Source organism: Antechinus flavipes, chromosome 1, assembly GCF_016432865.1.
Source record: "Antechinus flavipes isolate AdamAnt ecotype Samford, QLD, Australia chromosome 1, AdamAnt_v2, whole genome shotgun sequence".
Classification (NCBI taxonomy): Eukaryota; Metazoa; Chordata; class Mammalia; order Dasyuromorphia; family Dasyuridae; genus Antechinus; species Antechinus flavipes.
In genome coordinates, this window is record NC_067398.1 from 429,004,167 (window position 1) to 429,148,345 (window position 144,179).

At 34.7% G+C, this 144,179-nt stretch overlaps 1 protein-coding gene across 2 annotated transcripts; it reads left to right on the forward strand.

Annotated features, from left to right (window-relative positions):
- The first annotated feature begins 29,618 nt into the window (after positions 1–29,618).
- ZCCHC2 (zinc finger CCHC-type containing 2) lies at positions 29,619–107,831 on the forward strand. 2 transcript variants are annotated; one of them, XM_051969909.1, is made up of 14 exons: positions 29,619–30,735; positions 53,306–53,417; positions 59,174–59,250; positions 60,525–60,596; positions 67,911–68,023; positions 69,511–69,605; positions 74,396–74,479; positions 75,175–75,232; positions 86,041–86,176; positions 87,483–87,547; positions 87,882–87,976; positions 100,573–100,701; positions 103,251–104,759; positions 105,738–107,831. In XM_051969909.1, exons 1-14 carry the CDS (start codon positions 29,716–29,718, stop codon positions 105,803–105,805), a joined length of 3,633 nt encoding a protein of 1,210 aa, XP_051825869.1. In that variant the 5' UTR covers positions 29,619–29,715; the 3' UTR covers positions 105,806–107,831. The 2 variants fall into 2 exon arrangements, with proteins under 2 accessions (XP_051825869.1, XP_051825870.1); XM_051969910.1 differs by lacking the exon at positions 74,396–74,479.
- Positions 107,832–144,179: the final 36,348 nt, after the last annotated feature.

Genomic DNA, 144,179 nt, shown 5'->3' on the forward strand with positions numbered 1-144,179 from the left:
AAACTCAAAACTTTCAAAACCTGAGCAATATGCATTCTTCATCCACTTGACTTTTTCTAAATAAATCTGGGCTTAAGTGCCAGATTTAATACTATAGATTTATCAACAATTAATACTATCTCTTGCTCATTTACCCCTACTACCCACTCCCAGCAAGAATTTCTCTTGGGAAACTTGGAATTTGGCACAATTTTAGCTCTCATCAACAGCCAAAGACCCAATTCCAGCCAAGAAATACAGAAACTAGAACTAAGAACCAATGGGACACAGAGCCAGAATGAAGAAAAAAAATAACCACCAACAACAGATAAGACATTCAGATCTTCCTTGTCTCTGTTATTGTGATTTGTACAAATTATGTGAGTTTGGGAGGGTGCGTAGAACTGGTAAATATGTTGTTATTGTATAGGTCATATGACCTCATTCATTGTAAGCACCAATCTAAAATAACATAGAAGTCAAGTCAACAAGCATTTATTAAGTGCTTACTATTGGCCAGACACTGTGCAAAATCATGGGGATACAAATACAAACACAAAGACAGTCCCTAATTTCAAAAAGCTTATATTCTTTTTTATTTTTATTTATCTCATTCTGAAGTTAAGAAATACAACAGGAATTTCTATAACTTAGAATAGAAAAAAAGATGATCATACATGAAACTGAAAATCTTGCTAAAATCTGCAAAACTTGCTATTCTATTTTAAATATATAATAAAATTATGTAATTTTTTCTTTTCTTCTCCTTCTTTTATTCCCTTTTTTCCCCATCCCCCATCCCCCAAAATGGCTACCATTAGACATAAATATTACACATATGTGTATACATATTTGTGTGCATATATGCACACATACAAATAAATACATGTGAAGTCATTGTGTGTGTGTGTGTGTATTTTTTTTCTCTGTATGCAGATCATGTCTTCCTTCATAGTTAATTTGGGTACTTATAATAGTTAAAATAATTTAATCGCTCAAAGTTGTTCTAAAAAACAATATTGCCATTATTGTATACAGTATATTCTTGGTTCTGCTCATTTTACTTCATTATTTTATGTAAGTCTTCTTATAGCTCAATAGTATTCCATCATATGTTCAGCTTTTCCCCAACTAATGTGCATCCCCACAATTTCCAGTTCTTCTCACCAGAGAACTGCTATAAATATTTTAAAACAAATAGATCATAGAACTTTTTCCCTAATCATCTTGGGAAACAAACTCAGTAATGGTGTTGTTGTTGGGTCAAAGAACTTACATTCTAATGGAAGAAGACAATACATAAAAGTGGGGATTGAGGGGGAAGTAGCCCAAGAGGACCATGGTGGTAAAATCCAGAGTCAGAACCAAAGCCATGGGAAAAAAATGATGGATTCTGGATCTGTACCCATACTCAAAATGGAGGTCCCAGGGGGAAATCACCAATGGGAGGAGGACACTGTAGGGGAGAAGATATGTCCCAGAGTAAAAAGTCTAGAAAAAGGTATCTGAGTTATGGTGTGAAGTCTGAAGAGTCATATACAAAGAGGGGAAAGAAAGGAAACAGAACAAAATTTATTATGCATAAAATTGCATGTTTTATATATGTGTGTGTTATATATTATGTTACAATATTATAATTATTATAGTATGTTGTACTATGTGTATTATACATTACACACACACATATGTATAATCATACATATTATTACATATTCCATAGCATCATGCATATCGTATATCACATGTAATTATCATCATATGCTATAGCATATTATATGTTATCTATTACATGTACATTACATATGAATTATACATATACATTTAAATGCATATTATTATACATATATCATACATTTTGGTATATTATATTACACATGTTAAATATTACATATACTGTCTTAATGGGGCTAGGTGTGGGGATAAGGGAGAGAATCTGAAACTCAAAAAATTTAAAAAACAAATTAAAAATGAATTATACATATTATTACATATTATATGCATTATGTGTCATACATATATTACATATAATATTATTATATTATACTCTATTATATTGTATAAATTATATATTACATATATTATATATCATACATATATTACATATATTATTATATTATACTATATTATATTGTATAAATTACATATTACATATATTATACATGAATTATACATATCATTGCATATTATGTGCATTATATAGTATCATATATTATTTATTTTATTATAATTGTATTATATTATGCATTACAATATATTACACATTATTATAATTATGTAATAATTATAATATTATACATTATAGTATACTATATTGTGTATTACATGTTAAATGAATTATACAAATACACATTTTATGTGTATTGTACATTCCATATTATTGCATTATTATAATTATATTATCATATTATAGTATATTTTATTATGCATATTATATATCACACATAGATATTTTTTATACATTCTACATAAAAATAAGTATGAAAGGGACTTGTATCCCAGTCCATAGAAAGTCAATAAAATTTTCCCCTTTGGTTGTCCTCCCTCTCCCAGAGGGTCACTGTAGACCTATAACACCATTCTGATATTGACCATCCACCCCAGCCCCACAAGTAGCAAAACCTTGAAGTTTCTATAAAATCAAGCAACCCATGCCTACAGTGCACTCCACCTGCCCCGTGGTCTACATAGTCACATTAGGCACATATCCCCACTTTGGGACTGAGGCTCTCCAAACTGAGAATTTGGAACTGCTGGATGTGGAATTCATCCTCTCCCCCAATTCTACAGTCAACATGAATCACAATAAAAGAGAAGAGCAAGAAAGATCTGGTTTTGTTCTATCCCATCCCGGAGCTGTGCCAGGTTTGCTCTCAGTTCTAGCCTCTGTGGTTCTGGCTTGAATTATATCTTTGGCTTAGTCTGGAACATGTATATTGTAGGAAACTAGGTGGTGCAGAGTATGAAGTGCTGGATCTGGAGTCAGGAAGATCTGAGTTCAAATTCAGCCTTAGATATTTAGCAGCTGTGTGGTGCTAGGCAAGTCATTTAACCTCTCTCTGCCTCAGTTTCCTCAACTGCAAAATGAACAAAACAATAGCACCTACCTCCCAGGTTTGTGAAAATAAAATAATATTTATAAAGCACTTAGCAGAGTATCTGGCATATAGTAGACACTATATAAATTGTAGTTATAGCTATTCTATTTTGCTTAGTCCAGGAATTCTTCTATGACTCTGCCACTTCCACTCAGTCCAGCATTCATGGCCTCCATCTGCTCCCCGCATTGCCATAACCATCTGCTTCCCATTGCTACTGGTTCAACTTCCTCTTGCAATAACACAATTCTTTTTGAGCAAAAAATCAACCCCTTTAAGTGAAAGATGAGAAAAGGCAGCTCCCCCATTTCTTTCCAAAGGTAGGGAACTCTAGGTATAAAACATTTCTTATACCATCAGATTCACTTGATATATTACTTAGTTTTACATGCTGATTTTTTTTCTCTTTTTAAATTTATTATTAGGGTATACCACTGAATAAGGAATGTGGGAGGGATGCATTTTGAAATAAAAATGTAATAAAAACAAAATTAAATGAAGCAGCGAATGACCATATGCCTCAAGACTTATCAATAAGTTCTTTCTTGAATCAATTCCTCAGTCTTATCCTAATGCAAAAGAGCCTTATTAGCTGTTATGAATTGTTGGAATAATCTGATTCCACCTCCAAGAGTGGGCTTGTGGGCTTCTTCCCAGAATGCTCCTCTCTGACCCCTGGCAATGTTCTGAAGTGAACTGACTTGAAGCTCCAAGAGCTTCTATATATGAGATCTCCCAGAGGTTGACTCCTCCTCCGAGAGAGTGGGATTGTGGGATCCGAGAGTGGGATTATGGGTTTCCTCCCAGAGTGTTCTCTGGTCCTAAGAGCTTCTTGTGTATATGAGCTCTCTAAAGGTATGAACACAAGCACTGTTTCTATCAGTATTAGCTACTTATCACATTGTAAGGATTTGCTCTAAGGTGTGAACCAATAAGCATTGTATCAATTCCATTGAGTTAACACTAGGATTCTAACATCTCCCTTGAGTTATCACCTTGTTTCAAGTTGAGTTAACTCTAGGATTCTAACATCTCCCACTTTCTTTTGTTTTAGAACATAAAGTGGTCATGACCTCCTTGACTTCTCAAGGAGGTGAGAACCCCAAAAAGAAGTAATTATGCCTTCCCTGACTGCTCAAAAAAAAAAAAAATGAAAACACCATAAAAAGAAGGTGGTCACACCCTCCCTGACATCTCAGGAAGGGAGATGAAAACACCAAAGGAATTAGGAAATCAAAACAGATTGGCGGGTTTCTAAAGGGGCTCACTTGAAACAGGTACACATAAATCCATCAATATAGGAGGCATTATACATAATTACATAAGATACATAAGAACATAGCAATATAACACAGGCTAGTTGTAATGTAATAACATGAATCAACATGAGAATTTATACATGTCCATAAGTCTTAGAAATAGTCCAAAAGGAATCCATTGTCCATTAGTTCATGTGCCAGGAATCCAATAATTCCTGTAAGCTCTGAAGTACTGCAATAGTCTCATCAACAATTTTTCATCTCAAGAAATCCAATGATTCTTGCTGGTTTTCAAGAACTGATAGAGTCTCTTCTTGTGTTAGGGAATCCAATGATTCATGAAGATTTTAAAGTTATTAACAGTCTCATTGTCAGCCATGCTCTTTCGGTGTCAGATGTTTCTTAAATCTTCTCCTTTGTTTTGAAGTTTTTTTGCTTTTCTGTTTCTTTCTGATGGACAAGGCGAATACCGCTCATTGGCACTCATCTGATTCCTTCTCCATCTGTAGGAATACAAGCAAACCCTCTTATCCAAGCAGTTAACCTATCTGGTCCCTTCCATTCACCACTTTTTGGATCTTTCCACATCACCTGGCGATGATCTAAAGATAGTGGAGCTGTTCACACTGGACACTGATCTTCTGGTGGATTATAAAACCTGTCTGCCGGAGCCAGTGCATCTTTATCAAAAATTTTAAAATTAATAGTATAGAGAACTAAATTTAGAAGTTCTCTAGGGTTACCCATGGCTCCCCCTTTCTTTTGTTTTTGGAGGAGTGTCTTAATGTCTCTGTTTCTCCTCTCTACTATTGTCTAATAGTAATCCTCAAGGACAGATTAAAGGGCATGCCAGTGGTGTGTAAAATCTTATACTGCGCACAAAAGTGTTCAAAACGTTTGGAAGTATATGTAGGTCCATTATCTGTTATTTCCTGTGGCACACCCATAATTGCGAATGCTTGGATGAGGAATTCAGTGACTACTCGAGCTGTCTCTTTTGCTGCTGGTATTGCAAAAGTGAATCCTGAAAAGGTGTCTACCACAACGTGGATAAAAAACAGATGACCAAAAGATTTATAATGGGTCACATTCATTTGCCAGATTTCACTGGGTCTCAAACCACGAGGGTTCTTCCCTGGAGGGAATGTAGGAGGGTGGAAAGGAAGGCAAGCTGTACAGCTTTTTACTATGTACCTAGCTTCCTCTTTTGTTATCCCAAATTGTAAACGTAAAGCTCCAGCAGCCTAAGGTATTTAGAATGGGATTCCTGGGCTTCCTGAAATAAAGGAGTACTGTCTAACATAGTTAAAAGGTTATCTGCCTTTGAATTTCCATCAAAAATAGGACCTGGAAGTCCACTATGTGAGTGGACATGCAAGATATAAATCTTACCTAGATGCTTTCTCACTTGCTCTTGAAGTTCCTTAAAGAGTTGGCCCTAAGAGCTTCTTGCTTATATGAGCTCTCTAAAGGTGTGAACACAAGCATTGTTTCTATCAGTTTCACTTAGTACCTTGTTTCTTCTGGCCAATTACATCTTCTTGTAAGATCAGATCAATCATACTGAACCATGCTAAATTAGATAATTATTGTCTCTATCAACTCTAATGACTTAACACTTTGTAAGGATTCCAACAATGAATATTTCCTGAAGACCTGCTGACTTATACTATCCAACTAATGTCTCCAGCCCTCATTCCTAGACAAATTAGGAGAAATGGCTTCCATTTAATGTTCCCTCCTTCATTCAGGGTGCAGAATGCATGTGCCTAATATAGTCATTATTTCCCACTGAGTCTTTATGAGGTTGGAGGGAGATACCTCTATGCATTTCCATTAAACATATGGTTAACACTAAACTAGGAAGTCTCCAGATGGCATATGGAAAGCAGTAGGTAAGGAGGAAAGCACCAATAGCCACTGTCAGGAATCCTGCAACAATGATGACTTCACATATTGCGTTCATATTTTTGCGCATAAATATTAACATTGCTGTTCTTGTTCAATAATACAATGTTGATTTGAAATTTTATTGTTTATATTATCAACAAATGAGTAGAGATAAAAGGCAAAAATAAAGTCTTCCTGAGTTTAAAGGGAAACACACAGCATCCTCTGACTTTCTTCCTCTCTTCCAGAATGAATGAACAATAAACAAACAATATATGCTCCTTATGACTCATTTTTCCTTTCCTACTTATTCAATTCAATTAATTTAATTCAAGACTATAACTTCTAAAAATGCATAGAACTTGACTTACAAAAAAAGGGAAGGACCCTGATGAAAGTGAAGTCTTCAAATTTCTTAGTTGTTTTCTAAACTTCTTAACAGTGGTTTATTCTCTTCTCTAGCATAGTTACATATGCACTTGTGATTCCTCATATTTGATTGTATGTTCTTTTAGAGAAGAGCTATCCCAATGCTTAATAGAAGGTAAGAGCTTTTAAAATATGGATCATATTTGAAAAAAAATTATGTAATTTTTTTTAAATGTCCTGATTGGAAATGTCAATTAACTATGTAAGTGTGAAAAGCAAAAGCCATGTAGATTTCTATTATCAGGTTTTCAAATGAAAATTCTCATAAATTTTCTTAATTTACCTTACATTTTAATTAAATTTTTTGTATCATTGCAAAAAACTTTTGACAAACCTATTACACTGACTATAATTGCAACATAAAACCAAGAAGAGGCAAATGAGGAATTTTTTTGCATGACTTCATATTTGTAATGTTTTTTTTTTCATTTCCCCTCTTCTCAATGGGTGGGGAAAGGAAGTATTGGAGAGAGTAAGAATCTGGATCTGAAAATAAAATAGAATTTAAAAATTAAAAATGAAACCAAGAAGATTCATTTTCCTAAATTAGTTTTAAAAAAAGATCATTAAAATAGAACATAAAATTCTCAATATGGTCAGTTACACACCTAAAAATTTTAATAGAAATATTCAACATAAAATTTTTACTTGTAGTTGACTAATAAGCTCAGAATAAGTATGCTCTGCTTCTTCCACATTAGCTTGAATTCATTTTTGAAAGGAAGAAAAAATTTTCCTTATTATGAATGTCATAACTTATGTGCTGATTGTGACTAGATTAAGTGCTATTTAGATAGACCAACTTAAATAAATAATGATACTTGCTGTCCTGGAGTTTACAGTATTAATATTAAATTGTATTGCCTTGAGTTCAGAACGTCCTTTATGCAAAACCAGGCTTTTCCCCTTCTTTGAGATTTACTTTTATAAAGTAAGTAGATGACTTCACCAATTATCATTAAGTGAAAGAGGTTTCTGTGAAAGGATTCTTTTCAGGAAGTCAGAAAACGAAAGGGAATCTCCCCTATGCAAACCAACTAGGTGATGGAAAAGATAAGGGAAAAGAAATTGTAATTCTCTGGGGCATTGGGGTACCTTTCCCCCAGGTTTTGGAATATAAAGTTTTCTGTTCAGTTAATTGATCCAGTTGGAAATATGTTCTGTGAGGTCAACCATCTAAAGTGCCTAACTCCTACAGGCCACATACAATGTATATGCCAAAGGGAAGAGATGATTATTCATCTTCCTGTTGAAAAGAGTTTCTCTTTGGATCGTGATCAAGTCACTTTTTCATAAGGTCATGATAATGGTCATAGCTGAAATCTTGAGGCAGTGTTCATCCTTGCAATGTTGATCCAATGGTAGGCTGCTCATCTTTTCTTTATAGATCTCAAAGGCTACAAATATTTTTTAGCAAATAGGACTACCCCTTCCAAATGTGACTTTAGCTTGCCAAACTTCTGAGATGCAGCCTATAGTATGCTTTACCAGTAATAAATTTCAAATGGGCTTTTTAAATAAAAAAAAGTTGGAAATCTCACACTTTTTAAAAGCATACATATAAACAGTTGTTCCTTAAAAATAAATATATCTTTTCTAAGACAATTTTAAAAAATATTTATGTGCTTTATCTGGTGTCTCCTGCATGAGATGATGAGATGTATTTATGGTAGATAAATATAATGTATGTATGTACCCTGATTGCTACATTACATTTAAAGGAAAAGAATTCCTAGGTGTCATAAGGAAATCACTTGGACTTGAACAAATTCTAATGTTTAACTTCTAACCAGATTTAGCTTAAACAAGAAATTATCTTTTTTTACTTTCTAGCACTAAGACCATATCTACTTAGGAATCACTGTTGGTTAAGATAACAAAAGCTATTAATGCATATAGCGAAGCCAGAATCAAAATAGCACAGAAACTGAATTCATAAAAAGCTAGAATCTAAAGAGGCATGACTTAGGAAGTAGAAGAAATGCAGGAAACAAAGTTATCAAGTTTGTTCTTTGAGGATTAACTATCTCCAGCAAACTGTTAGTTTAGCTACTCTGTGTAGAGGCAAATTGGCAGGGAGCAAAAACTGGAAGAGACAGCTTGAACAATGAGTGATAGAGTTCACAAAAGCATCTATAGGCTAAGAATGATGGCTGAATTTAGGAAGATGATATTTAGTAGAATTCATTATAAAGTCCTTAAACTTGGGCTAAAAAAAAAAAAATGTCATCAAGATAAAATAGAAGAGACATGACTGGGCAGTTGTTCATTTGAAAAAATGTTGGGTGAAATCTCATTAAATCTTAGACCAAATTAAGAGAATCTTAGGGTACAAGACTGCAGAGGTAGTAATTGTGCTGTCCTTTTGAAAAAGAGACCCTCTAAAACTCCTTGAAGGAAAAAAATCTTCAACTCTGCCTCAGTGAGGGGCCTTGCCCAAGGGAAAAAAGACAGTTTCATTCTGTTATCTAGCAAAAGGAATTCCAATCTTATTGAATTGAACTCATGGAATTCTATTCAAATTTCAGCTCAAGCTGAAACCCAGGGAGTAGATGAGCCAACTTGGGACTCCACCAATGAGCCCCCTTCAGCTTATAGCCAAAGCTCCTAATACAAAAGAGCCAATCTAAAAATCCTCTCTTTGCAAAGGTTCCAAACATGCCATGCTATGCCATACTATGCCATGCCATGCCATGCCAAGGAAGCCTCTGTCCACTAGAATATTCTTTTCCAGTGCTACCTTCTCTTTACTCTCACCTATTTCCCTAACAAGACTTTATGCTTCTCTGTCAGGATTTCTAACTTTACTTCCCAATCCCTAAAATTAAACCTCTTTTATCTAGGTTTTTGGGTCTGTAAATTCCTTTACAGAGAATCTCTGCGCCTCCAGAAGGGAGTTCCCCAAAACTCCCTATCCTTGCCCCAAATCTCAAGGGGTATAGGGGAGACAAACCTCTCCATTGGTTCCCTAAACCTAGACCTTATCATTTGGTTCCCTACTAAAGGGAACCCCCGAACCTAAACCTCATCACTTTGTCCTGGCCAGATCATATCCAGAATTTGTACATGTTAGAAAGGATATTTGGCAAGCTGGAAAGAGTCCATTCGGGAGCAACTGGTATGGTGCCTTCACCATTAAATGGTGCCTTAAAATAAAGCCATTATGTCATTCTTTTTCTTTGTCCTTCATTCTCAAACAGAACCATGACATCTAGAAAGTCATACTATGACATGCAAGTGAGTTGGATTTAAGTGAGGAAGGGCTGTGCAAAGTCACAAACCTCACTTTCTCCTCCAGAGCCATTTGGGTCCAGTGGCAAGATATAGATCAGGATAACTGGAGATAGCCCTGGATGAAATGGGAGACCTTGGCTTTTTTAAGCTAAAGTCTTTAATGGGTCTCAGTTTGCCCACTTAGTGAGATTCTGTGATTCTGAAAAATGAAAGGGAAAATGTTTTGGACCTAAGGTAAAAAAGGGATAATGAGAAAATTGATTCAGTACTTGTTACTTAGCCATGGCCGTCTTTGCTCACCATCTTTCAGATAGAAGTCACTAGCACAATCAAGTTTCAATAGATGATTAAATTTGTAGCTTATCTTTGGTCCCCATTTCTCCTCCACTCTTTTGCTATCTTTTAACTGTTTCATTGTTCTGTAAAAGTAAAAGCTGAACAGAGAAAAAAGAAGAAAAAACAAGACTCAAAAAGGCAAGTTTGTCACCTGCTTATTAATAAGTCTGATTTAAAAAATTAAAAGCTAAAACTGATTTTAAAAGATTTTTGAACTTTGGGTAAATTTTATTCCCTCAGTCACAAAGATAATTGTCTATTTCCTTCAACTCCAGCATGACCAAAACCCTTTTTTGATAAAAACTACAAGTTTCTAAAAAATATCTTTTTTCCCATTTAAATCTCAGATTTGTAAATAGTTTTGCAGTATTTATCTGTAATCCATAATCTATTAGATTAAAAGCAAATTTTTGGCATTTTAAAAAGAGTATTGATGAGAACTACAACAAGGTAGCAGCAGTTCATTTCAATTATCATTTATATATTTCTGACCCATCCTCATAAGAAAAAATTAATTTTCAATGAATACAAAGTTATTAGTACAGACAGCTCTTTTAATAATATGACTGAAGAATACTTCACCTTGAGTTCAGGTTTTTGGAACAGGGGTTCTTGACCTAGAGTTCATGAACTTATTTTAAATATTTGAAATTAACTTCATTTGAATATAACTGGTCTCTTTTTGTAATCTTGGTTTTTATTTAATGCATTTTAAAACATTATTCTGAGAGCAGCTAGGTGGAGCAGTGCATAGAGTACCAGCCCTGAAGTCAGGAGGACCTAAGTTCAAATCTGATCTCAGACACTTAACACTTCCTAGCTTTGTGACCCTGGGCAAGTCACTTAACCCCAATTGCCTCAGAAAAAAAAAAAAAATTATTCTGAGAAGGAGTACCCAGTCTTCACCAGATTGCCAAAGAACTCTGTGACAGAAAAAAAAGTTGAGAATTTTCTTTGGAGAAAAAAAAAAGTAATAAAAAACATTAACATTTAAAATTTTTACATTTCTATGATTGCCCTTTATTGACACATTCTAATAACAATTATGTGCATTTCAGTTTTTTTCTTTTATTGCCTATGATGTGAGAGGGCTGCTTTTTTTAAAGTACTTTATAAAACCTTGAGGGCGCTATAAATTTGAGCTAATATTGTTATCATTGTTAATGTTTACTGATTTCTAAGATGAATATTTTGAGGCACCATCTTCTGACGTATAGACAGTATAAGATAAAACTATGGTTCTTTAAAATGTTTGACCATAGCCAGGGGTGGAGGGAAGTATTTGGGTCCCGGTTTTGAAATTTTTATCCTGTTGCATATGAAAATTACATCCTCTGTATTATCTATCCGCTGGAGTCTTTACATTTTCACCATAACACAAGGAATTTGCTTTATCACAAAATCAATATCTATGTGTCATCAAGAGCAGGATTTTCTGGTATTAAAAATGTATGCATTTACATAAAGTAATTTTCCTAGGTGTCTTTCATTACTCCTTCTTTTGTGTCATCTCCACCCCAAGTACTTCCTAGTTCCAGGCCTAAGTTTAATTTACACATGTGGAATCAACTCATTCACTCAGATAAGAACTAGTTTTAGCTGGCTGTATAACCATTCATACATATATATGTACATATATGTTTAAGATTCTTTATCCAACATTTTGTTTAGCAGAGGAGATTCTGTCTAAATGAATCTTTTTCCTTGAAAAAATATTTGTATTTTAACCAATTATCTCTGACAGATCTTTAGCTTTTTGAAAAAAAGATAGTCTTTTCAATCTACAAACTTCTTGTACTATCTATACTTTTCAACAAATAACAATTCTATTTAACTTAGTTAATAGCAGAATAAATGTGTTGACTACAATTTTTAAACCAGCTATCATGACTTTCTCTCAAATATCATGTAATAATAGCATTTTTTCTTTAAAAATTCTTGCTTACAAACTAACGCAAACAAAATTAGAAGGGAAGCAACAAACTGGGAAAACATTTTTACAGTTAAAGGTTCTGATAAAGGCCTCATTTCCAAAATATATAGAGAATTGACTCTAATTTATAAGAAATCAAGCCATTCTCCAATTGATAAGTGGTCAAAAGATATGAACAGACAATTTTGGATGAAATTGAAACTATTTCCACTCATATGAAAGAGTGATCCAAATCACTATTGATCAGAGAAATGCAAATTAAGACAACGCTGAGATATCATTACACACCTGTCAGATTGGCTAAGATGACAGGAAAAAATAATGATGAATGTTGGAGGGGATGTGGGAAAACTGGGACATTGATGCATTGTTGGTGGAGTTGTGAACGAATCCAACCATTCTGGAGAGTAATCTGGAATTATGACCAAAAAGTTATCAAACTGTGCATTCCCTTTGATCCAGCAGTGCTACTACTGGGCTTATATGCCAAAAAGATACTAAAGAAGGGAAAGGGACCTACATGTGCAAAAATGTTTGTGGCAACCCTTTTTGTGGTGGCTAGAAACTGAAAAATGAATGGCTGCCCATCAATTGGAGAATGGTTGGGTAAATTGTGGTATATGAATGTTATGGAATATTATTGTTCTGTAAGAAATGACCAGCAGGATGAATACAAAGAGGCTTGGAGAAACTTACATGAACTGATGCTAAATGAAATGAGCAGAACCAGGAGATCATCATATACTTCAACAACGATACTATTTGAGGATGTATTCTGATGGAAGTGGATTTCTTCGACAAAGAGATCTAATTCAGTTCCAGTTGATCGATGATGGACAGAAGCAACTACACCCAAAGAAAGAACACTGGGAAATGAGTGTAAACTGTTTGCATTTTTGTTTTTCTTCCCAGATTATTTTTACCTTCTGAATCCAATTCTTCCTGTGCAACAAGAGAACTGTTCGGTTCTGCACACATATATTGTATCTAGGATATACTATAACATATCTAACATGTATAAGACTGTCTGCCCTCTAGGAGAGAAGGTGAAGGGAGGGAGGAAAACAGTCAGAACAGAGGTGAGTGCAAGGGATAATGTTGTAAAAAATGACTCAGGCATATGTTCTGTCAACAAAAAGTTACAATAAAAATTTTTTTTTAAATTCTTGCTTACACTCATAAAATAGTATGATCCTTTGCAATTGACTAATGGTATTATTGATAGTAATAATGGCCAGCATTTATAGGATGCAATGCGCGCGCGCACACACACACACACACACATAAATTTAATCTTTATAACTCTGAAATAAGTGCTATTATTATTCTAATTATACAGATGAGGAAACTGAGGCTAAGATAGTTTAAGTTACTTATGCAGTAGGGGTATATAGCTCATAAGGATTTGAGCTTTTGAACTCATTTCTTCCTGGATCCAGGTCTAGCTCTCTATCAACTAACTACACCAAGCTGCTATATAGTAGAACCTGAGTAGAGTTTCAAGAGAAAGTGACAATTCTCATACCCTTTTCCTATTGGCCACTGCTGTGACTTCTGTTGCTTTAAGAAAAAGTATTTATGAAGTACTAATCATATAGCAATTACAGTGCTGAGCATATAGAAGCAAAAGTAAGACAATCCCTGACTTTAAGAAGCTAAAAATTTAAGGATGTAGCTACACATCACACACACACACACACACAACTAAAAAGCCTTCAGGTATTTTTTCAACTACTGAACATGACAAACTGATGAGTTTTTGTTCAAGTTCATATTTTTCCTCTGACTAGCCCTTTCTCCTATTTTGCTGATCCAACTATCAATCCTGCTGACTTCTCCCTAGGGTACTGCAGATTCCTTAATGTTATCATGAAGTACAGATATGCCCTCTTTGCCTTTGGTTCTTTCTGGACTCTGACATCTAGGACTTTGATCATATCTACTAAGTATTCATATAACTTGCCCTTCTGTCTGTTCTTGCTCAGGAAGTTAAACTATTTCACTACTGATCTACCTTCGCTTCTACTCTCACTCTGGTATCCCATAGTACCACATTCCAAAAATGTTGTCAAGCTCCATGGATTACCTGGCGGCCCCATGTCTCAGATCCATTCCCATGGTCCATCTAGAATAACGGGGAGTGTAGTGGGACAGAATCTAGCTTGAGCAAGGATTCTAATACTCCAATAATATAGATAGATCATAGAATGGGCTTCATTGCTTTTACAGTAAAAGCTACTTTGAGGCAGGCATGAGGAACAATATTATGAATGATGGTTATATTCTCAGGACAACCCACAGTATTCTGCTTACGTGTAGGTATTGTTACATCTGCTGAAATGTAGATATTGTTACAGAGCTTAACTTGAATTCTAAGTTGCAGTTTGGAACACCAGGGATACGCCTTCTTCCATCTTCCCAGAAAAGTGGGAGATTTTTTCTTACTTCTTTGCCCCACTACTGGTAAATAGAAATAGAACCACTCTCATTCTTACAGTCATTGATATAGTTGATGGCTAACTGACACCAGAGAAGGTAGAGGTTGTGAGGATAAAAAAAAATCCTCCTAAATGGAACTTCTAAAAGTTCTGATGAAGAGAGGGGAAGTTTGTGCATCAGGAAAAGGAATTCTACAATAGTGATAGACATAATTATGGACACCACTGGTTTAAAGGGAATATCTGGGAATGGAACCTCCAGTGGGAGACAGATTTTAGAAGTCAACTTGAGATTTGGGGTTTTGTGAAAAAGAGGGTAGAAGTTCTAAGGGAAGATGCAAGATTATATACTGTGAGTCAGTGGTAAATAAAATATTCTTTAAAAGTTGGGTATCTTTTTGGTTAGACATCCTATATTGTGCTTTTTCTGTCCTCTGTCCTCTGTGTATTGAATAGGAAAGAGTGCAAGAAATAATGTTCACTTTACTGTTTATCATTTTATATCAAGGACAAACCAAAAGAAGAAAAGTTTGAATAAGGCAATCATTCTATTGTAGCTCTCGTTTTGTACTGAGCTCTTCATGCTCCTCTACCATATTCTTTTATCAATGAAAATATATGAGAAAGTTTTACTTTCATTTCATCTTCTGCCTCTTAGGTTTCAGTTCTGTTTTCCTAAGTCTGGGTTCAGTTTCTAGAGCTCTAGCTTGTTTCTGTTTGCTTTCATTGTCCTTTGTGATTTTTTCTGTTCCTCAATTTTTGCTTTAACTTCATTTTTCCCACTACAATTTAATTTAATTTTTATTTTATGGATTGTTTTATCTATCATCATATTTAAATAACAACTATGATTGGAAGGAACTTGGAACTTGTAAAGTAGGATAGTTAATCTTAAATGTACTTTTAATTAAACAGCTATAAGGCTTACTGTAATTAGATTTGCTACTTCATACTAAAACAAAATTCTTTTAGCTATTTAGTATGATAAATATCTTTAGCAGTTTGTAGCAATACAACCAAATACTGCTTAACCTTACTCTGCGCTTGTGAAACAATGACCTGAGCTAGCAAAAATCACTGACAATCTCCAAAAGCTTCCTAAATCCTCTATTTCATATGTTGCAAGGGAAAGATTTAATATGTAGTATTTCCTCCACTAATTAACATTTTGACTCTTCTGAGAGACACTGGGCTGTGTGCTTCCTTTTCCATTTTCTATGGAGTCTGTTTTATTCCTTATTCTTGCTCCTGACATAGAGATTACAGATTGATTGTCAGAAGGTCCCACACTTGTGTAATAAAATGCTTGAAATAGTCACCATGACTAAAACAAGTAACCAGTCAATTCGATCACTGTGTGGATTGGACAACAGTAATTAGCAAGGACATTTGGTCACTTTAAGTAGTTACACAGATTGTAGAGCACAACTTATGGATGAGCAATTTAAACTTTAAAGAATTTAAGCTAAAGAATGTAAATGTCTCCATACTTGACTTAATGAGTATCTTGAAATGATAGGGGAGATTGTAGTTAGCCATATAAAACTGTATTTTGATAACTACTTAGAGTAGGGAAGAAGGGAAACAGAAGTTGGAAAGGGAAATAGATCCAAGTTCAAATTCTCATTACATAACATTAACTATATGACTTTAGAGAAGTCTAACCTCTAGGACTTCAATTTTCTCATATGTAAAGTGAACAGGTTAGATAAAATACTTTTTAAAAGTACCACACTTAAAATCCTTATCATCATAGAAGAAAACACACTGGTTTCTTCTCATACATATTCTATTATTCTGTATTTGAATCCTAAACTTAAGTCTCTAAAATAATTTTTTGGATGCCTAAGGATCCCAGGTTTGAGTTTACAATTAGGTACCAGTTAATCAATTATTTATTGTGTACATATTTGAATTTGGGAATATTCATCCCATTTGAGAATGGGACTCCAGGAGCAAATCCCTCTCCCTGCCTGGGTCATATAAAATTTTACATATCCCATAACTATTTCTGAGGTCCCATTTGTCCATTATTCCTGTGTACAGCCTTGAACATATTCTGTGCTGTGGAGTATTTAAGAAAAGTATGTAAAACTTGAGTCCTCCTCCCCTCTCCCCACTCCATTACTCAGGAGAATAAAATCAGCTGGAGAAGGCAAGGATTACACACAAGGACAATTAGACAATGAAACAAGACAGTACATTATCAAGTGCCAAAATGAGTGGTCCATATCATCATTGTAATAATCTCATCACAGAAGGTCTTTTAAAAGCTTGGTATTTTCATCATAGGTTAAAATCAGATGACTCCACAAAGAAAAAATATTAGGATTAGCTAAAAGAACCAAACTCTTCTTTGGGTTTGCATATATAATAGCAAACCAGGTCATAATTGAAAATTCCAACAGAAGCATTCCATAATGTAGCCAGTTTAATGGTAATCAAAGGAATTGTCCAGCTTGAGGGGAGGATTAAGTAATTCTATCTCCTTCCCATTTCCACTGCCAATGACCAGAGGACAATCTTGGTATCAGTATTTCCCCAAAGCAGCATTGGCTAATGTCAACACCTTCACTGGGGCAGAGATGATCCGAGGACAGATGAAACCTATCAAGAAAATGCATGTCTAGGTGTCTACAAGAACACTGACTTTCAGAGCCTTGTAGAAAATTACACCTAAAAAGTTAATGTAGAAAGTTAATGAGGATTCCAAGAAGGAAAACAAAATCACTTCCCTAACCAAGGACTATGAATTATCCCTTGTAACACATGCTTTCAAGTCCCAGAGAACCTGCATGTAATTATGAGAGAGTAAGTCCCAGACTTAAGGGGAAATGATTTTGCAGTAGAAAAAACCTATGCTCCTCGGATATCTCTAGAATCCTGAAGAGCAAAGTAGGCAACCACTTTCTGGAACTCCAGCCTGCCAATATGAGTAGAGTTTGGAGATTAAGCCCTAGAAAAGGTGCTACACAAGTACTAACTTGTGTGATATGTATAATAAATATTAAAAGAATTTTGAGGAAAAAGAGATTAATGCTGATTTATGAAAAGGCAAGGGAAAACACATTTCTTCTTGGAAGAAGGAGAACTTGACTCTGAAGAAAAAGATAGATTAAAAAGAGAGAAAAGGACTGGTCAGGCAAAGGCACAGCATAAGGAAAGATATGGAGGTAAGAATAATCATACCAAGCATGGATCACATGCACATGTAAAGCATTATAAATTTTACACCCCTCTCTCCTATATGTCTATCTCACAGGGTTACTGTGAGCAAAGATCTACTACTACTACTACTACTACTATAAAAATACTATTACTATTACTACTACTGTCACCAGCACCACAACTGCCCCATCACTATCACTACCATTATTATATTATTGCTATTACTATTACAACCAAAGTCCCATTTTCCAGTTCAGGTAATACCACATTCAAGTCAGCAACAGGTGAATTAATCCCTGTTATCTCACCAACATGACTTTTCTACCATCATGTCTACCTTGCTCCCATCTTAATTCCTCCAAAGATTCTGTTACAAAGTCTATAAAAGAAATTGACAATTGTGGCAAAGATCAGAAAGATCAAAAGACCCTTGATAGCATGTAACTACTTATAAGTAACATAAATATACTATCTGTATCTAATGATTAAATGGTATTTACTGCTTTTGACAATGTTTTCCTTATACCCTTGAATATTTCAATTAAGAATATTTCATTTAAATGTATTTTACAAATATAATTATATCAATTTACAAATATTTGTGGGGCTCAATGGATGTTGGTGAATATAAGGAAATATAAGAGGCATTCTCTGTTTTCAATGACCTTAGAAATTAATTAAGGATAAAATATTTGCCTACAAACACACCCATGAAGCAGCTAATGGCACAGTAGATAGAACGCTGAACCTGGAGTCAGTATAGATTTGATTCAAATCCAACCTCTACACTTGATCTTTATTCTTTTCTTTTGTTTTATAAAGCATCTACTCAGTTTACAATTCCTTGCCATTAGAAAAAAGACTGCTATAAACATTTTTGCACATGTGGGTCCTTTTCCATTTTTCATTATCTCTTTGAGATATGGCCCAGCAGAGACATTGCTGGACAAAGGGTATGCACAATTTGGTAGCCCTTTGGGCTTAGTTCCATATTGCTCTACAGAATGATTGGATCAGTTCTTAACTCCATCAACAATGTATTAGTATCCAGTTTTCCCACATCCCTTCCAACATTCATTATTGTCTTTTCCTGTTATCTCATCCAATCTGAGAAGTAGTGGTATCTAAGAGATGTTTTAATTTGCATTTCTCTGATCAATAGTGACTTAGAGCATTTTTTTTCATTTGTCTAGAAACAGTTTTAATCTTTTCATCTGAAAATTGTCTGTTCATACTTTGGCCATTTATCAATTGGAGAACGGCTTGAATTCTTATAAATTTGAGTCAATTTTCTATATGTTTTAGAAATGAAGCTTTTATCAGAATCCTTGGATATAAATTTTTTTCCCCACTTTACTGCTTCCCTTCAAAATATTGGTTTTGTTTGTACAAATACTTTTTTAAACTTAACATAATCTAAATTATCCATTTTGCATTTTATAATGTTTTCTAATTCTTCTTTGGACATAAATTCCTTCCTTCTCCACAGATCTGAAAGACTATCCTTTGTTCTTCTAACATTGATACAGTACTTTAAAAGTTACAAAACATCTTCCTTTGAACAAATCAACCAGATATGTAGCACAGATATATTTTTTCTGATGATTTACAAATTTATAGACCAGAAAAAAATGCCTGGCAAGTGGCATAGCAAAGACTTAAATCCAAGTCTCCTAAGTCCAGTTCCTTTGCACCTTCCATTCCAGTTGCAATCTGCTACTAAGTTTTGATTTGGTATCAACTCAAAGTCATTACCATTAGGACATACATATAATCACTAAATTACCAATAAAATTCTTGAGTATTTCTCGTTTTTTACTTAAAACTAGTTCCCCTTTACCTCCACTATACTTGATAGAGCTATGAACTGGTGAAATCATTTTGGAAAATTATTTGAAATTATGTTAAAACATGAAGTAAATAAAATGCCTATATCTATTGATCCCAAGGAAGTTAAAGATAGAAAGGTATCACATACACTTCATAGCAGCACGCTTAATAGCATCAAGTTGAAAACAAAATAATGTCCTTCAATTGAAAAATGGCTGAACAAATTATGGCTCATATATGTAATGAAATCTTAATATTAAAACAAAAACTGATGACCATGAAGAGTACAGGAAAAAATAGGAAGATTTGTAGGAATTTATGGAAAATGAAGTAGAAACAGGACACATAGAGTATAACCAAAAACACCAATTGGAAAGTAATAAAATAAAACTGAATGCTGTGTAATTATAATGATCAAGCTTTGGCCAAGGAAAGATGAGAAAATGTACCTTTCCTCTCTTTTTTGGGGGTGACTTTAGTTATGGAATACTGCATATGCTATTAGTCTTGTTGATATATTAATTAGTTTTAGTCAATCAAGTTTATATGTGTGTTAGTTTTGGTTAACTGATTTTCTCCTATTCTTTACTAAAAAAGACAGAAGACATATATTTAGAAATTAAAGTGGTATAAAAAAGGCATCAATAAAAAGTAAAAGAAAATAAAACTAATGCCTCCCAATTTGAAGCTAAACCTAAAATATTTGTCATTCATCTGAATGTGTTTTATACTAAAGAACAGCATGTGCAAGACAAATAGTATTACTTACAACTTAAAATAGTTATGAAATTGAACACAGTAAATGCTGTGTTTCAAATATAGGTTTGAAATTCTTTAAGCAGCAAAGCAATGGTCTGGTCAATTTTAAATGTTACATTATAGGATTATAGAGGTCAGTACATGAGTGAAAAGAGAAAACAAATCTGAGTCACTCAGTCCAAACTAGAAGTTTAATGTTTTTTTTTTCCTCCATTCAAATCTTCTTCATCAAGATCTTGATTTTGATTCAAATAATTAAGAGTGCTAACTAATTAAAAAGGTCTAAAGGAAACAGAAATATCTTTGTACTAGCATTGATCTCTCTGATAAGCTTTAGACTTTGGGTCATATACATTTATTCAACAATAAGCTGGCATTATGTTATATTTGACAAGGCAAAGAAAGCAATTGCCACACAAACATATGGTCTTAGAGGACTTAAGAATTACAAGGGACTACTGTTGGGTTTGTATCCCAGAGAGATCATAAAAAGGGAAAAGAAATTTATAAATTGTGCAAAATATTTGTAGCAGCCATTTTTGTGGTGGCAAAGAATTCCCCATTGGGGAATGACTGAATAAATTGTAGCATAGGAAGGTAATGGAATATTATTGTTCTATATTGTTCTGATTTCAGAAAAGCCTCAAAAGACTTATATGAACTGAAGCTGAGTGAAGTAAGCAGAACCAGGAAAACATTGTACACAGAAACAACAAGATTGTGTGGTGATCAACTATGATGGACTTGGTTCTCAGCAATTCAGTGACTCAAGGCAATTCCAATAAGCTTTGGGTGGAAAATGCTATCTGCATCGAGAGAGAAACCTATGGAGACTGAATGTGGATCAACACACATTAGATTTACCTTTTTCTCTCCTTTCTCATGGTTTTTCCTTTTTGTTCTGATTTTTCTCTCCCAACTTTACTCAAAATATACAGAAAAATATAAAAAAAATAATGTACATGTATGACCTAAAAAGGGGGGAAAAAAGAATTAGAAGGGACTTGGGATTATTTAATGCCGTCAAATTATCGAGAAAAAAAATAAAGGACTAATGATATTGTTACATAGTCAAGGTTAAACAGTAAGTAATAAAGTAATAAAGTCATCTTCAACTTTGAGAACTAGTAGGGGAAAAAGTAATTAAATTTCTAGTCCAGGTTTTTTAATTCCAAAATCCAGTGTTCTTTCTACCACCCTTATAGCATGCTAAGGAATGCTAAGTGGAAATTGCTGGTCTAGAATTTCTCTTTTGTCTCTTCTAGAACATATCAAATCTTCAAAAGTCCCAAGTGTACATATTTATCCTAGAGTTGGAAGGGATCTCAAAGACCTTGTAACTTATCCAGAATCCCTTCTACATTTCAGAGCTACAATTACTCAGGCTTTATTTAGAAATTTATATAAGGGAGTAACCTACTACTTCTGGAACTAGCCCAAAGCACTTTGAGATAGCTTGCTTAGGAAGTTTTTGTTTTTTCTACATTTACTCTAAATATACTTCTCCATAACTTTACCTGTTGCTTCTAGTCCTATCCTTTGGGTTAAAGAGAGCAAATATAATAACTTTCATATATTAGCTCTTAAAGGATTTGAAGCTGACTTTAACATGATCCCTAGATTTATTTTCTTCTTTAAACATCCTCACACCTTCAATCAGTTTTCATACCTTTATCATCCAGCTCATCCTTCTTCAAATACCCTTTAGTTTATCAGTCTTCTTCCTAAAATGTTGAGCTGAAAACTGAACACAATTCTGAAAATGTTGCTTTTGAATAATTATAGGAATGCTTCACAAATACTATGGGTTCAGTTCCAGACTACTACAAAAAAAATGTGTTATAATAAAATGAGTCACAGAAATTTTTTCAATTTCCTAGTGCTTCTAAAAGGTATGTTTATACTATGCTATCCTATAGTTTGTGATAGTAGTATTATGTCTTAAAAAGTAGATATACCATAATTAAAATACTTTATTGCTAAAAAAATGCTAATCATCATCTGAACATTCAGTGAGTCATAATCTTTTTGCTGATGGAGAGTCTTGCCTTCAATTGATGGCTGCTGACTGATCAGAATAGTTGTTGATGAAGGTTGGGGTGGATATGACAATTTATTAAAATAAGACAACAGTGAAACTTGTCCTATCAATTCACTTTCTTTTTTTTTTCCCTGAGGCAATTAGGGTTAAATGATTTGCCCAGGGTCACAGCTAGAAAGTGTTAAGTGTCCGAGGTCATATTTGAACTCAGGTCCTCATGACTTCAGGGCTGGTGCTCTAACCACTGTACCACCTAGCTATCTCTCCTCTCCCTTCCCCCTATCAATTGACTTTTACTGGAATAGTCAGAAGCCACTATTGGGTTATTATTGGCCTACTTTTAATATTGTTGTGTCTCAGAGAAAAGGGAATCCAGAGGAAAGGGAGAGAAGTGGGGAATGAGAGGTCCACAGAGCAGTCAGAACACACATTTATCAATTAAGCTCCTCTTCTTCTATGAATATCATTCATGGTGTCCCAAAACAGCATCAAAAACCACTAATCACAGATCACCATAACATCATAATAAAAAAAAGTTTGAAATACTGTGAGAAAATTACCACAGGAACGTGATGTGAGCACATGTTGTTGGAAAAATGGTGCTGATAGACTTGCTTGACACAGTTGCCACAAACCAACTTGTACAAATCCAGAAATATCTGTGAAGTGCAATAAAGCAAAGCACAAGTTATATCCGTACTCAATTCCAGAATAACATTTCAGAAAGAAGTCCCATTCCATTAAGTTTCAGTGATAGTCAAATTTGCCTCATTCCATTAGGACTGTTATTTCTCTTTGTTTGTTACTTTACACATTTGTGAAGAAACTTCTAAAGATGCATGGGTTTTATTTTTTACTCCTTTCCTGGGTTTTGTCATCTGTGAATTTCCAGGCATCTCTATTGCTGTCTTCTTACACCATAGGCATTCATTATGGCATGCAATTTGGTAGATAATTCTTTCCCTTTCTGCTTTCCTTTTCCTTGTTAATTTAAAGCCTTCTGGATATATTGGTAGGAATAGAGGAAAATATATTTTGCTTGTTAGCCTTTGTTAGATGTACTATATATTCCACTGTATTTATAGTTTTAAGTTAGACCCCGAAATCCAAATCCCATTACAAGATACTATCTTAGATTCCTTTCTGGCAGTATCATTTGTGTCCATCCATGTTCCAGAAATGTGCAGGAGTTATTAATAGGTTTGATAAGTCTTGAAAGATTCTGTCACATCCTGGATGTTTATTTGCCCCATGAGGACAGAATGTCTTTTGTTAATGTCAGGTCAATGAATAGGTATCTCAGTCCCCCTCTAATGCATGGTCATTGGTCAGCACTTTTACTCTTTTTTTCTCTGTTACTGTCTTTTCATTGATGAAATCATCATCCTCAGAAGATCCAGTTCTCTCCTTTCAGGAAGTTCCATATTTTGTTACTTAGTTCCTATGGTCCCATGGTCCTTCCTTTTCTCTTCTGTAACATTCTTCCTTTCAATCTTCTGATGTAATCAGGATTCCTTTTTGCCTCTCCACACCTTTTTTTTCTTCTTTTTACATTAAATTACATTTTTACAGTGAAACTTTTCTTCCATATTTAAATAGTACATGTTCATTAAAAACCTAGTGGGTGGAGAGTTGTTTCTTAAACCTAAACCTTTTTATCATCTCTTCTAGTTGGTGGAACAGCATGAACTTTGACTGTAGATAGCAATTATATGGTTACTACAAGAAAAAACAAATATGTATATGTTACATAAGTCTTTAATTCACCCTGCTCTCCCTACTCTGTAGATGTGAAATCTTCAGTCGATGTTCCATCTACAATTTTTTTTTTCAGTTTGTAAATGTTGCCTCTGGGATTAGGTTTAGATCAGGCTGTATATATCTTTTAATAGTTGAGCACAAGCTATACCTTTTCAGGGCTTATGAAGTCTGCAGTCTCCATCAGGGTAAGTAGAAAGAGCTACGTTGCAAAGTACTTTCCAGTTCCTTAATGTGATCCTGAAATCAAAATAAAGGGAAGAAGAATGTTGTACAGCTATCTTACGAGATTCGGTTTAATTCTGAAAATTGGTGGGAACTCATGAGAGAAACATGGGAAAATGAAATTGGTTTAATTCAGTTTAATGCTTCTAAAAAAGTTAACAAAATCCATGAAACTAATTCAACTTTCTGGAAGCTTCCAAAATAACTATTATATAACTAGACCAGATTTTTAGGCAGATTTCTTTATCTTCTTGATCAACTACATATCCCAGTATCTGGAATATCTAAAATAAAATCAGTTCATAAGATGGGACTATGTTGACACTACTGACAACTTTATTTTTATTTCAAGCCTGTCTTACAATGTATTTTTCAAAAACTTTTTTCCTAATTGCATTTGTCTTTTTCTTCAGTGCAAAATTCTTGCACTTATTTGATTAAATCATTTTTACTGCAACTGAACATTCAGTAAAACAAAACTTTTTGCTTAAAGTATAAAAACATTTTATTTAAAGTCACAATAGCATTATGACTAGAAATGGTTTTAATTTCTCCATCTGAAAATTGTCTCTTCCATATCCTTTGACCATTTATCAGTTGGAGAATAGTTTGTACTCTTATAAATTTGAGTCAATTCTCTATATACTTTAGAAATGAAATCTTTATCGGAACCCTTGGAGATAATAATTTCTCCCAAGTTTCTGCTTCTTGTCTGCTTTGGTTGTTTGTATAAAAAGTTTTTAATTTAATTAAAATTATCCATTTTGCATTTTATAATGTTATCTAATTCTTCTTTGGACATAAATTCCTTCCTTCTCCACAGATTTGAGAGGTAGACTATCCCTTCTTCTCCTAAACATGATAGCATTATATTCTATTTCAAATCTTAATAGAATTTTAAATGTCTGAAATAAAGATAAATTAATGATGGAAGAATGGAAGAATAACATTGGATTGGTAATCAAGAGACCTGACTGTTACCATTTTATGACTTGAAGCAAATTATAATTTCTTCAGGTCTGAAGCCTTCATCTGTAGACTGAGAGGAATAGACTACATGATCTCTAAGGCTCTTTCCAACTCTAAAACCTGTGAAAGTATTTGTTACTCTTAGACACATACAAATACAATCTAATATACAGAAATAAAATGCAATTAAGAAAATAAAAATAATCCAGTGAAATTTTTCAAGTACCTTTTCACTGCAGGAAGAGAATATTGAGATATGCTATCAAAGAAGAGCTAGCATAACTAAAGGACCAAAATGAACCAGAATAGGTATTTCAAAAGAGGCAAAGAGGTAATAAGTCTAGGATTAAATAAGAGGAGATGGGATGGACACTATTGAGAGATTTCAAAGCAGTTTCACTTATTCTAAAATGTTTTCCATTTCAAAAGCTAAAAAGGAATATAGATTTTTATAGATCATTTAGATCACTTATAGAGCATTATAGATCACTAAGGAGAAAACTTTCAGTCATCATATATTTATCTTTTCTTATGATGTGAATCATAGCACAGCACAACACCAGAAATGAAAAAAAAAAAAATGCTGGTGATACAAAAGGCAACAGAAAGTCCTTTTCTGTATAATGGTCATAGATAGGCTATATCATATTCCAACAATGACTAAATCTGAAGTACCATAGAAGATACTATGGGACACATATAAAGAGAAAAGGAAATGGGCTTGTTTATGTCTGAAAAAGGGCAGGCCGTACTTTTACTCACAAAATATCAAAACAACAAAGGAAATATCTCCAGAATGTTGGGTAGATCCTCTGGGGATGATTCATGAAAAGATAAGAGTCCCATAGCATGACAGAAAGTATAGATGAGTTGGGGGGCTATCCATATTGCATAAAGTATGCAATTTAAATGAAGTGTCTTTAAAAAGTTTCTTTTAAAAATATTTTTATTAAAGCTTTTAAAATTTCAAAACATATGCATCAATAATTTTTCAAATTAACTTTTGGAAAACTTTGTATTTCAGTTTTCCCCGGCTTTTCCCCCATCCCCTCCCCTAGATGGCAAGTAATCCGATATATATGTTAAACATGGTAAATATATATGTTAAATCCAATATATGCATACATACTTATACAATTATCTTGCTGCACAAGAAAAATCAAATCAAAAAGAAAAAATGAGAAGGAAAATAAAATGCAAGAAAACAACAACAAAAAGAGTGAAAATGCTATGTTGTGATTCACACTCAGTTCCCACAATCCTCTATCTGGGTGTAGATGGCTCTCTTCATCATAAGATCTTTGGAAGTGACTTGGATCATTTCATTGTTGAAAAGAACCATGTCCATCAAAAGTTTCTTTTTAAAAAGAAATTAGCTGAACAGGATGAATTATCTGATGACTAAAATGCTGTCAGGCCATGTCATGTCATGGTATGGATGAAATGTTGAAGAAAGTCTATATCAAATGTTTTGTAGTTTATACAACAGGAATTTTAGAAGTCCCTCTTCCCTCACCACCACTGAATAGATGTATGAAAATCTCCAAGGCAGTTAAGTGGATAGAAGGGATAGAGGTTGGAGTCAGGAAGACCTCCGTACAAATACCACCTCAGACACTTACTAGCTGTGTGACCCTGGATAAATCACTTAATCCTGACTGACTCAGTTCTTCATCTATAAAATAACCTGGAAAAAGAAATGAAAAGCCACTCTAATATCTTTATGAAGAAAACCCCAAATGAGGCCATGAAAAGTCATCAACAAAACCACAACATGAAAGTCTCTCAGTTTCACACTTAAGCAGGCTATGCTAATGATAGAAAAAAATGATCCGGTAATTACTTATATGACTTGCACAATATCTAGTTATATTATTCTTGATAAATCAAAGTGCTCATAGAGAGTGAAGGTGGTTTTACATAAAGAGTTAAACACTTCTATTTCTTAAACACAGAGAAGATGGAATTTTGAAGGCAAAATGTTCCATACTGTTGAGGTTGTCAGTTAGCTGAAGAGGAAATAGGAGGCCGAGGCTAGACCCTTGCAGAGAAGCATACACCAAACAATGTTTTTATAAAAAGTTAACTTCTTTTTTGATCCCTAATGATTCTTAACTAGTTTGTGCATGAAGAATAAGTAAAGGACAAAAGGTATTAGAAAACACCATTTTCTGAACATCTCATATCATATATAGGGTTTCTTTAGTGCTAAAGTTCTAGTTAGACCAAATCCTAGGAATTGCTCTGGCTTTCCAAATTGGTTTCTTAGGATTTTAAGTTAATGAGATGAATAAGCTGGAGGCTTCACACTCCCATAAAGAATCATCTTTCACAGAATCATCTTTCATAATGTGATTTTTATTTTTTCTACATACAGTATTCCTAAATATCTCGTTGCTTTATCCTGACAAAAATATTCTCTTCAGTAAAGTAGCAGTATCTTATTAACAAAAATTTCCAAAGTGGATAAAAATCATTTATTACAAGGAAAGAAGCTAAAATATTTTATTAATCTTCAACCAGTCCTGCAGGCTATAGAGCGTTGACTATCCTTATGTTTTTAAAAGAACATAAAAGTTTTTGGTTGTTGAATTTTTCAAATTCAAAAATATTAGAGCTAAACGTAGGTCTAATTTATATGGTATATGATAACTTGTATATGCTATATACAAGATATGATAACTTGTAAAATTCTTGAAACATAGTAACCTCTTCAGAGGTCCGATGCTGCAATGACATAAATAGCACAGAAATACATTCAACAGATGAAACAACTGACAAGTGAAAGAATAGAAGCCCTGGGTGCTCCATTCTAACTGGAGTTGAAATGATTTCCCAACTATGTAACATTTCAGACCAAAGCAAACTATCATGATAATCTCCATTCCAATGACATTATATCTTAGTTTAGAAAGTGTTATATTTAGTATTTAGTCCATTACTCAAGCATTATTAGATCATTTTGACACTTGTATATATTCTTTTTATTTAGAATTTTTAAAACAGTCTGCCCCAGCAAAAAAGTCATTAGGGCAATAATAATTTAAAAAAAAAAAAAAGGAAAGTATTTGAATCTTCCCCTCAGCACAAACTAGTAAATCTCTTTGAGACTTTTGTTGGATGTATGTGGATGTTGAGAGCTTGGGAACCCCGGAGCAAGAGAAAACGCGGGAGCACACCCTGAGTTTAGCGTTCCTGCAGAAAAGAGGAAACCCTTTCTCTAGCCAGACGCGGGAGGCTGGGGATGCGCTCTAAACGTCTCCCGAGTCGCGGCGGTTCCCAGAGATGGGGGTGGCTGGGGAAGCCCAGGAGGAGCAGGAAGGTGCAGAAGCAGCAAGACATTGAGGGGAACAAGTAGAAATTTCCCGGCTTTTCTGAGACCAACCACAGCTTGGAGAAATGAGACGCAACGGGGACTTGCGTGGAAGACACTAGACAACAGGCCAGACGGCCAGAGGAGTGAAACTCCCTACTTCTTACATAACGAGTCACACACCCGCACATACACACACACATATAACCTCCGTTACACAAATACTTTCACACCTTTTTCCCATTCCCTACCCCCCACACTTCCGTCTCCCTCCCTAGCACTCCTTCCTTCTCCTTGGAACCTAAGACATTTAGGACCGCGCGGAAGCCCCAAGGTGGGGGTCGAGGGAGACGACAGAGGAGTAAGGAGGGGGCGGGGCCTTCGGAAGCAGGCGGCTCCAGAGGCCGATGGGTGTGACGCACAGCGGCCTCGGCCTCCAGCTCCAGCCGTTGATTGGCCAGAGAGCCAGTGCGTGGATGCCGGCGGCGTCCATCGCTCCCTCCCGCCCCCTCTACCCCGCCCCGCCCCTCCCTTCCCCTCCTTTCCCTCCAGCCCAGTCCTCGCCCGCTTGTGGGGGAAGCCGCTTCTTCGCCGCCGCCGCCGCCGCCGCCACCGCCACCGCCTCGGCTCCGTGTGTGTGCGGGAGGGAGCGCGCGAGACACACACACGTACGGAGACACGGGAGCCCGAGAGCGGAGGGCGCTGCCGCCCGCCCCGCAACCGGGAACACCCCGCCCTCTCGCCCCGGGGGGAGCCAACGACGACACAGCCGCCTGGGACTGCCACCCCTCCCGGCTGCCAAAGCCGCCTCTTGCGAGCCGCGGGGAGACCCGCCCCCGGCCTCCCCCTCGACCCCTCCCCCACCCCGGACCCCGGAGACGGCGGCATGGAGGGGCTCGACTCCTGACTCTCTGGCGATCCTCGTTCTCGGCAACCGCGCGCCTGCCACTGCCCCGCCGCCGTCTCCCGTCCCCCGCCTGCCTGTTCTCTGGCCGCCGCCTCCCCCCGCGCACGCTCCCCTCCGCCTCCGCCTGCATGTCCGCGCCGCCTTAGCCGAGGATGCTGAAGATGAAACTGCCCCTGAAGCAGACGCACCCCAAGGAGCAGCAGCAGCAGCTGGAGGCTGAGGAACTGGAGGCGGCGGCGGCGGCGGCGGCGGCGGCGGAGGCGGACGGGCGGATGGGCGTGAAGGACCCGCTCCACCGGCGCGACTGTCACCTCCCGCTGCACCCGGTGGTGCGCCCGCCTTTGCCGCCGGCGCCGCTGGGCCCCGGGGGGCGCTGCCTCCGGGAGCGGCCGGGCCCGCTGCGGGGCTTGCTGCTACCGCCGGGGCCGCCTGTTGCTGGCGGGGCGGCGGCTGTGGCGGCAGCGGCCGGGGAGGGCATGTCTCTGCAGGGCGGCTGCGGCCCCGCCTCGCTGCTCCGGGACCAGGAGCGGGTGTACGAGTGGTTCGGGCTGGTGCTGGGCTCTGCGCAGCGCCTCGAGTTCATGTGCGGGCTCCTGGACCTGTGCAATCCGCTGGAGCTGCGCTTCCTGGGCTCGTGCTTAGAGGACCTGGCTCGCAAGGACTATCACTACCTGCGGGACTCGGAGGCCAAGGCCAACGGCCTCACAGATCCGGGGCAGCTCGGAGACTTCCGAGACCCCGCCGTCCGCTCCCGCCTCATCGTCTACCTGGCGCTGCTGGGATCGGAAAACCGCGAAGCGGCCGGGCGTCTGCACCGTCTCCTCCCGCAGGTGGACTCGGTACTCAAGAGCTTCAGTTCTGTCGTTTCTTGCGGTGCCAACAGCCGCCCAGCCCCGGCCCGCAGCGACCCCGAGCCCGGCGAGGAGAAAGGGGACAGATCGGAGGAGCGGGGCCCGGAAGGGAATGGTGCGGCGCCTCGAGCCGACGGGCTGGGGTTTGGGGCCCAGGAAGAGCTGCTGCTGCTATTCACTATGGCCTCCCTGCACCCGGCTTTCTCCTTCCACCAGCGGGTCACCCTGAGGGAGCATCTGGAGCGGCTTCGGACGGCCCTCCGAGGGGACCAAGAGGACGGAGACGGGGAAGAGTGCAACTTCACAGCCCTGAGGGCCCAGGTAGAGCTCTTTCTTGGGAGGGGTGTGGGGAAGACAGCCTCTGGTCCAGGTACTTAGGGTCCTTAGAAACATCTTTACCAATCTGCATCTCCTAGACCTCAAGATTCTTCCCACTCTTCAAATACGGATATTAGTCGTATTCTTGATTTTCATGTATTAGACTACTTTCACCCCTCCTCCCCCTCGCCATAATGAGAAAGCTCTAGAAATCATCCACATTGGTAGAATAGACTCGGAGAAAATGAGGATCCCGACTTAGGCCCCCGCCTTTTCTTTTGGAGGTTCCGTTGCCTTTTTTTTTTCCCAGTGGTCTTTTGAACCTTCCCAAAGGTGCAGTGAGAGCTCTCAGGAGACTTGACTTCCCTAAGCAATTCCTTTCAAGTAGATTTAACTTTTTATAGTACAAGTTTAAAAGCTCTATCAGATCCTTCACCAGCGACTTTTTTCTGAGATCTGGAGTGTCCATTCCACAGAATGAAGGTGTTGCTTGCATTGGAGTAGGGCTAATTTTTGGCATAAAAACTTCATTTGAACGACGTCTGATGACCTTCTAAAGAATTTAGTAGTCTAAAAGGAAATTGAATCTATTTATTAATTTTGAATAGAAACAGCTGTATATCCTCTCAAAAAGTAGGCAATTTAATTCAAGACATACTGGTTATTCCTCTTCACTTTTGCAAAACCTGGAACATTGGCAGGTTTTGGTTGGGTTAGTTCCCATCACCACTGGGTCTATCACCATATGCTGGTACTTTTACTATATAGGCACAGATGTCATTTTCTTAAGGATCTTATTGAGCAAACCAGGTGTGATTGGGGAGAATGCATTTGAGCCAATTTTATACTTTCTGATTTTAAAATTAGATTTATATATGACTTTATAAAACCATCTGTGCTGTAATATAATATTCCATTTTCAGTTCAGTTGACTTGTTAAACTACTTAATAGAACTCACTTATTGGACTACATATACTTTCTCCACCTCTTTCATTCCTTTAAATTTTATCTTTGGAATTGTACCTTCTCCTGCAAAAAAGGCCAAATGGACTGAGAAAGGATTTTCTAAGTTTTATGCCCTTACTGTGGCTTTGTAAAGAGACCTTTTTTTTTTTTTTTTTTTCCATCTCCGGAAGTTTGGAGATAATGTGCAGGAACTTTATAAAACCATTTCACTCTTAAAAAAAAAAAAAAACAACCTAAAGTCATTTGATATGTAGATTTTTAATTCTCAGAAGTTCCTTAGTATTTTTAAATAAGAATATGAGATCATACTAATATTTTGCTTTTCACGAATTGCTAAGTAATTTTGTCCTGGGAAATAGAAGTGCCTAAGTTTTTTTCCTTAAAAATGTCAATTCTTTTCAGACATTTAATATATATGTACACATATATTATAGGACAGCTATTTAGAATTTAGTCTGTATGGAAAATGAAAGTATGGGCAAGTCCAGTTGTAATCTTGAGGAAAGAAATTCAGATTATGATAAAGTCATTTTAATATTCCCCAACACTTAAAAAATAGTTTGAGTGTTTGAAGCTTTACTTAGTGGAAAAATGTCTAATCACATCAGCAATCTTCAAGCAGCCCGAGCCTGTGGTCAGAGACAGTTGAAATAAAACCTGGTCTCCCTTCAAGGAGCTTACATTCTAATAAGGATTTGGCTTGATTTATCCATAGAATTGATAGGCATGTATTTAATCTTGATTTTTTTTTTCCTTTTACTGGAAAGTTTACTTGGAAGAGAATTGTTGGGAGTTTAGTGAATGAAAGAAAGAAAAACTGTATGAAAGTAAACTTTCTGAAGACTCCCCAGGGCATTTCCTGGCAAACCAGGTTCTGCTGAGAGAGGAGTGGATAGATCCTGTATTAGACATCCTGCCATTAATTTCAGAAAGTCATTACAATTTTCAAAAAGTATCATCTATGCTATGTTGGTGTGAAGAGTCAACTTAAATATTTAGTATTACAGGTGATCATTTTTAGAGGGGGCTTTCGAACCATACCAAAATAAATGTGCCTCCACATTCATTACTTATATTATGTTTAGGTCCTAGCATTTTCTCCCCTCTCTGATCAAGAGTTCAGTCACATCCACTTCTCTAATTACGTTCTCATTACGCTACACTGGTGTATTCTGCTGAGGAAGAGCCAGGAGGATACTCATTCTTGGTCCTGTGACGCCAAGTCCATACTCCTGTCACTTAATTCCTCTTGGGAAGGGGTTGATTGGCCACCGAGTCCATACAGCTGTTCCCCTACCCACTCCTACCAGATGGATGAGGGCAAGAAAAGGGAGCTGCCGGGGTCTGTGAGGAAAAAGAAGGGGTGGGAGGCGCTATTTGGCTGTCAGGGAGGAAAAGCCCTAAGCCTCGTGGATTTCTGCCCTGAGGGGGTTGAAATCTGTTCCAGAGTGCGAAGTGCCTTAGGCGGAGAGGATGGAGCGGGTGTGCCCTGATCACGTGTTGCAGTGGCACTGTCTGAGTGGGAGGTGGATGGAGTTTAGCTCTGGGTCTCCATGCGGGGCTTCTCCCATTCCCCCCTCAAGATGGCGGCGGGGGCCTCTCCCGTCACGTGATAGGAGTTGTTGGGTCCCGCCCCCTTTCGGGTTGGCTGGCAGTGAGCTGGGGGCTGAGAGCGTCAGTCTTTATGTAAGCTCTGCTCGTCTCTTCTGCTCTGGGGGGGGGTGGGGTGGGGAGAAGGCGGACCCAGTGGAGGGGCGGAGCTGGAGCTGGGAGGGGCGGGGCACACGCCTCGGCAGAGGGGCCAATGGGAAGCTGGGGCGGCGCTGGGGGCCTAGCATCCCTCTTTGCTTGTTGTTGGCGAGTGCCTGGCGGCTTTCTCCATTGGTGAGCACCTGGAGGAGTTTGGAGATTTAAGTAGAAAGGTTTCCATTCCCAGCTCAGTCCAGAAAGCTTTAGGAAGAGGGATGATAAGACGCAGACCCAAATTCCAAAATTTTTAAATTGTCGTTCAACAGGTGTTCATTGCTAGTGCCTCAAATTGTAGTTTTGTTTGTTTTCTCGAGACGTTTTTAGTGAGTGGACCAGTGCTCCGACAAAATAACCAGAAAAAAACATAGCACACCTGTAGCTTTGATGTCAATCTGGCCATGGAAAGCTGACAAAACACAAGCTGAATTTATAAGTTTATGTAACATAATTTAATATATAATATTTTAATATACTAAATAAACATACTGAATACCCAAAAGAAGTATGATTTCAATTGTATGAATGTTGAGTTGTAGTACTGTAAAGGGCAACCATGTCCTCCCAATTCAATTCGTCAGGCTCAAAAGCTAGCAGTCATCTGTAATTGTTCACAGTCTCTCACCTTCTTTCCATCATGTGCATTCTGCTGCCATAGCCCATCAGTTTCACCTTTCCAATATCTCTCACATATACCCCCTTCTCTCCTCTGACATTGCTACCACTTTAGTGCAGGCCTTCATCATCTCACATTTGAACTATTGCAATATCTTGCTGGTGGATCTCTTTGCCTCTAATCTCTTCCTTCCTTCAATCATTTCTTCATTCACTTCCTAAAATGATTTTTCAGTCATATCACCTTCCCTTCCCAACTTTGATAAAGCCAAGTGGCTCCCTATCATTTCCAGGCTCAAACATAAAATGCCATAATATTTAAACCTGTTTATAACTTAGCTTCTTTCTGCCTTTTCAGTCCTTTTAAACCTTACTCTCTTCCATGCACTCTTTCATCCAGTGACACTGCCCTCCTGACTGTTTAGGCAGTGAAGAAAACTGAGATGAAAATAGATTGTCCATTGTGAGGACCAACAAGTGGGACAGGTTTGCTTGATCTTAAAGTGCATAGAAAGAAATAAGTGGTTAGAATATGGGAAAAGTAGAAAGGACCTCAATTGTAAAGAACTTTAAATGCCAGATAGATTACTTTGAACTTGGAGGTAATAATGAAGAGCTACTGGAGTTTTGAGTAGGACATTAATATGGTTAGATATAAGCTTTTAGGAAAACTGTTGTAGCAACTACACAGTGAGAAGCTACAGAGGTAGAGACACCTATTAAAATTTTTTTGCAACACTCTAGATGATGACAGCCTGAAATACAAGGTGTTAGCTGTGTGAGAGGAGAAAAGTGGGATGTTGCAAGACTAGCAAGGACAGCATTTGACAATTGGTTGGTATATATAGGATGAGTGAAAGTGAGAAGTTGAAGATGACAATCCACTTTTGTATCTGAATGACTGGGAAGCAACAGCGATGCCCTTGCTGGTAAAATGAAGTGGAAAGACAGGAGTGTTTATGGGGATTTATTTTCTGGACATGTTGAGTTTAAAATGACTGGAATAATTCAGTTAGAGATGCTCAAAAGGCATTGCAGTATATGATAGTGGATGGGAGCCCAGGATAGAGAATACTTCTGATTTTTTCAATCTGAGAATCATCTGCATAGAAATAATAATTGAACATATAAAAATTGGTGATATCACCAAAGGAAGTAGTAATTAGTCAAAAAAGTAATTATTAAACACCTACTATATAGCAGGTACTGTGCTAAGCACTTGAAATACAAAAAAAGGCAGATTGGAGATAAATAAAGGGAAGCTACTTGAATTAAGAAGAATTGGAAAAGGCTTGTTGTAGATGGTGGGATTTTATCTGGGACTTGGAGTAGAACTGAGAAGGGAGGAAAAGAGAAGATGGTCCAAAACAGACTTATGAAGATGTGGGGGAGGGGAAGATGGCTAGTGGGCATAAAAGGGATGCATGATTGAAAGATCAGCAAAAGATACTGATGAGGGACTATCAGACAGGTAAGTGGAAAATGAAGAAAAAGCAGCATCAGGAAAACTAGGACAGGAAAGAATATCCAGGGTAGAGAGAGTGATTAGCTATGCCCAGTATTGCAGAGAGGTCAGGAAGGGTGAAGATTGAGAAAAGGCAGCTAGATGTGGCTATTAATAGGTCATCATTCACTGTTGATTTTCACAGTTTTAACTTGAAACAGCATCTCAATTACTTTTGAATTTTTCTCTTATTTTAAGGTATCCCAGGCCTAACACAATATCCCAAATAAGTACACCAATAGAGCTGAGAACTAAGCAGAAGAAAAGGATCTAAAGAGAAATATACATTATACTTGACCCATCCCCATTAGTTTTTAGGGTATTGCTACTTACGTTTCATTAGCGTACTTGGGCTTTTAGCTCCTAGAAACTGAAAAAAATCATTATTCCAGTAATAACAACAATTACAAATATATAGAAGTCTTCAAATGCTTGTTTATCATTTGTTATCATGGGATTTTAATGATGAATATTTTGAGTTATTAGATTTGGCTATACTTTAAAAGTTGGCATGTCTATTTTTAACACAAAATTTATAATTAAAGCATGTAATTTTAACTCTTTGTTTATTGTACTATCACTTCTATGTAGCATTTATATAATTAAGAGATATAATGTCCCAGGGCAATCAGAATATTAAGGAAATCAGAAACCATGTCATGCTAGGAAGAGTTGAAGGAACTTGAACTCTAGTCTGGAGAAGAGAGAACTTCAGGAGAATATTTTGGTTATCTTCAAATTACCAAAGGAATTTTAAGGATTGATATATGCAAGAGGGATTAGTTAATAAGTAAAAATTGTAAGGAGGTACATTTTCAATTAAAAATGTTCTGACTAATGATGATGTTTTATTTTTAGTTGTGTCTTACTTTTCATGCCCCCATTTGGGGTTTCCTGGGCAGAGATACTGAAGTGGTTTTCCATTTCCTTCTCCAGCTCAATTTTCAAATTAGGAAACTGAGGCAAACAGGAATAAGTGACTTGCTCAAAGTCACAGCTAGTAAGTAGTTGAGGCCCGATTTGAGCTCTGGGGAAATTCATCTTCCTAAATCCTAACTTCCTAACTTTGTCCACTGCCTTGAGATGGAATGTGCTGCTTTTTTGAGATAGTAAACTCCCCATCACTGAAGATTCAAGAGGAGCAGTTACTAACAGTGTGGCCCTGGTCAAGTTACTTAATCCTGTTTGTCTCCGCTCCTCATCTGGAGAAGGAAATGGCAAACTACTCTAATACCTTTGCCAAGAAAATCCCAAATAGGAGCACAAAGAATCACACATAATGGAAAACAAACTAACAACAAGAAGATTCAAACAGAGAAGCTGGATAACTACTTATCAAAGATACTGTAAATTAACTTCATGATTTGAGTAGGAGTTGTATTAGTTGACCCTGAAATTAACTTCAATCTCACCATTTTTAATGCAAAACTAAGCCAGTATTGCTATTGCTAAATGTGGTAAGTTCTGTGATTTAAGAATATTTTCCAACATCCAGTATTCCTTTTGAAATCAGTATCTGTTGAGACAAAGTCTCCAACGATATTCCCTGGGCTCAGAATGCAGAACCTAGTTATTTCCAAAACCTGATTCCACTCCTAAGGGGCATGGAAAGTTTGATCTGCTCCATTTCTAACCTGAGCTGGTTTGTCCCTCTTTATTTAGGACTTTAGGAGGGGACCTTGTTATAATAGTTATAGACATGGTATAGACAGCCAGTCAACTATAAGCCTATTATATCTCTAAGAGTTCTTCAACTTAAGTAGTCCTCCAATTATAGCCTCCTCAGGATCAGGAATTAGAGACATCATCACCATACTCAGCAGGTATTAATTGCCAAGAACTAAAAATCTCAGGATCTGGGGAAACAATGTGGATTTATGCACACTTTCCCTCCATCTATCCTTTGGCTGTACTTAGTCAATCATTCCACTGAAACACTTTTTCACAGGTGCTATGGGGTTTCTCTTTATTTGACCTTGATGTCTGAGGAAATTAGATAGTATATTAGGGATCATGCCATGATTAGACTGCTCCTTTTGTGGTAGAATGGAGAATGGATTGGAGTGGGGAGAGACCCAACCCAGCAGGAGCCTACACCAAAAGAGAGAAAACTGACAGATTTTGCCACAGCTTGGATATGGGGAAGAAAAGGGAAGCATGAGAAGTCCTGGGGGACTCCCAGGTGTCAGGTCTGGTGGATGCCTCTGTTGGTAGGACTGGGTTTGATTGCAATGAGAATGGACATTGCGGTTTCTTTATTTTTGTTCAGTGTGAAGGAGCAAAGGCAGTTCATGATGGGAACTGTGTCAGCAAATGTAAAGGAGAGTAACAACTTGAGAGGGCTGGGTAGAGTTGAATTGGTTGTACAGGAGGTCAAGATGGGGAAAAGGAGAGAGAGTAGCTGTTCAAGAATTGTGGCCTGGGAAAGATTGAAGGATCACAGTGCAGAGACGTTGTGTTTTGTAAGGGATGGCTGAAAGAAAAGCGACAAGCCAGTAGATTACAGTCAGATAAGAAGGTTCAGAATTCTTAAACATAGAAGTGGCTCATTTTTGGTTGATAGCAAGGCAAAGTGACCGGTGTGACTATCTTTGTCCATGGTTGAAATGAGGCGGAGGAGTAGAACATGAGAAGTGAATCAATGAGAAACTGAGTAGTTACCAATTTGAAGAAGAGTCAGTAAATATGTTAATGGCTCCTAGTGGGGACAGAAGTTGGGAAGGAGAGAAAAAGTGTAAATGAGGTACTAAGCTCATTTGAGAAAGAGAGGGGAGTGACTTTGGGGTCTATAAACAACAGCTGTCGGAATTTGGATTGAGTAGTAGATATGTATAACATGAACCTCAAAGGAAGATAAATTATTGTGGGGATTAAAACTATCCCACCTACAATAAAGGAGACTGAGGCAAAGCTTTGAGCCAATTGCATTTTATTAAATGGTCTTTGATCTCTTCTAGTGAAGTAGATCTCAGATCTTCCTTGCAATCTGAGAGGCCTCCTCCTTCTAGATCCCTATTTTTATGGGACTAGATGTCCGGTTATTCCTGAACAGCTATAACTAATACAGAATATCCATTGATTGACTTATGACACATAAGCTAAAATAAGCAAAATAATATGTCAGCACAAGGGTTTGGGCAGGAGGAAATGGTACAAGTTATCACAAGTTGGATTGTCCTGCATGGTCATAAGATGGTCATCTGCTCCTATTGAACAAATGATTGGCCTGGAAGTACAGAAATATTTAGGGAGCTTTCCACATGGTTGTGATCTCTGACACACTGGGTTTGGTCACCATGACAAGGCAAAATAAGGCTGGAGGATCTTTAATCAACTTTCTATATAGTTAAATAAGTGAGTTTAGAATGTGCAGCTCACAGCTCTAGGGCCTTACATACAGAACTTTGCGATGACTATCAAATTGGTTGATATTGGTTGGAATAGGGTAAGGCTCCAAATAAATCATCTCTCACATTACTAAGTGATGGAGGTAGGTGGAGAATCCTGAAGGGATCTTGGGGAGTAAGGACAAGTTGGCTTGACCAATGAGCTGAGGAGGAGGAGTGAAAGTACAGCCTGAAAAGGGTGTCTAGGGAGGCCATATTATCAGTGAGAAGCAAGAATTCAATAATAACTTATAGATATGGAAGAAGTAGGAAGAAAAAAGATTTAAGATTAAATTTTTGTTGTCTGTGGAACTGGCATTTCAAAGGAAAAAGTATGGGAAAAGTGGAGGAAGTGGGTGACTGGTGTAAAGGGTATGATAAGGTGTAAGACTTTATCATTGAGTAGAGAGTCCCACTTTCTTCCCAATAGATGTTTGAGATTAGACTGAATGTAAGTGCAAAATGAAAGGGTAAGCACTGTAAAAGAAGAATGAATAGATAATTATTTAGTAAATAGACTATTTATATCCTTTGTTAATTAAGCTTTTCTTGCCTGTACATAGACAGCACTGAATAAATGATTGGTAATTAACTAAAATGATGTATTAGAGATAAGTTAGTATTGTGGTTTGAATTTTTATTTGCCCCAAGCAGCTAGATTGATGCTTATATTAGATTGATGTTCAGTCATTTTCAGTTGTGTCCAACTCTTTATGATCCCTTTTGGAGTTTTCTTGGCAAAGCTACTAGAGTGGTTTGCCATTTCCTTCTCCAGCTTATTTTACAGATAAGGAAACAGAAGTAAACAGGATTAAGTGACTTGCCCAGGTTTCTGAGGCCAGCTAGGTGCCTCTTTTGTGTGATTACTTGATTTTGTGAAGACCAACTAGGATAGTAGTTTTTGTTCATAGAAAGGCTAAAAATTTATCTTTGATTAGTGAAGTAGTCATGCATAATTTTATATAATAGAAGCATTTCCATTATAAATTTAATGTGGTATTTAATTCTTGCATAACAATTCATTTTGATTTCATGTCATGCCATGTATGTGATCTATTGACTTTCATCAAATTTATATACAAAGTGTGACAAGAATGTTATATGAAGTTTTGGCATTGTGGCTACGGAAAATGGTTTTTCAGGTAGAAGTTAATCTTTTAGAAACTGTGTTTTGAAAATACTTTCACTTTGGATTGTGAACTGAGAAATAATGATTTTGAAGAGATAGTTTTGAGGATAATGTGGGTGAAGACTAGGTCTCAGGAACAGAAGGCCAATAATTCTCAAAAAGAATCCTAAAAATTTGAAGAGAATCACAGGATGAAAATGTCATATTCCTGTTTTAGATCCTTTTATCTTAAACCAACTCAGTTCTCTTTTGTTGTACGTTCGTGGGGAAAATTTGAGTTTTTTACTAACTTGTTAACCACTGTCATGAGAATTCCCTTAAAGGTATCCAAATGAATAGATTTCATGTACTTGATGAGGTTCTCCAAAAGCTTATTTTTCTTGCAGATATTGTGCTGATGGTCTCAACCCCCAAACATAATAGAACCTCCTCCTTGATAAGACCATGATTAGTGTTGTTTAAAGTTAGTATAGAAAAAGCTGGATGGATGAATAATGTTATTTGGGTGACCAGTAGTGCATTATTAGTCATATCAAACATACACATATATATCATATGTGTGTGTATGTGTGTGTGTGTGTGTGTATGTAGGTACAGGTTTTGCAGTTAGTGAGGTAATTCCAGATTTGAATAGAAGAAAGAAAGCAGCCTGGAGTACATTTGAAAAATTACAGTATTTTTTTTTTAATTTCAAAGTTTCCTCATACAAAATAATTCATTGATTTTCTTAGAGGACCTTATCAAGTTCTTTATAGAATTTTGTATATATTTGGGGACATAAATGCAGGGATCATGGTGATCTATTTGGTTATATCCAACACGAATTCTTGAAGGTCAGGTGACCAGAGAAGTAGTATGATAATAGTGATAAATTTCTTGGATTTGTGGTCTAGAAGATCTGAATTCATATCCTGCTTAGATGGACAGGTATAAATAACACAAGTAAAACATTTTAAAAAGCTAAAATGTTTTTGAAAATGTCACATATTATGATCGTGCTTCAGGAAGTGATAATTTTTACTGCTTTAGGGTACCTGACAAAAAAAACTTCCTCCCATTCCTTAATTTTCTTCTTCAAAGAGAAACTGCTAGCTGTTCTACATAGTTTTCTGATATGGTAATCCAAATGTTAATGTGGATATAGTTCAATTACCCTAGTAGAGATTTGGTTAATTATTCATTAGATAAAGATCACAAGTTTAGTGTTAGAAGAGTTAAGGAGATAAGGATAATGAGGAAGCACAAGTATTTAGAAGGATCATCAACATGAAGTTAGCAGAGTTAATGGCAGTAGTTGGAGATGAACCAAAGAAGACTATCAGTCAAAGGGAAAGTCATTGAAGAAAGTAGGATTGTATCCTGGATATGGGTACGTAAATGAATGACTCTGAAGAGGGTGGATTTGAAGGAACTTGAAAGAAGATTGTTAGTAATTAATGGCAAAGCAAGTTTCTGAAATGAAAATTCAGTTTTGAAGTCTGTCTTTTTTTTTTTTTTTGACATTGAAAAAGTCACTTAATCTCTTTAAACCTCTCTCTCTCTATATATATATGAAAGACTATATCTTTAAGGGGTCCCTTGTAGTTCTAAATTGTATGATCCTAGAAGTAATACTGAAAAGCTAAAAGTAATTGGAGTAAGCTAACTTCTTTCTAGCTCTGTAAAACTAAAAAGGAAATGGTGCATGAGAGCTGAGGAGGGGCCAGAAAATGACCATCAATTTGATGTTCTCAAGGGAAAGTTTCATTTATTGTAGAAGTAAAACAAGAAATACAAAGTGTTGCAGTTTAGCTGCAGAGTAGTGCAGTTTCTTCAACTATTGGACGTTCCAGAAGTCTTAGTGCTGTTTAATAAGATTGAAGAGGAGTTTAACAGTGAAATAATCAATTCTAAGGGCACAATAGAAATCTTGAACAGAAAGCATAAGGGCTAGATAGAGCAGGGGGTGAGTTAAAGTGCATGGTTATCAGAGGGAATAAGTGGCAAGGAAAGAGAGTTTGCCACCTAGATATAGTGTTTCATGACAAGAATTAAGGATGAGGGGGCATTTTGGAAGGACTCTCAGCAATAACAGAATATAAAGTAAAATCAGCCCTAAGATTGCTATGGTTGGAAAAAGGAGTCTTATTCAAGGCTAACCCACCAAAATAAAATCAAAAGTGAGATGAGGAACACAATAGAAACTCAGATTGGTCTAGAACTGAACTTTTGATTCACTGAACTGGTTGAGTTAGTTTATCAAGTCAGTTGGTGTGTGTTGTAACAACTGCTTCTGTCACATATTTGATACCATCTCCAAATTTATATTTGAACCAGATATTTGGATTAGGCTGTAGAAAGTGTGTGTGAAAGGGAGTAGTGAATGGAAGTCTTGTTTCTTCTCTGAACTTTAAACATTCAACATATACATTTATCTCTTGATTTCCTTTCATTGTCATTCTCTCAGTAGCAACAATAGATTAGCCTTCTAAAGCTGAAAGGTAACTGACTTTCAGCATTAAATATTGTTACTCGAATTATCGTTTGAACAGCTGGACATGTTACTATTATTGGATGATGATTTACATTATTTAAGACCTGTGGCTTCTAGCAGTATGAAAAGTAAAATTTGTTAGATAATTTTTTTTTAATAACCATGGTGAAGTAAGGCTCATTGGCCTGTCTAGTTTAAACTTGATAGCATGTCATTATAGCTATAAATAGAATCATTCAAAAAGAAAAAAACTTTAAGCTTACAAGCATTTTAAAAATAGAATGCTTATTTTTTAGAAATTCTTTAAAGTTCTATAAAAGTCTGAAAAAGCTTGTACTGTGAAATTACTTTTAATTTTAGTAAAAATCTTTACCTTTAGTTCAAGAAAGGAGAACTGCCTTATTATGCTTATATTTTATTTTACTTAAAGAATTCTTTTAATTTAAATCCTAATTGAAAGAACCAGGAGAAACATTTAAGATTATGTAATGTTAAATCAGAATTGAACTTTTATTATTAAAAATGAAGTTTGACAAACACATATCTATTTTCATTGACTCTTTTATAGTAAAGAGATGCTCTCTAGGACTGGGTCCATACATAAACCAAAGTAGTTTTAAAAATTGGAGTATAATATTTTATGAACCTGCATACGATCTGTTCATATTATCATAGTATCATCTTTTTTGCTCATGAGAGGAGTTAGTTATTTTATTTTTTATAAAAGTAATTTGCAATTGAATATTTAGGTCTTTTGCATTTTGAAATCTGGAAAATGACAAACAGACAACATCCTGGGAAAGAGAATCCCTTGAACACATTGACTTCATCATAGAGAGTTCAAAAAGCACAAAATGTTGCAGAGTGTTTTTGTATATAGTCTTCATCACTTAGACCGAACAAAAGACATTTTTGTTTCTTTCTGACTTCTTCACACTCAGTAAATTAATTCTTCTTTACATTGTCTCTGACATCATGTCCTTCCTTTTCATACCCAGTGTCACTATCTCAGTTAAGCTTCATATTACCCCAGGGATTGTTGGGTCATAGATTTAGAGGCTGGATGAATCCTTACAGTTGTTTGGCCAGTTCCCTTAAAGATAAAGAAACTGAGGCACAGAGAGATTAAGTGAATTTACTAAGATCACACAGCTAAAACCCCTCAAAAGCTATTAAGTGACTAAGGCAAGGTTGGAACTCAATTTTCTGGCTATGTCAGCCATTCTACGCACTGTGGTTGTTAGCTATCTCAGTAGGCTGAAAATTGGCTGTCTTTCTTCTGTTATTAGTATCCTGAATACACTGTATACTTGCCATCACATTAATCATAAAATCTTGCACTGACACATTCATGATTCTGAAATTCCTTGATCTCATCATAACCTACTTCATTTCCATTTTTCCCTTATCCTTGAATTCCAGAAACTATGTTCTTCCTTGTTAGTTCATCCTTTGGTCCCTCAACTCCTCAGTTCTTTTCCAGGCCATCATCCCCAATATTAGTTTCATTTTCTTCTCTTTGCTATTTTTGTAGTGAACCAGTTCAGCTCTAGACTGTTCTCTTCTCTTCTTTTCCATTGTCTTCTTATCCTATTGCCTCTTTTCCTGCCAGACCTTAGCCTTAGATTACTCTCACCTTCTGCTATTTCTGTTACTGAAGGATGCTAGAGAAAATCAGAAAACTGTTCTATCTAATCCACTACAGATTTATGTTGCATAGTTTACGCTGGGGCCTTCTTGTGTCAGTCTTTTCATTTCCCTTAACTTTTTCATTACTCTACTTACCATTGCATCTCTTCCAAATCTCTTCAAACCTCTCATGTCTACCCCTCTCAGCTGAATATCTTACTTCACATTTTACTTTAAAAAAACTGAGGCCATCTGTGGATTCTTCTGTTCTTCAGCTCCTCACCTCAAAGTAATTCATTTTCTTTCAGCAGGCTAACCCCTCAAAATTTCACCTGTCATCTTCAACAGATTTCTACTTTTGTCATCCCTCCTCTCTCTCATCCACAATATTTCCTGTCTGTTGATTGCTTCTTTTTCTTGTCCAAACGGGTCTTCTCACCTATTTTCAAAAAAAAAAAAAAAAAAAAAAACCTTTTATTTCATCCATCTATCTCACCTGTCGTTTCATATTTCTCCTTCCTTTTCTGGCTAAACTCCTTGAGAAGACTATTTGTAACAAGTGCTACCAATTCCTTTACTCCTTTCTTACCTTTTTATATAATTGTTTCTGACCTCATTATTCAGCTGTTCTCTGCTGTGGCAGTGAAGATGAAATGACTGGGGAAACAAAGATTTGAGTTTCCAAGTATTTGGATTTATTAAATAGTACATGCCTAATGCCCAACAAATAAGGACCAGTCGTGTTCCTCAGTTTAGGCACTGCCCCCCAAATATAGGGAGGCATATATTAAAAAGAATTTCTCAAATAATATTAGCTAATTAAAATAAAACAATCAGGCTATATTAGGTGATCTGATTAGGGACTTTTCAAGTTGGGAGAGGTAAATGAACAGGTACAATTATCTAAAATTAGAAAAAAAAGTATTCCATTTCCCCTACAAGTGTCTATACAATCAATCATTACAGGGCTGGTTTTCATATAAGACATATGGGTTGCTTGAGATATATAATTGTGAGAAAACTTATATCAGTCTTCAGATCTGACCAGGTTTCTGGTCGGCATAACCTAGGACCTTAAGTGAGGGATCTCTAAGCAGAAGAAAAAGGTGGTCCAGTTTTCTAGCCATGCAAGGCTAGTTTCAAACAATGCAACAAAGTCCTCTCACAATTCCTACAATTGAATAAAATTTTTTCACACAAGACAGAAATTAGACTAGACCCGTAATTGAATAGAAAGGAAAATAAGCTAGCTCCAGATTTGAGTCACAGGATGGAGTCAGTGTGGTTCATTCAATTCCCACTACCATTTGGTATTCTAATCCCCTCAATTTCCTCACTCTAGTTGCTACCAATCTCTTAATTGCTAAATCTGGTGATTTTTTTCTCTATTCTAATGTTTCTTGACCTCCCTGCAGCCTCTGAAACTTAACATTCATTCTCTTCTTGGTACTCTTTTCTTTAGGTTTTCCTAACATTACTCTGTAACTTACATCATAATTGCTTGGATACTAAGGGTAGTATAGACAAGAGATAAAATTTGAACCTAAGTCTTCCAGACTTAGAGGCTAACTGTCAGTCTCTACTTACCCTGCTTTTATTCAATAAATATTGAAAATATTGATTAATGAAGTGGCCTTTTGCTAAGGGCAAACTCCTTTATTTGTACAGATGATCTTGTTCCATTCTATCTTCTGCAATAAATTCTTTTCAGTTATCCCTACTTTCTCACTTACGTTTAATCCCTCCATGTCTATTCCTATTTTGCATGCACTTATCTTCTTCATCCTCAGAAAACCCTTACTTGAACCATCCTTCCCCACTAACTTTAATTCTATGTTCTCTCTTTTTTTTTAATTTGAGAAGGCTGTATACAATAAGTTTCTTCATTTTTCATTTAATTTTCTACAATCTGGCTTCCAACTTTATCATGCACAGAAAACTAAACTTCTCTAAAGTTACTTATAATCTCTAAATTGCCAAATCTAGTGGTCTTTTCTCAGTCTTCATCTTTCTTGACTTCTTCTCCTTTGAAACTGTCAATTGCCTTCTTTTCCTTGATACTCTCTTCTCTGTAGATTTTTTTTTTGAACCCTTCCCTGTTTCTGCTCCTTCCTAACTGATTGTTCTTTCTGAGTTTCCTTTACTGGATCTTCAGCCACATCATGCCCACTAAGTATTTTCCAGAATTCTGTCCTGGATCCTTTTTTTCCCCTCTATACTTTTTCAACTGATAACCTTCCTGCTGACTTCCAATCTGTTATCTCCAATTATTTTTCATCTTGAATTTGATATCCTATAGTCATCTTCAACTCAATGTATCCAGAATGAAACTCTTTATCCTTCCCTACCCCACATTGTTCCTTCATTTTAATCCCTCTGTTACTGTTGAGGGTAGAATCAACTTTCCAGTCACCCAAACTCACAGTATAGCAATGATCCTCAACTTCTCATTCTCTCTCATCTCCATTACCAACATCTGTCACTTTTACCCTTGCGACATCTGGTGCATATGCCTCATTTCATGCTGCCCACCACCCTGATACAGATTCTCATCACCCCAGCTTCTGTGTTCCTGTGACTACCCATTGAAGTCTATCCTCTTCTCAGCTAGCAAGAGTGATTTTCCCTAAGGCTCAGGTCTAATGATGTCTTTTTTCTCTCCCCAACCCTATTTAATAAATTCCAGTAGTCCCCATCACCTCAAAATCAAATATAAAATCTTCTGGTATGCAAAATTTTTTATTACCTATCCTTTTCACCACCTTATCACCCCCAAAGTCCATGACCCTAATCTTTTTACTGTTCCCGGCAAAAGACACTTCATCTCCCGACTGGAAATTTTCATAAGTTGCTATTTGCACTTGAAATACTTTGCTTTTTCTTCTCTACCTCCTGACTTCATTCAAGTCCCAGCTAAATGCCACCTTCCAGAAGAGATCTTGTCCAAGTTTCCTTAATTATAATGCCTTCCCTCTGTTGATTATTAACAATTACCTTGTGTATAGTTCATTATTTATTTATTTGTTTATTTTGCTGAGGCAATTGGGGTTAAGGGACTTTCCCAGGGTCACACGCTAGGCAATGTTAAGTGTCTGAGATCAGATTTGAACTCAGGTCCTCCTGACTTCAGGGCTGGTGCTCTATCCACTGGGTCACCTAGCTGCTCCATGTATAGTTTATTTATATAGAGTTATTTTAAGCGTAGGGCCATTGGATAAAGAGTTAGGCCTGGAATCAAGAAGACCTGAGTTCAGATCTGATCTCAAACTCTACTACCTGTGTAACCCTGGGAAAGTTTCTTAATCCTGTTTACTTCAGTTTTCTCGTTTTTAAAATAAGAAGTAGAAGGAAATGGCCAATCACTTCAGTACTTTTATGAAGAAAACCCCAAATGGGATCATGAAGAGTTATACACAGCTTAAAACAACTGAGCATTTTAAGCAAGTTGAATCCTCCATTAGATTGTTAGGTCCTTAAGAAACAGAAATACCTCCAGCTCTATGGGCCTAGTACATAGTAAAAGTTTAATAAATATTTGTTGTCTTGACATTTGATATTGATGATACTTTTTTTTTCAATTGAAACACAGCCACTCTGAGTCAGAAGCTGGGCTTCAACCCAGATCATTTAGATTCTGAAACTGGATCTAATCATCATGCCTTGCTGCCTCTGTATATAAATACAGGCCATCCTAATAAAGATTATTTTACAAATGTGAGAAAGTGCAATTTAAATGTTTGTAGTCAGATGTTTTGACTCGCATGTTTTATTCTGTTTATTTTTGTTATTCTGGGGGCAGTTTTTTCTTGTTTTGGAATTTTTTCCTCTTCAAGGTCTTGAAAATTGATCCCTCAGTACCTTAAAAAATGTTTTTCCTCAAAATATTTTAGCGTGCAACATGACTCTTCTACCGTCTTAGCCCACTAAAAGGAGCTCATACTTAACACAATTTCACCACCAAGTACACTTCCAAATGAGGCCTGGCTGATGAGTGGGTGAGTGTGCTTTTCTGCCAAATACTGGTCTAGTCAGGGCAGGTTCTTGCTCTTCATAGTTGGGCTGCTAGCCAGTCTCTGGACTTTGCTCCTAAATTTCCTAGTATCTAGCTCTTTTGACCTGTCAGACCTCACAGAGGTGTCAGGCTCTCCAGTGTCTTTCATTTGAAAACAGAAAAGAGAATATGCCGCGAGCACAGAAGTAATTTTGAGGCTCTTCTGCTGCAAGGCCCAAACCAGTTCATTCTGGTCCTCTTCAAAAATGAAGGACTGGGGCAGCTATATGGTGCAGTGGATAGATCACCAGCCTGAAGTCAGAAGGATCTGAGCTCAAATCTGGCCTCAGATAGTTCTTAATACTTGTTAGCTGTGTAACCCTGGGCAAATCACTTAACCCCAATTATCTCTCAAAAAGGAAAAAAAAGTCACTTAGGAAGGACAAACAACAATAGCATCTAGCCTTATTCTCTCTCCTGAATTCTTCCTACATCAACAACTGCTTATTAGACATTTCCAATTAGATGTTTCAGACATTTCAAACTTAACCTGTCTAAAATAACTCATTTTTTCCCCTAAATCCCTTTTTTTGAACTTCACTGTTTCTGTTGAGCTAACTGCTATTCTTCTAGTCATTCAGGTATCACCTGTGACTTCTCTGTCTTACTCTGTGAGTCCAAGTCTCATAAATTGTACTGCCATAGCATCTCTGGTATCCATCGCTTTTTTTCTACTGAAACACTCATCAGTGTTAACCAACTGTTCTTATGAAATGATCCCCTAATCAGTAAACCATCTTTAACCATTAAAATATAATCTAACTTTTTTTTGGGGGGGTGGGGAGGTGATGTAATTGGGGTTAAGTAACTTGCCCAGCGTCACACAGCTAGGAAGTGTTAAGTGTCTGAGGCCAGATTTGAACTCTAAGTCCTCCTGACTTCAGGGCTGGTGCTCTATCCATTGCATCACCAAGCTGCCCCAATCTAAGTCTTTAAAGAAATCATTTGCACTGTATGGTTTTAGACTTAGTAGCCTTTGGCTTCTTTTATTTCTTAATCCTGAGCCTAATTTTCTATCACATTCTTCACTTTCATTTTGAATTCATCAACTGTTAAGTCATGCTTTGTTGACTTGGTCTAGGGGATCTTATCAAATTTTTCATATTTTTTCTTTTATTTTTATCCTCTGCAACAGATGTTAGTACATAAGCTACAATTATCTTCATGATTTCTTCATTACCTGTGCTTAACATGAGCGTTACAAGTTAAGAAGTGATCTTCCTTGTTGCCTAAATTGTAAGATCTAGAATTATAGATAGTTTGCTTGGATTAGGGAGTTTTCTCACTGGGAAATTACTATACCAAGGAAATAAATCCAACATCAAAATCAAAAAAAGAAGAAGAAGAAGAGAGTATTCAATGGAAATTTGGAATAAGAGGGGAAATGAAGGGGCAGGTGCTTTCTTGGGAGTTAAGTACATCCCTTATGCACCTTAGTGTGGCTCAATTAGGATATTAATGCAAAAAAAAATGCTGTAAAATACTTAACATGTTTGAAAACCATAGACAAAAATAGAATTTTGCCTCCTGGTGTTTGATGTCTTTTGAAATTATTTTTTAAAATTCCCTCATTCCTGCTTCAGTTAGAATTGCTGATAGTCTGTCAATTTTGATGGTTTTTTTAAAAAATAATATTTTCTTTTCCCAAATATATACATTTGCATTCACCTTTGCAAATCCTTGTGTTCCAGATTTTTCTTCTCCCTCCCCAAGACTGCAAGCAAACTGATATAGGTTAAACATATGTAATTCTTCTAAATGTATTTCCATATTCATCGTACTGTACAAGAAAAGTCAAATCAAAAGGGAAAAAATATGAGGAAAAAAATCAAACTACTACACCACCACCAACAAAAAGTGAAAATACTATCCTTTGAAGCACATTCAGTCTCCATAATTCTTTCTCTGGATGCAGATGCCACTTTCCATTACAAATCTATTGGAATTGCCTTGAATCACTTCACATTGTTGAAAAGAGCCAAGTCCATTACAATTGATCACATAATCTTGTTGCTGTTCTCTTGATACTGCTTACTTCATTCAGCATCAATTCATATAAGTTTCTCCAGGCTTTTCTGAAATCAGTCTACTCATCATTTCTTAAAGAACAATATAATAGTCTCATTATATTTTTGTACCATAACTTATTCAGCCATTTCCCAACTGATGGGCAACCATTCAGTTTCCAGTTTCTTGCCACTACAAACATTTTTGCACATGTGGTTCCTTTTCCCTCCTTTATGATCTCTTTGTGATACAGACCTAGTAGAGACACTGCTGGATCAAAGGATATGAACAGTTTGATAGCCCTTTAGGCATAGTTTCAAATTGCTCTCCAGAATGTTTGGCTCAGTTCACAATTTCACCAACAATTTCATTGTCCCAGTTTTCCCCACATCCCCTCCAACATTTTTCATTATTTCCTTGTCATCTTAGCCAATCTGAGAGGTGTGAAGTGGTACCTCAGAATTGTTTTAATTCGCGTTTTTCTAATCAGTAGTGATTTAGAGCATTTTTTCGTCTGACTAGAAATAGCTTTTAATTTATTTGCCTGAAAACTGTCTGTCCTTTTGATAATTTAAACTTTGGTGTATTTTTTTTTTCTTTTGGTCTAATATACCTGTGTTGATCTCTAGTAGATATCTTGTTTTGAAACTATTTTATAATAGCATTTTTCTTGGTTTGGGGATTAAACTTACCAGTCTATAATTTTTTCATATGTTGATGCTTGCATTTCTAATAGATTTATTCCTCTTTTACACAACTCATTTTTTTTATTTTGTCATGGTTAACCCCATTTGGACTGTAACTTCTTAGCACTTTAAATCATTTAAAAGTCATGTCAGGCCAGAAAGAAAATTAATTACATTTTTCTTTTAAAATTCCTTCTTGTATTTTCACAGAAACATGGTATTTGTATACCTATGTACTATAAGCAGGTAGTTTCAAATTTTATTTACGAATATTATAAAATTTAAATCTGTAAGGGGACCTTAAGTCTGAGTATATATGTGAGTATAGGTTTGTCCTGTTGTCCTGTCAACATCATTTTAAAATAACATGATAAATTATAACCAGTCTTTTTCACTTTTATTCATCTTTATAATTATAAAACTAATTTTTTTCTAGCATTTGATCCAACATTCTATTTTGATGGAATTTTACCCAAATTTTAGTGTTAGGTAGAGTATATTCTCTGCCACCTGGTAGTTTTAAACTTTTATTTCATAGAATTATGAAGGGAACAGTCAGAAAACTAGTTCAACCCACTTTTTTTATAGATTAGGAAACTGAGAATGAAATAAAATGACAACTTCTTCAGGTCATAGGTTACATAGCAGAGATCAGATTCAGTCCTTTCACTTCAGAGATTTTTCACCACTATAACAAGATCTAGAGCCTGTTGCTATTAAGATATTAGAATAGCTTATTCAGGATGAATTATGCATGACAGGAATTTTCTTGAAAGTGAAACTTCAAAGATAAACAATCATAACTATATATCATAAACCAAAACTACTTATCAGTATTCACAGTAGTTAACTGGTAACTTCTATGTTTCTCTGATGATAAGCGATTTTAAATCAAAATGTGAAATTTTTATTAAAAAATAGCTAGATAATACTTGAACAACTTTATATTGATCACAAAAATGGAATTAGGTGTATTTTTAGGACTTTTCAATGAAATTAAGCATTGTTTGGATTAAGTAACATGAGCCTAAGAATATCTTTAAAAACAAACAAAAAACACATACAAAAAAGTGTTCAGCCTTTGGATATCCCAGGTAATGAGGTTGGGAGAGGGAAGAAAGGAGGGAGAGAGGGAGACAACAACTTTTGTTTTAATTAGCATGTTGTTAAAGTATGCACAAAAATTTAAATCATTCTAAACTTAGAATGAATAATGTTATTTATTTTAATCATTGATGTCTTATGAACTGTCACTTTTGTTGGGGAATGTGAATTATGCAATTGGAGTGTACATAAATAATCTGCTTAATAATTGGTTGAGTGATCCTGGAGACATCCCAAAGTTTCATCATTTTAATCTAGTTTAGCAATCAATTCAATAATAATTTATTAAGTGTTTATATTGTGCTACTAGACATAGAAGGACAAAAAGAATAGTTTCTCCTTTCAAGGAGGTTACTTTCTATCTAATTAAATAGATAAATAGAAAGAAAAATAGGAAGAAAGAGAAAATTTCTCATATTGTGAAATAGGGACCAAATTTGGAATCCAGACTTTGTATTTGAATCATAGATAGGCTACTACCATCCATGTGACTACAGGCAAGTAAGCTACTTTTTTGTATCTCAAAAGCATCTTCATTTTATTTTTTTTCCATTAAATAAATGTTTATTCCACAAAAAAATGGCTTTTATATTCCACAGAAATATCACCATATAACACAATAACTTGACAAAGATACCAGTTTCTAGGAGACCAGAGCTCACTAAAAACTGGTGCTGAACTTGGCCAATCCAGGTCAATAGAGAGCATCTTCATTTTAAATATGAAAGAATTAGACTACGGGATCTTTAAAGTTCCTTCCAACTCTTAGGTCTTTTAATTTCTCATTATACTGCGTTCCCGCATCTTATTAGAACCATATTACTTTTGGGAGATGGCAAATTATAAAAAGAGGAATATAGAATATTACAAAGGAATAAATTCAAGTTGCTACATTTGAGAATTGGATTTGTTGTCAGGGGTTCTTAACCTGAACTTTTAAAAAATATTTTATAACAATTTTAATATAATTTGTTTCCTTGTGATCAAATATATTTCTTTTCATGACTTTAAAAACATTATATTGGGAAGGGTCACCAGTCTGCCAAAGGACTACAGGATTAAGAATTCTATAATTTTACTTATAACTAAAAAAAAATGACTTATTTTGTCATTCTTTTTGTGCCTTCTTTTGACTAAAGTACCCTTAAAGTTGCCGGTAAAATCGTTGCAGATATAACAAAAGTATTAAACTTTGAAGTTGTCTGTTATAGAGGAATTCTTTATCCTTATTAAGGGTGGTATAATGTGAATTAATGTAATCTTCTTTTTCATCTAGAATGATACTTCCCATGGTGATTTTATTCGAAATAATGAAACCAGTTTAATGGAACAAGCTCCTATACTTCATGATGGACTTACCATGGCCTCTCATAGATCTCAGCGAGAAGGTATGAAGATATTTTAAGGAAGTTTACTGTTGGCTTCAGTATTTCTTAAAGTATGCTAGAAAAAAATATACATATATGGAAATTCACTCAAAATATTATAGTCTTTATTTCATGTACTTTGTTTTTAGGTAAAGTAATAGAGAAAGGAAATGAAAAGAATCCTCTTTTTCTGCAAAGAAATAGTAGGATGACACTATGGAAGAGAGACAAGTTATTTTCTCCTTTTTGCATTCAGACAGTCCCTTTCCTTGTGCAGATTGGAGAATCAGATGGGGTGGGAGGAAGAAGCAATTATAAGTAACGTCTGTTAACCTGGATTTCTGAAGCAACGTAAAATATTTTCATTTTTAAATTAACATATCTTCCGAAGAATTAATTTTACCTTGCTTTTTTGTTAAGATTTGATGCTTTTCAAAGCACTAAAGGAACAGTTACTTGGCTTAGTGAATAGAGCCCTGAGCCTGGAGTTAAGAAGACCTAAATTCAAATTGAGCCTTGGGTACTTATTAGCTGTATGGCCCCCTACAAGTTCTTTATCCTCCATTTCTTTTAGTTTCCTCATCTGGAAAATAAGAATAATAATACCACCTACTTCCTTAATTTTGTAGATGAAGATACTGTTGAGATACAAAAAGGAGCATAACTTGCCTGTAGTCACATAGATGGTAGTAACCTATCTATAATTCAAACACAAAGTCTGGGTTCTAAATTTGGTACCTTTTTCACAAAATGAGAAATTTTTTTTTCCTATCTATCTTTCTTTCTTTTTATCTATGTAATTAGACAGAAAGTAAACTACTTCAGCTGAGAAACTATTCTTTTTGTCTTTCTATGCTCAGTAGCACAATGCCTTAAATTTTATAAACACTTAATAAATTATTATTGAATTGGTTGCTAAAGTAGATTCAAATGACTAAACTTGGGCATGCCTTCAAGATCACTCAACCAATTACTAAAATTAATATATCAAAAGAGATCACTGTAAATTGTTTAGCACAGCATAGTAAGTACTATACAAATGTTGGCTATTATTATTCTTATCCTTTTTAAATTGTAGCATAATATCCATTTAAATAACAATAAATAGATTATCCTGTTTGTTTTATCCAACTTTCCTTATTTTTTAACTCATCATATCGTACTTTTCATTTACACTTTGAATGTCCAACTTTTTTTTTTAATTTCTCTTTTAGCAGATAAACTTTTTCTGTTGGTTTCAAAATTTAATTCCTTAATCAGTATTTATAATAAATGTTTAGAATCAATAGTTTTGGAATATCTTGTCTACAGTTAATTATTTTAACTATTTCAAAGAGAATGGCCATTGGCACTTCAGTGATATTGCTATCCACAGCTATATTTTTAAGGCATCTTAAATTTAAGTTTAAAGTGGATATTTCATTATGTCCTAAATTTATTTTTTGTGGCAAGAAAGATTTTTCTATTGATGCATAGAAGTTAAAAAAAAAATTATGTAAAGTATAATTTTAAAATTCTCAGTTACATAGTTGGATGAGATGTTGTTGGATTTTTAGCAAACTGTAGTCAGAATGTGTTAGTCTTCTAAAAATAGTGAAACCTACTGACCAGTTCCCAATTCTAGTGAATAACTGGAGGACAAATAATTCCTCTGAAAAACTGTAAAGTTTAGGGAACACATGACCCAAAAATATTGTTAAGACATTAGAGATATAGGTGGTATTTTTTCATCATTATTTCTGATTAAGGTTAAGGATTCAGAAGGAAGCAAACTTTGGAAGTGAGCAACCAGTGAAAGGACTGAAATGGAATTTGGATTTCTAAAATAGAAAAAATAGAGTTTGGGCCAGGGGTGAAGAAGTGTTTCTAAGAAAGAACTATTAAAATGTATTAAATGTACTTAAGAGGAATTTAAATTGAAAAGAAAGGTAGAAAACTTACTCATAGAAATCTGTGACAGACCTGACTTCTCATGGCGCAGTGGGTAAAGCACCAGCCCTGGAATCAGGAGGACCTGAGTTCAAATCTAGTCTCAGACCTGTGTGACCCTAGGCAAGTCACTTAACCCCAACTGCCTCTCAAAAAAAAAGGCAAAAAAAAAATTAAAAATTAAAAAAATAATAACAACAAGTAATGGAAGAGAAATAGCAGGTGATTTCTCATTCACTCATTTCTTGGCCATTTCATTGCCAGTCTTCGCAGCTTGCATATCTGGTCCAACCCTTTTATGCCTGAGATCCCCAGCTCTGCCTTACTGGTTAGTGGTTGTCCTATTTGCTCGTTATGTCTAGGCATGGATTGAAGACATTATTCATTTCACTCTCCTGCCATTTTCTTGGGGGCCACATGTTGCCACACATACTCCCCCATTCTCTGCCCCAAATTCCCCTCCACTGCCTTCTCTGACTACTCACCATTCTATAACTTTATGAACTAAATTAGTCCCTTCCCTGGTCACTCCTCCCAAATATATTGTCTTCTCCTCTAATCTTCTCAATGGCACGTTAGACTATCTTTGCTTTTGCATTTTATTTCTAATACTTAATACAATGTTTGGCATCTAGTAAGTACTTAATAATTGCTTTTTTTCATTGAGTCATTCATGGGGAATAATTTTCAAGAAAGGAGCCTGTGGGGAGGCAGATTTTATTTCATAGTTATCACTTAAGACTTTTATAGCATAAGAATCATGATTAGAATATGACTTTAGAAGAGTATGTCTTATTCAAAAAGAAGAGAATAAATGTGCAGAGGGTTGGAGGTGGTTGTTGTTTGTCCTTCCTTCTGGAAGAGTACCATGACAGAAGGGAGGAGATTCCATGAAGTACGAGTGAATGGGATTTCAGTGAGGGAAGGCTGGGCAAGGTCACCTCCTCACTTTCCCCTTCTGAGCCATCTGAGTCCAGTGATGACCAGGCAGAGGACCAAGCCGTATGCCCCAACCAGTCTGATTCTAACTGGCCACCTAGGTCCCAGGCCAAGCCCCATTTGGTCATTGTTTGGTTCCTGATTGACTCAGATTGAATATAAATGGCACTCCTTTGAAAGAGGAGCTTCTTGGCCTCAATTGCTAGCTAGCCTTAATCACTGAATGGATATAACCTCAGTCAAACTGAGACCTTAGCTTAAAAAGGCCCAGGTCTCCCATGGCATCCAGGGGGTGGAGGAGAATAGTATATGAAAAGTTATTTGAGAAAATTCAGATATCTGAGAAAGAAACAGATTTGAGATTATTTGTATAAAAGTAAGTGGAGAAAGACAGAAATAATGTTGTGGTATATATACATCTTAGTTTTATAATAAAGGAGAGAGTGGGAAACCAGCATGGCACATTGGAAAGAATGCTGATGATGGAGTCTTAGCCCTAAATTTCAGTTATAGTTATGACCTTGAGCTGGTTTTGAAGCCTGTTGACCTCAGTTTCCTTAACTATATAAATTAAGGGACTAGATAACCTTTAAGGACTCTTCTAGTCTCTCTTGAATGGTAGTCTTATTTACATGTACCATAGGTTTTTAGAGAAGCAGATTTTAGGGAAAAGGTTAGCTAAGTTTCAGCAGCCTAATATTTTGAAGGAAATGTCAACAATCCAAGAAGAAATTCTAAAAAATGAAATAAAAGATGCAAGTAGAAATTGTTTTGGTGAAGAGGGAAAAGGGGACTACTTTAAAAAAAAAGTACTATAAACTTATTGATCAACTTAGTTTGGGTTGTTGGTTTTTTGTTTTTTTGTTTGTTTGTTTGTTTGTAGACAGAAAATAGAAGTAAAGACTGAGAATGAATATAAAAATATGTCTTGATTTTATAAGAATTGTCTAACACAATTGGGAACAAAATCTAGGATAGGCAGGTGGATGATTATAAATAATGTGGTAATTTTTATCTCTTGGGGTCAATAGAATTTCTTAATGTGAATGGGATGATAGATAACAGAATACTGAACTATTCAACATTTATTTAGACTGTTTTCTCTGCCAAAAAAAAATGATCTTTGGACTGAACAAGAATAAAACCAAAATAGAAAAGAGAAATCAAAGATAAATGAGAAAAGACAATAGATATTATCTAACTGTCCTCAATAAGTTCATGTTACTAGGCTTAGATAAATTGCAACCCAGGATATTGAAAAATATCTGGTCGGTATAATTGCTGGGCTTTTTTTGTTGGTTTGTTTTGATCATTATCTATAAAATATTGTGCAAAGTGAGAAAGATGTTGCAGGATTTCAGGAGAACCAATATCCTAGCTTTCAAATTGCTGAAGTGTATATGGTCTGGAAACCTTAAATACTGAATTCATCTTTTCTTCCTGGCAGAATTCTAAAATCCATGGTTTGTGAGAACTTAGGAAAAGTTCTGACTAGTAAAAATTGTCATGATTTTATCAAACATACCACATTCCAGAGCCTTTTTTTTTTTTTTTTTTCATGTCAGGGTAACTAAAACCTAAGTTGAGGGATACTGTAAACATAGTATACTTAAATTGCATCAAATATTCACCATTCTTGTGGACAAGATAGGAGAGACATTATCATTTGGTTTTGAAACTGGTTCAATGCTTAGACCTAAAGAATGAGAACTAGTGACAATGTCAAATAGGAGGAGCATCTTTAATGAAGCATTCTGAGAGATTTGTCTTCAGACATGTGTGCTGTTGAACATTTTTAGTAGTGACTTGGCTAGAAACTTAAATGACTTGCTTGTCAAACTTGGTTATTATTATATAAAGCTAACATGTTGAATATCAAGAGTTAGATTGATGCTGTACTTAATATAATTTAGTAAACATGTGTGAATTTGGGTTTAAAAAATATTTCAAGAAGAAGAAGCAGGTTGTATGGGAATGATGTGCCTTCACAATCCTATGAATAATGTCTTTGGGCTTTTAAGTTGAATATGAGTCAATGGTGAGATGTGGCAGCCAAGAAAGATCTCTCATTTAATATTTGTGTGATCTTGAGTGAGCCACTTAATGCCTCCTCAGTTTGCTCATCTGCAAAATGATGACATTAAACTAGAATTCTAAGATATGAACCTGTTCTTAAGATTTACATTAAGAGTATATGTGATGTATTGGTCAATCTGCCATCGGGGGAAGGGGTGGGGAGAAGGAGGTAAAAAGTTGGAACAAAAGGATTTGCAACTGTCAATGCTGAAAAATTACCTATGCATATATCTTGTAAATAAAAAGCTATAATAATAAAAAAAGAAGAGTATATGTGAATGTTTAATTTATAATGGATTGCCTTTTCTGTTTGGGGGAGGAGAGAAGAAGCTAGAGAGGAAGAAAAATTTGGAACACAATATTTTGCAAAAATGAATGTTGAAAACTATCTTTGCATGTATTTGGAAAAATAAAATACTATTAAAAAGAATTTTTAAAAAGTATCTATGAAAGGACTAAAAAAGTTTCTAAGTTAGAGAATAGTAAAAATTTTCTAAAGCATGCAATACTGTATATTACAAGATGCTGTTTTTTATTAAGGAACCTTAGTGTTTTTTATGTTTTAGTACATTTTGCTCATATCCATTTTTGAATTTCATTTTGCTCAGCTGTCTTAGAATAGACAAATCATTGCTGCTTTGAGAAGTTTTCTTCCACTAATGTTTTTAAGTTTTGTAATTTGAGAGATTTTTTTTATGTGAATTTGGAGAAAGGCTCTTACCTCTTAATTGATGATAAATTAATACTTTCTCATCTGTCGCAACTTCAAAACAAGTTTTAGCTAAGGTTTTGTGTTGATTATTAAAATAAAACTAAGTCATCTTTCTTTTCAGCTGTACACATTGAGAAAATAATATTGAAAGGAGTGCAAAGAAAAAGGGCTGACAAACACTGGGAATATACCTTCAAAGTAAGTTAATATATTGAAATGCTTATAGCATTAAGATAGTAACAGACATTTAGGGGGGAAATCTTATAATTTTAGTTGTGTAGTTATATGATCAAATATTTGCCTTCATAAACTATTATGAAGTTTCCATTTTCAGAAATTGTAATGAACAAAGTATAACATTAAAATGACGCTGAACATATTTTAAACTTGGATTAAATGAACTACATTTGTAGAATTATAGATTGAAGGGTCCAGAGAGGTAATCAAAAGTTAATCATCCTCTTTCTTTATATAGAACAGGAACCTAAGGCTTAACTTAATTTAAACAAGTTTAAGTGAATCATTATTGCCAGAATTTGTTACATAAAGAAAATGGTGTACTTAATTTTCAACTAAGATATTTGTGTTTGATGCCCTGAAATTTGTTTTTGACAAAATGAATGAGAAAAAAATGTGCATTTTAAAAAAAACAAACAATTTTGAAGGGATTGCCTATAATGATTACTTTTGCCCTGTTGAGTCTTGAGAACATTTAGTGATGATTACTTTTAAAGATGTTATATTAAAAGAAGGGAAGAGGCGGCGGTTTTTGTTTGTTTGTTTGTTTTACTTTTTTTTGGTAGAATGCTAAGGAAAATCCCCTAGGATTATTTTTTAAGTGAAAAGGTATCAGTTTGTAGCATCTTTGGCTTCTTTCAAATCTCACTAATGTCTTACCTTTTGCAATAAGCCTTTGCCAATCCTTAATGATGGGCCTTCCTTCTGAAATTTATCTCCAGTTTTATCCCTTCTATATCTTGTTGATGCATCATTTTTATTAGCATATTGTCTCCCCAGTAGATTGAGCTACTTGAAATCAGGGACTGACTTTTGTTTTGTTCTTCATTATTTGATACCATTAAAGCATTTCAATATCTTAGCTTTAATGGTCTCAGCTAATAAGGAATACATTGGGTTTTGTATCTTTCCTTTCAAAAACATTCACCTTCAATCCTGACACTCAAAAAACATCATTTATTGGCAGTTGTGTGATTTAACTGAATTTAAAATTCCAGTAAAATATAAGATGGTATTTTTCATGTCATTTCCTTATATCATATGACAGATTTGAGAAATTTTTCTGCTGAGCAATTTTGAGAAGTTAGTGCAAAACTTGTTACTTTAAAAGATTTGATTCATTGATAGACTCAATATTTTTTTATATGCTCACTTCTTTTTGTATCCAAAACCTTCAAAAAATTTCTGATTCAGGAAGTAAACATGAAATTTGTTTCTGTTTTTTTCTCTATCAGGTAAACTGGTCTGATCTTTCTGTAACAACTGTAACAAAAACACACCAAGAACTACAAGAATTCCTACTAAAGGTATGTATTTTGAATAAGACTATATAGTAATAGCCTGTTCTATTTTAATAAAAGCTTTAGATATAGGCAACAAAATCCTAATATAAGGATACCAAAGAGACGTTTTTTATTTCTTGATATTAACTGGGACACTTTCCAAATGTTACTTTTAAAAAAAAAATAGCCTTTTATTTTCAAAATATATGCAAAGATAATTTTCAAGAGTGAATGTTTGCACATGTGGATCCTTTCCCCTTTTTTATGGTCTTTGGGATATAGACCCAGTAGAACTAAAGCTGGATCAAAGGGTTTGCACAGTTTGATAGTTTTTTAGGCACATAGTTTCAAATGCTCTCCAGAATGGTTGAATCAGTTCACAACTTTTCTAACAATGTATTAGTGTCTCAATCTAATACTTTAACCAGTGATAATTAAGAGTTCTTCCACTGTTAAATTTGCTGGTTAAGAATTGTTTCAACTTTTTCTCAGTCATGAAAATTATGAAATTTTTACTCTTATGCCAAACTAAATCTAACTCCATATCTCTTCCTGAAAGTTTTGTACAGTCAATTTAGGGAATTGTGAGAAAAATGGTTTCTAGGAAATTAGGTCAACTTCATTTCTATAAAACTTTTCACAAACTTTACAAAAAAAAAGGTGGGAGGGACATTTATAAGACTTTCTACTACCATATTTTCATATCTCCAACTAAAAATTTTGATGAGCTTTCTAAGCCTTTAAGCAGGAGATAGTTATAAATTGTTTTGTCTTTTACATTCATAGGTAAAATACAACCATAATATTAGTTGTGGGGTGGACAATATGAAAATAAAGCATCAGTTGAATCATTCTGGAAAATAGATGATAGTGAACTAGACATATTTTGCCTGTTTTCAAGTCTATACTCAAAGTTGGTTTCTAGAATTCTGCTACCTTATCACTTTCAATTCAGCAAACATTTGAATACCTCCCTTGTGCAAAACCATGACCTATTGTTTTAATAGTTTTTTTTTAAAGTTGGATAATTGAAAGGACAAAAAAAGTTGAAGAACAGTAAAAATGTCTTTGCTATTTCACATGTAATAAACACACATGCAAGTACAATTGCACACAGGCGCATTTACAGAGTCATCCCTTGACATTCAAAAGTATTGGGTATGCAAGACCACTGGGAATGATGATAGGCTCTAATCCAAACCTTTATTTTTAATAATTCTGATTATATTTATTTAATACACAAAACAAGTAAAATAGTACACTGCACTCATAAAAAAAGTTGCAGTTTCTACAAGAGAGATTACTAACTTGCGTACCATGCAGAGTTTTTGCAGCTACAGATAGTTTCATCAGCTGCTTCATAGATTCTTTAGTGCACTGAAACTTTTTTTTAAACTTAGCTATTGATAAGTTTATGTATACTTAGGGTAGTAAATGATAAATTAGATCAGTAATATACAATGTTTTGTGCATTTATGACTTAGCAAATTTTGTTTTTAAAGTTTTCTTTACACATGCTCACAGTATGAAATTTTTTACAGTACACTGTAGATCTCCAAAAATTCCCATTTGATTATTGATGGCCAACCCAGAATAACCAAAACCATGAATATTGAGGGATAACTGAATTATATTCCAATAATGACAAAGCATTTTTGCTTCTTATGTTCTTATATTCTATTCTGCGCTATAGTAAATTGCATGATATTACACACGTCTCAATCTTCTCCTTTCCCCAACTAGCTTGTAAGCTTCATGAGGACAGGGACCACATTATCTTTTTCTCTCACCACACTTGACACAGAACCTTAGAACTATTCAATCCTTTAGAGATAATACTCATTTATTATATAGTGATTTAATGAATGTTTTTGTAAATAAAATAGTATTTTAAAATAACCTTAGTTGAAAATATTGGAAATTTTAAGTGGAATGGTTTTTAAATTGTCTCCTTACAAATTTGGGGAAAATTTCAAATTTATAAAAGTTTAATTACCAATATACTAAATATTTGGGAGATTAAAGGAAGGAGGCAAGAAATATTAAAAATATTATTAATAATTTTTGCCTATTTTGGGTATGCCTTGTATCTCATCTCATCCTTGTAAGTTAATAATTAACCATTTGCTAAGTTTTTATGAGTAAAATGAATCTTTTGAATAAACAAACTATTGTAAATATAAATTAAGTACTTTAGGGGAGATCAATTCCTAAACAAATATAAAGAAGTGTCATGTGTTTCATCTTTGATCCTTCAGAACAGTGTTCAGAATCATTGGATAAATGTTGTCTTTAAAAGTTATTTTCTTTATAATATTATTGCTATTTTTTCATTCTTTTTGTTGTTGTTGGCTTGTATTTTGTTTTCTTTCTCATTTTTTCCTTTTTGATCCGATTTTTCTTGTGCAGCAAGGTAATTGTATAAATATGTATACATATATTGAATGTAACATATATTTTTAACATATATTAGATTACTTGACATTTAGAGGAGGCATAATGGGGGAGGGAGGGGAAATTTGGAACACAAGGTTTTTAAAAAAGCAAGGGTCAGTGTTGAAAAATTATCCATATATATGTTTTGAAAATAAAAAGCTTTAATAAAAAAGTTAAAATATAATATTGTTGCTATTATATAAATTGTCATCCTGGTTTTGCCTGCTTCATTCTGCATCTCTCATAAACATTTTCCCAGCTTTTTTGAAGCTGTCTCTTATTTCTGAGAGAAATGTATCATTTCATATGATACAATAAAAAATAGTATTACATTGTATTTGCATATTGTAATTTGTTCAGCCATTTGTTAATGGGTAGACTACCTTAGTTTCACTTTTTGTTGCTACAAAAAGAGCTGTAATAAATATTTTTGTACATGGGGGATCTTTTTTCTCTTTCTTTGATTTCTTAAGGTTTAGGCTAGATAAGACATCATTGCTGGGTTACAGTGATTTTAAGGACATTGTTTTCTAGGATGGCTGGATCAGTTCACAGCTCCACTAATAATTCACTAGTGAACTTTTTTTCCTTCAACCTTTCCAATATTACAAATTTCCTTTGTTACCTTCTTTGTTAATATGATGGATGTAAAATGGAATCTCTAGAGTTGTTTAATTTTCATATTTCCAATTATTAGTGACTTCCAACATTTTTCAGTATCATTGTTCAATAACTTCCTTTAAAAACTACCTTTTTGTGTCCTTTGGCCATTGCTTCATTGGGAGAATGACTCTATTCTTAAAAATTTGAATCAGTTCCTTACATATCTTGGAAATGAGGCTCTTATCAGAGAAACGCTGAAATGATTTTTTTCCTTACAGTTAGCTGTTTGATTTCTAATTGTAGCTTTTTAAGTTTTGTTTATGTGATGACTTCTTAATTTTATGTACTTAAAATTGTCTATTTTATTTTCTTTAATCTTCTCTATGTCTCTTTGGTAATGAACTCTTTTTCTGTTCATAATCTCAAAGGTAAATTCTTCCTACTTCTCTAATTGCTTATGATGTCATTTTCCATGTCTAGTCATATTCATTTTGAGTTGTTTTGGTATAATGTATGAGCCATTGGTCTGTATCTAGCTTATTATACTATATTGCTTTCTAACTTCTATTTGTCTCTAATAGTAAGTTCTTACCCATTATTGAGGTAAAAACATGGCTTATGCCAAATACTATGTTAGTTTTTCTATATGTTGTTTGCCTAATCTGTTCTGTTCCACTGATCTAAGCTTTCTAATTATTTTGGTGATTTTAGCTTTGTAATACAGATTCAGGTCTGGCATTTCTAGGCCCTCTTCTCTCCCACTTTACCCCCATTATTTGACATATTATTTGACTTTTTGTTCTTCAGATCAAAAATTTCTAGCTCAATAAAATAATCATTTAATATGGTTGATACAGCATTGAATAGGTAAATTAATATAATATCAGCATTTTATTATGTTGGCAGGACCTTTTTATGAGCAATTACATACTTGTTATCTAATTTTTGGTATCTAAACTTTTTAAAAATTATTTAAATAATTGTATTTTGATATAATTTGTTTTCTTTATAATCCTATGTATATCCTAGTAATATTCTGAAAAGAGTTCCATGATACATAAAAGACTGAGAAACTTTGAATTAGTATTTCTACATTTATTTAGGTCTACACACACACACACACACACACACACGCACGCACACACGCACACACATTAATAGTGTTCTGTTATTCTTTTTATAAGTAGATCTTGGATTGTGTCTTAGTGGATGGACTTCCAGATATATTATGTGCTTTCACAATCTAATTAGGCTTCACTTCCAACATTGGAGCTTGTTGTCTGTTTCTGTGTCTATTTCCTTCTTGGTGAGTGTATGTGTATATGTATGTGTGTGTGTGTGTGTGTGTTATTTCTTTATTTTTATTCCTTATAGTTTAGTTATATTCTCTTATATTTACATTTTATCCTTTTAAAAAGCATTTCTTTAAATATCATGACATAGTTAAATTCCTGTTTTTGCTATTATAAATACTGCCATTATGAGTACTTTCATACAGATAGGTCTTCTTATAATTTGTCTTAGAATATAATCCTAATAGACTAGTCACTGAATCAGAATGAATCATTCACCAGCCGTTTATTTATCACTAAATGGATTGAAGAAGGAACTCTTGCTAAAGAGATGAATAATTTCATAACTTTTCTAAAGAGATTTCTAGACAAGTTTGCAAGCTTGGCCAGCACTGCATTTTTGTGTCTATTTTCTTGCATACCCCCCAGGACTAATTTTTTTAAAACACAATAACCATAATCATAACAGCATTTATATAATGCTTTAAGAGTAAGATACAAAGTGGTTTACAAAAGTCCCATTTTATCCTAACAACATTCATGTGAGGTAAGTGCTGTTATTATTCTCATTTCACAAATGAGAAAACTAAAACAGATAGGTTGTGATTTGCCTAAGATCACAAACTTCTAAGTGTGTCTCAGCCTGAATTTTGACTCCAGATCTAGCACTTCTCCACACTGTGCCACCTAATCTGCTTTTTATTATCTTTTGCCAACTTAATGGACCTGAGTGATAAGTTATTTTTTTTTCTGATTTTTAGTTGCTTTTGCTTAGATATAGCTATTCAAAGAATATTTTACATTTCTTCTTCCACTATTTCAGGGACTATTTTTGCTCTTTTGAATTTGTTTGGTTGTTTTCCCTCCTTCCTTATCTAAATGTGTAATTATTTACAAAAGTTGAAGTTTAAAATGAGACACTATAACGGCATGACTATATTCTCCCTCCTTTCTTCCCAAATCTCCTGAATAATTCTAATTGTGCTAAGGTTAAGGTGTTTATCAGCTTTCCTTTTGTCCTAAATATGTTATATTTCACTTATTCAGTCAAGTAAATTTCTAAACTCTGAAGTGCTTCTAAAAATTGTTACATGTTTCCAAAGTATGTATATAATGTCTATCATGTCTTCTCTGGAAGTTCCTTAATGAAAGCCTTTTTTGGTCAAAATTGGAAGTTTAAATAATTTTAAGTAGAACTCCCAAACACTTCATTTATAGATTACAACTGAGTAAAAACAAAAAGCAAAGATTAATAGCCTAAATGAAGGTGATATTCAGGAGAATGGTGATTGGATCAAAGGACAACTCGCAAATAATAATTGTGAAACAGATTAGTAACAATGTGACATCTCAACAATAATTCTAGAATATAGCTAAAGCAGTTATCAGGAAAATTTTATCCAGAAATTTTAAAGAGAGAATTTAATATTTCAGTTTGATAAATAAAATGGATTCACAAGTAAAACCAAAGTAAGCAAAAAAGTCTTGGAAATTAGAGATATAAAAAAAGAAAAATAAAATTTCTTGAAAATGACTAACAAAAACAAAAGCCTAGATCTTCGAAAAGAATAATAAAATTGACAAACCATTAGCTACTTGAGGAAAAAGGGAGGGGAATCAGATTGCTTTTTAAAGAAGATATCATTATAGCTAACATTTATTTATGTGCCAGGCACTGTGCCAATTATTTTAACAATTACTAAATTTTTTTGATCCTCACAGTAGTTCTGGGATTTGAGAGTTATTATTATCCTCATTATATATATAAGGAAATTGAGACAAATACAAGTTAAATGATTTGTCTTGCATCAGTGTCTGAGACTGGATTTGATTTTGGGATTTTCCTGACTTCAGGTCCAGCATTCTATTATACTATCTATCTCACTGTACTCAATAGAAAGAATTCTCAGAACCATACTTATATGTCAATCATATTGAAAATTTGAAATAAATTTAGTATTACTTGCCATAATAAGAAAACCCAAATTACTAAAACATGTAACCAGAAATATGGCTTCATTCTCCAAAAAAAAAAAAAAGGAAAATTAAACAGACATAAAGGACATACCCAAGGGAATGAAAAAGAATAGAAATCAAGAAATGACACCATTAAAGGCAGCAGTAATTGGTCAGGATACTGTCTGAGCTCTAAAGATCAAAGTTATATAACTTGGCTATTTTGAGCATTTTGTGGAAATATAAATAATAGAAACTTTCCCCAGACTGTATCCTGAATTTCATTGTATTATCTAGATCATTAAGATATCGACTTTTACTTACTTGAAGTGATAACAAAGTGAAGTGAACATAACTGAGACATCGTATCATACATTGAGTTGTTCATCATTACTATTCTTATTACAATCACTTTAGCTATTCTGATCAATACAATAATCTAAGACAATTCTGAAAGATTTAGGATGAAAATTAATGTTCTCCAGAGAGAGAACAAGTGAAGTCTGAGTGCAGATTGAAATATAGTTGGGTTTTTTCCCCACTTTATTTTTCTTGCCCTTTTTTTTTGGGGGGGGGGAAGCAGTATGACTAATGTGGAAATAATGTTTTGCATGATTTCACATGTATAATTGATATCACATTGTTTATCTTTTCAATGGATAGAGGGAAGAAAGAGAGAATTAAGAATTCAATTTAAGGAAAAAATGTTAAAGTTATTTTTTAAAAAAGAAAGAGTCCTAAGATATTCTTATTATGTTGAGCTTTTATATCATCAATTGAATATTTAAGGAGATGGTTTTTTTCTACATTCATATATGCCCATAAAATCCAAAAATCTGGTTACATATTACCTCAAAATAGTAAACTATATACATATATACACACAGATATTATGCCAGTTGTTTATTGTTTACTATGTCAGTTAAGAATAATTAGAAATTGCATTTGGATGAATCAACGACAGGAATGTTTTTTCTTGAATATTTAGTGTTTTACAAAAAGCCTAACATCTTTTTTTTACATGTGAAAAATTTATTATTTATTCAACTAGCTTCCAAAGGAACTGTCTTCAGAAACTTTTGACAAGACAATTTTGCGAGCATTAAATCAGGGGTCTCAGAAGAGAGAAGAACGGCGACATCCTGACCTAGAGCCAATCCTAAGGTAAGTAATAAGCTATCTGAACTAGCCCTGTTAGAAGAATTGTTACTCAAGGTAAAATTATTATGATAAAACACTGTGACTGATTTCTAAAACAAACTGTTTCTTTGCAGCTCCTTAAAATAGGCTATTTGTGATTTGAATTTTTTAAGATATATAAGGAAATTGAGACAAATACAGGTTAAATGATTTGTCTTGCATCAGTGTCTGAGACTGGATTTGATCTTGGGATTTTCCTGACTTCAGGCCCAGCATTCTATCTATTATACTACCTATTATCTCACTGTACTCAATAGAAAGAATTCTCAGAACCAACTATGTCTATTTATATGTCAATCATATTGAAAATTTGAAATAAATTTAGTATTACTTGCCATAATAAGAAAACCCAAGTTACTAAAACATGTAACCAGAAATATGGTTTCCTGAGTTAAAAGAAAGTCAACTTTTTTCATTATATTTAACATGTTGATTCTGAACAAGCTACCAATCTAAATATATAAGGATTTTTAAATAAAATATTTTATATTTTCCTATATGAAATACTTATTCCGAGGGGAAGTTTCCATATTTAAATCCTTGACTATGTCATGACTGATTAAAAAATTATATTCAGGATATTTGGATATGTAAAACTTTTGTTACACATTGCCATGTTTAAATTTTTATGCCCACATTTGTAAATGGAATATTACACCTTTCCTGCAATAAATACTAAATTATTAATTCATTTTTTTATGTCATTATGAAATTTCATTACTTTTATTTCATGATTTTTGATAATTAAAAAAAAAAACTTTTGGTTAGGAAATTCCACTTTTTATTACATGTCTTTCTTTATTCATATTTCAGCAAAACAAATTTCATGCAATTTTGAAAACTTGAAACTTCTAAGGGCAAATAACACAGGAAAAATAATTGCAAAGGCAGAGAACATAGTTGGTAAAATAATGTACTCCTCACTGCTCAGATAAAGTTTCAAGTTCTTTACTTTCCTGCATAGGCTTTATTTTTCAATTATTCTCTATCATTTGCTCATTACACACACCACTTTAGTTTTAGCAGCTGCAGCTTTAGGATTACACAGTGATGAAATTATTAATTTATATTCTTTATATAAATGTTTGCACAATCCAGTGTAAGAATGCACTGATAATTCATGCATGTGATCCATTATTACATTAAGATGTTTTTCAGTCATTTTTGTAAATTATCATTTTTCTTCTTTAGCTTCATTTCTGATATGTAAAAATATCAAACTAAAATTTATTGCCAAATTTTACAAAAAATTTAAAAACCTTTTTATGTATCATAAAAACTGTTCCAATTTAGGGCTGACCTCACTAAAAGCACATATCTGATTCTAGGATTGCTTTAGTGTTTGTATAATAAATACAAATTTATGATTTTATATATGATTTTATTCTAAAGAGGTGATCATGTAATCTGTTGTACACAAAGTAATTTCATTCTGTTCTCTTTATATGCAGGCAGCTATTTTCAGCTTCATCGCAAGCTTTTCTACAGAGTCAGAAAGTACAAAACTTCTTTCAATCTATATCATCAGAATCTTTGCACAGTCTCAGTAAGAATTTTTGCTGTTGATTATGTTTCCTTTTAAAGTTTTTATCTTGTCATTTTATTTTATTTCACATTCTCATCACATTTACAAAGTTACACCTTATAGTGTAATTGAATGTCAGTAACAATGCCATTACTTTATTTATATATATAAACATTAAAGTGTTTTTAATCACAAAATAAATTATAATTAGTAATAAGGTCTTGTTTCCATTTCTGCTAATACTTTATACTAGCATTTAGTTTTAGCTGCTAATATAAAACATGATGTAATTATTCCTCAAACCTTTGTGCATAGTCCTTCCTCCTAAAGTATTAACTTAAAATGAAAAAAAAAATTTTTTTTTTACATTTGAGTAACATTTTTTCCATGGATAAGACTTTTTCATTGTAATAGTAATTATAATCTGTTATCCCATTGAATTTTCTTCTCTTCTGTTTATATTAATATTAAAGAATATGGTGATGCATTACTGCTTAATTTTATGACTTCAAAGAAGAGCAAAATCTATTCTCACTTGATTTTGTTATGTTTTCTCATATATAAGTTGTCTTTGATGATGTTGCATCTGTTGATGTAATTTATTTCTTCTATACTCTTCTTTCTGTGTAATGGATATGTTTTAACAGCCATTTTATCACAAAGTAGGGGCAAAAACAAAGATGACTGCTGTTGGTTTCAAACATTGCTCCCATAAAAGGGGGCATGATTTTTTTATCTTTGTTAAATTAAATGCATTACATTAGATATAGTCATTCACTCACCTTTAAATATTCTTACCCAACCTTTAGTTCTTGCTTTTATCAACTAAAATCTCCTAGAAGTTGTGAAAAGAAGATACACATTGTCCCAAAATTTGGCATCAAGTACTAGTAATAAAATTAATTGGAAACTGGTTTTTTGTGTATGTGAAAATTGATACTGTACCTAATATGTAGAACTTACAAATATCCCAGCCCATCTTCAGTTTTAAATAATTTGTATATTTATAAACAGCCTTTTACTGTTATATTTAGTCATTTAATTGAATTGCATACCAAGTAGTTGCAAGGCACTTTTTCAAAGTGAACTACTTATAGTGCCATATATGTTTTTAGGATTTAGAGTTTAAAAGGACAGTCTACTCTCATTTTACAGACTATGGTAGTGCCTCATAAATTAAGTAACTTGCCCTGTTACACAGCCTTTAAGCTGCGGACTTGCTACCATTGCTTTGCTTTACTTCTTGTTCCCTGTACTTGAAACTCCCTCCACCATGGCTCCTCAACCAAAATAATATAGTAGCCATTTACTAAATTTCACCTGTTAATTAGGTAATAGGGACACAATCTGAGAAGGGCATCTGAGACCAAGTTAGAGAACTACAATGCACAATAATAAGTACAAAAAGTTATGAGTTGCCCCCTTCCCCCAAGTGGTCAGAGAAGGAGGTAACATTTGGAGAATGCAAAAACACTATAAGTGAAGGGCATTTCAGACTTGAGAAACAATATAATCAGAGTACAATGACATGAGTGGAAGGTGTTCAGGAAAAAATTGCTATCATATTTGACTAAGGCAAGATAGTATAGGACTAAATTGTAGGGATTCTAGAATCCTAGCTAGGGTACTTTCAACTTAATTTAAAAGCAGTAGGGAGCTATTGAAGGTTTTTGAGCCAAGCAGCATTGAAATATGGTTGGTTATGTAACCCCTGTTATTAAGGTATTGTAGTGAGAGGAAGAAACATGTAGGTCTAAACTGTATAGTAGCATTTAGAATACAGAGGAGATTCAGTCAAAAGTTATTGTAGAGACAGAATCCATAGTACTTAAAGAAGTTCATGTTTGAGAGAAAATACAAACTTGCATCTGGATCTATTCAGTTTAAAATGCCTATTTAATTTGCATCTTTCTTTTAAAGTAAAATTCAAATGTTAACCTCCTCCAGAAAGCTTCTGATTCCTTCTTCCCCATCTCTTTCATCCATTGTTATGCTTATATGAACTGTGATTTCATCTACCCATTTTTTCCCCTCTACTAATGTAGACTCTCATTTTCTTTTTACTTTAATAGAAAGGCTTTGTGATTTATTGTGATTGAAAAAAAAATTTCCTAGTTACCATCCCTTTAGTGGTGAGTCTTTTTGAATATGAGTAGGTATTTAAATGAGTCTATTCAAGATTCTTACAGTCCCTCCTGGACTCCTTATTGAAGCTTCTGTAGCTTCTGCTAGAACTTGCCCAAAACTCATCTCACCTTCAGGACTCAAGGTCACCTCCATATTATCATGAAGTATCAGAAAAAGATTTGAGAATAACAAAAACAGTATGTAAAGAAATTCTATATTTATGTATGAATGGTCCAACCTTTCTTTTGAACTTGGATCATTAACACCTTATCCATTTTAACATGAAATTTGGGATTCTTGATTTCATTGTTTCCCAAATGAATGTCAGTTTATCAGTCATATCCTATTTGTTTGTAGGCTTAATGTATTTTGACCATTAATATTAGCCCTTTGTAACTGCTGAATAATCATGTTTATGAGGCACAACTAACACTAGAACCCCCACTCTAATACCAGCTCCTTTTATCTTTTCTTTTTCTCTGTATCCAAGAAAGGAGTATTCGAATCCCAGCCCCTCTGTACCACTGTATAGTCACACTGTATCCCAGTACCACTGCTATGCTTGTCTCTGACTTCAGTTGAGATTATTTATGGTGAGCTCCCTCTTCCTTTCTTACCATCCTCTGTTTAGTTTCTGAGGAAGATGGGTTCCTTCTGGCCAAGATCATTCCTTTTAGTTGTACTCTTGACTTGATCACCTTCAAAGAGCCTGTCCTCATCATTGACTAGCCATTTTTAACAGTTGTACCCTCTGATCTTTGGATTTTTCATTATGAATTTGTTTCTTCTCTGTTGCCTATCTTTTCTATATAAGCAAAGCTCTTCTCTGCTCTTAAAACAAGTTTCCTTCAAGTTTTTATTCTCTTCCTCCTTCCATAGGCAAACTGGTAGAAAAGATTGCGTTCTGCTTCTGCTTCACAATATTCAGCAAACACTCCTTACCACACACTGCCTAATCCAGACACACTGGCCTAATTGTTATTCCTGACAGAATGCTCCATCTCCCAATTCTCTGCCTTTGTACTGGCCATCTTGTCTGGCTAGAGGCTACCTGCCTCTGAGTTTTTCTAACTTCTTCAAGATTCAGTTTAAATTTAACCTTCTATAGGAGACTTTTCCTTCTAGGATTACCTTCTTTTTACTCTTATTTAAATCCTAAGCTCATGCTTCTTTCTTGGCAGACTACTATTTTGTCCCCATTTTTCCCCCTTTGTTAGAAATTGTGTTTTCCCCTCTCTTTCTCCCTTGCCAGCCTTTGATTGTCTGTCTGTCTCTTCCTTTCCACTTATATCCTTATTTATTTTATGTTATGGTAATTGATATTTGTCACATCTCACTAGGAAAAAAAATTTGAAGGCAGCTTAAGATTTTCCCCCCTAGTTGTTAGGAAAGCACTGGAGTTTACAGGCATTTGAATAAATGTTTATTGAATATAGCAAATCACTCATAATAAAAGAAATGGACATTTTTTAAAAGTTGCTAAGTGCTTAATAAATCTTGTTTACTTCCCTGTCATATATATCTTCCTATGTGTGACCTGGATAAATCACTTAACCCGTTTGCCCCATTTTCCTCAATTTTAAATGGAGGTAATAATAGTTCTTGCTATCTCAAGGTGGTTGTGAGGCTCCAATGAAATAATATTTTAAAGCACCTAATACACTACCTATGGTATGTGTAGTAGGTGGCTTATAAATGATTATTGCCTCTCCTTTCTCGCTTCCCTTCTCTGTATGTATTCTCTTTGATCTATTATTCTCCAAGGAAAAACATGTAACTGCTTCCTTTTTGTTAAAAGTCTAAAAAATATGTGTATTAAGCAGTACTTGTAGACATGTCTTTTCATGTCTGCTTTCAAACAGTGCTTAGTCCTTATAATTTTGCAGCATTCAATTTTGATTTTATGTGTGGGTACATCTATGCACAATTCTTATTATTTATTTACATTATCATAGTCATCATATATCAGTGTTTTTTCAGCTCTATTTCATTCTGTATCAATTCTGGATACATGCTTAGTCTGTGTCAGTTGACACCTGACCATGTCTATCTGAGGTGGACACCAGACCTCTTTCTACTATACTCCATGACTTTCTTGTCATTTTTTATAGCATAATAATATTCTACACTATTCATCTGCTATATTTTGTCCAGCTATTTCCATACCCTAGGTAGGCATTTATTTTGTTTCTGGTTATTTGCTTAAACAAAAAGTGTCGCAATAAATATTTTGGTATGTATAGGTTCTTTCTCTTTTATCTTTTTACTCATTCAGTACCCAGTGATATAACTGAGACAGTGCATGAAGGCCCCTCTTGTTAATACTTGTACAACAAGTGAATGTGTCAGGCAAAGTTTAGACCTATCTCCTGAGTTCTTATGCAGAATTTTAATTATCATGCCCACTCCTTAAATTACCATCAAATTAATTTAGCTTCTGAAAATTATTGTTTTTGTTTTAGTTGGGGGGAGAATCATTATGTATATAATATTAAGCCCCAAGACAACCACATCCATTTTCAAGTGATTGTTATTTCTAGTAGAGATTTATTTTATCTTTTTATTCTACTTCTATGTATCTGTCCCCTATAAATAATTTCTAGTTTTCTATGTCTAAAGAAACCTAATTTTTTTAAATTTCTAATTTTCTTAAAACATTTCATGGAATTGGTTATTTCCTGTAGGTAATTTGCAGTCTTCTTTAAAAGCATCTAAAATACCAGAACACTTAAAGGAGGATAGTTCTGAAGCTTCAAGTCAGGAGGAAGGTAGGTGAAGAAAAAAGAAGTTTTTCTTATTGGCAGAAATTGAGTCTGGTCCATAAGTCATATCTTTTTTTTAAGTGACCAACATAAATTTAATGTCTCTGATTCAAAAGACTGATTGCTAAAAGAAATTAATTAGTTTGAGCATTGAATTTCAGTTAGCAGAGGAGGATATGAAGAAAAGCAAAAAAAAGATAATAGCATCATTGATATAGGGTTTTAGGGTTGCAGTCTGCTGTTCATGTTGTCCTGTTTGAGCCTTAAAACAAGTATAGTTAGAAGCTGTGTGTAGTATTATTCTTATTTTACAGAGGAAGAAACTGAAGCTGAATTTGTTCGATTGTCACCTGGCTAAGGGTCAAAGGCAAGATTTGAAAACAAATCTTTTCTTTTTTAGTCCTTTTTCCATTATACCATTTTGCTCCTAGAAATGTTCATTGATCTCCTCACAACAAATCTTCCTTTTGTTATTTTTAAGTTGGGTTCAGAGTATATGAATGCTAGCTTTTCCCAGAAATTTTTAATTTAGAAATGTCCAGTGTTTAGGTATATTGAATATAATAAATAGATCATTATGGAGTTGCTCTTGCCCTCTTGATTTTGCAACTGGTATAATCTTTGTTTCTTCCAATCATCAATCATTGATGGAGCATTTACTGTATTAGGCTACTGATGACCTTTTTGGTTTTTTCCTGTAGATGTTTTACAACACACAACAATCCACAAGAAACATACTGGAAAGGGTCCTGTAATGAAGTAAGTACTTAAATTTTTAAAAATATGGCATATGGTTTTTCCATGTACTTCTAATCAATATTCTAGTGGTTTTAAATGTGTTGGTTTAATCATTAATAGCATTATTTTGTTTGGAGCAAAAATGTTTCTTTTCCATTAATATTTTTAGAATTCTAAAAAATTTTATTTAGGTATTTCCTTTCTTAGAATTATGACACTGTTTCCATCTCATTTTTTGAATAATGACAACATGAGGTTCTGAATTTTTTTTCCCCTAATAGTTAAATTTGTGGCAAAATCGTTTCTAAATTTAAATACATCTCAATTTGCATGACTATCTTCTTAATTTTGTGGTAGTTGAAAAACTTAGTTTTCAGTTATTTTCTTGTTTGACAATTCAAAAGCCTGAAGATTAGGCAGTTATTTATATAGAGTCATGCAATCCTTAGAGCAGGCTAAGATCCAGAACACTTCTTTTCCAAATGAAGAAACAATCATAGCAGGTAATTGACTATCTAAGATCACACAGCTAGTTAGTGACCAAAGACCTTAGGTGTCTCCTGGCTCCAAATTCAGTATTTTATTCATTAAGAGCTGGCTCTGGACTTAGGAGGCCTGGCTTTGAGTCATACTTATTGTAGAGACTAGCTAGAATATCACTTAGCCTCTTCATGTCCCAGTTAACTTTAAAAATATTAAATTGCAGAACAATTGCAGATCTCTACAAGTAGCAAGGAGCATATTTAGAGAGTCATTGGCCCTGAGAGAACATTAGGATTAGATGTTCTGAAAAACTCAGCATTTGTGCATTTATGTAATATTTTAGATTATTTTAGTCTTGTTATACTTTAAAAGAGGAAAAAATCATATAGGTATAAGCTATCAAGTGTGGGACTATGATTTGACTTCTAAATTCTCTTTATACTTATGGTTTTTAGTTATAGCTATTAAAGTGAGGAGTGTAAGTGAAATTATCTTTATATCTATTATTTTTCTTCACTTCCCATCCCTCTACCTCTCCCCAGCCAATATCACTACTTATATGTGTCATGTATTGTCATCAGTGTTGGTCTTCGTTACAACAGAGGCTTTTGTGAAACTGAATCTCTTTGGGAGATAGGAAATGCAATACATACTTGTGTTTCATTCATGAATAACCAGTAATTAACTTCATAATCCTATTCTACTTTCTCTCTCTCTCTTATTCCCCTTTTTCAGTCCAAATTATTTTTGGAGACAAATAATAATATAGTGTTCTTAATATCTATTTTACACTTGCCCATACTTCAACTTTTTTCTCATGTGTACAAAAAAAATCAAATTGTATTATAATAATTTAAATATAATTTCCATTAAAAGAAATCTTTAAAATATCCATTTACCCCTCAAACAAGTGTAATTTATGAAAAGCAAGTAGTAATATTTACCTGATTTTCTTTAAAAATGAACTTTCCACATGAATGAATTTTCAAGATTAACACAAGATTACTCTTCACCCTTTTTTGGTCAACCATTTTTATAAGGTTTTTTTAAAAAATGTATTACATGCTTCATTGCACTACTGAAACATGAATTCGGTGTAAGTAAAATATTAGTATAATCCTGAAAAAGCTAATCTTATATTGACCTTTGTAGTTATTAAGTTAGAATAGCGTTTTAAAATAATTGCAAACTTTCACTGATTTTTGTATACTGTTGGAGTGTGTACGTACACACACACACACAAACACACACACTTTTTTACATTAACATTTTTGTTTTAACCAAATTCCTATAAATTTTTAAACCTTCCATAAAAAAGAGTTCAAAGACACCTCAGAACTCTAGTCCAACTCTTAGTTGAGCCTGTCTCTAAAAAGTTATTATTCAGTCTCACTCTGGAGGCAAACCATCTCACAATAGCTGGAATTGTTAAGTTTTTTCTTAGCAAGGAAGAATCTAGCACATTGTTCCTAGTTCTGCCCTTTGGAGTGAAGTAAAACTATCATTCCTTTTCACATGTTATTCCCTAAACTTATTCAAGATCACTGTTCTGTTACTTTAGTCTATTCATTCCAGATTTTAAATGATGTTGTAACTGATCCTCATGGTCGTGTTTATAGAATTCCTTCATTCTCCCAGCTGCCTCCTAGAAACATTGCATTTCCAAAAATATTTCTAGAGGTGAACCTTTAGAAAAAGTTCTAAGTAGTTCATAATCCAACAGTACTATGATTTCCCTTATTCTAAACATGATTTAATAGAAATTTTGGTGCCTTTAAAAAAAATCATCTTCATTTCTGAATATCTCCTTGCTCCCACCATTCTTCAGTAAGTCATCCCATGTTTAAAAAAAAACTCAGAATTTGAGATTTGGAAGGGACCTCAGTAGTCTGATTCAGACCTTTCAGAGGATTGCAGCTATTCAGATAAATGCTCATATAGTCAGCCCAATTCACTTGTGACAGCTCTAGTTGTCACAAAGTTGCTCTCTTCTCTACTCTCCTTTTTCCCCCCAACATCAAGCCTCAGTTGGCTCCTTTGCCACTTCTATTGTTCCTGTTACTGCTTTCTGAGGCCAAACATAACTTTTTAATAACAGGGTTATTAATAGTAGTCTATAGGTAATTAAAGGCTGCTGTCATGGTCCTTATGCTAACTAACCAGTCTCAGTTCTTTCAGGGATTGTCATGTGACATGGACTCAAAAGTTCTGGTTATCTTCCTAGATGCGCTTTATAAAGTGTGCTTTGTAAATTGTGGTTCTAGAACACTGAACTTTAGATTGGGTTTGATAGGGGCAAAATAGTGTAACTGTCACCTGCAATTTCCTAGTCTTTCCCTTTTCATTCATCCCAAGAGTACATTAGCTTTTTTGACTTAACATCACAGGGCAGATTCATTCAACCCGCAGTCATTCAAAAACCCCAGTTGTTGTTTTTAAATTTAGATATTCAATTTAACTGTTTCTCCCTTCTTTTATACTTTTATATTCATGAAGTTGAATTGGGGGAGGAGAAGAGTCAGGAATTGTCTAAGACTACATTTATCCTGTTTAAAAAACCTAAAATACTGTAGCATAATGGTATCAAAATTCAAATATAAACAGGGACCACTAATCTTTTCTTAAGGATTGTCATGAGTCCCCATGGTTGACTGAGTTTTAAAATGTAGTAGTATCTTAGCTTTATTGCATTTTCATTTTATTAAAAATCTCCTAATCATATTTTAATCTGATCCAGGCAGATCAGAAGTCTTATGGCCCCATGGAACATATGTTTGGCACCTTTACTCTTATCATATCGGGATACTTATGGACCTTAACTCTTATCTATGTGTTGGCCATTCCTTCTAGTTTTGTTCATCCAGGACTTTATCCAAATTATTGCCAAAAACTTAACAGAACAGGGCCAACCACAAATTCCTTCATGACCCATGGACAATAGTACACCAGGCCCCTTTTATCCTACATTGTCTCTCAGAATCTGTCCAAGTTAGGATATTGAATGAATTTTCTTTATATATGAACAGATATCATTGTCATTTTTGAATTTATACTGCTTTTCTCAGTCTCTTATTAGCTATGAGGGCTATTCTATCTTTTCTAAGGAATTCTTACCCACAGCAGTATATGTAATAATCATCTGAATTAAATTCACCCATTTCTCTTGATATAAGTTCTATGATACCCAAAATGTCAATGTTTAATTTTTTTAATCATATCTAGCTTACCTTGGTTCATAGATCTTACATTCCAGGTTCCTAGATAATATTGATCTCTATAGTATTTAACTTTTCTTTCATCATTAAGCAGAGCTTCTTTGTGGCTTTGGCCCAGTTCCTTCATTCTTTCAGGAGCTACTTTTAATTGTCTTCTGCTCTTCCCCAGGAATGTGATGAAAACCTTCTGACCTAAGGGGCTCATCTTATGGTGTCAAATTTTTTTTTAAATTTATCATTTTCATATTGTCCATAGGATTTTTCTTGGCAAAGATATTGAAGGGATGTATCATATCCTTCTCCAATGGATTACCTTTTGTCACAACTCTATACTATGACCTCTTTGTTTTAGGTGACCTTGCACAAAATAGGTCATAATTTCATTGAGCTACACAACCTTCCCCTCTCCCCCCAATTATAATAGGACAGTGTTCCAGGAGGGAAATCTTTTATTAATGTACCCATTATCTGTGTTTGTTTTTGAGGGGTATTTTGTCACATTGTTGACTTAAAGCTTGCTGCATTCTAAAATCTGTACTTTTTTTTTTCTAACAAATTGTCTAAATTTGCTCTTCTGTGTTTATTTTTAAGAAGGAAACAGAACTTTAGCATTCTAAAATTCTTATTAGATTTGACCCATCTTTCAGATTTTGATTTTGTCATCTAAAACATTAGGTTTCTTTCTTATCTTTGTATCATTTACAGATTTACTAAATGTGCTTTCATCTAAGTTATTGATATTTTAACATAAGACCAGACCAGAGTTGGTCATGTGGCATTCTTTTAGGTTGCCACTGGTCTAGTAATCTTGAGATCTGGTTATTAAACCAGCTCTTAGTCCAGTTGACTATACTATATTATCCAATCAATATCTCCCCATTTTTTTTTTACAAGGATATAATGAGAGAATTTGCCAAGGGCCTTGCTGAAATCCAGATTTACTATATCTACAGTATTCCTCTGGTCTACCAGTCTAGTAACCCTGTCAAAAAAGGAAATAAGGTTAGTTTGGCATGATTTGTTCTTAGTGAACCCATGCTGGTTCACAGTGACTGCCATTTGACATTCTAAATTCTCACTAGCCATTCCTTTGATGGACTTAGATGACTTATATAGCAAATGGTTTGGCTTCCTAATCTGTTCTAGTGTGCTTATTTATTCTGTCCCCCTCATTCCTGTTCTTTTCCCAGGATGGCCAAGGACATCCCAAATAAAAAGAGGATTATTTATAAGAAACTGCATTTTTCACTTTCCTTACTTGCTGCTGTGTACACCTCTTTCTACATGAAGCAGAGAACAATGGTAGATGTGTAGTAAATCCTAACTACTTAATAAAATCTTTAATATGGTTTAAGAGGCAATTACATATTTGTGTTTTACAAAATAAAACTCCATAAACATAAAATTATGTGAGAAAAATTATTGTTTTCACTTTTGCATTCACCCATCTTATGGAATATATACCTAAAGGAGGCCAAAGACAAAAAAATCCTATATATACACCAAATAGAGTAATATTTTTTGTAGCAGTAAAAAATTAGAAACAAAATAGCTGTCCATTGATTAAGGAATGACTGAACAAATTATAATATGTAAATATAATGGAATGTTATTGTATAGTTATTCAATCATCAAGCATTTTTTAGCCATGCTCTTTAAGAATGCAATAAAAAAGCAAAATCCATCCCTGTTTTTAACAGTTTATATTCCAGTAGAAGAAAACCACATATGTAAATTAGGGCATAGAAAATCAATAGACAGTAAATGGAAGATAGCTTTAAGAAGGGAATGTATTAGCCACTGGATAGATCTAAAAGGGCCTCCCTCAGTAAGAGGGATTTGGATTTTGTGTTAAAGCCAGGCATTCTAAACATTATATGCAAGGAGAGAATAACATTATAGGCATATTATGGATAGGTAGTGCTGAGACCTGGAGATAGAAGATGGAACAATGTGTATGAGGAACAAGTAGATTTAGATTGTAAATTGTATGGAGAAATGTGTTAAAGTATAGGAAATATTATAAGATGCCACATTGTGATGACCTTTAAATGCCAAGCAAGTTTATATTTGACCTTCAAGGTAATAAGAAATCATTGGAGTTTATGAAATGGGTTGACATATTCAGATGTGCACTTTAGGAAAGTCACTTTGGCAAAGTGTGGAGGATGGATTGGAGAGTGGAAAGAGACTTTTTAGACAGAAAGTCCCACTGAGATAAGATGAGGGCCTGAACTAGTGGCAGCTTTCTGAGTAAAAGTGGAGGTAATAGGGAGAAAATGATAGAAATTTATAGAGAAAGAAATGAGAAGATTTGGTAACTGACTAGATATGTAAAATGAACAAAAAGTCAAATATGACAATCACATCTGAAGTTGGATGATTAAAATAGGGATGTCCTTGATAGTAATAGGGAAGTTCAGAACTGAAGTGGGTTTGCAGGGGAAGATCATTAAAAATTTCATTTTGGAGGTGCTACACTTGACATGTCTAAGGGACACTGTTTAAAATGTTCATTCAGGAGGCAGTACTATCAAATATCAAACATGTGGGGACTTAAGAGAAATATAAGATGTCTTATATGAATTGATGAAAAATAAAAAGAGCAAAACCAAGAGAAAAGTATCCATTGTCACAAAAATAGCATATAAGTTCATAAAAGGCAGCTGAATTTTAGTACCAGAAATGACACAGATTAATTCCAGGGAACAGATTATTCCTCTTCAGAATGTCGAAGGACCAGAAACTAGATGTTAGAAAGTATGTGCAACTATCGGTGTACACACCATTAGATCTTGCTGCGTTCACTGGTTCACTGGCTTAACTTTAGTGACAGAAGGACATTTTATGGAGTCATAGATAATGGGGAAAGATACCTGTGGTGCAAAATCCAAAATATTAATAAAAACTTATTTTTAAAAAGAAAGGGAGGGAACCCTCAAATCTTTTCCTTCAGCTTACTGTTGAACTATAAGCTGTAAAGAAATAAATGTTGATAATTATTAACAACTGACTGACTTAGGCAAAGAAAGTGTCATGAAAGAAGCAAAAGTAACCCTGAGGAAAACAGGAGCCTAACTTCCTGTTCTTTCAGTTTTTGTTACAAAGTGCTAGCTAGAGTACTATAGTCACTTTGCACCTCCCGAATTCCAAGTTGAAATTAATTAAATTATTCAATACATTTTCCTTTCCAGACCCTGTGATTATCTGAAGTAATTCATATCAAAATGGTGTTTGTTCATCACCTAGGAAAATTTTTTTAATATAATAAAATACTGAAAATTATAATCCTTGAGTCACCCTTTGCTTTGCTTTTAAATATGGTCATTTCATAGAATCAAAGAATTAGGAAATGAAAGGGAACTTGGTAGTGCTTAGTATAGCCTTTTATGAAACATTCAATTTTTTTTTCCTTATGGGGAGAAAAAAAGGTAATAGAAACTAAAAGAAATTGTGAAATTAAAAACATAATTTCTACATATGTGAAATGGCTCCAGTAAAGAACTTAATTCATACTTAGGGATTTTTGATGCTTGTGTTGATTGTACTCATATATTTAGACTCCAGAAATATACGGTGATGATAATAGGCATCAGGTATCTATGACACTAAAGTTGAAACAGCTTTGCTACATCAAAAAGAAAGAATACTGGTATCAAATTTGAGGCTGCCCTAATCTTGTCTTTACTATTAATTATATGAGTCATCTGGAGAATTTATTCAACCTTTTTTGGATCTCAGTTTCCTGATTGTTAAAATTAAGGGATTGTTAAAAATATGGGAGTGTGTTTGTTAGAATATGAGGGTTGATGGGAAATTCTTAAAGTTATTGCAGCTCTAAAATCTAATCCTATAATTTATTTTAAAGAAGCTCAAAAGTAGGTCATTTATTAGTGGGCCAACGTTGCTGTCAAGAAGATACATATTTAAGTCTGTTCTCTTACATATAATAGAACATAGGCAATTTACTTAAATCCTAGTCAGTATCCTAGGCAACTTTTAAGACTAAGTTACAAATGTATTTTCATTGGAGGATATTTTTACCTTGTGTGAATCTCGTGTCAGTAAAAACCCAAATTTACTTTAAAAGTTGTTAAGGATAACATTTTTCCCTTAAGTATCCAGTCAATATCTGTTAACAAGAAAATTTGTTAGATACCTTACTATGTAACAGGCACTATTATGCTGTACTAAAAAAATGTAAAGAAAGGAAAAATAAATTTCTGCCTTCAGAGTCTTCCCATTTTAATGAGTAAAAACAGCATTTTAAACAAATAGGTACATCATATATACAGAGGAGAAGAAAGGTAATCTCAAAGGAAAAAGTAATGGCAGCTTAAAGGGACTAGAAAAGGCCCTCTAATGAGATTTGAGCTTAGTCTTAAAGGAAGCACAGAAACAAAAACAACCAGTAAACAAACATACACACACAAAAAAACCATAGAGAAGGAAGAAAGCCTTCCAGCTTCCTTGGACCAGTTATTCCATTGCCCACTTTCCTCTGTGATACCTTGGGATAATTCCATCCCCAAACCATACTTCTAGAGATAATGGTAATCTAACTGAACTTGTTTCTTAGTGATTAACACCCCTTTATATCCTCATCCCAGGGATTCTGCTCCCTCAGTTTAAACTGAAATGGTTCTCTCCTAGTTAATAGTGCTAAATCTGGGGCTTTTTTTCTCAGTTCTCTTCCTTTTTTTAACTTTGAAAGCTTCTGACACTATCAATCACTTTCTCCTTAACATTCTCTTCTCTCTAGATTTTCATGGCATTGCTCTCTCCCAGTTTTCCTTCTACCTGTTGATCATGATTTCTCAGTATCCTTTGTTGGATCTTCATTCAAACCATTCTTACTAATTAAAGCTTTAGCCTGAAACCTCTTCTCCCTATTTCATTAATATTTTGATTAATGATATCATCTGTTCTCATGAATTGAACTTAGATTTTTGATTGTTAGATTTACAAACATTTTCTCTCCTGATCTTTAGTCTCACATCTCCAATTGCCTATTGGATATCTTAAATTTGGATGTCATGTATAAATTAAGCTCAATATCTCCAAAACTAAACTCCCTTAACTTTGCCCCAAAGCCTTACCCTCTTAATATTACCACTGAGAGTACCATCTTCCTTCCCATTGTCTCTTAGATTTACAACCTCAGTGATAGCCTTGACTCCTTACTTTGACTCTAATCCAATCTCTCACCAAATCCTGTTGATTCTGTCTTCATAAGCCTTCTAGTATATGTCACCTTTTCTTCTGATAGCAGTACTACCCCAATGCCGGTCCTCATTACCTCAGATTTGAATGGTTACAGAAGAACTTCTGGTTGGTCTCTGCCTCAGATTTGTCCTCACTTAATCTGTCTTCCATTCTGCTGTCCAATTAATCTTCCTAAAGCTCAGGTCTGATCATGCCACATACCTATCAACTTCCCCACAAATAAACTCTGATGGTTCCCTATTAACCTCAAGCATAGAATATCACCTCAAGATTCCTTTAAAAAGCCTCACTAGCTTGACTTTCACACTGATTATCCACATTGTGTTTCCTCTGCACCAGACAATCTCAATCTCATCCCTTCCTGCAATAGAACACATAGGAAAAAAAGTCTTATTTTGTTGCATGTTTATATCCTAAAACAGGAGGCTAATGCTACAGTGGATCATCTGGCCTCATATATTCACTAGCTGTGTCATCTTGACAAGTCGCTTAACCCTGTTTGCCTAAATTTCCTCATCAGTAAAAGGAGCTGGTGAAGGAAATGACAAATCATTCCAATATCCTTGCCAAGAAAACCTTAATTCAGGTCACAGAGTATTGGACATTATTGAAACAATTGAACAACAAATTCTAAAACGTTTAAATTTTGACAAGATAAAATTGTATCTCTCACAATGAATGGGTATACAAGTTTTATAGTATTACTGTTTTTTTTTTCTCTTCCCAGAGGTTGTAAGTTAGGAAAATGTGACTGATGAACATGTTTATACCAAAAGGCTAGAGCAATAGAGTATGTGTGTGTACACACTTCTGAAAAATGCATTTTTACACACTTAAAGTTCTTCAAAGAACTTTTAATTCATTAAGTGGAACAGATTTTATTCCTTCTTATTTTGGATGTCTGTGGTTGACAAAAAAGAAAACTGGGAGCCCCAGTGACACTTACAGGAACTTGTTTCAAAAGAATATATAGCAATAACTTCTGTTCATCCTAAAACTTTTGAGAAATGAACTTTGGACTCAGAGAAGAAAATAAATATACAAACTCTCTTCTTGATGAAATTTTAAAGCACTTTATAAATGTGTGTGTGTGCACGTGCACATATATTGACTCAGACATTTGTGTATACCCAGAGGTATATTGTATGTACCTCTGTATATATGTATAGGTCATGCTTATGTTATATACATCAGAAGGTAGTACTTTTAACACTTATCTTCCCAGATTTGAAGTCAGCTCTCCAACTACTATGCTGTCTCTCTCAAACTATTAAGTAGAAATTATTCCTACAACTTTTATCTATGAATAATGTGAGTATATAATGAGAAAGTAGCATAGTATAGTAGAAAGCCAAGGTTCAAGTCATCTGTAGAATCATATGTAAATCTTTTAATGTCTTACTATACCTCAGCAGTATTCTTAAGACTAAAATTGCCTTTATATATTAGATAACAGATTTTTTTGATATTGTCACTAATCAAATTACAGGTCTCTGTGTACTAGCCCTTTCTTCCCTCAAAAAGCAAACAACCAAATGATGTTTTGTTGTCACAGATATGTGCATTCCAGACATTTACACAGCTTTTAAAGTTGTAGTTAATTTTTAGAGGTCTTTAGTGAATGAATAAACTTGATATATTTTCTTATGGGTAAACATTCTAATAAAATATGAATTGCTAAAATTTAAGTGCAAATATTGTGGGTATGGAAATATAATGAATACTTATACTTGATTGCTATTTTGGAGGTTGGGATTTTTAAGTGGTCAAGTAATTTTTGTTTAAAAAAAAAAAAAAGGTGGAAATTTCTTTCAGGATGGAATAATATAATTTCTTCCCTTCTTGAAAAATACTTTTAAAAAGTTAAAAACTTTTAAAATAACCACTTCTTTCTTCTTCGGACAGCACTGTGGGTACAAGTTGTTCCTCATTGGATGGTCTTGCTCTACAACATTCTGAACCAAATGGAATGGTCATGGACTGGAGAAAGAAAGGTTGTGTTCTACAGCACCCAGAGCACTGCACAGCATTAGTAGACCAGGTATATATGACGACCTTCCTTTCTGAAATTGTTAGCTCAAGATACACATTATTAGGGTGTCTATATATGGAAAGAAAATAAAACTGAAGTGACTTTTTTAATCAGATGTTTTAACTTGAAAAAGAAAATTAAAGCCCTGATTTTACACAGGAGAATTCAGGTCAGGCTTTATAATAATTACTATACAGAGTTATGTAGTGAGAATGGGGGACAGCCATAGGAATAGTTACTACAAATTGCATATGGTCATTCTTACTATATTCATTAGCATGAATACACTCCCTCTGCTGCTATAGATGGAAGCTTCTCTGTGCCTTTTCCCTGATGTGCAAACTGTCTTTCATAGAGGAATCCCTTCAATACCTCGGAATCCTTTATTGAGTGATTTTAATATCTCATTTGTATTGCTATCAATTGATGACAAGGCTTTTGAAGCTTATTTGAAAAGGACACTTATTAGTACTTAACCATAGTTTATTAATACCATTTAATCTGCATAAAATAAATAACGTGAATGTAGAGACAACCATGGCGTATTGTAATTGATCCAGTCAGAAAGACTTGGTTTCAAGTCCTGCTTCTGACATATTCTATCAGGGTAATTCCCAGCAAGTCAGCATGCTAAGTAATTTTCTAGGGCTGTACATTACAGATGAGGCATGAGCATACATTAGTGATGGGAGGTTTTCCCTCCCCCAAAAAAGTCCTCATTTTCTAAAATGTCGGACAAAACAGCTACTTGGAGTCAACTGTATAATGAGTCCAATTTTCAGGAATGACAATAGCAAGGCCTATAACAATTGAAAAGAAGATATGAAATATTTCTTTTCTCCACCTGGAAAACTACCTTTGGAAACAGTTTTTTCTAGTGCTACTCCATATACATTTCATTGTATTTTTAAAAACCAAAATAGAAGAATATCAAGCTTATTGGATAGTTTTAAATTCAGTAATGTGGATTAAATTCCATTTATTCAAGAGGACAGTGATTTGTGCTTAGAAAATAGGATAATTTTTCCTTTGTTCTGGATACTGTCATTTGCAAGCTTTCTTCTGAACGTAGTCAACAAAAGTCTTTGTACTTCTCTTAGACCAGCCTTAGTCTATATAAACTATTAACTATTTTATTTTTAGAAATAGGATTTTGGGGGAAAGTAAGTGAAACTGATTCAAAAAGGTTGAAGATGGTTGGGGCGCAACTAAGAATTAGATAAAAATGTTTTGCCATTGCACACTAGATTATCCATAGTTATCTGATTATGATTAATCTTTTATTTTCTGATGTATTGTCTTGTTATTCTTCTAGCATGCAGCAGATAAATGGAACTTATCTTCATTAAGTAAAAAGAAAGGAAAACCTCAAATAGAAAAGTAAGTTGACTTTGTTATTACCTGTAGTGAAGAATGTACATAATACAAATTGTATCTCTTGACTGATTGGTAGAAAATGAAGCTCATGGATTACTATAAAATTAATATTCCTTAGTTGAAGTTCTAAATACTCTTAATTTGTCATTTAAAGGTATCATTAAGATAATGGCATAGGGAAATGTATTAAACAGTAGTCCCTCAAATAAATTTAGTAATGTACAGGGATAACTTTCCACTTGATAGTTTAGAGGTTGTGTGTTTGCTAGTTAGTTTTTTGTGCATAGCATTAATAGTCATTAAGAAATATTTATAATGTGTATGAACTTTAATTTAGGGAGAAAATTAAGAAGACAGACAGTAGATTGAACAGTAGAACTAATGGTGTTAGTGTTTCCACACCTCAGCATGTCCATGGAGGCACAGTGAAAGGTAAGTGAGTTTTTGTTTATTTGTTTGTTTGTTTAATACAAGGTATTAACAAAAGTATTTGTAGTGACAGAAATAAAACCAAATTTGTATATGATTTTCACATAATTGACTGATTAGTCCTTTTTAAGGAACTTAACTCATATCCGTGATTTTATCTAAAAATTTAAAGGTCTATATATTTGTGCGTTTTTTGTTTTTGTCATATGTTTAGCCTTTTTACTAACTACCAGTTTTCTGTTGAGTACGTTGCTCCCTCTGCTGGTATCTTTTGTCTTAGAATTTTTGTTTTAAAGTAAATCACTAATAGTCTTCTACATATATAGACCTTAAAAATTTTTTTTGTAATGTATAGATCTTTAACAAAGATTGATCTCATAAATGGAGGTTTTTATTCTGCAGTTGATTAAGTTTGATTGGCAATAGATATTTTTAAATATAGTATGAATGATTAACATTTAGGGAAGTTAAATACTAAGAAATGTCAAAAATTTTTTCCATTTTTAAAAAAAGACTAATAATGCAGACTAGCTTTGGAGACAGCCATGTCCATTCTAAGAAGTTTTTCTTAACAGCTATTTTAGCCCTTGTAATGACCCTAGGATTCCCTACCCCACCTTTCATTTCTCAGAAGACAGGTAAGTTATAGTATTTTTTTTCATATTGTTGTTGTTTTTATGTCATCTCATTTCCAATTGAGAATAAGAGAGAGGAAAAAAGCAATTGAGCAACATTAACCAACATAGCAAAGCATATATGGCATATATAAAACCATAGTCCCCCATTTCTACAAAGAAGAAAGAAAGGTTCATTTTCTCATTTTTTTTTTCAGGTAGTCGTCATATTTACACAGTATCCCATTTTTTGTTGTTGTTGTTGTTGTTTCCATTTATGTAGTCATTGTGTATATTATATTCCTGGTTCTGTTCATTTTACTTTGCATCGGTTCATATAAGTCTTCCCATGGTCTCAGTATTCATATTCCTCTTTTCTTATGACACAATAACATTCCATAAAGCTAAATGTTTTCTGATAGAACAAATATCTGGTGGAAAACTTGAGGATTTCCTGAGACTTCCTTGTATATCTTTTTATAGTATAGGTTAAATGGTCCTCTGCAAAAGTCATAAGTACTCGTCTATCTCTTCTTGATGTGAAAGTGACCTGGGATTCTCAAAGACTGAGCCAGGGGAACACAAACTTCTGGCAGGTCCTACCAAGCTGGAAAGGATTAGAGTACAGGACCAGTGACTGACTATTCCAAGAGCCAACCTGTTTAAGTAAAGAGAAACTCAAAATCAGAAGACTGGTCAAAAAATAAAAATTAAAAAAAACTCTCAGTAGTGTTTCCTCAGTGTGACAGTGGTGAAAAATGGGCCAGAGGATGCTAAGAATCAACCTTGTTTCTCGACGATTTGCCTGAACATGTTGACCAATTGCTAGAGATACTAAAGCAAGCTCCTATTGACATTTTCACTATTAATGAAATCAGAAGCCATGAAGAATTTGAAACTGAGACAATTCAAAGAGTTTCATCAGAGGTGGGGAAAAGAGCAGAGTGGGTGATCATCCTGCACTAAAGGCATAAAGAGTGTGATTTCATGGGATATTTAGTCATCATGCCCCTACATTGCTGTGGTCAACTTCTGCAAATAAATAATGTAGATCATTGAGACTTGTCTAACCATCTGTTTCAAAGATAAAAAAAAAAAAAAAAAACAGGAAAGTTCTATGAAGTATTTATTTTAAAGTATCTTTCAGAATATCTTGATGTTTATACAGTGACTTCCATACAAATATGAGGATGCTGAAAACTTGGAAAAAACAGTTTGGGATTTTAAATTTTAAAAAAATACACAAAAGGTTTATAAGTTGTTTAGAAACTACTCTTTATAATCACTGTTGTTTTGTTTACAAAGAGAAAAAACTGGTCTTCAGAAAACTTGGAGTGAGATTTAACCAAGCCAAATAATCCTAAAAGCATTTAAGGATAAAATTGGAAAGACAAGAAATTGATTTGAAATGAAAGAGAAATTTACTTATGTTTCTTTAGTGATGATATTTTCCAGGGCAGTGAAGCCATTTAAGAAGTAATGTCACTTTTGAAGTCCAAAAGAGCAGTTGGAGCTGACAAAAAACATAAAAATATAAATAAAAATAAACCTATGCTTAGAGACTATGCATTTTTAAGAGACATTCAAGGACTACTGGCCTACTTTATCGTCTTTGGAAGTCTTCATGGAAAATATTCATACATTGAGAATATCTTTAATCAAAACATGACAAATGGAACAGAGGTAGCCTTTTGCTAATAATTGTAGCCCACAGTTTAAGATTTAGCTGACAGAGGGGTATAAATATGATTTCACTTTCTTTTATTTTATCATTTCAAGAGGATTTGACTTGTTGGAACTAAATTATAGTTTTAAATACCCTCTTCAAAAGAGATCTTTCACCTGTTAATATAATTCTGTTCCAGACATGAACACAGAGATAGTTTTATTCAACTTAGATGACTGATTATCATTATCAAGTAAAGCATAAAACAAGGAAAGAGATCTATATTTACCTAACACATTTTTCAATTTCATGGAATAGAATCTAAAAAGGATTCTACATTCTTTATTAAATTTTTTAAATTGAATTCTTTGTTGATGGCAAGTTTCTCCAAATGTTCCCATTGATAATTAAAGTAATATTCTTGTTGTTCATCATTAGCACACATTTATTAAGCACAGATTTGTGAATCAGGCAGCATTTTAGATACAAAAATGAAGTAGTCTGTTCTCTCAAGAAGCTTACATTCTGTTGGGGGAGGCATGTTCATAGTTGAGTAAATGAAGATTATAGAATACAAAGTAATTTGGAGGACAGTACATACTGGAGGAAATCAAGAAAGTTTTTCTTGAAGGAGATGGCACTTGATTTGAGAAAACAAGGAGGGGTTTCATGTGGGATCCAAAGCATAGTAGACATATGGGGACAGCATGGACAAACACAGAATGTCTCTCATAGGCAGCATAGCATGCAGATTATTCTGCTTATTGTTTTGAAAATGAGGTGAGGATAGAAAGTAGACAAAGAAAAGTAAATAATCAGTCTAGAAAGGTACTTTGGAGCAATATTTTGAAGGAATTTAAATGCCAAGCAAAAGATTGTGTATTTTATCCCAGAAGCTTTAGGGAGCCACTGAAACTTCTTGATGGGGGAGTAATATAATCATACCTGCTCTTTAGGAATATAAATTTGGCAGCTATTTGGAGAATAGAAAGAATGGACATGGAATGACCAATTAGAAGACCATTGCAGTAATCAGGGCTTTGCAAGAAATGATGGTGACCAGATTTGAGGTATTTTTTCTTTAGAGAGGAGACTTAGTTTAAGAATGAATCAGAAGGCATAAAACCTCCTAATTGATGAGATATGTAAAGGAGATTCAAATGGGGAATATGGAATGTGAATGAAACTTCAAATCTCAATTACTAGAAGAATGGTGGCACCCTTGACATACAGAATTTAGGAGCAACTGTGGGTTTAGATAAAAAGATAATAAAAGTGAATTTAGACATAGATGTTTTAAGATGTTTGTGGGGTATCCAAATGAAATGTCCATCAGAAAAGTGTATTGGGGTTTGGGGGATTCTTAGAGGCTGCCTATATAAATTTTCATAGAAATGAACAAAACTATCTCTGTGATGTCATCTCTATCCATAGATAGATCATGAAGGATCATGAAGAGCTTGGAAGAAAAAAGTAATAATTATATGCTGTTCCAGATCAAAGCCTCTTCAATAAAATCTATAGTCATATTGCTAAAACATTTGCACAAAACAGTCAATATTCAAGAAAAAGCACATTGTTTAGGTTATATGATAGGCAACACACTAGTCAATTAGTCTTTCATGTAAATATGTTGGATGGCAAACTGGACTATGAATTAAATGGGTCATAACAGCTAGATCATGTTTGGGGAATTGTGCAGTGCCTTCAGAGATCCTGAGTTTCTTGTCACATCATTCAGCAAGCATTTAACTTTTTCTGTTTCTTTGGTGTAAGTAGCTGTGATAGATAACATTTCTGTGCCTAGATAGGTAGGCCTGAGTTCAGATCCACCTAATTAGCCATATGACGTGTGCTAGCTAGTTAACCCTCCTCCCCCCCCCCCCCCGCCTAAGTTCCTTCAATTGTAAAAAATAAAATAAAATAAAACTGTAGTGATAACTTTTATATTCTAGGATTGTTATCAAACGAGATATTTGTAAAGTGCTAAATACAATTCCTGGTTAGGATGCTTAGTAAATGCATGTTTCCTTCTAAGCTCCAAAAACAAGAAAGGGAACAAATAATCGTTCATGGAGCTTACATTTTATCAAAATCCTAATTTCTTTTTTTTTTCTTTAATACCAGTCTTTTTCTGGTGATACAATATAGTTATAAATACAATTACTTCATATCACTCAGTGTTGTAAGTGATTTAATAGACATGAAAAGCTATAAGGAAATAGATAGAAACAGGTTTGTCATACAAACATTGATTTATTTTTTTTAAACATGAAATATAACTCAAGCTGTGAATGTGCACATTTGCCCAAGATCGTTGCCTGAATAGAGGCAGGCAACCCATTTTCCATAATCTATTCCAATGAAACCAATCAAGAAAATGAATAAGACACTGCAGAAAGTTGTTTTAGCTATACCAGAATTGTACAAAAAATTATCCAGAAGCCCACAACTTGGGGGGGAGAAGAGGAGAGTAGGGGTGGGACAGAAAACTAGTGTTAAGCAAATGATATGAAAGCCTCTCACTGTGTGACTATAGATTGGGCCAGACATTCCTGTAACTTTGAAAGCTAGAACACCCAAGAGTAGAAAGCCTCAGAATCTCAGAAACTGAAAGTATGGATCTTGGAAGAGGCCAGGAGTCAGATTGTGAGACCCCCACTACTTGAGATTTCCTTCACAGAGTGCCATAAAAGCCCTTGGAGATCCCATCCTCAGAACATTAAAGGTCAAAGGGAACCTGAAACTTATTACCTCTCTGAGCAGAGACCTGTTAATAGGGGTGGAGGTTAGGCAGCCCAAGCACAGACAAGCGAGTTGAGGGAAAACTGATGTTGCCAAAGCACCAGCCCAGAAAAAACCCAAGAACTCCACCACACTTAAAGGCAGAGCCTTAAAGAAAAAACACAGCATGGCCATAAGATCAGTTAGAATTATTAAAAGCAATGAAGCAAGAAAAGACCTTTAAAATAATTGAAATGAAAACTTTGGAGTAAAGACTGAAAGAAAAATCACAGCTTAGTTCAAGAGATACAGGACCTTCCTATGTTAAATCTCCTTGAAAATTAGGATAAACTATGTAAAAATTATTTCACTAGACAAAAAGAAATAATAAAATGAAACCAGAATAATAGAAGAAAATATAATATTTCACATGTCAAAAATAATTGACCTACAAAACAGATTAAGAATAATTTAAGACTTATTGGGACTACCAAAAAGCCATAACTCCCCTCAAAAAAAAGAGCGTGGCTAGCAAAGGAAAATATATTGTCCAAGGTTTAAAGTTCAAAGAAATTAATCAGGAATATTCAGTATTTAGCAGCTATCATTTTAGAGGCATAGAGCTCATGGAATACAGTAATCCACAAGGCCAAAGAAAGAGGTTTACACCAAAAAGTCAGTAAAAACACCTACCATGTGTCCTGTGCTAAATACAGGTAGAAAGGAGACAAGGAATGGATCTTTAATGAAGTAAAGGACTTCAGGAATTCCTGATGAAAAGACAAGACCTGAATGGAAATTTTGAAACATAAATATGGGAATAAGTGTAACATAAAAAGGTAATACAAGTGAGGAATTGAAAAGGACTGTTTAGTTTCTAATTTGGAGAGACATCATCATGGGTCAAAGATCCCTCAATTAAAAGGAGTAGAGAGTGCTTCTGATAGATTTTTGTAATAAAAGAAAAGAAAGAGGGAAGATATTCTCAAGGAGAGGGATGGAGAGAGTATTATGGAAGTATTACCACACATAATTGTGGGACACATACAAAAGAAGAAAGAATGGGCATCACTGGAATTTTTTAATTGATGGATAGAACATACACAAACACATACCAAGCAAAGAGTTTGATATACAAATTAAATTAAACATAAGAAAACAGAAGGGGAGGAATAAAGTAAGTTTAGGGAGGCCTTAGTCATAAGCATAATAATACCTAACCTCAAATTGGGGATTGAGAAGAAAAGTTTAAAAGGAATTAAAAGGGTAAGAACTTGTGATTGGTGATATGGGTGAGAGAAACAGAAGATCCATAATGGAGCAGGAGCTGATTTCATAGAGCATTGGTATAAAACATACTTGTTTCACTGCACTTCACTTTTTTTTATAAAGAGTTGGGAAGCAAAGAAAAGAAAAAGTGTCAGTATAAGGAGGAAGGAAAACACATAATTAATGACCATAAATGAGAATGGGGCAAATGTTCCTGGGACAGAAGGCAGTAAACAGTGTGGATAAGAAAAAATTCTACAATTTGCTGTGTATAAAAAACACATATGTAAACATTAAAATTTGTTATAAAGGTTTGGAAGAAAATCTTATTATGCTTTAATTGAAATGGATGGGTGGGGTGGAGGTGGGATAGAAGGGGAATTGCAATCATAATCTCAAAAAAAAAAAAACAGCAAAAATTGACTTAATTGAGGGAAACAGGAAATCTACATTTTGCTGAAAGATATGTGGAATTGAAAATTGATACCCCACTTTATTTTGTATTATTTTGTCAAGTCTTAATCAGTTTATTATGTATTAACAATCAAGTTGCTGCTTTGTATTATTCTCTCTTAAATGTTAACTTGAATTCTCTCTGAACTCCTGTTTCTTTAAACTCCTATTAATCTCCTGTTTTGTAACACAAACTACCCTCTACCCAGTACTTTCTATTTCTCAGGAGTTTCCAGCCACAGTGTCCTCATTTATATCCTAATCTGTTAGAATTTGCTAGCATGTAACCTGTACGTGTGCTGTTCTCCCTCAGCAATTGCCAACCATGGGAACTTCCCAAAGGATGTTAGTCTACTTGGTAATAAATTGAAGTAAATTGTGGTTAATTGACCTTAGCACTAACCAGTCAGAAGTGAGATATGCCTCTGTTGTGCCATTGATGTCACTGTCTGTTTTCTTCTGTGTAACTATAAAGGAACTGCCTTGATTGTCAGATGGATCCTTGGTTATTGAGGAGCCTTGGATCCCATTTGTTGGCAATTGCTAGCTTTGCTAATAAATTGATCATGCTTAGAACTCTGTGCCTCGGTTTCTCTTTATCACAGATTTTTATTGCAACAGATGCCATAGACAATGAATTAATCTACAGTAATATAAATACTCAAAGGAAATACTAAAGGAGTTACAAGGAGAAATAGATAATAAAACTATAATAGAAATAGATTATAAAACTATAATAGTAATGGAATCTTACTGTGCCATGTTCAGAACTAGGTAAATCTAGACAAAAAATTACTGGAAAAGATGTTAAGTCTGTGAATAGAATTTTAGAAAAATTAGTTATAGACTTCTGATGGTTATTAAGTACGAACAGGAAGGAGATCACATATTTTTCATTATTCACTTAAAATGATTCTGAATTAGGCCATTAAAATGTAGAAATATTAAAAACATTCTTAGTCAGTAAAGAACCATTGAAGAAAGAATTACAAATTAATTGAAGACTAAATAACATTATCTTAAATGATATAGGAATGGTGTCTAAGAGCAAAGTACAGAAATGGCAAATAATTTCATTAAACATAATCATAAGACAAGATGGCAAAATTGCCGGGGATATCAAAGCAGTCCTTGAGGGAAAATTTATATCTCTATAAATATTTTTGACAATGAGAAAAGAAAACAGCTAAATTGGTTGTGCATTAAAAAAATAAACTAGAAAACATTTTGAAACCTTAAACACCAAAGCAATAATTCTAAAAACAAGAGATTAACAACATTGGAAGTTTTAAAAGTTGAATAAAAACTAGGAGCTCTTTTTTTTTTTTTGAAAGGGGGGGAACAAAACATTAATTATTAGCCTAGTTTTCTTTTTAAACAGAGGAAAACCAAATTACAAGTATCAGAATAAAAAAAGAAATCAAATGAAAATGAAATAGAGGATATTATTAGAAATTTTTTTATAGAAAACTGTATGTAAAAACCCAAAAAATGAAATAGATGCTCATTTACAAAAATACAAAATATTTATATTAAATAACTTGGCCTCAGAAAAAGGTATTGAAAAAGCCAAAAAATAAATTCCTCCTCCCCCCCAAAAAAACTTTGAGACCAAGTATATTTACAGGAAAACATTTTTTTTTTTTAAGAATCAAAGAACAATTCCAATAATTCATTTGGAACATTTATAGTATTTTCTAATTTTGCAAGCAGACCACAAAAATAAGAAGTAATCTTACCAAATTCCTTCAGTGATCCAAATATGATCTTTATTGTTAAGCCAAAAAAAGTAAAAACAGAGAAAAAAGACTAAATCAATATCATTAATAAATAATGCTGTAAAAATTTCAAATAAAATATTTTCAAAGAGACTACAGCTTTATATCAAGGAAAAAATGATACTCAAATTAAATTTAAACCAAATTAAATAAAAATTAAATTAAAGACAAAAAAATAGGAAAAGTATAACTGATCATATGTTAATAACAACAAAAATTTTGTCAATAGATGCTGAAATGGCTTTTGGCAAACTACAGTATCTATATCTGATTTGTAGTTTTTGTGTGTGTGTGTGTGTGTGTGTGTGTGTGTGTGTGTGCGCGCGCGCGCGCGTGCGCATTTAAAGAAAACAGGAAATAAACAGGCTTATTATAGTAAATTAATAGATATTCTGTGCCAAAATCTAGTATTATATGTAATAAGGACGTTATTGGCCTTTCCAATAAGATAATAAGATCAGGGCCAAAGCAAGGATGTGCCCTGTTACTATTTGATATAGTGTTAAAAGGGCTATAGCATCAAGACAACAAGCACAAATTTGGGTAATAAGCATAAGCATTGAAGAAGCAGAGAATATTATAGTGTAATTCAAGAACCCCCTAAAAATACAACTTAAATTTAATTGAAAGAAATTATAAATAATATTACAGAATTTCCCCCAAGAAGAAAACCCAAATCCACCCACATAAATCTTTAGCAATTTTGTGTGTTATAACAATACTCAGCAAAATGAAAAAAAGGAGCATTGGGATTTAAAATAAATACAGAATGTAAAAAAAAAAAAAACTTGGGTCCTCTTACTAATATTTAGAAATAGAATATTTCTTACTAATATTTAGAAATAGAAAGTAGCAAAACACTTTACAGAAAAAGATCTAAATATATAGAGAAATGATTCATTGTTTGTAGTTATCCCAAACCAGTACACCAAAAATTATTTAAAAAATAATTAGTGCCTAATTTTAGGCAGAAAATTAACTGCTTAGTCAATGTCATACTATTAGACTCCCAAGTGATTTACATTATGGAACTAGAAAAAGTAGTGGCAAACATTTTTTGCAGTAAATCATCAAAGCAGTAATCATCAAAAACCATTTGGCACTGGTTAAATAAATAGAGAAATTGATTAACAGAATAGGCAATAAGCATAGTAGCTTAGACAAACAACCATAGTAGCATAGAATAATCTTATAGATAATCACAAAATCCCAGCTTCTGCAGCAAGGACTTTTCATTTAGCAAAAACTATTAGGAAAACTGGAAAGCAGCCTGGCAAAAACTAGTTATAGATCAATATCTCACCATATACCAAGTCAGGGTACAAATGTTTACATAACTTATATAAACATAAAAAAATCTAGATTTTACATCTATGAGAAGAGTTAATGGCCAGAAGAAAGGATGAAGGGGATCAAAAAAGATGAGGAAATTTGGATTACATAAAATTTAAGTCTTTTACTGAAACAAAATCAATGCAGCTGTCATTAGAAAGGAAGTAACTATCTTGGGGGATGGAGGGAACTTTTATAGCAAGTTTTGCTGTTAAGGAATCCATTCTCAAGATAGATGAACAACTGTTTTCAAATCTGTAAGAATTAGCGATTCCCCAGTTGGTAAATAATGAAATACATGAGTGGGCTGGGTTGTGGTTTTTTTTTTCTTTTGCAGGAAGTAGGGAATGACATTTTAATCATTTTATTAACAAATCCAACAGGTTATTACATTAAAAAGGATGGTCATTTGGGCATCTCTTTTAGACCAAAGACAAACACTTCAAGGTTTTCTTGGGACTTATAAGGCAAGACTGTGAAAGGAAAAATGGATGATGCTTAACAAAAATCAAAGGGGAAAAGTAGGTGTCTCCCTTCCTCTAGAAACATCTGGTGTAGTCCTTTGGCTCTGGTGTGGTCTGTTTTTCTTCACCTCAGGTCATTTAAAAATTTTCTACAAAATTAGTCCCAAACAAACTTCTAATTTATTTAAACAGGCTTTTTTTTTTTGTTTTTTGCATTTCAATAGTCTTATTGAAATGTCACTTTCTTAATACTAAAACATAAGGGTATTTTGTTAGGTTACTTCAGCCAACTTATGTTTGCACTGATTAATTAGAAAGGAAATTCTTCAATAAATCAGGATTTAGGAGTAACTGAAAGTGCATCTGCAAAGTGCTTTACAAAATGAAGTTTAAGACATGAAACTGCTTCTTTGGTTTATCTTTAAAGGAAGCATTTTGGTTTGGGGTTTAGGAGAGTTTGGTTTTTGATTTGTTTTCTACAATATGATGTCAAAGGGAAATTTGAACTAGTTACAGCTATTGTGGAAGTTGTTATATATTGCACTGGTGATATGCTTTCCCAACCCTATATATGTCAGTTTAGATTCACTAATAGCTAACCTTAAATGCTCCAACTACCACATAACTTAAATTAACTTAAATCTGTATAGACAACTCATTTTGGTCTAAGTTGAGTTGTTACAGGAACATTATCCCATAGGTATTGCTTTTAAATACAAAGCACTACTAACATCCAGTTTCATACTAATAGTAATCCTTATTTAAAAACTGAGCAAGCCATTTACAAAGGAAGAAATGCAATATACTAAAAGTTTTATGGGGAGAAAAAAGCTCCAAATCACAAATAGAGAACTGCACATTAAGACAACTTTGAGGTTTCACACTCATCATTTCAGAAAAGTTAACCCCAAAATGGAAAATAATAAATGTTGAAGGGGTTATGAAAAAATAGTTTAAATAAATTGGTGCTGAAACTGTGACTCAGTTTAGCTGTTCCAGAAAGCATTTTAGAACAGTGCCTCAAAAGTTATATGTTATGCATACCCTCTCACTCAATAATGCCACTACTAAGCCTAACCTCAGAAATACTAACTAAATTGGATAAATTTTTAAAAATCAGATATTAACAATAGCAAATGAACAAATTTCTCCAGAATAAGACATGAATAGTTGCATTCTGCTCTAGTAGAGAGTGTACTTATACTAGTGGGATTAATCATTCTCCCAGTCTCCCAGTTCTGCTACCTCTTGTCATTTTGGCCAACTCTGCTAGTCTGTGGGATTCATTTCCCTCATTTGTCAAATGAGGTCATTGTGTTCAATGATTTCTGAAGTCTTTTCCTGCCACAGGGTAGATATGACATGCAAGTCTTTTGCTCAGTGCCAGGATGTAGCACAAGTAGGAAAGGAAGCAGCATGCCCACTTGGTCCCAAGAGCACAGGGGAATGTCCACCATCTCATTTACCCACAAACTTAGCCATTTTTCCATATGAACTTGAGAGGCGAATTGAACATTTTCTTGAGTGAATTCACAAACATTTTTACATATATATATATTTTGCAGATATAAACTTGCCACATCACACCTTTCATTTTTTCCTTCTACTATACACAGCTGCAAATTCCCAACATAAAAGTGAAAATGAGGTTACTAATAAAAAAGGGAGAATTCTTCAAGTTGAACACATTAAACATGTGAATGTTGAAAATTGACTATATTTTATTCTTTAAAACTTGGTCAGTATATGGCAGCTCTGGAATAACAAGACTATTTCCTAGTATGTTGTCTTTTATTTAATGGTCATTCTTTGATTGAATTAATTTGATTGAATTTGCTTAATCAAAATATTTTTTACCTCTGTTCTGTATAAAGGAAAGTTTATTGTTACTTCTTGGGTAACAAGTATAATAATGCTAACTATATATGTATCATATTACCTTTTTTAATGTAAAAAGAAAGAAATATCCCCTGTACATTGATATTTTACTATATCTTTGTCTGTCTAAAGATATCTTCTTAAATAATTCATTAAAATGTTAATGTAAACTTGTCTAAATAGAATCCCCCTGATATCTAATCAAATATTCTTTTATGGAATCTTAAGAATGGATATTTGTTAAACTTTGTTTTAAGCTTTGTTTGCCCTGTAGTTTCCACGTGGGGATTGAATTCTTTTCTGGGTAAAGAGCTAGTTTTTTAAGTTTGTTTAATATGTTATCTTATTTAAGAATCCAGATAGGAAACTGGTTTCAGATCCTTATCATATGATAAGATAAAGATACTGTCTTTATTTTTAGATCCCAACTTGGATATTGGATCTGGACATGATACCTGTGGAGAAACATCTTCAGAGAGTTACAGTTCTCCTTCTAGTCCACGGCATGATGGAAGGGAAAGCTTTGAAAGTGAAGAAGAAAAAGACAGAGGTTGGATTTGTGGCATGTGTGTCTTGTCTCTTAAAACAGAAACCTGATTGGACATGTAAATAAAAGTTATGGGTTTGTTTTTCTTACTTTTTTTTTTTTAACAGTCTGCTGCTCTTGGAAGAAGTGGATATAGTCTGAAAGTAACTGCTTCTATCAAAACTGGACTTAGTTTAAATTGCTTAGTCAATATCTGAAAGTCTAAAACATTCTGAAGCACTTATATTTTCCTAAGAATGTCTTTATTTATCTTTAGCTTAATTGATTCATTTAACCTAATAACTTTCTCTCCTAGTTGTAGACCCTCTTTGAACATAATGCTTTCAACAGATAGTAGTAAAGTTGATGATTTTATAATCTTGTATATAATCTTTAAAATCTTACTGATTTTAGAATCTTATGTACATTTGTATGCATGATGAAGATGAATAGGAAGAAAGGGTTACCACAAAAGGTAGTGTCAGAAGATATTTGAGTAAATGTGAGAGAATGTGTAATTAATTATTCTCATAACTTGATTAATACTGGATTAGTTGCATCAATCAGATGTACCCCTTTTCTGTGGACTCAGAATCTCCTATAAACAAATATTTACCTTCATATAGATAAATACTGTGAAATCTACATTTCAGCTCTCAAGTGAGATGATTTTTTGAGGTACAACCTAAAATTTTTCAATGCTTAAATTTTCTACATTATAATAATGTAATATGACAAAGCAGTGAGACTGAGTTTATATATTTACCCCTGTACAACTAAGATCTTTCTAGCTTATCAAAACAAATACTAAACATTATAATAGCTTTTATAGGACATGTAATAGTTTTGGCTAATAGCGATTGCCTGTCGGTGTCTTTAGTCTTAAGGTTCTACTACATAAATATTAACTCTTGTTATTAGATATTATAGATAGATATTAACTCTGTCTTGGTAGACAGAATTTTTAGTAGAGGGAAGACAGATCAAAAGAAACTAACCCACAGTCAGCATCCATGAGTCATGTGATGGGTGAGTTTGAATGAGGATAGGTAAACAGTATAGGCAGTTAAAGCAAGAGAGTTCTGTGATTCAGCTGCTTATTTGAAATGTTTCTCCCTCTACCCCACTTTCAGGTAAACTCAGGCTTAATGTAATGATGATTGATACTTATTTCACTTTAAGGATTAAAAAGCATTTTAATACATTCTCTCTTCAATCTCATGAGAACCCTCTGAAGTAGATAATACAGGTATTATCCCCATTTTACAGGCAGAGCAACTGAGGCTAAGAAAAGTTGTAACTTGTGCATGGTTACTCAACTAGGAATTTTTGGAGATAGAATTTGAACCTATGTCTTTTGACTCTGTACTGCCACCCACTTCAAGAGTCAGTGATTTCATAGGTCTAGATATTTCCTTTACTGGTGTAGATTGAGACTTTAACAGAACACAAATGTAGCCTCAAAAAATCCCTCGTGTGCTATGTATTCTGTAGGTGTCAAGCAATTGGATCTTTTTTTTTCCCCTCCAAAATTAAGCAAGAAAGAATTTGTAAACAAATCAACCAGGGAATATTTTTCCTTTGCAATATTTTTACCTGTGGTATTGTGTTGAATACTATTTTATCACAAAAAATGATTATATCTAGTTGATAATGCTTCACTAATTTGAAAGGCATACCAGGTAACTACTGATTTTACAGTTATTATAAAAATTTTAAAATTCATGATACCTATATCCCAACTTATATTTATGCAGAAAAAAATCTGTAATCATTATATGTGATCTTCATGCATAAGTCTATATAGTATATAATTTAAAGAAAATAATTTGAGGAAATGGGTTTTTAAAGTCTAAATCAGATTTCAATCTTTCTTTCCATTGAACAATAAAGTCTAGGAACCAAGTGACAGAATGTCAGTATCAGCATTTTAAATGTCCGAATGTGTTCTAAATAGAGAAAATTTAGCTCTGATGGGTGTATTATTATATTTTTGATTCTCTTGGACCATAGAAATACATTGTAATTTACTCTGGTACTCATACTAATTAACTGCTATTTTAAAAGTAAAAAAGGCAATTTCCTGTTTCAATTGACATTTTAAGGGTGAGAAACATTCCATCTCAAAATACAATCTCTTGTCCCTACTTCTCAAATTTTGAGCTAATATTTTAGTAGTAATGTATGTTTCAAGTGTAATCTGAGATAAATATGACCAGCACTTAGCAATGCAAGATGGAATCAAGTGGAGTTTTTTTCTATGTTGATAAAAATTTTTAAGTACTTAAATAATTTTGAACCTTTATATAAAGTGTTTTGCTAGCAGATTTTTATTTTATGATATTTATTCTTGGTATGGTTGCTGTTTGGCCTGAGTTTTTATCTCTTTTCTATTTTCAGAACTCACTATTTTTTGTTGTGACAGGAGGGGGAAATGATCAAGTTGGGAGAAGGGGTCATTTCTTTCACAGTTCAAAACTCAGTTGTTAGTTTATAACATTCTAAACTAATATTTAAAATGAGACATGAAAGTAATACTTATATTTTAACCTTCACTTATTTATTTCCATTAGACACAGACAGCAATTCTGAGGATTCAGGGAATCCAACTACAACCAGGTTTACAGGTTATGGCACTGTCAACCCATCTACTGTCAATATCAAACCACCTGCTCAGATTTCTTCATTAGGAAATGAGAATGGAAATATTTCAGAGGATCCTTTAAACCCTTCTAAATATCAACACATTTCATTTATGCCTGCCTTACACTGTGTTATGCACAATGGTGCACAGAAGTCTGAAGTTGTTGTCCCTTCACCCAAAACTGCTGAAGGCAAAGCTGTGGGGATGCTTGTTACTAGTCCAGTTGCTATTTCTGCAATACGAGAATCTACAAATTCAACACCAGTTGGAATATTAGGACCAACAGCTGCTTCTGGAGAATCAGAAAAACGTCTTGAGCTCTTGCCTTCCCCTTTACCTGTACCATCCCCTTTCCTTCCACATACTGTCCAGCCTGGTAGTCCAGCTTTGCACTTGGCAATACACAGGCTAAAAATACCATCTCCACAGGGACCTTCAGAGAGTTGCACAGTAAATGTTCCACAACAGCCCACGGGAAACTTGAGCATTGGATCACCAAACACTGCCTTTATTCCAGTCCACAACCCAGGTAGTTTTCCAGGATCTCCAGTTGCTACCACAGATCCCATCACAAAGTCTGCATCCCAAGTGGTAGGACTGAATCAAATGGTGCCTCAAGTTGAGGGAAACACAGGAACAATCCCTCAGCCTACCAATGTAAAGGTAGTTCTTCCATCTGCTGGCCTCTCTGCAGCAGCACAGCCACCAGCTTCCTACACTCTACCAGGCTCTCCCCTTTCTGCTAGTGTGTTACCTAACCAGAATACAAATGTGCTAAATACAGCAGCAACATCAACTCAATCAGCTAGTACAGGGGTCAGTCAGGTCCAGTCTTCTATTCCTCCTGCAGTTCCTACCCATACACCAGGCCCTGCTCCTAGCCCAAGCCCTGCTTTAACACACAGTACTGCACAGAGTGACAGCACATCTTACATAAATGCTGTGGGAAATACTAACACTAATGGGACACTATTACCTCCCCAGCAAGTAGGGTCAGGGCCATGTGGTTCCTGTGGACGAAGGTGCAGCTGTGGGACCAATGGAAACCTTCAAATAAATAGTTACTTTTATCCTAATCCAATGCCTGGACCAATGTATAGAGTTCCATCGTTCTTTACTCTGCCATCTCTTTGCAATGGCAGCTACCTCAACCAAGCACATCAGAACAATGGAACCCAACTTCCCTTTTTTCTGCCTCAGACTCCATACGCGAATGGACTGATGCATGACCCAGTAATGGGGAACCAAGCCAACTACGGCATGCAGCAGATGGCAGGATTTGGGAGATTCTACCCTGTATATCCAGCACCTAATGTAGTTGCCAACTCAAATGGATCGGGGCCCAAGAAGAATGGGAATGTTTCATGTTACAATTGTGGTGTAAGCGGACACTATGCGCAGGACTGTAAGCAGTCATCAATGGAGGCCAATCAACAAGGTAATCATGATAACTCCCAAAGGACTTGTTTTTGAGCTTACCAGTCTACCTTGATCATGGTGATTCTGTTATGGCAAAAAGATGTGTCTGTGTGTCTTTGTGTATGTTGTGTATTAGTGGTGAAGTATAAAATGAACATTTCAGAATAGCTCATTTAATTAATTACCCAGGCAGGTTACATAGAACACAGTGAGGTTCATAGAGACTTAGTTTGCAGATGAAGAATGGAACATCAGGGCTTTTAAGCAAAAGCCTTGTATGTTTTCATAGCATTCATAAAAAAAGAGTGAAATTATTCATTCTGGAATGTAAGGTCTCATCACAATACCTTTTTTTGTTTTTTGAACAAGGTCTTGTAAATTATGTTTTTCTTAAATAGTAAGCAAAAATTTTAAATATTGAAAAATTAGATAATAGTCTAGCCATCCAATTATGTTTATAAAATAACTATTTAGGATATCTATGCACAACCAGCCAGCCTCATTCATCAACTCCCAGCAAATCTAAGGTGGATTCATCTCCAAAATTCTACTACATTTGTAGAAACAAGATATTAGAGCAGTGACTTGGGGATGAGTGAATGTGAATTAAATTTAATACAACCAAAGGGAGCAAAAAAAAAAAAAATTATATGAGCAGGACATTGGATGCAATGTTCTCAAACTCTTGTCAACACTACACTCACATTGGCCTTTGTCATTTTGCCAAACCTTAACAGGAAAGACCAGTCTTGATATTTGGTGTTTATTTTAGCCTTTCTTTTTTTCAGAAGATGAAATTCTACATCATTTTAGATTGGACTTAAAGCACAAACTTCATGTTAATGGATTTCTTAAGTAGTTTTATTTACCATTTTGGAACTTAACTAGTGCTGAAGAAAGTGCCTTCTGAAGAGCATGTCCATTTGATATCTTGTAGTGATTTGTAATCCATTTAATTGTAAGCAGTGACTTAGCAGTTCTGTCTTTCCTGTTTTAGGCACTTACAGACTGAGATACGCACCTCCCCCTCCCCCTTCTAATGATACGTTGGATTCTGCAGACTGAAACAAGTAAACATTGCCTCTTAATACACTGAAGCTTGGGGAAAGTGGGAGTGGGAGGGTGAGGAGGGGAAGGAAAGTTTTTTTTGTCTTGCCTTTATATTTCCCCGGATTTCTATGCAGTTGGGATTTTTCATTTCTCTTGCAACAATGTTCCAAAACAAAAGAAGAATACTTTTGAGCCTCTGGTCTCCTGGTTCAACAACAGGCTTGTATGATACATGTAATTAAACACACAGCCAAAATATCAAAGGAAAGCATTGAAGCGTACTTTTTACACTGAAGACTTGACATGTGCAATGTTTACTGCATCTTTTAAAATGTCATATTTAACCTTTGACAGCACTGGTAAAGTAGTCATATGGTTAAGAACAAAACTTGGTCCCACTCCACACTCCTTTCCCCAAAATACCCTTCCGATTTCTCCCTGTACTGCTGCTTTTCCCTCTCCCGTCCTCACTTTATCCACATGCTACATGGGCCTGCATGAGTAATCTGCAGTTTATACTTGTCCACACTTTTGTAAATTGCTCTGCTCATAAATTGAGGGTAAAGTGTTTCATCTTACTCTTAGGAGAGAAATCAGATTCTCAGAATAGTGTGTGTATATATGTAACAAATAGTATAATATACATATATGCAGCACTTGTGTGTCCAAAGCAAATTAAAATATGTGAAAGAAAGGGGAGGAGGTGAAAACCCATATGAACTTGTTCCCAAAAAAAAAAAAAAAAATGGACAAGAGCTTTCTTTTTAAATGGGGGAAAAAAACTTTTTTATTTCCAATAAAATCTTTTAGCCTGTTGATTCAGAGAGACACAAAGTGAACAAAATGGTGTGAATGTTGTATTCCTGTGTGTTTGCATTTGTAATGAAAGATGACAGCCTGTTTTCTTTTTTGAAGTTAGTCTACTTCCGTGTCATACTAAAATGGACACGTTACTTGAGTAAAAAAATTTTTCCTCTACATACTGTTACAGTGTTACCTTGTATTTAGAATGTAAGTGGTTTATTTCAATCTGAACAGAAGCTATGGTTTTCTACAAAAGTCAGGTATTAGTATTATAACCTGTCTCTCGTAGCAAAGTCACTATTTTATAACAGTTTACCACTATGCGTGATTATAATGTGAAAGACTGAATTTTGAGTGTAAGATGGTATTAATCATGTCAGTGTCATGTCACTAAGTTTAATGCTGCTGTTTTTTTTTTAAAGCCAATCTATGTTCTAAATTGCTTCCAGGTATTTTTTGATTTCCTAAAGTGCACTGAGGTTATCTGGAAGATTTGAGTGTATTTTGATAACTGCTGCATTCAACAGCAATGAACAACTACCACTGTATATTCATAGGTTTTTTTGTTTGTTTTTTCAATTCCTCAGTTGATAGTAGGAATAATAGGTTTTCTTTCTAAGGAGTGTGATATCAGAATGCAGCAGAGGAACTTAAATGTTTGGTCTTGAGTCAGACGCCTAACAAATTGCTAAACACAAGGAAAAACTTGAAGAAGAAAAAAAAAGAAGCTTAATTTAATGCTTCATAGGTAGCATCTATATTTATAGCACCAGTGTACATTTTGAAACTTTCTTTCAAGGGTGGGAGGGCAGGGGAAGGGAGTGGGTGGGCACAAAGGGTAGATGAAAGCTTTAATTTAAAAATTAAAAAAAAAAGTTTTAGTAAAGGAAATTATTTTGATTAAAAATATTTTATTTGATCTGGGTATTTTTGGACCACATTATTAAATGAATTGCTAAACTGCAGTTGAGTTGTTCAAGTGAGAGTTTTGATAAGCACCACATGGACCTGCATTGTGAATTACCTGCCAGTTGTACTTTATGGAGCTTATTTTATGATTTAAAATACAGTGTACTGTAAATAGGAGGTACGTTACCTTCTCTTTATTTGTATGTTTACCATATACTTTGATATTTGAAATGTTATGTACTGGAAAGGTCACTTATATTTCTAGAACAGATTGGATTTTATGCAATCTTTTTTCCTTGAATTAACAGCAATAAAAAATGAAAAACAATTTCTCTTAAGTATTTTTGCTTTATTGTTAATTATACTGAAAGTCCTAAGTAAGATAGAATACCATTTACGATATTCTGGGATTTTCTAAGTCAAGAACCCACATGCCTGATGTTGGAGATAATTTCACTACAACAATTCATCTAACTGGCTTTTTCAGTTTCTGTTTCTGACTGATTTTATTTTCTTGGACTTTATTGGGTGAATGATAGCTGAAGAAAATCAGTTTGTATTTGTTAAATAATGACCATCAGGTACTCTTCCAGATTGATATCAAAGCTTATATTTTGCCTCACAATGTCAGAAAAGCCATTTTTGTAGGAACTTTATACAGAAGGCAAAGAATTTAGCTGAATTCTCCAATTTTGTTTGTTAGTGAATTGTTTTGTTAGTCTAGTGGAAAATTGGAAAAAATGCTTTCTAGTCCCCAGTTGGAAATTAATATTTTTAAATGAACTGTGTGAATTGTAGGAGATAGACTCTTAGGTTTCCCCCAGAATAAATTACTGGAGCTACCCTGGGAAGTAGTAGGAATTATGCCTCAGTAGTAATGGACTATTAAACAGTCTTTGCTTTTGTAGTCCAGTGGAAATGAAAAGTATATTATTGGTATAATATAGGACATAATGCATACATAATTTGATCCGTCTTCAGTGTAATCTTAAGACAAGATAACCTGGGTGTGCAGGATTATGGGCCAGGAACACCTATTAACTGGATCCCATTATTGTAATATTTTAGCTTTATAGTTACCCCTTCCGGGTACTCCATTAAATAGGACCATTGTTCTGTACTTTAGAGCAGAGATACTCAAGCAGCTACCAAACAAAACAAATCACATTTTGAGTATTGCTGAACCAGGTTAAGATGTGATTGGGAAATGTTTTAACAAAATAAATTTAAGATATAATAGAACACAGATAATGTTAATTTATGATTTTCTAAGTCAATAGGGATGTGTTGTATTTGTATTTAACATCACTCACTCGTGTTGATTTGAATTTCTTTCTGGTTCAGGCAGTAACCCACTATGTGGGAATTTGACATTTCTGTTCTAGAATACTGGGGACCTATATTGAGTCCCCAGAGATATTTTGAGAGATATAGAAGAATTGAATTTCATAACAAATAAAGTTTCAACCCAAACTTAGAAAGCCAAAGAAAAGAATGGTGAGTGTTTTCTTCCTTAGGAAGTTTTAACTGTTTGGCATTTCACATTTCATTTTCATAGCTTTAGAAGACATTTATTTGTAAATTTGGGACCCTAAAATTTAGTGAAATGACCTATATTGACACAAGAGCAATACATTTTCATTATGCACATTTCATTTCATTGCCCTGAGATCTGTGTTTCAGAGCCAACAATTCACATTTTTTATCAGAATTAAATTTTGTTGAACAAATATTTGACTAGCTCTTATGTGCCTAGAACTCTTTGGCATAACAAAGTATGTTATACCTTCAACAGACTTTATACTGGGTGAGACAGTTAAGAAAATAGGCATGAAAACATTGAACAAATGATAAAGTGCAAAATTGCTTATAATCATGCCAAAAGTAATTGTGCAAACTTCTCTTGAACATCAGAAGGATCAGGTAGTTGGCAAGGTGGGCAGGTTGTTGGGCAAGGTTTAATGAAGGAAATGGAGTTTAATATTGCCCCTGAATAATTAATATATAAACAAATGTGGAAAAGATAGTCTATGGAAAAAGAAAAGTGAGTAGAGTTCACAAGAGCATAAAAATGAGAATAAATGGCATGGGGTAAACTGTGAAAACAAATCTGATGAGCAGAGGATACAGATTGAATAGATAAGTTATGTGGAGCCTTGCATGTCGAGATAAGATGCTTTGGAGTCCATTAAAAGTGCTTTTTCACTCTCAAATAGGGAAATGATATTTTGAAAATGTTTTTTAGGAAGACTAACAGCTAAGTGCAGGATATAGTTGGGAAACAAAGTATAAGCAAAGAGATTAGTTAGATTAGCTGTGAGTCATGCAAGTGTGAGATCCTAGATGAGAACGTTAACTTGGAAATACAAGCAACAGCATGAACAATAAACAACATTACAGAGAGATGCTTTTAAACTTGATTGAATAGGAGAATCAGTAGTGAGGCTGTTAACAGGGAAGCTGGGAAAAGAGGTTTGTTCAGTTATGTCTGAGCTCATGACCTCATTTGGGGTTTTCTTGGTAAAGATAACTGGAGTGGTTTGCCATTTCCTACTCCAGCTCATTTTAAGGATGAGAAAACTGAGGCAAACAGCATTTAAGTGAATTCCCATGGGGTGGGTCACACAACTCGAAGATATGTGAAGTCAGATTTAAACTTGAGAAATGTCTTACTGATTCCGAGACCAGTGCTCTATTCACTGTCCCACTTGGCTGCCTATTTTAGCTTAAAAGAAAAGATGAATCATGTGAGTAGTGAAGAAGCAGATCTTTAAAATCAAATTATAAATTTCTTCTCGTGAATCAGATTCAATTCTTTTCCCTCAATAGGTGTAGAATATTTTTAAATATAATTCACTGTGTAGTCAGCTCTTGATAAGTCTTTCCCTTCTGCCCCCTCTCCCCCTATTCTAGTTTGGTTTGATTTTGGCTTTATTGTGAATGTTTCGGTGTCACCCCCCAAAAAAGAAAAGCCAACCCACATCTATGAAAAAAAAATTATATATGCATGTGTCAACTTTTGTTATATAATTTTATAACTCTGCTAGATATTTTTTGTTTAGAAAAAATTTCAACATGTCATGGTTTCTTGTGTTTGGCCTCGTTCCTCTTCTGGCCTTTATTCTTCCAGCTGCATGTGCTATAAACCGTATAGTCATCCCAATTACGTTCTCCCTTCTCCCCCAGTCATCTTGATTCTGCCTCTACAGTGTTTACATTTACATATTGTTATAATTTACTGAGTGTTTCCCTGCTAGCAGACCTGTGAGGCAGTCACCACAAATTATGCCCAGAGTGTTATATGGGAATTGTATAAACTGAAGCTGAGAGGTGATGATTTGTTAAAGGTCTCATGAACAAAAGTTGTCGAGTTTAGGTTTTTGTTGCTTCTATTTTATTCTATTCTTCCAATTCTTCTACACAATAAAGGCACTTAAGTGCCATCCCCTTTCCATTACCACTACCATCACCTTCTTCTTGGCCTTTCTCACCATATTCTCAACATTTTCCTAGGCTACTACAGTAACTTCTCAGCTTCCCATTTTCTAGTCTTCAGTTTTTCTTAACATTCTGTGTCTGCTGCACTTTTTTGAGGATAACTCTTAAGTTTATATTATTTTTCAAACATGCTTTTGAAGAATCATCTAAAGATGATTTAGCCTTAGAAGCTAAACTCAATACTCTGAAAGCAAAGTTAAGTCTATGGAGGAAAAGTCAATGATTAACATTACCATTATGTTTTGAAATTCAATAAAAAGGCTAAATATTCTATCCAGGTATACAAGCCCTAATACTTATACTCCACATCTAAATGCATATGACCTACATACTGAGATTAGCATGAATTAGAAATAGAATTTTTAAGGGGAGGCACTCTTTTGATTGGTGAATACCTTTACTGATTTTACCTCAGTATCAGGAATTTCTTCCTTCCAGCCTTTCTCTTGGATTACAGAGAAAACAGTTCTCTGAAATTTGTTAATTGTAGTCAGAGGCTTTCCAGACATTACTTAGATATCTATCGATGTGTATAAGAATGCTACTAGCTAACAGTAAAGTTTTATAAATATCTCATTTGATGTTCATAACACCCATGGAAGGGAAGTGCTATTAAGTGCTATTAACATGCCCTTTTTATAGTTGTAGAAGCAAAAGTTAAATTTAAGGATCTGAGACTAATTTCAAGTTCAAGTCTTCTCAACTCCAAGCCAGATGTTCTATCCCCTGTGCCACCTAGTTGCCTTTGTATAGAGAAAATGCCAGCTATGCACTTGGGTATAATGAAACCTGTGCATAAATTTGGCATGAAATTCATAATTTTCCAAAGATAAAAGCAATTTCCCCAAGGACAAATTATGTGAAGATAATTAAAATGAAATTAACAACTTCAGTTATCTAAAATTATTTAAAATTCTGTACAAACATATATTGTAAAAATGGAAAGGGAAACAAGTCGGGGGGGGTGGGGATCTTTGCATTCTCTGTTAAAGAAAATGAAATCCAAGAGATGTTGGGAACAGATTCAAATTTAAAGGATTAAGAACAGTCTGCCAATAGTTAAATAATCCAAGAGTGTGAACCAGCAGTTTTCAAAGGAAGAAAACCAAGCCATTAACAATGAGGGGGAAAAAAACTCCAAATCACTAATAATTAAGAAATGCAAATTACAGCAACTTCAGGGTTCCACCTATTAGACAGGCAAGCAAGACACAAAAGGATAATGGCAAAGGGGGAGAGGGGTTTGGAGACTGTGGGAAGACTTAGTAGAGCAATGAGCTGGTCCGGCAGTTCTGAAGAGCTATTTGGAACTATGCCCAGAAAAGTGCTCAAGCTATGTGCCTTTTGAAACAATTATTGCTATTTGTACCTCAAAAGAAAAAAGAACATAATCTATCTGTATAGAAATATAGCTGCTCTTTTCTTCATAGCCAAAACTTGGAAATTAAGGGGAGGTCCTGTTGGGAATTGGCTGAATGTGATGAAATATATAAAATGGACAATTTGAAAGAAAAAGGAAGATGTACGAACTGCTTGCTAAGAAATAAAAGAACACATGACATAAAAAGCAGTTTTGAAAGACTTTGGAGCTCTGATCAACACAAATGAGAAATCAAGTCCAAAAAAATGAAGATAGCAATATGCAGCCACACTCTTCCTGACAGAGATGATTAACTTAAAAATAAAAGCATCCAGAAAAATAGAAGGAAATTTTAGAGGCGACCATGGAAGCAAAAGATTGTTACCTTATTTCATACTTTTGTAAACAATAATGTAATTTGAAGTGCTGCTGAGAACCATGAGTACTTGAAAATAAGCAATGTTCAATTCGGCAAACATTTTACTACTTTGTTAGCAGTGGTTATGGACAATATTCAGCACAGAGTTCAAGTGGAGAGGAATTTCCTATAAAGGTTCTTGTCTTTTTGCAGCTGATGTCATACTTAAGCCCCTAAACATTAAAAGACCTCCAAAGTGCGATCATAACTACTCAAGTTTGGCCTCAGTATCCACACAGGAAAAATCAAGTGGATGAAAAATGCCCATTTCCAAACTATGATATGCCCATGGAAGTACTCAGTGAACCTTTTTTTTCTCAAACACTTAACTACAGATAACAGAGAATTGAACTAAGAATTGAATGTAAAAAGTAGAGCAGAATTGCCTTTAAGCAGGATGTACTTTTAAAATGCAATTGCTCTTAATTTTGTTTTTAAATTATTTTGTTTTTTAGAGCCTGTTTTTAATATACTCTCCAATTTTCTTAATCAGTGAGCCATCTTTTGTAACAAATACTTGTAAGCAAAGCTATTACAGAATGTCTAATAGAATATGTAATTATCCATTATCTCTTTCCCTTCTACCTCTCACCTGTGCCAAGAAGGAAGTACACTGTGCTTTTAGTGCCTTAACTGCCAAAGGCCCATCATTCCAGCATTTTTCTGGTGATCTTCTGATTGTAAATCATACTGTACCAGAGCCCCTAAATAATTTAGTTGCGGGCTATATAGGAGAAAAAAAAAATTTGATAAATGGTTACTTAAATGCATGGTGAACAGTGGATATAAATCAGTTACAGCATCTTACAGATGGTACATCAACAACAGTTATCCTCTTAGCAGCTGATGGGAGATCCAAAGAAATATAAAATGGACCCTACTCTCAAGGAGTTTGCAATTTAATAGGAGAAATAAAATGTGCACACTTTGGTAATCTGTATTCTTATTATATAAAGCATTACTTCTACTAGTACAGATGAAAATCATCAAATGCCATTTCATCCTATGTGGTTCTTATACATTAACACTCCATGAAAGGTTTTCCCAACACACTGGAAGACACCTCAGTTGTTTTGATATTTTCTGGATATCAATGTAACATTTGGGCTCTCCATTTATTTTTGGTAATTTCTATTTTTTCTTTTATGTAGTGTTTTATTTCTTTAATCTACTAAAGAGAAAACAAGTAACCAGATTAAATGATTTGCCAGGGGTCACCCAGATAGTAAGTGCCTAGACAGTAAGTGTCTGACCTGTCTAGATCAGATTTGAATTTGTCTTGCTGACTTCAAGCATTATGTCCCCAGTACCACCAACCTTCTGTAGACTAGGAACATAGATAAATAATGTCTGAAATTTCAAAAATTATTTTCATTCTTCTATAAATTTGTGGTACAAATTGTTGAACCAGAGAAGCTGGGTTCACATCCTGCTTCTAATATTACTTGTGTGATCTTGGACAAGTGACCTAATTTTCTTGATCTTCAGTTTTTTTTTTTTAACTATAAAAATGACAGGGTTGAACTAACTAGCCTCTGAAATCTCTTCCAATTCTAGTCCTATGAAATGCGTTGGTTTTAAGAATTCTTCCTAGTTATCACTTTTGAAAATGGGGGGGAAAAGCTAACAACCGCTTACTCTGGAAAGTAGGAAGTGTCACAGTCAATTTTAGTTATCAGAGTTCTTTCATAAAGCAATTACTCGTATCTGCTGGCATTCTTTTTTTAGTCACTAAAAATTAACTGTAGTATCATAATCTAATCTTATTCAAGGGTTTTGGTTTTTTGTGTTTTTGTTTTTGTTTTTGTTTTTTTGGTTTGGTTTGGTTTCTATGGAGGAGGTAGTGAGGGAAGCACTTTGTAAACTTCTAAGTGGCTGTGTGAATGTGAGCTTTTATAAGCTTCATAAGCTAAGCTTGGCTTCCTGAATCCTTACTTTGTCTACTCGGTTCCTTTTCCTCACTCTGTCCATCCTTCCCTTTTCTGAATTATGGGTTAGAATACCCTCTGAGAAGCAGGGACAGTGGGGAGCAATCACAGAAGCTCTTTATTTCTTTTCCAGTCCAGTTTCCAGAGAAAATAAAAAATAATGGGGGAAGGGAGGGGAAAACATGTGTCCTAAACCTTTAGGAAAGCAAAAAAAAAAAAAAAGTAAGGAAATCTTTAATATTCTGCCTTTCCTTGCTCTCCACTGGCATCTATGTCTGCACAGAAACACAATTCAGTGTTGAAGCCAGACAGAGGATTATTTTTTGGAAACTTAATTGCAAGACAATATAGACCTATATTTGTATAATACCTGTTTTATAGGTCACAGAATTTAGAGCTGAAATGACCTTGGAAATCATTTAGTCCAACTCCCTGATTTTATAGATGAGAAAAACTTAGTTCAAAGATGTTAAATGACTTTAAAGTAAATCCAAGTTTTCCAACTCCAAATTAAACACCTTTCCCACTATACCATACTACCTCATAGTCATGTAATTATGAAAATTTCTCAAATAGTTACCTCACTTTTGTCTATCTTTTTGTTTCCTCCCTTGAATTCTGAGTATATTCTGTCTTATCATTGCTGTGCTGAAGCACTATTTTAAGAAAGGGGTTGAGGGAAGAGAGAAAGCACAGAACTAGCAGCTTTATGAATTTTGAGAAATTATCTCTAAGCATACTCTTAATAAATGGATATAGCATTCCTTCCTTCATGTTTCATCTTTTCTGCAGTCAAGATTTTGAATATATATCTATCCAGTGTGTACCTTGCAGATTTTATTACTTGTTAGATTTTGCAAATAAAAGTCTTATAATTTTTAATTACCTTCTCCATTATTGCTGCTTCCCTGTGCCAATTATTATGAATTCTTGCAAAGAGGCAACTAACTGGCTCGGTGGATAGAGTGCTAGGCCTGGCGTCACAAAGAACTGAGTTCAAATGTGACCTCAGATGCTAGGTGTATGACTCTGGACAAGTCACCTAATCCCTGTTTACTTTAATCCACAGAGAAGGAAACGGCAAACCACTCCAGTGTCTTTGCCAAGAAAATCTAATCAATAGTAAGGTCTACAGACTTGGGAAGAGTTGAACAGGACTGAACAATAAAGAGTGCCTGCATTGGCCTGAAGGGGAAGTCCAAAAATGTTCCCAATCAAATGATTTTCAAATGTTTACATAGGCACACACACACACACACACACACACACACATATATATATATACACGTAGAAGCATATACACATATATAATAATAACTAACATTTACTTATCACAGTGATAAGCACAGTGCTTTACAATTACATCATTTGATCCTCACAACAATCCTGGGAGGTAAGTGCTATTATCATCCTTATTTTATAATTGAGGAAACACATATTAAGTGACTTGCCTGTTTCTACACAGCTTGTAAATGTTTAGGGGAAAGGAGTTGTGGAAGAAAAGGACCTTGACATAATGAAGTAAATTTAAAAGTTCATCCTCCATCTGCCACCTCTCCAAAGTAAGAGCCTCAGCTAAACCTCTTCCATCATAAGAGGTTAACCTTTGTAGTAGTTAAGAGTGAAAAAATGCAGGGAAAGGCTTCAATTAAGAATTATCACAGAAGAAAAGAACTTTGGGGGCCCATGATTAAAGAAAAGATCTAAATTGAAATGGTAACTCAAGGAAAGGGAAAGTCTAGCCTTAAAATAGACTTACACCCCTTCAGGGCTAAGGAAAGTTCCTCAGTTTGGTTTGATCTTTAGAACTAGGTAGACCTAGAATCCAATTCTTGAGCCTTCAGCAACAAAAACAAAAAATGAAAAAGGAAGTTATAATAAAAATAATCAAGACAAACCCAGAAGAGGAGAAAAACCCAAAACACCTAAGAAAAAAATCAAAACCTCAAAGAAAAAATTAGCCTGCTTATAAGAAAAATTGAATTCTTCAAAGAAATGATGCAAGAGTTAGTTTGGAAAAGATAGATGATAACTGGAGGAGAAACTTGGGAAAAGGATTAATACTTCAACAGAAGAGAGATGAATTTTTATTGTGGTGACATAGCATATCTTTAGACAGGTCTGGGAGCTGGTCAGTGAGGACTATTCTGCCTGGCTCTTACTTGATCTCTCTTGAGCTACCAAACTCTCTGTTTCCTCTCCTTAATTCCTCCACTCCCCTGAGTCTTTAGAAGTTGTGTGCCCTGAAATGCAAACCCACCCATTCATTTATGACTCAGCATTGTAATTGCTTTGAGTCCATGAAGCTCTTTTCACATAAAATGGCACCCGTTTGTAACCTGTGATGGATGCCTATGACATAATTTCTTTATGCTGTGAACTGAGTATTATACTATTTTAAATAATATTCTTTACAATTATGCTCTCCTAAATCTATTTCTATTATTTACTACTACTGGTACCTATTTTCAGGCTTCATTAAGAATTCTTAAGACAGTCAAAAGAATGAGGGAAAAAAAATAGAAGAAAATTGGTAATATTTAATAATTTGTCTTTTCTAACTTTCTTAAATGCTCCTTCCAGATGAGTCTAGAGAGTTAAGGACACAGTTCAATCATAGTATTGGGATCATGAATGGCCCATAAATAGGAAAGAAATTCCTTCCCTTGCTCTCCCATTTTTCCATTCCATCTGGTTCTGAGCTTCCATTCCATCTGGTTCTGAGAGTTTCTCCTTAGTTTCAGGTGCCAGATCATCCCCATCAAATAAGGAGTTTGAGCAATGGTGACCTTGGAGTCAGGATTCCATTCAGAGCAATCAAGATGCCTGGGATTCAAGTTGGAAGATTTTTGACTTAGAATGGGACTGTGCTCTGTGGGAACTGCCCCAAAGTCTGAAACTAAACCATTTCCTTTTCCTTTCTTGACTGGGTTTTGGAGGTGAAAGTAAAAGTAAAGTTGTGTTGTAATTGGATAATAGCCTATTTGTATTCATGTACATTTTCTTTGGGAATTCTGCCTTTTAAATTGCCTGGCCAATCCCAGGCTTTTCTCTCTAGGAAGGATCTGAGTGCTTATAATACACACACACACACACACACACACACATGTCCTAATTCTAAATATGAATGTGAAGTTAGATTCTACAGAGAAAGGAAATCAACTCTCACTGCCCGATGGTTTTAAGGAGAAGAGAAAGGTCATCATTAACATGGCTGTGTACGAATGGGCACATTTCCTAGAAGAATAGAACTTGCGATTATAAAATTCAAAGAAGCAAACATGTTCTTGTACATGTTATTAGAAAGGTCATGCAAATAAAGAAAATGAGATTAAAAAGAGAGAAAGAAAAAAATTTATGGAAACAAAATAGATACAAGGAAATGAATGAGGGCAATTAAGTTACCTCATCCCAAAAAGGCATAGGGAAACAAGACCAAGATACTTATAATGGCTATTGTCATCAATACCCCAAATCATTTTGTACCTATTCACTGCCCACAACAAATATGTGTTAAGAATATTCTATTGACCTAGGAATTAAAATGTAAAGCACTTGATGAAAATGAAAGGTATACTGGGACAGAACTTGGATTATAAATATAGTAAAACATGCTAATAGCACAAATAATTTTTTAAAACTATGTGATAGCCATAGATGCTGGAAAGGCTTTTGATAAAATCCAATACTCATTCCTATTTAAAATCCCAGAAATCAAAGGACCTTCATTAATAGGGTTAGTACTATTTATTTAAATCCAAGAGCAAACCTATGTAATAGGGAAAAAGTAGAGGCTTTTCCAGTAAGATATGTAGAGAACCAGAACTCTGAAGAGGTATACTTAACACTCAGTATGATTGATAAGATAAATGATTCTGTAGCTAATGTGATATAATGATGTAATGCTCTACAGCTGGCATGTGCTCAGTATGTTGTAGTGATGTAAAGAAGTATGTCAGGGCTGAGGGAGGGACAAAGGTCTCTCATCCACAGACACAAGAGAAGACACCAGATTCCAGGCTCCATCTTTGACCAGCCACAGTGGCCCTCCTGTCTCCTTAACTCCTCCATTAAGACCAAGGGCTCAGGCTGATCCTGAGGTCCTCCAGAGAGCTAGTCCAGACTTTACAAGGGGTAAAGCAAGGATGCCCATTCTCACACTGCTTAAAATGCCAGTTATAACAATAAAACAAGAAAAAAATTGAGGGGATAAGCATAGTCAAAAAAGAAACAAAATTATTGCTTTTTGCAACTATTAGGAAGTGTGTTTAAAATATGCTGGGGAGTCTACTAAAAACTAAATGATTTCAATAAAGTTGCAAGCTGCATAATAAATCCTCATAAATCATTAGCATTCCTAGGTTAAAATAAAACTAGCAGGAAGAGCTAGAAAAAGAAATTCCAATCAAAATAGGTTTAGAAGCTATAAAATACTTGTGAGAATATAAAAGTATAGTATTTGATAAACCTGAAGACCTTCAATTATTGAGGGAAGGATCCACTATTTGATAATTGCTAAGAAAATTGGACAGCAGTCTAGCAAACATTAAGTTTAGACTAATATTTTATACTATATACCAAGAAAAATTCCAAATGAATGTAACCTAGATACTAAAAAGTCATGTAAGCAAATTAGAGCAGCGAAGAAGAAATTACCTTCTGGATCAATGGATAGAAGAGTTTATGACTAAAGAGAAGTGATAGGATAAATTCTATTATGTAAAAAGTTTTAAATTTTGCACAACTACAATGCAGTAAAAATAGTGAGAAACATTTAATTGGGAGGGGGAATATTTGCATTAAGTTTCTTTGGTAAAGGTCTTATATCAAGTAGATAGATAAAAGAACAGATTCATGCAGTGGATAGAGCATTAGCCCTGAAGTGAGGAGGAACTGAGTTCAAATATAACCTCAGACAATTACTAGCAGTGTGAACCTAGGCCAAGTTACTTCACTCCAATTGCCTTGCCAAAAAAAAAAAAAAATGGTGATAGAAAAAATCAAACATTAATGGGCTGTGGGAAATGACTTTTTATTCCTAGTCAAAAAAAAAAAAAAAATCATTGTGGAAGGGGAGCCTCAGAATTTCTGGCAAAAACAGAAACACTTGCTATTAATATTCATTCAATCAGAACCCAAAGAAAGACTTAGTGGGGCTTGGCCAGGGACCTTTTGTTGGTCCATTTATGGAAGTCAGAGGGATTTGAGTTTGAGGCATTGTCCTTAAGAAATGTAATCTGTGAACCCCAGGATAACCCCACTCATCAGAATAATTTATATTCCATTGGGCACAACATCTGCAGGAAAGGAAAGGAAAAAAGAAAAGGGAGGGAGGGGGAGAAAGAGAGAGAGAAAGAGAGAAAGAGCCAGTGTTCGATAGCTTGCCCTGGACCCAGAGGGCTTCAGAGGAGAAGGTGAGCCTGCCCACCTGGCACAGCTATCCCTCACTTAAATCCAATTCACTTGCATGTCATGGTTTCACCTCCCTGAAGCCATGGTTGTTGTCTAGAATGAAGGATAAACAACACCCTTTGACCCAGTTTTACTAATGCTAGCCCTGTAGAGCAAAGAAATCCAAGAAAAAGGATCTGTAGATGTAGCAGTTCTTTTTTTGGGTAGCCAGAAATTGGCATCTAAGAAGATGTGCTTGGAGAATTGTAAAATAACTAAACAAATGGTGGTATATGAGTGGAATTTTATTCTGCCAAAAAAAATTATTAAATTGACAACTTCAGAGGAAATTGGGGAGAACTTTTTAAACTAAAGCAGAATAAAAAGAAAACTAGGAGTACAATTCATATGATGAAAACACTGTAATAAGCAATTTCAAAAGACTTTAGAGCTCTGATAAATGTCATGAAAAACCACAAGTCCAAAAGAATAAAGATAAAATGTGCACTCACCTACTAGAGAGGTGAAGAACTTAAAATGCAGAAAGAGAACTACATGTTCAGACATGGCTAATATGGGAATTTATTTTGTCAGATAATACTGGTAGGTATTGGATTGATTTTTCAGGTTTTTTTTTTAAATTTGTTCATTGGGTCAGGTGGTAGAACAGGTTAACTTAAAAAAAAAAAAAACCTTTGCAACTGAAAAATAAAATAACAGAAAAGTTTTAATGGTGTGTCATTCAATGAATTTTTGTCCCTTTTCGGAAAGAAATGAAAATTGGAGCAATTTAATATAGCCCAGTGTAGGAAGAAAGAATATAGGAGATTGTCTAGGGATAAGCAGGTAAGAAGCATGGGTAATAATTTTAAAACTAATAAGTTGTAACAGTCAGTAAGGTACTACTACTCTCAACCAAGCATTTAAGATTAGAAATATTGTTCAGCTTTTTAAAAATCTCATTTCTAATGGAGAGCTCACTGTACTCTATTAACTATATTGTGCTCTGCCCTTCTTTTCCAGTTAAAAAAACAAAACAAAACAAAAAACACACAGGCGCATTTGAAGAGCCATCCTAAAGTAAACGTGTCCTATCTATGAAACTGAATGATTGCCATGGTTTAAGGTAGCTAAATGGCCCATGGGATAGAGCACTAAGCTTAAAGTTAAGAAACCCTCAATTCAAATCTAGCCTTATATATTCACTAGTTATTGAATCCTAGGCAAGTCACTTAACTTTTGTCTGCCTCGGTTTCCTTAATGGCAAAATGGGCATAATAAGGGACAGCTGGAGGGCAGTGGATAGAGTACCAGCCCTGAAGTCAGGAGGACCTGAGTTCAAATCTATCCTGAGACACTTAACACTTCCTAGCTGTGTGACCCTGGGTATGTCATTTAACCCCAATTGCGTTAGCAAAAAAAAAAAAAAAAAAAAAGCATCTAAGTTCCAGAATTGTTGAGAGGATGAAATGAGATATTTTAAAAATGAATAGCACAGTGCCTGAAACATATTTTAATAAATGCCTTCCTTTCCTTCCTTATTTTTCTCAAACAATTTTGTGAAATAAGTTATATTTCCACTTTACAGATGAAGAACTTGAGACACAGAAATTAATTCATTTGACCAGTGTCACACTAGATTCAAGTCCATGTTTCTCCTATTGCAAGTCCAATAGTCTTTTTGCTAGCCACCTTGTTTCTAGTTATCATATCTTAGACAACATCCTTTGAGTTCTATTTAGTAGATTTGAGAAAAATATGTTGCCATATTCTATATGCAGTAGTGGGACTGGATTAATTGGATAATATCTAAAAGCTCCCTTATTCCCATGTTCAAACAAACACTGATCTTGACTCTTAGGTTATTTGAACCTTGACTCTTAGGTTACCAGTTTAAAGGCTATTCTAAGCAATATATTGTGTGTCTTTTCATACTTGCATAAAGTAGACTTTTAATAAATGTTTTTAGTTAAATTGAACTGAAATGCTATAATAATGTAAATTGAAAGAACAATAAACAATAAAAATGAAGCTTTGGAGTAAATTTTGCTCAATTACCAAAAAATGCATCCTTTCAGATTATAATGTAATAAAATTATATTTAATAAGGGAGGATAGAAACTAAACAGTATTGTGATACAGCTGAGGCTTAAAAAAAAGCAGAGGTAACAATCATCATCTCAAAGTTAAAGTTAAAATAGATTTAATTAAAAGAGATAAACAGGGAAACTAATTATAATAAAAGGTACCATAAAAATTGAAGTAATATCAATACTAAATTTATATGCACAAAATACTATAACATCCAATTTTTAAAGGAAAGGCTTAAATGAATTACAGGTAAAAATAGAAAGCAAAGCTATAACAGTGGGAACTTCAATCTTCTTCTCTTAGAACTAGGTAAATCTAAACAAAAAATAAATAAGAAAGAGATGAAGATTCACTATTTGACAAAAACTGCTGGGAAAACTAGAAATTAGTATGGCAGAAACTAGACATTGACCTACACTTTTTTTTTCTTTTTTTCTTTTTAACACTGTACACCAAGACAAGATCAAAATGGGTCCATGATTTAGGCATAAAGAATGAGATTATAAATAAATTAGAAGAACATAGGATAGTTTACCTGTCAGACTTGTGGAAGAGGAAGGAATTTGTGACCAAAGAAGAATTAGAGATCATTATTGATCACAAAATAGAAAATTTTTATTATATCAAGTTAAAAAGCTTTTGTACAAACAAAAGTAATGTAGACAAGATTAGAAGGGAAGCAATAAACTGGGAAAACATTTTTACACTTAAAGGTTCTGATAAAGGCTTATTTCTAATATAGAGAATTGTTTTCGATAAAGAGAGCCTTAATTGATCAAAGATGGACAGAAGCAGCTACACCCAGAGAAAGAACACTGGGAAATGAATATAAATTGCTTGCATTTTTGTTTTTCTTCCCGGGTTATTTATATCTTCTGAATTCAATTCTCCCTGTGCAACAAGAAAACTGTTCGGTTCTGCACACATATATTGTATCTAGGATATACTGCAACCCATTCAACATGTAAAGGACTGCTTGCCATCTGGGGGAAGAGGTGGAGGGAGGGAGGGGAAAAATCAGAACAGAAGTGAATGCAAGGGATAATGCTGTAAAAAATTACCCTGGCATGCGTTCTATCAATAAAAGTTATTAAAAATATATATATATACAGAGAATTGACTCTAAATTTAAAAGAAATCAGGCCATTATCCAATTGATAAATGGTCAAAGTATATAAACAGACAATTTTCAGATGATGAAATTGGAACTACTTTTACTCATATGAAAAAATGCTCCAAATCATTATTGATCAGAGAAATGCAAATTAAGACAACTCTGAGATATCACTACACGCCTGTCAGACTGGCTAAGATGACAGGAAGCGATAATGATGAATGTTAGAGAAGATGTGGGAAAACTGGGATGGTAATACATTGTTGGTGGAGTTGTGAACGGACCCAACCATTCTGGAGAGCAATTTGGAACTATTCTCAAAAAGTTATCAAACTATGCATACCCTTTGATCCAGCAGTGTTACTACTGGACTTACATCCCAAAGAGATCTTAAAGAAGGGAAAGGGACCCACATGTGCAAAAATGTTTGTGGCAGCCCTTTTTGTAGTGGCTAGAAACTGGAAAATGGATGGATGCCCATCAATTGGAGAATGGCTGAATAAATTGTGGTATATGAATGTTATGGAATATTATTGTTCGGTAAGAAATGACCAACAGGATGATTTCAGAAAGTCCTGGAGATACTCACATGAACTGATGGTGAGTGAAACGAGCAGGGCCAGGAGATCATTATATATACTTCAACAATATTATAAGAGGGTCAATTCTGATGGAAGGGACCATCTTTGGCAATGAGAGGATCCAATTCAATTCCAATTGATCAGTGATGAACACGAGTTCTACCCAGTGAAAGAACTCTGAGAAATGAGTGTGGACCACAACATAGCATTTACACTCTTTCTGTTATTGTTTGCTTGCATTTTTGTTTTTCTTCCTAGGTTATTTTTACCTTCTTTCCTTAATTGATCCAATTAAGGATCCAATTTTCTTGTGCAACAAGAGAATTGTATAAATATGTACACATATATAGTATTTAACATATTCTTTAACATGTTTAACATGTATGGGACTACCTGCTATCTAGGGGAGGGGATGGAAGGAAGGAGGGGAAAAATTGGAACAGAAGTGTTTTCAAGGGTCAATGTTGAAAAATTACTCATGCATATGTTTTGTCAATAAAAAGCTATAATAATAATGAAAAGAAAAAAAGAAATGCTAGGGGCAGCTAACTGGTGTAGTGGATAGAGCACCAGCCTTGAGCCAGAAAAAAAGTAACAGAGTTCATCTGACAGAACAAAAGGTAAGAATATCAAAGGAATTAATTGTTAAAATTTAAAGGAAAAGGGCTTGGCACTACCAGATCATAAACTATATATTAAGACAGAAATTATCAAAACTATCTGATACTAACCAAGAAATAGAAAGGTGGATCAGTGAAACAAATTAGGCATAAAATATATAGTAGCAAATTATTATAGTAGCTTTGTGCTTGACAGATGTTAAGTTATAAATTTGGGAATAAGAATTCAATATTTGATTTAAAAAATTGTTAGGAAAATTAGAATGTAGTCTGGCAGAAACTGTGTATGAGCCAATATTTTATACCATCAAAATGGTTACATGATCTAGATATAAAGGGAGATATAATTAGTGAATTAGAAGAACATGGCACATATCATTTATCAGGTTATGGATAGGAGAATTTATGAATAAACAAGAGATAGCATAGTGAGATACAAAATAAACAATTTTCATTACATTAAATTTTAAAAGGTTTGGACAAATAAAGTCAATGTAGCTAAGATTAGAAGGAAAGCAGAAAATGGGGGAAAGTTTTTATAGTTTCTCAGATAAAGGACTCATCTCAAATATACAGAGAATTTTGTCAGATTTTTAGGAATATGAGTCACTTCCCAACTGATAAATGGTCAAAGGATATGAGCAGGTAGGTTTTTTGATGAAGAAATCAAAACTATATATAATCACATAAAAATGTTCTAAATCATTATTGACTAGAGATATGCAAATTAATTGAGAAATCCTCTTATTCCTATGAGATTGGTTAAAATGATAAAAGGGGAAAATAACAAACATTGGAAGGGATGTGGAAAATTGCTATATATATAAAATATAATAATATATAATAATAATATATATATAATATTGTTGGGGAATCTGTTAGATGATTCATTCATTTTGGAGAGCAATCTGGAATTATGCCCAAAGAGTAATTAAACTGCATATACCCTCTGATCCAGCAATACCACAGTTAGTTCTATTTCTCCATTAGGTGATCAGAGAAAAAGGAAATAAACCCATACTAGAATATTTCCAGTAGCTCTCTTTGTGATGGCAAAAAGGGAATAGCTAAACAAATTGTGGTATATGATTATGATGGAATATTAACTGTGATGTAAAAAATGATGAGCAGATTGATTTTTAAAAAAACATGGAAAGACTAACATAAAATAGCAAAGAGTGAAATGACCAGAACCAAAAGACTGTTGTATACAGTAATAGCAATATCGTTCGAAGAATAATTGGGAATAACTAAATTATTCTGAGTTTTCTAAACTCAGAATAACTACAAAGGACCTATGAAGGAAAATGTTGTCTCCCTCCAGAGAAGTAGACCTATACCTAGTATGGTTTTTCATAAATGCATGTGTTTATATATATAATATATAAACACATGTATCTGTGTGTGTATTTATGTGAAATGGTGGTCTTTTCTAGTGCAGGATAGGAACAAAGGGAGAGAAGGAGATAGTTTAGAACTTAAAATGTAACAAAAATTTGTTTTAATTTAAAATTTTTAACTGAAATGGATGACTTGAATAAAAGATGCATGAAATTAAACTACAGATTAGGGGTAAGGGATCCTGAGGTGAGAAAATGTGAATCACAAGAAGAAGGCAGAAGACAATGATGAATTTCTGTTGTGGGATTGGGGTGGTAATTCCAATTCCTATTATTACTTTCTCCCTCCTACTTAGGGAAAGAACTTAATAACCCTGAGAGAGAGTCAATATTCAGGAGGAATCAATACCCAAGTTCTTTTGGGGGCCAACTAAAGAAAGAAAGTTCAAGATTGGAGAGACTTGAGGAGAGCCAGAATTGGCAATGAAAACCCTCCATTTCTGCTTTTTTCCCCACTGATTTGTGATTGACAACCTGTGTACCTTATTAGTATCTTTGAGAGAACTCCAAAAACTTCAGGAAGAAAATTAACAAGACCAAGGCTGGGCAGACATGGATAAACTTGACCTGCATCAAATGGAAGAGATGCCCAAATCTAAGAGAATTAAAATCCATTAGTGAATTTGAGGGGTTTTTGTCTCTAGATGGCAGTACACACTTAGGGCTGTGCTTTACAACGTCTCTTACCCAAGCATGACTGTTTCTGCCTTTCTTCCTAGCTCAATTAATCTCATGTGTGTGTCTGTCTTATGAAGTCTGAAGAATATAAAACTTACATTTCTATATTACATTTTCTATATAATATATGAAATATTTTGCTGAATACTTCTTTGTATTTCTCCTAACACCAAGTCTTCTGCCGTGCATGTAGTAGGTGCTTGAGAAATGGTTGTTCAATCAAAATGCTGAAGGAAATGCAATTCTGGTTTAATGAAAGAATAGACATCTGGGTGGAGAAAACAATGAGCTGATCATAGATTCAGTATAGACTGGGTTTGGATCCTGGATTTCTAACTCTAGGTAAGTCACTTAAACCTTTAAAGCCTTTAAACAACTCTCTGAGACTACAAGTTACAGGACTATAGTTGCTGGATTCTGCATAAAGTTAAGTTCCCTTTCCTAGAAGAATCACTTAGACAACCAGGAGAAAGAAAAAAAAAAGATGCTGGGGTAATAGAGGACTGGCCCTGGAGGAGTTAGGAAGACCTAGGTTTGGGTCTTGCCCTTGACACATGATGATTGTGACCAAAGATGAATCACTCTGATGAAATCACAAGTTGAGTTGAGAGAGAGAGAGAGAGAGAGAGAGAGAGAGAGAGAGAGAGAGAGAATATCTCCAAGGTAGAGGACAACATTGAATAAACAATGTCACCTTCTAGGAAGAGCTTAATCTAGTTACCAAATATCAAATGGCCATTCCTCCTAAGGTTCCCACTCATAGTAACTCAGTGGGAAAATATAAATTCAGGAGTGAAATGACTCATCTGTCATTGCTGCATCCAGGATAAAGTTCATTCAGATTGTTACTTCAGCTTCCACTCTCCTGTTCTATATCTGTTCCCTTTACCTGTGATTTCTCACACAGATTAGATTTAAGAATTTAGTTATTAATGGATTTATCTGTGATTTTTATGCTTCAAAGTATTCATTCACCTAAAAAATATGTGTAATATATATGTCTTTGTTCTAAAATGCATAAAAGAAAGATTATAAACATAGTTATGAAACTATTTTTAAAACAAGTTCATAGACCCCTAATTAAGAACCTCTGATTTAAATGTTAGGCAGTGGGGGAAAGCACTGTATTTTAAGAACTTGGGTTTACTTTCTGGTTCTGCTATTTAATGCATCTATAACTTTGCACAACTCACTGGTCCTGAATCAGGCTCACAGACAAGTGACATGACTTCAAATCACATGATCATAGATTTCAGAGTGGGAAGGAAAAAAGGAAATTTAATGATTTACCCAAAGTAAAACAGCCAGTGGGAAAGCTAGGACTGAAACTAAAATCCCCTGACTTTCACTCTTGAACTTTCTACTTAAGCATGTATTTAAGAATACTATAACTACTTTTAAAAAATATCCTAAAATGCACACTTTTCTCTAATCTAGTCCTTGCCCTTCTTCCCTTCCCAGTTACTATGAATTAGAGGTTTGTCCCATTTTAGCAGAGTTTAATTCTTTTCTGGAGCTGATTATAAAATTAGTTATCCAATAATGCTGAATGGGGTTCTGAGGAGGCAAAGACAATGCTTGGCTTCTGTGAACATTTATCTTTACCAGAAAGGGAGGGATTATGAACCCTTATGTTTTCCTCTTACGTATGGTTTTTCTCTTTAATAGAATCTGGCAGCTAAATTTACCCTGGCAAAAGATGGTAGGGACTGCTGATTGCAATGCTTATGGAAAAAAGTATATATTTCATCTTGGCTATCAGATTGCTCTGAAATTCACATGTTTTATAAAGTGCCCCAGAATTAACAAAATGACTTTGAAGAGAATACAAATATAAAATGGTGGATTTCCTCTCCTATCAGCTTTTTGTTTGTTTACTTATTTGATTTAATTTTGCTTTAAGATGTAGTTCTAATAAATAACAAAAATAAGTAATAAGACTGGTGTGATAATCTTTAAAATAAAACTATTTCTTCCACTAAAGTCCTTCTACTTCTATTTAGTTTCTTCTACTAAAATCCTATTTTGATGCTTTACTGGAATAGAGGGAATACTCCTTTTTTTTTTTTTTTTTTTTTTTTTTTTTGGAAAGTTATGCTAGCAGTGTTATGACAGACACACTTGTAGTCCCTATTGCTAGAGAGACTGAGGCTGGCATATTGCCTAAGCTTGGGAGTTCTGAGCTGTAGTAAGGATAAACCTGATCAGGCATCTGAATAAAGTCTGGCACCAATATGGTATATGAGCTTCAGGAAGCAGAGGGCAACAAGGATGACCCACATTGGAAAATGTAACAGGTTAAAGCTTATATTCCAATGTGAGGTAGTATTGGGCCCTAATAGCTGTTGTACTTCAAGCCTGGAGCACGATAGGGAGAACCAGTCAAAAAAAAAAATAGTAACTACATCCTATTATGTAGTTGCCATGGTAGTAGTGAGAGAGACTCACAACTTCTAGGAGTGCTGCCAGGATGGTAGAGAAGAAATATCACTCAGCTAAGCCTTTCTACCATTCCTCTCTAAACAACTTTAAAATGATTCTTCAAATTGAATGGCAGCTAGGTGGTACAACAGATAGAGTTACTGAGCCTGGATCTGGGAAACTCATCTTCCTGATTTCAAATCACTTACTAGCTGTGTAATCCTGTTTGCCTCTATTTCCCCATCTGTAAAATGAGCTGGAGAAGCAATTGGCAAAATATTTCAGGATCTTTGCCAAGAAAACCCCAAAATGGGGTCACGAAGAGTAGGACATCACTGAAGTAACTAAACAACCACAATTCAAAGCAAATTCTGGAGCAGCAGAGACAATAAAAGGTTATTCTTTCAGTCCAAAACAAAAGGTCAAAAAGAGAGGTCTGACCATTTCTGGGCCAGAGTTCAAGGATAGGGAACGGCGCTTTGAGTCTAGCAGAAGTGGAAGCCCTGAGCAGTTAGTATCATTTCTGGTCCCAAAGGATCAGGATTTCTAGGGAACAATATCATTAGCAATCCAAAGGGATCATGGAGTCCTTCTTGGGTAGGAATCATAAGTCCTTCCTGGGTAAAAGAGCAGAGCAGAGACAAGGAGAGCAGTGGCCACACCTCTCCCCAGATCACACTACCTTGGAAGCAAGCACTGAAAACTTCCAAACCCCAGAAACTGGCTTTGAAAACAGCAATGTGAGAGACCTTACTACCTGCTTTGCCCACTATTTAGATTCACTATCACTTAACTGTTTAATTTTTGAAAATAATAAACTATTGAGAGAAGATTTAGATTCAGATAATGGGAGAAACAGCCAAGTTAATCTCTTATGAAAATCTTTTGTAAGAGAATCCATATGGTTACATTTTTAGAGCCCAGAAAATAGCAAGACCTCCAAAAAGTCTTTTGTCCCTGAAGTAAATGTGACATTCTCTATGCCACAGGATCTCCAGTTCCAAGATTGAAGGCCCTTTCTATAAAAACAAGGTATCTTACTGTTGTAAAGCAAGTTTTCTGTGGCCTCAGGCAAACCTCTTTCCCGTTTGCACGTCCCTGCCTGCTTGATCAGTAGAGCAATTTATTGCTATGATGAATGACATGTGGCAAGTGCTAATTCTGCTATCAGGATATGGAGGCACTGAGGGATGGCCACTGGCCAGCTGCTGCTCCCCGTGTAGAAGGAAGAGAGTCAAGGGAGTGCTGGTCAGGAGCTACTTCAAAGGTTAGTGCATCCTCCCTGCAGAAAAACAGGCTGGATGTGAACCTAGCATAGATGTTGGAAGTGGAATAAGTACCAAGAGAAAGGGGAAGGAAAGAAGAGAAAGCAGAGAAGAGAAACAGGAGAAAGACAAAGGGGAATCAGGCAGAGGACCGAGAAGACATTAAGGAGAGAATGGATCAAAGAGAGGCAGGAGAGGGAAAGTGAAGGAAAGGAGAAAGAAAAGGCTAGAAGAGAAAACGGAAGGGAAAGGAAATAGGAGGGAGATAGAGACAGAGGAGAGAAAGAGAGAGTCCAAGGGAAGTGGGGCACACACTGGAAAGCCAGAAAAGTAAGCAGAGGGAGCTCACTAATCCTGATGAATAAATAGTATTTTGCAAATGTGGCTCTTCTCTCCAGGCCATCTAGGCGGAGAATGAACAAGATGCTTGAATGCTCAGGAAATCGCATCTCTTGCTTTGTGTGAACTGAAGGATGAAACTCAAGGTTCAGAAACTGTAGCTAAACGAACTGTTGGAGGATTTCAGAATCCCCTCGATTCAAGTAGGATTATTTCTTTCTCTTCGGCCGTGGACACTTTAAAAAAAAAAAAAAATCCCGGCTTCCCACGGTTTCAAAAAGCTGGTCCAATTAAAATCAAATATCATTAGACATTTTAGATTGGCGAATGGCTTTCTAATTCTTCCAGCAGCTCTGACCCCCTGGAAAGGGGCAAAAAGGATTGCGGGTGCGGAAGATAAACTTCCCCCCTCCACACTCTTGCCCAAGGCAGGCCTTAGCTCCAGGTTTCATTAAACTGGGTTGTTTGGAATATGTCTGTCTATCGCTGTTGGGAGGCTTCTGAAATAAAAGCCCAGAGCATTTCATTTCTAACATACACCCAAGGGGTGAGGGGAGGGGTTTGGGCCCGGATCTTTTCACCTGCTACGCCCTCAGCCCGACCCCCGAGACTTCCAAAGCTTCCCGATGCCCTGCTCGGCGGCGCTCCTTTTGGCCGCTGCTTTTTTCCCACCCAGCCTTGGTTCCGACCTTCGAGGGCAGGAAATAATTGCCACAGGTGGAAACCAGGAGCTAGCAGAGCTCTTTCTTTGTTTGCTCTCAGCTCCCCAGGGAGGAATGGGGATGGCGGGAGGGAGAGGAGGCAGAAAACCAGAGGCAACAAGAATCATTTGAATAATGCTGAGTTGGGGGAAGGAGAAGGAGAAGAGGGAGAGGGTCCAGAGGGATAGGGAGGAAGGAGGGAGAAGTAAAATAAAGGAAAAAAAGAGGAGGGAGATAGAGGAGAGAAGAAATAGGAAAGGGGAAGGAGAGACGAGGGAAACAGATTCTACAGCTGCTTCACTGTGCCCAACCTTGGATAAAAGAGAAGGCTCTTTTGAAGAAATAGGTTATCTTTTTTTTTTTTTTTTTTAATTCAAAGTCAACTGACCTAAGTTCCTACTATAAGTCAATGGTTCTTAAACTTTTATTTTCAGTATCTTTATCCTATTAAAAATTATTGAGGATCTCTCCAAAGTGTTTTTGTTTATCTGGGTTATATTTATAGACATTTACCATATTGGAAATACAAACTATTTTTGAATTTGTAGACCCTCTAAAAGGGTTTCAAAGATCCCCAGGATTCTCTAGACCATACTTTGAGAACAACTGCTATAAGTCATCATCCCTCCCCGCTATTTTTCTGTTCAATTTACAACAGCCCCATAGGAGTTGCTTGTGTGTGTTTTAATTGCAAAAGGACTGTCATCAAAATGAACTGGAATTATTCTAATGAATTGCTGCCATTAATAAAGCTGGATAAGGAAGTGACTTGGACTAAGCTTATACTTATAAGTTTACTGATTGAGTGAAAGAATTTAGTCAGTCTGAGTCTGTCCAATATAGTTTATTCAATCTATTCCGGCAAACTTAAATGAAAGTGATTTAGAAGTCAATAGAAATGGCTTTACTCTTAGTTATATACAATGTTTAAGGAACCTTCCATTGAATAGAATCATAGGATTATAGATCTAGACCTAGAATCAAGTAAGCAAACATTTATTAAGTGCCTGCTGTGTGCCAAATACTGTGTTAGGCGTTGGAGAAAGATAAATCATCCTCCTCATCCTCAACAATCATCATCATCATCATCAAATAGCTCCTGCCCTCAGGGAGCATATAATCTTTTTTTAAAAAATAATTTTTAAAAATATATGCAAAGATAGCTTTCAGCTTTCATCCTTACAAAACCTTGCATTCCAAAATTTTTCTCCCTCCCTTTCCCCCACTTCCTCTCCTAGATAGCAAGTAATCCAACACAGGTTACACACGTGCAATTCTTCTGTATATATATTTCCACATTTATCGTGTTGCACAAGAAAAATCAGAAAAGGAAAAAAAGAGACATAAAATAAAATGAGAGCAAACAATAACAAAAAAGGTGAAAATACCATGTTGTAATGCATATTCAGTCCCCACAGTCCTCTCTATGGATGCAGATAGTTCTCTCTATCACAAGTCTATTGGAATTGTCTTGAATCACTGTACAGTTGAGAAGAGCCAAGTCCATCACAGGTGATCATCACATATTCTTCTTGTTGCTGGGTGCAATGTTTTCTTGGTTCTGTTCACTTCACTTAGCATTACTTCATGTAAGTCTCTCCAGGTCTCTCTGAAATCATCCTGTTGATCCTTTCTTATAGAACAATAACATTCCATAACATAAATATACTATAACTTATTCAGTCATTCTCCAACTAATGGATTCACTCAATTTCTAGTTCCTTGCCATACAAAAAGGAAGGAGCATAAAATCTTATAGAGGAGACTACTGCAGACATTACATACATAAATAGATGCAAAGTAGAAGCAAGGTAAAACGGGAGGGGAGACACAGAGCAAGAGTCTCAGTTGCAACCTAATCCAAGCCCATCAACATTATAGGTGGAGAGTGGGAGGAGGAAGGGAAGGAGAGAAAGAGAAACAGAGACAGAGACAGAGACACAGAGACAGAGAGAAACAGAGACAGACACAGACACAGAGAGACAGAGAAAGAGACACAGACACAGAGAGTGACAGAAAGAAACAGAGACAGATACAGACACAGAGATACAGAGAGAAACAAAAACAGAGAGACAGACAGAGAGACATAGAGAGGACAAGCCAGGGAGGCTAAACTGTTTGCTCAGGATCATACAGGTAAATAAGCATCAGAAGCAGGATTTGGACATAGGCTCCCCAAAGCCAAAGCCATTGGTGCCCTTTCTGCTTTACTATGCTGTCTCTCATCTATTTTACTTTCCCAGGAAACTTCTCATTTTATCCTTTTCCAATTTGTAAGAATTATAGTGAGGATCTAGGGAGGGGATTTTTTGAAAGGGGGGGAGTCAAGGAGGGTATAGTAGAGGTGATAGAAGATGCCTTTTTCATGGAAGAATTAAGTGACTGTCTCTGCAGTATGCTTTTACTGACAGTGGAAAAAATAGGAAGACTTTCCACTGAAATTATCACTTGCACTCCCATTTGAATGTCCAAACTCTGCAATAGAGATTATTTCCTTTGAGACTTAAAGGTTTTTCAGCTTTCAAAGATCTCTATTAAAATGAAAAAAAAATAAAACACAAATTTGCAATCAGCAACTTAGTGATTAAGTTCTGTGGTCTTTAAAGTGCAGCTAGTACTACTCCAGTGGGTGGCCACACCATCTATTGGGTGGTAAGAAGAGCTTCATTTAAGTAAAAAATTAAACTTTATTAATATACAGATTGACTCTTGGGCTATGTCAGACTGGCATATGTACACAAGGATTCCTAAGGGAAGAATGGAAGTTCTACTCTACAGAAAGATTGACATTGGTGCTTTCACTTGACATCTGGCTTTCAACATAGGTACTGCACTTTACATGCACCTAATTAAGTGGATTTTTAGATCCAGTCATCCAGTTTTAACTTAACTTTCAACAAAATATGAAACTGGCTCAAAATTTTTTTTTGCAAAAAATCATTGGAAGAAGGTAATACTAATGATGAAAGCATAAAGGGAATGTCAAGAATATGGCAATTTCTTTTATCATTATCCCTTTTTGTGTCACATGATGAGGTAAGAAACATTGTCAACTCAATCATATCTAACAAGGTTAGCCAATAAAATTTGAAATTACCCATAAAATTATATTAAATATGTATTTTATTCACTATCATTGATAACAACTCTTGAGTTAAGTGTATACTATTGAAATATTAGGTAATGTTAGTGTGAAGCCATCATAATTTACAAGATATTAAAAAACCAAGTTTTTGTTCCCAGAGAAGATTATGTACAAGATAAAAACTTCCATATCTGTATACTTTAAAAACTTAAAAATATAATTTTCTAATCTGTTGAAAATTTTTTCAAATTAGGAGCTTGTATAAATTTCAGACTCATTTGTTAAAAATATAAATTTTTTTTAAAAAACCCAATATCCTGATTGACATCAGATAAAAGAGAAATGTTAATTGAACTTTAACAAAACCTTTATATAACTACTAGATAAGACTGAAAAATTAATATCATGTTTTAATAAACATTACCAATAATGTACTTCTTCCATTTGGATCTATGATTCTTTTTCCCAGCTATAATAGCTATTAAAAAAAAAAAAGAATCAAAACAAACTGAAATTAAAACAAAAATCTTCCAATTGCTGTATTATCATGTAAAACCAAGATGTCTATCATATAAATGTTTTAGAAAGTATGTAGCTATTCAGTCATATTCAACTCTTTGTAACCTCATGGACTATACTATGCATGGGGTTTTTCTTAGTAAAGATACTGCAATGATTTGCTATTTCCTTTTCCTGAGGAATAAGACATACAGAGGTTAAATGATATCTAGGATCATATAATTAGTAAGTGTCAGAGGCTGAATTTGAACTCAGGTCCTCCCAAAGACCACTTACTCCGTCCATTGAGCCAACTAGATGCCTCATTTTTTGTTTCATGTATATGTTTAAATGTATACCGGTTACTATATATGCTCATGAAATACAATATACGTGTATAGTATCTTGTGTATAAATTAATATGCATATATTAGTGAAGTACTTGTTCTAAAATTTTTTACATAGTTAAAAGAAATTTGAAGACTACTACTTTAGTTGAAAGATTTTTAAGCTAGTTGAGGGCAAGACCCTGCAGGATTCAGGAACAGAATCTAGATTTTGCTTTGGGAAGAAGTGAAATACCAGGGGAGTTGATCCAAGATCAACGGATATTTCTAACTTTAGTTTTAGGCTGTCTTCCCTTCAGCATAAGATGGAAAAATTGTTTTCCAGAGCTCAGGAGAAAAGGCAATTCATAACTCTCAATAAGATCTACATTGAGAAAGTTTATGGGGGAACTTCACTCACTGGAAAAGAAAGCTACAGGTTGACTCCATTTTGAAGGATTTACTTAATAAACCTAAATTCTAGTAAATTTCTGAAACTACACTGCTTAATGGAAAGGAGAAAGGGCTAGGGAAAATGGTTTCCAGAAACAAATGCATTCTGTTGTCTTTAGCAGCAGATGCCGATAATAGTTCACTGTGGCAAGGTAGTGTTCCATTCACCTGGTTTATGAAAGTTGTAGATGGGGCAGCTAGGTGCTGCAGTGAATAGTGCACCAGCCCTGAAGTCAGGAGGACCTGAGTTCCAATGAAGTCCTGCCTTTGACACTGTTCTGTTAACCAGATACTATGTCTCTACTGCAGGCATTTTCTCTGACTGTCTCTCACTCCTGGAATGCTCACTGACTTCATCTTCACCTACTGGCTTCCCTGGCTTCTTTCAAGTCCCAGGGAAAAATCCTACTTTCTTGTGGAAGACTTTCCCAATCCTTGGTTCTAGTGTCTTCTCTCCAATAAAGTTTATCTTGTGTATAGTTTATCTGTACATAGTTGTTGATATGTTGTCTCTTCCATTAAATTTCAAGCTCCTCAAGGGCAGGAACTGTCTTTTGTTTTTCCTTCTATCCCTGGGCACTTAGCACAGGGTGTAGAATATAGAAAGTACTTAATAAATGTTTTTAACTTCTGTTTTAACTCTGTGATCAACTTGTGACATAATTTATGACACAGAATAACTGTGTGACCAAGACCAAATCACTTAATCTCTTACTCTTTTAGACAACTCTCCAAAACCAAAAATTACGTGGAAGGTGCTGACCATTGGTAGAATTTCATCACTGGAAAATTCCTTAATAATGAAATTGCAGGGCCAGTCCCTATTCCTATCTATTATGCACAAGGGATATAAGAACAGTTGCTACCTTGAACAAGCTTACATTTCTTCAGGCAAGACAACATGTACTTATGTTGTTATATACAAAATAGAAATAAGGGGATGTTGTGTGAGAAAGCACTGGTCACTAGAAGAAATCAGAACAGGCTTCATATGGAAGGTGGTGCTTGAATTCAGTCTTGATTGGAGTTTCTAAGAGATAGAGGTGAAGAGGAATTTGTTCCAGGCATTGAGGTAAAGAGTAGAAAAAAAGAATGCAAAGGCATAGAGAAAGGAAATAAAAAATGCATTATATGGAAAATAGTATGAAGATCGGATTAATGATACCAGAGAATGTGTGAAAGGAAGTCATATCACAAGGCTGGAAAGGTAGCTTGGGATCAGGCTGTGAAGGGCTTTCAATGCCAGAGAATCTTATATTTGATCTTAGAGGTACTGGGGGTTACTAAGGTTACTGAGTAAACAAAATGACATGGTTAGACTTGCATTTAAGGAAAATCAGTTTGGCAGTTGTGTGAAGAATTATGGATTAGAATAGGAAGGTGAGGCTGGGAGATCAATTAGAGGTTGTCAGTCCATTAATAAGCATTTATTAAACTGTTTAAGGTTCTAAGCACTGGAGGTACAATGACAAAAATGAAACAATTCCTGATTCCAATCACTGTTTCCATTCCAATTGGAAGTCATGTACATATATAAGCATATACAAAATATATCAATAAACATTTTGCAAGTGCCGATTATATGCCAGACACTGTGTTAAAAGCTGGGGATACAAAATCAGGCCCCCAAGGAACTTATAGTCTAATGATAAAATTAATGTAAGGTAATTTAGGGAGAAAGAGCATTAGCAACTGATTGATTCAGAAAAGGCTTCTCATATGTATCACTTAAGCTAATTTGTGAAGGAAACCAGGAATTCCAAGAAACAGAGGCAAGAAGGAAAAGTATTGGAGACAAACAACTGAGGCAAAAAGTATATGAGAACCTCAATAAGAGTAATGGATGTATGAATGAAGCGAAAAAAGATGGATACAAGAAGCTTTTCAGAGATAGAAACCTTAAGATTTGGCAACTGACTGGATATGTGGAGTGAGAGTGAAATGTTAAGGAGATTACCAAGGTTTTAAACTAGATTAACTTGAATAATGGTGGTATCCTCAAAACTAATAGGGAAATTTGGAAGAGGGATAGGTTTGGGGCAAATGATAATGAGTTTAGGTTTGGACATATTGAATTTGGGGTGTCTAGAGTTTTGAAATATTCAATTAGTAGTTAGTAATACAGGACTATAGGAGCAAGGCTAGCTATCTAGAATCATCAGCCTAATTATACCAAAGAAGTCATCAAATAGGTATAGCCACTTAATAGATATTAGTTGGCTGAGAATAAGGGAAAGGTTAAATAAATCATACTACATCAATAAAAGGTATTTAAAGCTGTCAAATAAAAGAAATTCGAAAAAGTGTGGAAAGATCTTTATGAAGTCAATCAGTAAGTCAGCAAACATTTATTAAGCACCTACTATATGTTCCAGGCACTGAGTTATGCGATGAGGATAAAAAGGCAAGCCATTCCCTGGTGTCTAAGAGCATATAATCTAAAGGAAGGACCACACATAAACAAACACAAAAGATGTACACAGGATAAATCGAAAATATTCAAAAAGAAAAGGCACTAAAATGTACACCCCGTCCACAACCTAATCAGAGGAAAATCAAATGAAAATGAATGGACAAAGTCCACTTTCTCCCTATTAGGAACTCTTAGAAGCAATGATTGATAAATTGTTATGATATTCCATGTGCTGACACTAACCATAAATAGGCAGCTAGGCAGCACAGTAGATAGCGCATTGTACCTAAGGTCTCAGACACTCACTAGCTATATGACTTTGGGCAAATGGCTTAACTTAATCTGGATCAGTTTCCTGAGCTATGAAATGGGAATAATAATAGCACTATCTTCCAAGTCTTTGTGAAGATAAAATGGTTTAATATTTGTAATTAATTTTGCCAACCTTAAAGTTTTACATAAATGCTTGTTGATTGAAAAATGCATTATGATACTCTTTTTTTTTTTTTTGGTGTTGCAGCTGTTTGCAAATTAATAATTTCTCCTACGAGAATGGGACTGTTCTTCATCTTTGTATCTCCCAAAATGTCTAACATAATTCTTTACACATAGTAAGAATGCAATGAACTCCTTGCTGAATTCAATTGCATTTTGCTCCTTCTCCATACTTGAATGCTGAAATACAAGGACAGCATTTATTTCTTTGTACTTATCAAAGAATAAGAGGACCCTAACTAAAACCTGTGTTTAAGGGCCTCAAATTTCTAGCTACTTCATAGATGGAGACTGTCCTTTTGAGTTGCTTTGTATGCCTTCAGAATAAGGATGAAGTGGAGGAGCTTTCTGGTCAGAACTGGATAAGCTGAATAGCTGGATTGATGACATACATTCAAACCACCCTCTAGTAGTTCAGGTGACCTACTTAGCTTGAAGGAAAAAGCCAGAGCTGAAGCAACAGGATGTACCTTTATGAACAAACCTTAAATAAGGCTTGGGAACACATGGAAATGTCACTGTATTGGCAGCAAACTGAGGTGTCTGGTGTCCAGTTTCTGCACATTTCCATTTTAATGGATTGTCTTTGTCTGAGTGCTTGAGTACCAGGACAGCGGCAAGGGGAGAATGCTGACTAACTGGTGAGGACAAGCTGAAATATACACACTGAATCTTATCAAAGTGAGTTCTATCAATCAGCCATAACATGAAGTCTTTTCTTCTTTTCAGTTTACCTCAGCTCTATTTCCAGTCTCTGGCTGTGTAAGGTGGTTCCAGGAAGATAAAATTCGTGCACTCAAAAAATGAAAACAAAAACAAAACAAAACAAAACAAAGTAAAAAAAATCCAACCCCAGAGGAAATGGAATACTTTGATTCTATATAATTTATAGGAAGAAAATCACAAAGATTAGAATAATTAGGATCTTTTGGACTGGAAATGAGACAAACATTCCTTAAAGCATTCTCAGTCCCTAGCCTTACTAACACCATTCCCCATCACTTCCTTTTAAGATAAAGTTCTATTAAAACATTTTCAGATGCTCTTATTTTTTAAAAACATCAATGGTTTGTTACAAACTATTTTCAAATGTTAATACAATGAATTAAACTTGCACACTAACTATATTTATGCAGTGTCTTCTTAGGGATACATGTTGGGAAGACATTTCCACGCATACTCCCTACCCCCACCTCCAACAATCCTCTGGAGGTTAGAGACTTGTCTTTACACAATTGAGAGCAGCAGAAAGGAAAAGGACAAGGGACAGAGACTTTTCTTTTACTTTATCTGTGGACTCCAGCTCAGCAGCCAATTAAAAGTGTCCTCATGGCAACTGGGAAGCAGACAAAGGATATTCTGACTGCTGTGAAGCAAGAGGGAAGGCGTGAAGTGGAAGCCCTTCCATCATGCATCCCCAAGAGGGGGGCTAAATTTATCCGGTCTCTTCCATTAACTAGATAACTCCCTTATATGTAAAAGATTCAGCTTAACTGCATTTTGTGAGCAAATGAAATGTTTTATTGCCCTTTGGAGATCTCTGATAAACCTTAGCATGTATCCCTTGGAGAATTAGTAGAACTTAGAATAATTCTCCCATTACTAGGATTTTTAACCATTTAGCAATGCAGTAAACTGAGTTGAACTTTGTAATAGAAAACTATAAAGCATTTCATACATTAACTTTTACTCTGAAAAAGGCACAGAATTCTATTTTCTCCCCTTCACACTTAAGCAAGTTCTAGAAGTTACAGAAAACTCCTCCAAGTAAGAGTAATAGTATTTAATCCTTAATAATTTCACAAGGGATAATAAGAATAAAGCAATATCAAATTAAAACTAGTCATCATAACATATCATGTTGGAATTAGTTCACACATATTTGCTAAGCAAAAAAAAAAAAAAAAAGTTTTATGCTTCAGTTATACCCTAGTAAATCATCATGGCAGATGGGTTAAATCACATTAAGGGGAGGCCTCCTAAGCCACCTTGTTGGTGACTTAGAGGAAGGTCTACCCCAAGCATGTGAAAACTTTTCCCAGCAAAAAAGGTGGATAAGAACAATTTGTTCCAATAGCCAAGAAGGTCCATCCACTGTAGTATGTGCTCTGAACATCAGTATATGATATCATTAATCCTCTTCAATATGAAGGTAAACAACAAACAGGATTTCCAAAGGGATCAGAGGAAAAGTAAAAGAACTCATATGTACAAAATAATTAGCAGCTCTCTACATGATGACAAAGAATTGGAAAGTGAGAGGATGCCCAGCAGTATGGAAACAGTTGAACAAGGTAGGGAATATGAATGTGACAAAATACTATTGTGCTATAAGAAATGATAAAGAAGAGGAGATTCAGGAAAACCTGGGAAGATTTACATGAACTGATGCAAAGTGAAGTGGGAAGAAACAGAAGATTATAGTACAGAGTAATAATGATATTATAATGATAATCACCTTAAAAGATTTAGCTACTTTGATCAATAGTGATCCATGACAATTTCAAAGAACTCATGATAAAAAATGCCAACCACTTCTGGAGAGAGAACTGATGAATCTAAGTGTAGATTCAAGCATATTTTTGTTCACTTTATTTTTCTTACTTGTTTTTTGAGACATGACTAATACAAAAATATATTTTGCATGACTTCAGATGTATAATAGATAATGAGTATTACATGCCTTTTCAATGAGTAGAGGAAGATCTAGAGGAAAGAAAGAATTTGAATTTAAAATAAACAAATTAAAGTTTAAAAAAAACAAAATTTATATTCCGTGGAGGAAAGAAATATTCATTTAAGTGTATAAGGTATTCATAAAACTGGTCCTGCTTCTATTAACCTGATATGCTAATTCGGCAATTGGATGCTTTGGAAATGACAAAGCAATTCCCTTATTGTTCACTGAGCAGGAAGAACTGATGACTAAGTGCACCTTTAGAAGGGAATGACCTACACTTTTCTTTCTCTTCTTAGCTACAGATTATATGTGGTATATTCTAATCTATCCCTGGAGGAGCTGGGAAAACAGATTCTCCTCCTATCTCCCCATTAAGAAATGGCAGAATGGCGACTGTTCTCACATGGTTATTAGATCAGGCATTTAGCTAAGCAAGCCAAGCCTGGAACTTATACCTTGGCTACATTTTAACTTCGTGTTTCCTTTTCTGAGTATAGATGACCAATCGCAGTCCTAAAACAGACACATCAATCTTGGAGACAACTTGGGTATCTTGGTTAGAACTGAATGGGGGACTACTTCAGGCAATGGCAACTTTCTCACAGAGACTGGGGGATCAGAAGGTGGGACGTCCTGGTAAGGAATGGGAAGAGTAATAGTATTTGTAGCTATTGCAATTAAACATGTTATTTGATGAATTCAAAAAAAAAAAAAAAGAACTAAATGGGGGAGTTATAGTCAAAAGGGTATTACTGTCAAAGAAAAGAGCCCAATGGCTGGCCTGGCTAGCCTGAAAAGGAGATAGTAGTACAGAATCCAAGTAAAATGTAAAAATACTCATTCAGCAGCCTAGCAAGTTTCATGTGTATAACAGTGTTTATTTACAATTTAAGTTTCTATGTATATTTGTGAGAGCACTATTTTGTGAAATAAATACATATATGTTCCAGATTTTATTTATATACATATTTTTCTATTTCTCCATTTTAGGGATATGTAGATATGAGGAGATATAAGACTTGTAGATATGATTCAAAATCTGAACTTTAGATGTTTTTCCTTGAAGATGGAAGTGGAATGGAGATGTGATGAACCAAAAAGTATGTGAAAAGGAACATGGATTTCATTTTTAGAGGTTATGCTTCCCTAGAACTCAATCTAGCCCATTCTTGGCTGGAATCAGAAAAAGGGGCCTCTCTATGGAGAGCAGAAGGTCCCTTGGGCCCAGCAGCAGGTTTGTTAGATAATACAAAACATATATACGAAATAAATGCAAAGTAGTTCCAGGAATAGAGTACTAGCAACTAAGAGAATCAGAAAAGGCACTGGGTTTTGAAAGAAGTTAAGTATATTTGACAAACCCAAAGACCCCAGCTTTTGGGATAAGAACTCACTGTTTGACAAAAATGAATTGGAAATTAGTATGGCAGAAATTAGGCATTGACCCACACTTAACACCGTACACCAAGATAAGGTCAAAATGGGTTCATGACCTAGGCATAAAGAATAAGATTATAAATAAATTGGAAGAACACAGGATAGTTTACCTCTCAGACCTGTGGAAGAGGAAGGAATTTATGACCAAAAAAGAACTAAATATTATTGATCACAAAATAGAAAAATTTGATTATATCAAATTGAAAAGTTTTTGTACAAACAAAACTAATGCAGACAAGATTATAAGGGAAGCAATAAACTAGGAAAACATTTTTACAGTCAAAGGTTCTGATAAAGGCCTCGTTTCCAAAATATATAGAGAATTGACTCTAATTTATAAGAAATCAAGCCATTCTCCAATTGATAAATGGTCAAAGGATATGAACAGACAATTCTCAGATGAAGAAATTAAAACTATTTCTAGCCATATGAAAATATGCTCCAAATCATTATTAATCAAAGAAATGCAAATTAAGACAACTCTGAGATACCACTACATACCTGTCAGACTGGCTAGAAAGACAGGGAAAGATAATGTGAAATGTTGGAGGGCATATGGGAAAATTGGGACACTGATACATTGTTGGTGGAATTGTGAACACATCCAGCCATTCTGGAGAACTATGGAACTTTGGAACTATGCTCAAGAAGTTATCAAACTGTGCATATCCTTTGATCCAGCAGTGTTTCTACTGGGCTTAGATTACAAAGAGATCATAAAGAAGGGGAAGGGACTTGTATGTGCAAGAATGTTTGTGGCAGCCCTCTTTGTAGTGGCCAGAAACTGGAAACTGAGTGGCTGCCCATCAATTGGAGAATGGCTGAATAAATTGTGGTATATGAATATTATGGAATATTATTGTTCGGTAAGAAATGACCAGCAGGATGATTTCAGAAAGGCCTGGAGAGACTTACACGAACTGATGCTGAGTGAAACGAGCAGGGCCAGGAGATCATTATATACTTCAACAACAATACTATATGATGACCAGTTCTGATGGACTTGGCTATCCTCAGCAATGAGTTGAACCAAATCAGTTCCAATGGAGCAGTAATGAACTGAACCAGCTACGCCCAGTGAAAGAACTCTGGGAGATGACTAAGAACCATTACATTGAATTCCCAATCCCCATATTTTTGTCCGCCTGCATTTTTGATTTCCTTCACAGGCTAATTATACACTATTACAAAGTCTTTTTGTATAGCCAAATTACTGTTTGGACATGTATACATATATTGTATTTAACTTATACTTTAACATATTTAACATGTATTGGTCAATCTGTCATCTGGGGGAAAAGGTGGGGGAAAGGAGGAAAAACATTGGAGCAAAAGGATTTGCAACTGTCAATGCTGAAAAATTACCTATGCATATATCTTGTAAATAAAAAGCTATAATAAAAAAGAAAAAAGAAAAAGAAAGAAAGAAGTTAAGTATTCAAAGAGGCAGTGTATTCCAGGAATAGGTGACAGCCTGAACAAAG

What these genes read in the sequence shown, in the direction of transcription:
- ZCCHC2 (XM_051969909.1), top strand. Translation starts at nt 29,716, where the DNA reads ATGCTGAAGATGAAACTGCCCCTGAAGCAGACGCACCCCAAGGAGCAG. An exon ending in GGAAAGGGTCCTGTAATGAA is followed by an intron (nt 75,233 to 86,040) that starts GTAAGTACTTAA and finishes TTCTTCGGACAG; the next exon opens with CACTGTGGGTACAAGTTGTT. An exon ending in CCATGGAGGCACAGTGAAAG is followed by an intron (nt 87,977 to 100,572) that starts GTAAGTGAGTTT and finishes CTTTATTTTTAG; the next exon opens with ATCCCAACTTGGATATTGGA.